The 144,179-nt window shown below is 35.6% G+C and overlaps 4 protein-coding genes, 1 long non-coding RNA gene and 3 pseudogenes across 6 annotated transcripts; 3 read left to right on the top strand and 5 right to left on the bottom strand.

Moving 5' to 3' along the window:
• Window positions 1-10,593: 10,593 nt before the first annotated feature.
• Window positions 10,594-15,883, bottom strand: LOC132176981 (ABC transporter G family member 1). The gene is made up of 8 exons (XM_059589157.2): window positions 15,524-15,883; window positions 14,838-14,917; window positions 13,893-14,363; window positions 13,337-13,423; window positions 13,121-13,246; window positions 12,828-13,025; window positions 11,970-12,056; window positions 10,594-11,494 (listed from the first exon to the last, which is right to left on the bottom strand). The coding sequence occupies exons 1-8, from the start codon at window positions 15,837-15,839 to the stop codon at window positions 10,805-10,807; spliced, it is 2,055 nt and encodes a 684-aa protein (XP_059445140.1). The 5' UTR covers window positions 15,840-15,883; the 3' UTR covers window positions 10,594-10,804.
• Window positions 15,884-27,258: 11,375 nt separating this feature from the next.
• LOC132178909 (uncharacterized) lies at window positions 27,259-41,486 on the top strand. Of its 2 annotated transcripts, XM_059591488.2 has the most exons (2): window positions 27,259-27,600; window positions 39,630-41,486. In XM_059591488.2, the coding sequence occupies exon 2, from the start codon at window positions 39,635-39,637 to the stop codon at window positions 41,225-41,227; it is 1,593 nt and encodes a 530-aa protein (XP_059447471.1). In that variant the 5' UTR covers window positions 27,259-27,600; window positions 39,630-39,634; the 3' UTR covers window positions 41,228-41,486. The 2 variants fall into 2 exon arrangements, with proteins under 2 accessions (XP_059447471.1, XP_088372169.1); XM_088516043.1 differs by lacking the exon at window positions 27,259-27,600 and having other exon boundaries at window positions 38,109-41,486.
• Window positions 30,097-108,859, bottom strand: LOC132169510 (uncharacterized; annotated as a pseudogene).
• On the bottom strand, window positions 50,058-54,017 carry LOC148586259 (protein FAR1-RELATED SEQUENCE 5-like; annotated as a pseudogene).
• On the top strand, window positions 69,976-70,451 carry LOC148586258 (uncharacterized). The gene is made up of 3 exons (XR_015911847.1): window positions 69,976-70,048; window positions 70,124-70,228; window positions 70,335-70,451. It is a non-coding gene; the product is annotated as an uncharacterized LOC148586258 (long non-coding RNA).
• On the top strand, window positions 71,450-72,501 carry LOC148586257 (ATP-dependent 6-phosphofructokinase 5, chloroplastic-like). Its single transcript, XM_088515147.1, has 4 exons — window positions 71,450-71,495; window positions 71,745-71,861; window positions 71,937-72,041; window positions 72,258-72,501. Exons 1-4 carry the CDS (start codon window positions 71,457-71,459, stop codon window positions 72,393-72,395), a joined length of 399 nt encoding a protein of 132 aa, XP_088371273.1. The 5' UTR covers window positions 71,450-71,456; the 3' UTR covers window positions 72,396-72,501.
• On the bottom strand, window positions 74,471-79,456 carry LOC132176980 (ABC transporter G family member 1). The gene is made up of 8 exons (XM_059589156.2): window positions 79,047-79,456; window positions 78,510-78,589; window positions 77,531-78,001; window positions 77,023-77,109; window positions 76,807-76,932; window positions 76,514-76,711; window positions 75,653-75,739; window positions 74,471-75,228 (listed from the first exon to the last, which is right to left on the bottom strand). Exons 1-8 carry the CDS (start codon window positions 79,369-79,371, stop codon window positions 74,539-74,541), a joined length of 2,064 nt encoding a protein of 687 aa, XP_059445139.2. The 5' UTR covers window positions 79,372-79,456; the 3' UTR covers window positions 74,471-74,538.
• A 32,669-nt stretch (window positions 108,860-141,528) lies between the features above and the next one.
• Window positions 141,529-144,179, bottom strand: part of LOC132178024 (protein FAR1-RELATED SEQUENCE 5-like) — a 10,277-nt pseudogene continuing 7,626 nt past the window's right edge.

Here is a 144,179-nt window from a genome sequence, read left to right as displayed (position 1 = left end):
TGATGAATTGCACGATTCAAAATATCTGCAGTTCGATCATCAAGCTCAATTTCCTGTTTATCAGTCTACCACTCAAGTGCCACAGCCTACACCACAGTCATCACTGGAAGACATAATGAAAGCATTCATGCAATCAATGGATAAGAACATACAAGATATGAAGAATACTACCATGAGAAATTCCCAAGATATACAAGAGCTAAAAAGTTTTACCAATCAAGCTGTACAGGAGATGAGGAATTCCAACATGGCTAACAACAGAGACATACAAGAACTTAACCAGGCCATGACCAAGATAGAAGGACAGATCGGTCATCTAGTTGCTGACTTAAACAAAATAGAGGAAGAAGAGCTTCAAAGTCAGTTGATGGCTGAAAGGCACTACATGATTGATGAGGATGATTCCAAAAATTCTTATCATGAGCATGCCCAAGTCACCATCACACTTAAGAGTGAGGAAATTGTGGATAACAAAGAGGAGCAAGTTGAGCACCATGAGAATAGTGAGCCCCCAACGGATCCTAATTTGCCCAGTGATATGGAAGTGAGTATTGAAGCTCCTGCCTGCATCACTGTTTCTCTTGAGACACATCAAGAGCCTAAAACTTCATCGCATGAATGTCTCAAAGAGCCATCTTATGTCAAGATACTCAAGGACTTGTGTACACAAGCACACAAATCTAGGAACCACTTTCCTAAGAAGATCCTTCGAAGCAAGTTAGTCTACATAAAATGGCAACACATCCTTCCAGAGTGCTATGAATTTTTGAAGAAAAAGGAGTGGAAGGGATTGGTTGGACATCCGCATGATCGGGGAAAGCGCTATAAAGTTTTCTCCTCCAGTTTATTTTCTGCACTTCACTCCACAAATTCTTTCTTTCCTTTTCATTATATTGCATTTCTTTTTATTTGTTTTTGTTTCTAACATCAATTAATCTTTTAATGTTTGTTTCCAAAAAAAAAAAATTTGATGTTAGTTTTTGTTGACAGGTGTTTTGGTGTTTAAGTTTGGGGGACGCCCTGGCTTTGTTCACACTCAGATTTCCTTACTTCCGATAATGTATTTCTATACTACACATTGAGGGCGATGTGTAATTCAAGTTTGGGGGTATGGAAAAACACTTTATCTGTTTATTTTTGTTCTTATTTGTATATTTTTATTTGTCTTTTTGCGTTAAAAAAAAAAAAAAAATTGTGCTATGTTGTTGTCAAGTTGAGTCAAACTGTGACTGTGATTTGCATTTCATTAGCTTGCTTAAAGGGTTAAACACATCATTATGTCATTAGGAGTCTGAGTTCTTTGACTTATTTTTGGGTAAAAGAGATTTCACTTGTTTTGAGATAAATTTTTATGAGCACATTAGCATGTTTTCTGTGAGGTATGATGTTTGAGCTTAAACTTGTTCTCTTTGAGATTTGTTGGATGACCTATTGATGAATAACCATTGGCTTGCAAGATATAAAATAAATAAATAAATAAAAGAAGGAAAAAGAAAAGAAAGATCATGTTAAATTCTTCGCTGAGTAATCGGACCTCTTGCCTCATTAAGCATTGAGTGTTCGCGTCAAAATGTGTGAAGTTCAGTGTTGATTTATGATATGGCTAATCCGACTTCGTAGCCTTTTTGACTTAAGTTAATAAGCCCTTAAAGATGTTTTACATCTAGTGTCCTAAAGCCACCTGGCTTGGGAGTTATTGGCAAAACACTTGTTACATGAGTCAATTAGAAAGCTTAAGGGAGTTAGACATTGTAGAGCCTGTAAAAAAAAAAAAAATGCATATCTTGCCTTGGTTTTTTCATTTGGTAGGGATTCTTACACATTTTATGGAACTTGTCTTGAGTTTAAGCTGAAAGCTTCATGATTGTATGCTAATTACACTTTACACTTTTCAGAACATATGAGGTCTCAATAGTCCATTTATGAGTGATTTGGTTATGGATTTCCTTTTAATTGTGATGATGGTGTTTGTCATTTTAAGTTTGCTCATGAATAAGAACCATAGTTTATGTAAAATTTCTTTCTTGTTAACAACATAGTGCTACAAGGTTTGTAGGTATCATTCCTGTTAAGCCCTTACGAGACTTCACTCGTCCACTAGGGATGCCTAGGGGTTTAAAAGGCTTGTTGCATATGCTAAATGCAATCGTCTCTCCCACGAAAGAGGATTTATGTTTCAGGCTTTCATTATATTTTTCGTTTTGTTTTGCTAAGGGACTACCAAAATGTAAGTTTGTGGGTATTTGATAAGTGCAAAATATTGAATACTTGGAACCCTTTATTTACATTAGTTAATCATTTAGTTGTGTCGTTATTTAACGTTTTGTGTTTTTAGTATTTTGTAGGTCGTTGAAGAAAAACTACAGTTTTAAAGGGAAAAATGCAAAGTTTGGAAGAAAGCATATTTTGAGAAGACTTAGATGATGTGGTTAAGTTCAACCAAATCCAAGAAAAAGGTTAAATCGGATTAAAGATTAGATTGGATTAAAGATCAGATTGGATAAGATTTCAGATCGGATTCAAATTCAGATTATGTACATGTCTCAGTATTTTGACCATAACTTTCCACTCAAATATTTGATTGAAGTGATTCAAGTGGCATTGGAAAGAAAACTCAAAATACTACAATTCATTGTGAAATAATATTTTCCTAATTCGGAAGGTTACTACGCAAAAATCGCCCCACAATAAAAGGTTACAAATCTGGACGAATCCTATTCCGATTTCCGACTTCTATTTTGATTGAGAGACAGACCTCCGAATTATCTAAGTTTAATAAGACTTCTAGGACTTCCCTAAGCCTATAAATAGACTTCTTTGCATTCAAGGAAATATACACAATCCTAGAGAGCAAAATTTTGCTTTTGGCATCTCTATAAGGCAGAAAACAAGATTCTTCTCCAAAATTTAGGCATTTGTTTTATGCAGTTCAAGTCGGTTCATGCATTGTCTAATTCGGTTCCACAGCCTTTTTCTTTGGCGCAGTTCAATCCGGTTCATTCTACTTGTGGTAGGCACTCTCGGATCAGACCAATCTTTCCTCAGGTCCATGGGTTTTCTGGCCAAAAAAGCCCCTTTCAACCGACCCACTTATGCCTTGTCAAACGCCGCCATCACCTGTCACTGTAGCCTCTCCTAGGCCATTGATCCATTACTAGTGAGAATTTTTTTTGGGTCAGACCTTTCAACGGTCCAAGGGTTTTAGGCATGATTAGCCTCATCAACCGGCCCTTTTTCTCCCTACTTAGCTCAGCAAACCAAGCGAGATGGTCCAAGGCTTTCAGGCATGATTAGCCTCTTCAGCTAGCCCTGCTTATCTCAGCTAAACAGGCGAGACGATCTACTAGTTATAATTTTTGGGTCAAACTTTAGCTCAGCCGACCAGGCGAGACGGTCCAAGGGTTACAGGCCAAACAAGCCCCTTTTAACCAGCCCTGCTTTCTCTCCACTTGACTAGACAAGGCCAGCTATTTCATTACTTGTATATGGGTTTTGTTGTGCAAATTTATTTAACTCGCAAGTGCACGAATCGATTGTAGTTTAATTGATTGGAAGTGCGAGGTCGATCCCACAAAGAATTGTATTCTTGAAAGAGCAATTTAAATCTAAACTAATTAAATCCTAACCTAGTTCCAAAAGGGTTTTGAATTTTGATTTTTGAAATTAAAAGACAAACATAAACTAATTAAAATAAACTAAGATATAAAAGACTAAGGTTTGGGAATTTACACTCATCGAATCATAACAACATACTTCCATGTTTATCAATATTAATCTGAAGTTCTCACAATTAAAATCTTAGATATGTTTTACTATGCTTCAACAGTTAATCAAAACTATCTCATGTATCCATTCATTGCACAAATCACAAGAGGAATCCAATATCAATTAAATCATCAGATGTATCCGTAAATTACAAAAGATATACAATCTTAATTGAAAACACTAAATGTACCCGTAGAACAAGTCACAAGGGATATCCAATTATTTAGGCAAATAAAATCAAGCAATCAATTATGTGAAATTATCTTAAATCATCAAGTGTATCCTTGAATCACAAAAGATATCGAAGAATCACTCCACACACTGAAAATAAGTAAAACAATTGAAATATTAAACCCAATAAAATCAGATAAATAAAGACTTACATGATAGTATTGATGTTCTTCATTTGTAAGGCTTCATCCCCAACCTTAGTTGGGAATTTAACTCCACATAAAAATTAAACCTAAATCTAAAGAAAACCTAAACTAAAAAGAGAAAAACTGCAAAAATAGACGACAAATTTGAAATCATAACGAAAAATTGAGTGGGAAACACCTAGTCAACTTTTAGTCCTGTCAAAGTCAACATTCAACACTATAAAAAGTCAAAGTCAAAAGTCAATGCAAAAAAGTCAACTATGGCAAGGTGCTGATGTGGCCGATGTGCTGACGTGGCGGTGAAGCTAACGTGGAAGATCTGATGACGTGGTGGTGAAGCTAACGTTGCACTAACAAGGCCTTCATCCTGACCCGCTAGAGGTTGAAGTCGTTTCTTCCATTGAACTTCTCAATATCGAATTTTGTTGCCATCTTTTGTTGAATCTGTCAATACTGTCACAAGTTACAACTGTGAAACAGGTAAGTCCAAAATACAACTAGGTAAGTTCCCAGGAAAGGCTGAAGGGGTCACAACGGTCCCACTTAAAATCCAGTCTCCATAGACAACTAAGTTGCCGGTTGACAGAACTTCCCTAGACGTAGTTTTGAACAAAACCTGTACACAGTATCTATAAACAGTACCCGGACATATAAAACCCAAGCTCTGATACCAATTTGTTGAAACAAAGGCACCAAAAAAAAATTGAGAAGTAAGAAACAAGAAACAAAACTACCAAAATAGACACAAGGATTTAAGTGGTTCGGCCCTGACTTGGCCTACGTCTACTAGAGAAGACAGATCAAGATCTTTTATTATGAAAAACAAGGGAGATACAAACAGTGGCTCACACCCAAAGACCCAAGTACACCCAAAACAACACTTGATAGTGTTTCTACAAAGAGAATTCTCTCATTCTCTCAAATGGCTCACTTGAGCTTTGGATCTTCTTTCTCTCACTATTCTCTAGCTCTCTTAGAATGGGATGATCCACAAATGAGCTCTCATTCCTTTATATAGGCAAGCTCCACCAACCCTTCTTAAATGCCTATGAGCCCCTCAACTACCCATGTGTAATTAAGATGCCCAACTATCAACCATGAGCCTCTCAACTACCCATGTGCAATTAAGATAACCAACTCTAAACCATGAGCCTCTCAACTACCCATGTGCAATTAAGATGTTCAATTCTTTAACCGTGAGATGGCAAGAATAATTGATGGGTGACAAGTCATACCCAACAATTCTCCACTTTGACTTGATAAGCATCAAGTCTAATAAAGAACGTATCTCCACCTTGTCGGGAATCTGATCATCTATCTTGTCTTCTCCTCTACGTCTTGCTCAAACATGTAGAATATTGATCAAGTCCAAACAATGATTGAACTTGATTGCTGGAACAATCTTCGTCAACATATCAGCCGGATTATCTTTAGTGTCAACTTTTTGCAAAGAAATCTCACCATTTCCAATAATTTCTCTGATAAAATGAAACTGAATATCAATGTGCTTGGTCCTGGCATGATGAACTTGGTTCTTTGCCAAGTGAATGGCACTCTGACTATCACAATAGACATTAACATATTCTTGTGAGAATCCCAAATCACCAACTAAACCCTGTAGCCTAAATGCCTCCTTAACAGCCTCAGTCATTGCCATATATTCTGCTTCTGTAGTAGATAAAGCAACTGTTGGCTGTAACATAGACCTCCAACTGATTGGACCATGAGCTAATGTGAACACATAGCCTGTCGTAGACTGTCGTCTATCTAAGTCACCAACATAATCAGAATCGACATAACCACTGACATGAGACTCTAAAGTATTGTCCCTTTGAAACTCCAATCCTACATCCAAAGTACCACGCAGATACCTCAGCAACCATTTCATAGCTTGCCAATGTTCTTTCCCTAGATTTGCCATGTATCTGCTAACCATACTGACTGTATGTGAAATATCAGGCCTAGTACACACCATAGCATACATCAAACTGCCAACTGCATTTGCGTATGGTACACGAGACATGTACTCTCATTCCTCCTTAGTACTAGGAGATATCTGAGCTGAGAGTCTGAAGTGAGCTGCCAATGGAGTACTTATTGGTTTTGAGTTCTCCATTTCAAATTTGGAAATAATCTTCTCAAGATACTTCTGCTGCGATAAATATAATCTGCCCTTCTTCCTCTCTCGATGAATTTCCATACCAAGAATTTTCTTCGTTGGACCCAAATCCTTCATCTCAAACTCTTTACTGAGTTGAGTCTTCAATATGTTGATCTCTTTCATGCTCTTAGCCGCAATAAGCATGCCATCAACATATAATAGCAGATAAACAAATGATCCATCCAGAAGCTTTTTGAAATACACACAATGATCATACTCACTTCTGGTGTAGCTCTGTCCCATCATGAAAGTATCAAACCTTTTGTACCACTACCTTGGCGATTGCTTCAACCCGTACAAAGATTTTCTCACTTTGCACACATGATCTTCTTTACTAGAAATCTAAAAAACCTCTGGTTGTTTCATGAAGATCTCCTCCTCCAAATTACCATGTAGAAAGGCTGTCTTGACATCAAGCTGCTCTAGTTCGAGATCAAATTGAGCTACAATGGCCAATATAGCTCGTATTGAGGTGTGTTTGACAACTGGTGAAAATACCTCATTATAGTCCACACCTTCCTTTTGAGAAAATCCCTTGGCCACCAATCGAGCCTTATATTTGATACCATTGGATCCTGGAATTCCTTTTTTCTTTGCATATACCCACTTGCATCCAATTGTTCGCTTTCCCTTGGGCAACCTGACAAGTTCCCAAGTTTGGTTCCTTTAAGAGATTCCATCTCCTCGTCCATGGCTGCCTTCCACTCCTTGCAATTATCATCTTGCATTGCCTTGTTGAAAGAAGATGGCTCATCTTCTTCAATGTTCAGAGCATAGGCCACCACGTCTTCAAACCCTTAGCGAACCGGTGCTTTATGTGTTCTTCTTGCTCTACCGCTTGCCAGAGATTGTTGTTGTTGTTGTACTAATTGCTGTTGTAATGGCTGTTGCTCATTATCTGGGACATTATCTGCTTCACTCCTTGATGCCTTTGGAGTATTCAGCTCCACCTCTACCAAATCTACCTTAACCTCCTCTTGCATGTCCTTCTGCTTGTTGGAAGCTGGCATAATAGATTCATCAAATGTCACTTCTCTACTGATCATGAACTTATGCACTTCAGGATACCATATTCTGTATGCTTTCACACCACTTGCATATCCCAGAAAAATTTCCTTTTTAGCCCTTGGTTGAAGCTTATCTTTTGTAACATGAAAATAAGCTGCACAAGCAAAGACTCTAAGAGAGCTGTAATCAGCAGGTTCTACTGACCAGATCTCTTGAGGAGTCTTGCAATCGATAGCTGTAGAAGGTGATCGATTTACAAGGTAGCATGCGGTGTTTACTATCTCAGCCCAAAACTCTCTACCCAATCCAGCATTGGATGACATGCATCGAGCCCTTTCTAATAGGGTACGGTTCATTCGTTCAGCAACCCCATTTTGTTGTGGCATTTTCCTCACTGTGAAGTATCTTGCTATACCTTCATCTTTGCAGAACTTCATAAACGGCCCATAAGTGTATTCACCGCCGTTGTCGGTTCTTAATCATTTGATCTTTTTACCAGTCTGCTTCTCAATCATCGTCTTCCACTTCTTGAATGTTTCAAAGACTTCGTCTTTACTCTTCAAAGTATACAACCATACTTTCCAAGAGAAGTCATCAATAAAGGTAACAAAGAACCGAGCTCCACCTTTTGATGACACCCATGAGAATCCCCATACATCATAATGAATATAGTCAAGAGTACCTTTGGTGCGACATATGGTTGTCGTGATCTTCACCCTGCATTGCTTGCCGAATACACAATGCTCACAGAAATCCAACTTGCCTGTTCTCATTCCCCCTAGCAAGCCCCGCTTGCTCAACTCTTCCAAACCTCTTTCACTCATATGGCCCAAACGCATATGCCATAAGTGTGCTGAGGTTACTGTATTGCTACTCCACCCGTTACTGTATCACCAGCAAGATGATACAAATTTCCCACCTTGCTGCCTTTCATGAAGACTAGGGCACCACAAATAACCTTTAGAACTCCATTTTGCTGCACAATTTTGCAACCGTTGGAGTCTAGAGCACCCGTAGAGATAAGATTTTTCTTCAATTCAGGAACATGTCTCACCTCAGTCAAGGTTCTCACAATTCCGTCGTGCATCTTGATTTTGATTGTTCCGATCCCCACTATTTTACAGGCCATGTCATTGTGCATGAAAACAATGCCTTCAGTACTCTTGTAAGAAGCAAACCAGTCACGGTTGGGACATAAATGAAAGGAACATGCGGAATCAAGAACCTAGCCTTTGGAAGTACTAGAAGATGACACGGTCAAAACATTTCCATTGTCATCGAAATTGCCTTCTGCAACAGCTGCATTCTCAGCATTAGAGACTTTCTCTTTCCCTTTATTTTTTAGCTCAGGACAATTTTTCCGAAAATGCCCTTCCTTGTGACACTCGAAACATTTTAGTTTCTTCTTTTTGGACTGTGATTTGGATCGTCCTCTTGTACTGAAACCAGACTTCTGATTCGATCGTCCTCTTACAGCCAATCCTTCACCCGAGCTTTCTACAACGCCTTCAGATGCTCTTTTCTTCAATTCTTTGGAGTTTAGGGTCACTTTCACATCTTCTACGGATAGAGTATCTCTACCATCCATCATGGTATCAACAAAGTGCTCATATGAAGGTGGTAGAGAACACAGAAGAGCAATAGCTTGATCCTCGTCCTAAATTTTAACATCAATGTTTCTCAAATAATTAATCACTCGATTGAATTGATCAAGATGATCTTTTATCGACATACATTCATGCATATGAAGTGTGGCCAACCGCTTCTTCAAATACAAGCGATTTGTAAATGATTTGGTCATGTACAAGCTCTCCAGCTTCAACCACAACTTGGCAGCTGTGTCTTCTTCTACTACTTCGCGTAGTACTTCATTGTTCAAGCACAACTGAATTGCACTGTATGCCTTTTCCAAGATCTCTTCCTTCTCATCTTCACTCAATGATTCTGGTAGTACATCCTTTCCCTTGAGCGCCTTGGAGAGCCCTTGTTGCACTAACAAGGCCTTCGTCCTGACCCGCTAGAGGTTGAAGTCGTTTCTTCCATCGAACTTCTCAATATCGAATTTTGTTGCCATCTTTTGTTGAATCTGTCAATACTGTCACAAGTTACAACTGTGAAACAGGTAAGTCCAAAATACAACTTGGTAAGTTCCTAGGAAAGGCTGGAGGGGTCACAACGGTCCCACTTAAAATCCAGTCTCCTTAGACAACTAAGTTGCCGGTTAACAGAACTTCCCTAGACGTAGTTTTGAACAAAACCCGTACACAGTACCTATAAACAGTACCCGAATAGATAAAACCGAGCTTGATATAACCCAAGCTCTGATACCAATTTGTTGAAACAAAGGCACCAAAAAAAAAATTGAGAAGTAAAAAACAAGAAACAAAACTACCAAAATAGTCACAAGGATTTAAGTGGTTCGGCCCTGACTTGGCCTACGTCCACTAGAGAAGACAGATCAAGATCTTTTATTATGAAAATCAAGGGAGATACAAACAGTGGCTCACACCCAAAGACCCAAGTACACCCAAAACAACACTTGATAGTGTTTCTACAATGAGAATTCTCTCACTCTCTCAAATGGCTCACTTGAGCTTTGGATCTTCTTTCTCTCACTATTCTCTAGCTCTCTTAGAATGCGATGATCCAGTTTTCAAGGGATAGCTCAATCGGCTGTGGACCACGCCTCACAAAGCGAAGGTCACTAGTTTGAATTCCCGCTCCCCATTCTCATGTGTGGACATGTAAAAAAAAATAGAATGGGATGATCCACAAATGAGCTCTCATTCCTTTATATAGGCAAGCTCCACCAACCCTTCTTAAATGCCCATGAGCCCCTCAACTACCTATGTGTAATTAAGATGCCCAACTCTCAACCATGAGCCTCTCAACTACCCATGTGCAATTAAGATACCCAACTCTAAACCATGAGCCTCTCAACTACCCATGTGCAATTAAGATGTTCAATTCTTTAACCATGAGATAGCAAGAATAATTGATGGGTGACAAGTCATATCCAATAGGTGTGTCGGAGGGCCGATGGCAATTCCAGATCTATAGGCTGGTTTTGAGACTATGGGCAGCACAAAATTTGGCGGCGCTTGATGTAAGGCGACAAGACTAAAATTCAACAAAAGGAAAAGACTAGAAAAGATGTTTATTGAAAGCCACAGAAAAGTGGCTCTGATACCATGTTAAAATGCTCTGATGCCATGTTAAATATGCTTTTATACTATAATAAAATAATGGAGAGATATAGAAGCGGAAGAATAATAGGGAGTACGGAAGCACACAATGAAATACATTGTATTGCTATTCTAATTATGATAATGAATCGAGAGGCCTCTATTTATAGAGAGATAAGTAAACCTAGTAGACTAAGGAAATATAAACCTAATAGACTAATAATACCAAAGAAGTAAATAACCATAACATAATATTCTTAACACTACTCATCATTATTTTCTAATATTTCACTTCCACCATTGTTCTTCTACAGATTCTCCCCATGTAAAGGTGTAGCAGAGGGATTGATCATGACCATTGCAGTTTGCTTGGGAGTCCTCACCGACACCAAAGCTCTTAAAACAGGCCTAATCTTTTCACTCGTCTTAATGAAAACCAAAAACAAAATTCGATACAAAACTACCATCCCTAATAACACGCCAAGATCCACCCACTTTGAGTAATCCGTTTCCATTTGCCACGTATCGCTCAAAATCTGTTCACCGGTGATTGTGCGTGGCCCTCCGGCGGGATTGCCCGGAAAAGTTAACCCTTCAAACTCGTTCTTGAACAGCCCTTGGTAGGCATACTTGTGGAAAGCAATGTAGTAGAACGGATATCTCCAAAATGGCTTGGGAATATCATTTCGGAATCGGAAGAATCCGCCGGCTAAAATCATGAGCCCTTGAATTCCGGCGCCGGTTATTATACCCATTAGGAAATTAGGCACGATGCTTGCAACAATCATCATCAGGCTCTCCACCAGCATCATGCAAGCAAACAGCACGCAAGCAAAGTATATGAAGTGTTCAGCTCCTTTCTGAAGTCCGGGAAGGTAATAAGCAATTGCTCCGGGAATCAATGAAATCAGTAACAAGTATGGAACAGAAGAAAATGTGTTGCCGATTACATATGCACTTGTCCCATAATGCCCATTTAATCTTTCCCGTCCAAATACCTGCACAAAATAAAATGATATGACGTTTTTACTTTCCACTAACGTGGTAAGTAAAATTTAGGGAAAACTTTACTTGTTGGATAAAGTGTTAAGCGTTTTGTAATTATAATTTCAAATTATCAAAATTTGTAATGTTTGTATCCAATAGTTTTTAGCCGCTTTTAATTTTATCCTTATTTTTTTAGAGTTTAGGATTAACAAATAGCGAACTGGTGAAACGTCTGATATACCTGTATAAAATTTTTAAAAGATTAAATTTCTCTGATGGCAAGGCCATGTGACACCAGAGTAGAATTTTACAGAAAATTCTAACGAAATAATGAAATAAAAAACGACTGAAACTTGGAATACCAATATTACAAATTTTGATAATTCGAAATTAGGATGGTAAAACTCTTGACACTTCAGATTATAAGTGAAGCTTTCCCTGCTTTAAAATTGATTAATAGTTCAACAATGCTAAAACACAACAAACCTTCATGTCCTCTACAAAAGAAGGGAATCCACCGATGGCCATGAAAGTTAGGAACGAAGCTACAAACATGAGCAGTGAACCTCTTGCCTGAAAAATTCAAAAAAGTATAATAATTAATTTAGCTTTTCTTTTTGGTTTTTTTGGCAGGTAATTAATTTAGCTTTTCAAGTGATCCTAATTTGTAAATAATGAAACTTCAACCAAAGTATTGATTAAATAAATAAGTTTATTCTTTCCTATAAATTTCAATTACATATTCTATGCGTTGGGTCGACGTCACTTAGGGCCTGTTTGGAATTACAATTTTAAAAAGTACAATTTGAAAACGTGATTTTTAAAAACACAGTTAAGCGTTTGGCAAAATTGCAATTTGGCTTTAAAATCGCAGTTTATCCTTTAAAATTGTGCGTTTAAAAAAAAAAAAAAAACCATCATTAACTGCAATTTGATCGCAATTTGTAAAAATGCAATTTCAGTTTAAAATCACTTTGTTTTTTTTGGTCTATGAATACACAATGCCCTCAAAAGTGAGGGACTGTTAAACCTTCTTTGGGATTACGTTAGCTACGATAAAAAATACTTTTAATACTTATAAAGTTGTGCCAAACAAAAAGCTGAAATGTTTGATAAAAATTTTAAAAACTAAACAAGCCCAAATGCACTACTTCTAAAAATAGTTACAACACACTTTTGAGAAAGCTTAAAATTAAATTTGTTTTCTAAAATATATCTATTTATTTTTTCATTTTTAACTTTAAAAGCTCTATTACTCAACGCAATTTCAATCATGCTCTTAAAATATCGATTAAATTTACTCTTTTCTATTAACTTAAACTTTTGTACCAATTACTAAATCACCTGAATTGATCCATAAGAAGAACCAAGATCGTAAAACATGGTGGCGAGGCCTAAAGACAATGTGACATAGATAGCCATGCGCAGCCAGTAGTAGCCCAGATCACGATACATGTTCACAAAAGACCTTCTCGTAAGAACCACACACTGAGTAATAAACCCTGCGTGCCTTCTCTTCTTCTTCTCCTCTGCTCCACATTCCTGAAACAGAGGTGTAAATTTCAGTCTTCATTTTCTCTTTCTTTTTCTTTGGAAAAAGGAAATTAAACCATGAGATTAATTGCCTGCTTCATTACTTGTTTACATATTTCTGCTACTTGTCTTCGAATGTCCTGGTACGCCTCAGATGATTTGTATGACTTTGTAAGAGTGTCAATTGCTTCCTCTGTTGGTGTTCTTCCACCTAAACCTTGCTCAAGATCCTGCATGTAATTGAAAGAACAAAACAATGATTTCTTAGATTTATGACAAGAACATCAGTAAGACCGAAAATTTTCTGAAATTTCACTTACCTTTTCAAAATCCTTGTTTATGGTTTTGAGAAAGTGATCAGATGGATTTTGGAGAGTCGGGCAGGGGAAGCCGTTTGAAGCGAAGAACTACGTTAAATTGAAACAGGGGAAAGTTTAGTTGCATATTCCAACCCCAAAGGTATATATTGTCCGGAATATTAGAAGTTATAATTTAGAGAAAGAAATGAAAACAAGAAAGAGAGAATCATAAAAGTTCACATGGTTCGGCTATTGCCTATGTCCACACATCAAAGCCTTTTTATATATATATATATATTTTGTTGATATTTTTGGTTGTGTCTTATTTATAGAGAAAGACTATAAACGTTACAAATTTTTTCTATTTTTACTTTAATAACAATAAAATTAATTTATGATTTGTAATTTTTGTCTCTTGATTTCTTGTAACTTTTTAACTCTTGAGTTGGGCAGACACGTATGAATTGGTCCAGCATTTGATACCAGAAAACTGTTCTAAACGATATATATATATATATATATATATATATATATATATATATATATATATATATATATAAAAAGCAGAGATACTTGCCTCATTCGCTGCAGAAGCAGGGCCAAAATACACTGTTTTCCCAGACGACAGAAGGCAAAGATTGTGGAAAAGCTGGAAGACCTCACTGCTGGGCTGATGGATGGAAGCAATTACGGTTCTTCCAACTCCATCCTTTTGATCCAGGCTTGCAATTCTGCTCATCACATAATATGATGCTGCACTGTCGAGTCCACTCGTTGGCTCGTCGAGGAAAAGAAGCTTGGGGCGTGTGAGGATCTCAATGCAAATGCTGACTCTTCTCTTCTGCCCACCGCTGATGCCTTTGGCTCCCCACCCACCAATTCTTGTGTTCATGGCATCCTGCAACCCCATTTCTGTGATTGTGGTATCAGCCCTCTCCCTTTTCTCTGACTTTGACATGGAGTCTGGAAGTTGTAGCTGAGCTGAGTAATGCACGGCTTCTCTCACCGTTAATGTTGACAGCAGAATATCATCTTGTGTTACGTATGCCTAAGGCCACCATGGTGAAATTAAAGTAATTAGTAGGGTTTTATTGTTAAGAAGAATTCAGTGATATTAATTAAATGATTAAATTGTAAGTTTAAATTTTTGAGATAATTAGTTATTTAATATGGTATCACATCAAAGGTCATCCGTTCAAACCTGAATTTATAATTAACCTCAATTTCAATTAAATATTTTATTTGTTGTGAGTCTCACTTATTAAAGGGAAATTTGAATCCTTATTTGTGGGAGAGTATTAATTAAGTAATTAAATCAATTATTTTCTATAAGAATGATGATACTTGTATTTTACATCAACTAACAATACGTGCTTTAAGTGACTTTTCTTTTGTCTTTTTTGAGTGGCTGAAATGAAAAGTCACTTAAAATACAAAGTCAATCTATATATAAAATGCATGTGAAGAATATTTCCCAGGAGTAAAAAATAGAGATTCCTTTCTCTTTTTTCTTTTCCCTTACCGAGGTCCCAAAAGCCAGCGCCTGTTTATGGCCATTGATGAGAATTTCCCCTGACTGCCTTATGTTCGAGCCTAATCTCCCTGCAACATAAAATACAAGAGTTATACATATGTCCATAGATTTTTGTTGAATAATCTTTTTTTTTTTTTTTTTTTTTTTTTTCCTCTGAACAATTAACATTCTAAAATAAAACAAGAAAAAAAGGTAAACTAGGGAGGATCATATCCGGCCATGTTCTCATCATTTTCAATCATCAGTTGCTCACCCAAAAAACCACATACTATTGATCATTGATAGATAGATAGAGCCAACAAAGATTTTATATCTTCTAGTGTTTTTACTCGTGAGAGCCCACACGATAAGTATCAATATTCAAAAAAACACAACGGTTACCACACAACAGTGATGTAGAGGATATAGAGCACACAAGATATATATAGTCTTCAGCTATGTTTTCGTCACCAAAGAAAAAAGACAAAAAGAAAAAGGAAGTAGCACTTTGACTATACTATATATCATTACAATATATTATCAAATAGTGAAACTTGATTGGTTTGTGGAACTTTATCCGATTCATATAAAAGGTACGTTTTGTACGGTGTTTCGAAAATTTAGTTGAGCGAAGTCCTATATATATATATATATATATATCCTTTTATTTTTATTTTTTAAATTGAAAATTTTACCTGCGAGAGCATCAAGGAGGGTAGACTTGCCACAACCAGAAGGACCCATTATGGCCAAGAGCTCGCCTGGTCGTGCAAAACCAGACACACCCGCAAGTATTGATCTGCTACCACTCTTTCCGTTTGTAACCGTCACCCACAAATCTTCCCATGTCAGGGAAACACCATTCTCCTCCGACATACTTCTAACGACGTCGTTTACTCCTCCTCTGTTACCTGCCGCAGGCATCGGATGAATATCAATGGTTTCCACCTCTAAAGATGAAGAACGTGGAGCTCTTGGGTTCTGGTTTACTTCATAATGAAGAGAAGCCATTTCCAGTTAATTGTTTGCAAGTATGGTTATGTGTGGAAAGAGCTGAGACGAGCTCACTACTTAAAGGCGACGCTCAATAAATTAATGCTACATAGAGAGGTTTTTTTTTTTTTTTTTTTTTTTTTTTTAATGAGGTACAGATACAGAGAGTATTTAATTATTTATGAGCTTGTGGTTCACAATTCAAATTTGACACGGCAAACGTTTTCGACGTACGTGTGTGGTCTAGATTCGTTTTTTCACATTTTGAATCATTAATGTTCCTTCTGTCCTACCAACGTTTTTCTCGTGGAACAATAAAACCTACGACAAATCTTCAATTTTTTCTATCTAAAGACTAAAATAATGTGAAATAGATGATAGGAATTCATGACAATCGCTTGTTAATAATTTAGACAAATAGTATATATGAGATATGAAGCTGCTCAAAATTTATTCAGACCATAAATTTTATATGAAGAATTGATGTACGTGGATCTAGTAAGAAATATCAAGGAAACTTCATGAATTTCTCAGAAGATGACAGCTTATGTCCCCACTGTAATTAGGTTGACGAATCACACGAGCTTTTGTTTGTGTTGTAGGACAAATGTTGCTTTTCTGTTGGTGCAATACGATCCACAATAAATTAACTTATATCTAGAATAAAATATTTACAAAATATCTCCAATATTGAGACTTGAGAGTACATAATTAGCTTTACATATGTACACTACACTAAACTCTTTAATATCTAAGCTAAACTTCTTTTTAAGAAAATAACGTGGAATATTATCCAACTAATTCAACCTAATTAGTTAACGAACTTCATCTATAAGTCAAAGGTTATTGACTGCTTTTTTCCCTCTTGAAATTCGGTTGAAGAATCCCATGCACTAGTATTTGTTTTAGAACATAAATACAGCATAATACTACGTAGCCAAAACTGATTTTAGACATACTTTCAGCCATGTTTATTCTATCTTGCTTTTGATTTGAAGTAGAAACTCAGCTAAATAGAAATTCGAAGTAGATTTTCGCGAACTCAATAGACAAGTAAATTACGTCGAGGCTTATTTACTATGCACTAGATGAGTAAATTCGTATGTGTACCTTAAAACATGATTTTCGAACATGAGTATCTCGATGTGAAATATGCATTTTTATAATATCATGAATGCTTTCTGATTCAATGTCATCAGCCCTAATTTTCTAAGTATGATGACATGATTCTTACAATGAATAATTTGGTGATACTTTTACTGTGATTTACATGTGTGGCGGAGTCAAGATTTTGGTTGAAGGGGGTCAAATTATTTTATTTTATTTTTTTTTTGTTATGAAAAAAATAAATAAATAAATTTGAACAAAAATTAATTAAAAATAGAAAAATGTTTGGTATTCATGTTTTATCCATCATTGAATATGTGAGACTCACGTATAAGTTTTACAAATTTAATGGTAGATTTTTTATTTTTTATTTTTTTTTTAAAAAAAAGAAAAATAGACAAGAAATATATAACTAAAAAGAAAAGAAAGAAAATAAACCAAAAGCGGCGTAAAATAGTGTTTATAAATGTCCGTGGAATGAGAACTTTAAGTGAGGGGGGACGAAATTTTATTTTATTTTATTTTATTAAAAAAAAAAAAAAAAAGTATTTTTGGGGAGACCTACCTCATAAAAAATGTATTTTTTGATGGGTATTTTAAATATTTGGGGGACTTAGGCCCCCAAATCTTGTGCTAGTTCCACTCCTGAGAAAAACTTGTTTCATACAAATAATAATAATAATAATAATAATAATAATAATTTACTATAAAACTTGTGAAGTGTGAAAGATAATTTTTTTTTTCTCTTTTAATTAGCCGTTTTGTATTTATAAGTTATTTTAATACTATGGGTAAAAAAAAAAAAAAAAATGTCTTTGTTACTACATTTCTTTTCATAAGCACGTACAAGAGACTTATGCGTCTGAAAGAAATGTAATTTTATTGTTATATATTTGACTTTTCAATATTGTTACTTTTTTTATGTAGTGTGAAAAGGTCACGTTGATCCTAAGCTAAGAAAAAATTTGATGTAAGAGTAGACTTTAGCTTGTCATTTGAAGAGCGAAAATGAGCAAAAAAGTAATTTTGGGGGACGAAAAGTAAAATATTAAGGTACACCCCTGAATGAATGGTAAATTCAATTAAAAATAATAATAATAAAAAAGAGTTAGGAGTAATGAACATAATTTTTATTCTTCCGAAAATTAGATAAGAATAATTCCTTGAGGATTATGTTCATTTCAGAAAACTTTGCAACGGTTTTGACCATTTAAAGAATGTTGTGCATCCTGTTCTTACATTTTTTTTTTTCTCATATATATCAAAGTATCCATCTAATAAATCATCCAGCTTCACCCAAGACATAGAAACGCACACATCAGGCTGCATGTTTCACCCCACAAATTATGTACTAATGTGCTTGTGTAAGATCAGATCCAACATGTGAATTCTCAACTGCCTAAAGCAAGTAACCAAACTGAAAAATTTTATCATCAGATCATGTGTTCAAAATTTTAAGCTCACCAATGAAATCAAATCACAATTCTTAAGATCAACCAAAATTTTAAGACAAACATGAACATGCATATATATTTTTTTTCTTTTCACAAACAACAAAAATAAAAATAAAATAAAACTGAGACAAAGTGTGTGTAAAGTGTCTCCCATGCCCCTAAACTTAAATTACACATTGTCCTCAATGTGTCTATAACATGGAAAGAATTTACTCAGGATATGGACAAAATTGTCTGGAATAGCATGGCTTATAGCACATCTCCAAACTGGAACTGAGGCACACTTGTCCCTGCAAAATAGAACACTAAAACAAATATAAAGGAAGCAAAAATAAAACTAAATATAAAAATAAATTGAAAAACAAATAGAAAAATAACTGGATAAATTATAGGGTGCCTTCCATGAGCGCTAAGTTTAACGTCTTCAGCCAGACTATACAGTAGCTTCAGTACTACTGGATGGAGGTGTGCTCGATTGCATTGCTGCATAGTAGCTCAAAGTTGCAGACAGAAAACAAAGAAAAATTAAAGCTACAAAAAAATAATAAAAACTAACAGACTTTTAAAACATAAACATAAAACAAAAGGCAAAATAAAAGAAAACAAAAAACAAAAAAAGTAAAAATAAAAATAACAAAAAATATAAAAAAAAATAAAAAAAAATAAAAAATAAAAAATAAAAGCAAAATTGAAATCAGCAACTTCAATACTGCTGTCTGGCTGTGCGCACGACCATAGTGCACTTGCGCTCGATCGCACAGCTGTACTTGATCTCCCTAGAATAGGCGCTCGAGCTTACTATCGCAGAACGTAAGCATATAGGGCTCACATGTAGTAGTGCGCTCGATCGCACTACAACAAATTAAATCAGATTTGCATCTAGAAACAGAAACGAAAAACAAAACATAAAAATTAACAAAAATAAATAGAAATATAAAACAAACAAAATAAATAATAATAATAAAAACAAAAAACAAAACAGAGAAAAGAAAGCAAAATAAAAAAATAAAAAATAAATAAAAGAAACTAAATTAAACTAAAGGAAAAAAATTTGTAGACATAATTTAACACAATCCCCGGCAACTACGCCAAAAACTTGTTATGCAAATATCTACCTAAATTAATAGGCAAATAATTATACGTTTTACTCACAAGTGCACAAGATCAAGCGATAGTATAGCAGGCAAATACGAGATCATTTCCACGAGGATTGGTAAATTATGTTTAAAAGTAATTTTCTATTTAATTAAACAGTTAGAATTCTATTGTTAGGATTGAATTTAAAATAAAGAAATAAAATAAAAGATAAACTAAACTTAAAAAGGATTAGGGTTTTGATATCCACCACTAATCAGACTAATTAAGATAACAATATGCCAATGCGCCAATTATACCAGTATATTTAATGTTTGTCAATCTAAGGGTATGGGTGTTTACTCCTTAAGCTATTGATCTCCTTAAGCAATGAATTAGTCATGGATGTCTACTCTAATTCTTTTCTTTCTTAAAGGATTTAGCATGGGTGTATACTAAGTTGTTCTTTAAGAAAGCATATATCTGTGAAAATCAACAAACACATGAGGCCTAGGGCATGGGTGTCTACTTCCGTTTCCCCATGTTGATTAAACTAAGAACCGGTGTAGATTTCTTTTGTTACTCTTATTAAATTTAGGACTCGATCATCCAAATTGATTTAATTAACTAGTCCATACCACATGCATATGTTGATCAGACAAACACATATGAGGAATTCAAGATAACATAAATTAATCAAGTTAAATACACCAAAATATAATTGTAGTAAAGGTGCCAATATTAAAATCCTAAAAAGACATGATTAGGGCTTCAATCTAGCCCTAATTAAAATACTACATAATAAAATAAAAGGTGGAAGAGAAGAAAAACCCAAACTCCTCTTGATCTAGCCTTCAGTTCATTTCTAGAGCTTGTGCCTCTTTCTCCATATTTTTTCCTAGAAACTAAGAGGTCTATTTATACGTTTTTAGAAGTCCTTGTTACACTAGTAAACCTAGAAAATTCATAGAGTTTAGTCCTATTACAAGTGGGACTTGGAATACCATAATATAGAAGGATAGAGCATTCTAGCCGCAGCTCATTGTTCTCCTGCGCACGGGTGCGATCGATCGCACGTCTGTGATTGATCGCACGTCTGCGATCGAATCTCCTTGTGTGTGCACGAGTGCAAGGCTGCACTCATCTGGTCCTTTTGCTTGTAATGCGCTTGATCGCAGGTTCCTTACAATCGATCGCACTACCAGAGCCTCCAACTTTTCCTGAATTTGCTCTTTAAGGTCAATACTTCTAGGTTTTCTTCCTTTTCTTCCAAAGACTTACAAAGACACAGAAAATACAGAAAAGGAATAAAATGGCATAAATTAACAACACTAAAAAATTAACACATATAAGTTTAAGGACTAAAATATGAATATTTTAGCACTTAACATAACATAGAACTAAAATATGAATATTTTAGCACTTAACATAACATAGAACTAAAATATGAATATTTTAGCACTTAACATAACACTAGTTCTGAAATGAACATAATCCTCAAAGTTACATAAAGAATTTTTATCATCTGCATCTGCATCTGCATTCACCAGTCACCTGCCACCGTTGCTGGCCACCCCGCCAGCCTCTATCTCTTCTGGCAGTCACAACCATCTATGGCTCGTTTCCGGCCTCCACCACCGCTGTCATCATTGTTTATGATTTCAAACTTAAGGTTCTAGAATATTCCACCTTGAGTTTGAGGGGGGGAGGGGGGGGTGTTAGAATATATGTAAAATATATAATATTTTCTGTATATTCCATAATTATGCTGATATCAAATATTATCTATTTATGAGTTGATTGTAATCAAATATTGAGATTATAATCAAATCAAGGAGATTTGATAACATTAATTGTATTTAGACACTACCATATAAATAGGAACCTTTGTATTGTAGACAAATTAAGTTAATGAGCACAATGTAACCTTAAAGGGTATTCTAAGTGGTGGACGTAGGTATCTAACACCGAATTACCTGTAAAGCTTTTTATGTTCATTTTCTATACTGCTTCCGCTCATATTTCCACATTTTCACTATTTTAACATAGCATATGAGCTATATACTTCTACAGTTGAAATTCATAATACTCTCCGACAAATGTAAGGTTGTTGTGACCAAAAAGTCTTCGTTTCACATTTGTGAAAGGAACGATCAAAGGTTGTTGAAATTAATAACACTCTCCGACAAACGTAAGGTTGTTGTGACCAAAAAGTCTTCGTTTCACATTTTGTGAAAGGAACGATCAAAGTATTTTTTTTTTTTTTTTTTTAAAAAAAAAGTATAATAAATTGAGGTTGTTGAAATTAGGGGAAATTTCATAAAGCCCCTCTGAACTTTCTGCCGTTTTGACATACCCCCCCTGAATTTTCAAAACTCTCACTTAGGCCCCCTGAACTTTGGTTTTCTCTCACTTTGGACCCTTTTAACGTTAAAGTCAAACAATTTGACTATTTATACCCATTTTACCCTCAACCAAAACTACGTCGTTTTGGACTCCAAAACTACACCGTTTTGGGCTTCAAAACTACATCACCACTCAACTCAAAACGACGTCATTTTGAACATGATATTAAAAAAAAAAAAAAAAAAAAAAAAAAGGAAATCAGGAGCCACCCCCAATGGGGTGGCTAGGGGTTGGCTAGGGGGGAGGATCGGGTGCATTTGGGGGTAGGCGGACCACCCCCAAGGGGCTGGGGGTGGTTTCGGCCACCCTATACGGCCGGTATGGGGTGGCCGAAACCACCCCACCCCCTTGGAGGTGGTCCAGCCAAAAAGCACCCAATCCCCCTTTTTTTTTTTTTTTTTTTTCCTTGGCCAAGGAGGTGGCCGGACCACCCCCTTGGCCATGGGGGTGGTTCGACCACCCCCAGATCGGCCAGGGGGTGGCTCCAAGCCACCCCCTTGGCCAAAAATGGGGTCGTCTGGCCACCCCATTTTGGGAGCCACCCCTAATTTCGTTTTATTATTATTATTATTATTATTTTATTTTGCTTTTCATTTAAAAAAAATTAATGCCTAAAACGACATCGTTTTGGGCTGGGTAAGTGTTGTAGTTTTAGGACACAAAATGACGTAGTTTTTGAGAGGGTAAAATGGTATAAAAAGTCAAATTGTTTGACTTTAACGTTAAAAGGGTCCGAAGTGAAAGCAAACCAAAATTCATGAGACCTAAATAAGAATTTTGAAAATTTAAGAAGGGTATATTAAAATGACTAGAAGTTCAAGGAGATTTTCTGAAGTTTTCTCTTAAAATTAATAACACTCTCTGACAAACGTAAGGTGGTTGTGACCAAAAAGTCTTCGTTTCACATGAATGATTAAAGGTTATCTTGTTCCTCCGTACAGCGTGCCGGTCCCATGCATACCCTGATGCAAGACATGCATACATGCATCGCTCAAATGTGACAGTAACAGTTCGAGATGAGGGAGATACACGATTTGCAGAGGAAGAACATAATAGTTTCAATATATATATATATATAGTAGCGGAAAGTGTTTCTATATTTTTGTTAACCGGCCGCATAAAATAATCATCTCGAATTTAAGTCAAATAGCTGCCAAAACATCAAAATATTTCATAATTAACAAGATTAAAAATTAGTACTGTGTTGAGTTGATCATATATATATATATATATATAGTAGTGGAAAGTGTTTATATATTTTTGTTAATTGTTGAAATATATATAAAATACTAAAATAAGAAAGAGAAAGGAAAGAGAGAGGAAGCTGAGAAAGACATATGGGCTACATCTTGGGTAGGCAACATCTTGTATATTCAAGATATATATCAAATAATATTACATAACTTTTTATTTATAGAAAAACAATGAGTACTGATCAAGAAGCCCTAAAGTAGACCTAAACTAATTAAGGAAGAAAATAAACCTTACAAAGAAATATAATAATGGAGAATAAAATATTCTAATATAAAGAGAAATAACTTACTAAGGAAAATATTAATAAACCTAATTTAGAAAATATAAAATATTCCAACATCCCTTCACACTCAAGTGTAAGCTTGAGTTTGGAAAAGATAATAAATTAAAGGCATCCGAAGTTGATCGTTGGATCAGGGCAATGCTGACGAGAAAGACTAAAAGTGACGGCTGGAGAAATACCAAAAAACAGAGACAAACCGCTAAAAGAATCTAGTGAAGGGCCAAGCCTCCAGTGGCGGAGCCACATCTTTAGGGGTGCCACAGCACTCCCAAAGATTTTTAATTTTTTTTTTTTTACCCCCAAAATTATATATATATATATATATATATATATATATATATATATATATATATTTCTTTTTACCTACCCCTAAAGTCAAAGACTAGGGGTGCAAAGGCGGGCGGTTTTTAACCGCCCGCTAACCGCTAACCGCTATAACCGCCAACCGCCTAACCGCCTAACCGTCTAACCGCATTAACCGCTAACCGCCTAACCGCCATAACCGCCTAGCGGTTAACGGTTAGCGGTTATTGAGTCTACTAACCGTAACCGCTAACCGCTAACCGCCTTTTTATATAATATATTTTTATAATTATAATTATAAAAATATTTATACATATAACATAATCACTTGATCATTAAATCATAATTTTTTTAAAAAATAATTAAATCACAATTTGAGTATTAATATATTATCATTATAATTTATATGATTATATCATATATTCACTTGATCATTAAATCACAATTTTTTTTTAAAAATAATTAAATCACAATTTGAGTATTAATATATTATCACTATAATTTATATGATTATATCACATGAGATTGATTATTAAATCATTTGATTATATAATAACAAATTATACATATATAATATGACATAACTCATAAGTATACCAATTCATACTAATACAACAATTAAATATCTAGAGACTTATTTTCAATGTATATTATAAACCTATAAGTCTATATAAGTCTACATATGTATATAAATAATATAAATGTATAATATCAATAGTTAATCATATGATTCAATGACAATTCAAATACTTTATTCAAGACTTCAAGTGAATCATATTATTAATGTACAATGATGATATGATTCGTATAATATCAAATTAAGTAATTGACATTGGATTAAACAATGACCAATGTGTTACTTATAAACATAATTTAAGTATTAATGTATTATCATTATAATTTTAGTAATTTATATATTATCACTATAATTGATATGATTATATCACATGATGGCTTGATCATTAAATCATATGATTATATAATAATAAATAATACATATATAATATGACATAACTCATAAGTCATAAGTCTACAAGTTAATCATATGATTCATGTACAATGATAATCACAATTGATTCAATTGAATTAAACAATATGTTACTTATAACTACAAGTCTACAATTTAATTAAAGCATTATTAGATACTTTAGGAATTTAGGATTTAGGAGTTTGAACATTACCATTTACCATTAGATATTAAGTTCAATTCAAAGAAAAAAGATTATAAGTAAATATGATAAGAATTTAAATAATTAATCATATGAATCATATGATATAATTTAATGAGACTATATGATTATATAATATCAAATTAAGTAATTGACATTAGATTCAACAATGTGTTACTTATAATCACAATTGAAGTATTAATGTTTTTTTTTTGAACATTTTTTAGAAAAAGAAATTTAACCATTTTTTGAAAGAAAAAAAAAAAAGAAGAAAATTAACAATTTTGAACAATTTTGAATTTTATATATATATATATAATTGCTTATAGTTATATTATATGCATATTGAATAATATAAATGTATAAGATAAATACTTAACTATATGATCCAATTACAATTCCAATACTTAATCAATTATTCATGTACAATGACAATGACAATGTGATTCATATAATATCAAATTAAGTAATTGACATTGGATTAAACAATGTGTTACTTATAACTACAATTGAAGTATTTTTGTTTGTTTGTAAGTTTATAAGATCAACATTTAATCATATGATCCAATGACAATTCAAATATTTAATCATAATATTTATATACAATGACAATGTGATTCATAAAATGTCAAATTAAGCAATTAGCATTAGATTCAACAATTACTTATAACAACAATTTAAGTATTAATATATTTTTCATTTTTTTGAACACTATTTTGACAATTTTTAAACCATTTTATGAAAAAAGAAATTGAACCATTTTTTGAACAAATTTTTTGAACAATTTTTTGACCAATTTTTTGAACCATTTGTTGAACAATTTTTTAAAATTGAACAAGCCAAAACTACGTCGTTTTAATACCCATATATATTCATCTCTTCTTAACCTTAAACTAAACCTAATCAATCTCATTCCTAGAGGTTTGTTAGTAACGAAGATTATTATTTTTTGAATTGTCATAGTATTTTAATTACAATACAATTATATTAAGCACTTTTTGATATGTGTACATGCTTGTGCCTTAATATTATTATGTTTAATATTATAACTTTTCTTCTTTTGATGTCTACATGATTTGCTAGATGACCAAATGAGAAGATTGATGAAGTTTTAATGTTTTATTTGACTATTTGTATCATTTAATGTTTTATTTGAACTTATTTTATATGCTTTGTGTTGAACTTTTTTTATATATTTTTTTTTATATGTTGTGATAGTTATCTGAATTCTGAACTTTTTTTTGTATGTTGTGTTGAATTTTTTTTTTTTTTCCTAAAAAAAAAAAGTTAACGAGTTATGATTTAATATTTAAGGAAATTTTTTTTTAAGTACAAGTAAATGTAAATTTTGGGTCAAATATTTTTGATTTTTCAATATGGGCTCTTTTTATAGCAATTGGGCACAAGAAGATATTAAAAATACAAGAAAAAAAAAATAAGGGTAAAAAAAAGCCCAAAAAGCCAAAAAAAAAAGCTCAATTTTAAAAAAGCGGTTAGCGGGCGGTTATCTATTTCACTAACCGCTAACCGGCCACTAACCGCTAACCGCTAACCGCCTAGCGGTTAGCGGTTGCGGTTAGTGAAATTTACTAACCGCTAGGGCGGTTACGGTTAGCGGTTATTGCCACTAACCGCTAACCGTAACCGCCTTTGCACCCCTATCAAAGACTCTCACTCTCTTTGTTCTTTCTATCTCAAAGACTCTGACAAGCTCCATAGTCCCCCCTCCAATCTCCATAACCTCCACTCTCTAGGCTCCATCTCTCATTCTCTCCCTCTCTGAGTAGTGAGCACTCACCGTAACATGATAATCGGCGTTTGGACCTTGGTAACTTTGCTTGTTTTGGCCCTTATAGGTCTAGCAGGTTCTTAAAAAATCGAAATCAAGGTAAAGTACAATTTAGATTCAATACTTGATGATTTTTTAGTTCTTAAAGATCGTGAAATGCAGTTCTAGACACTTTTTTTTTTTTTTTTGTATTTCTGTCTTTTTGATATAGTGCCGACATGTTACATTTTTAATATGTTTATTTGAGCACATATTTATGAACTTTTATAGATATCTTTTTTTAAAAATCTTTTATTTTTATTTTTTATGATACATATATTTTGTGAATTACTCAATTTGTACTTTTATAAGTTTTGTGGGTGCTGTGCACAAGACCGGGGTTTAATCTATAGGGGTGGGTTCGAAGGGTCCTGCATTAGAAAGGTTCTCCGACATCAAAGAAAATAATAATAATAATAATAATAATATATATATATATAATCACAATTTTTCGCCATTGTGAAAGTGAGGTATTAGCGCCATCAACTTCAGACTAAAAGACCTTCCACGGCACCGAATTAGTGAAGAATTTAGAGGCTTAGCAGTAAAATGTAAAAGCTCTATCCTTACGCTATAAAAGGAGAGCTTAGGCTTTGTATTCGACACAACGAAAACACACACCATTTCCGCAAGCACTTTGAATTCCTAGCTATGAAAAGCTAAGAACCTTAAGTTCTATAGCACCCAGGACATACATGGTCATATCCTATATATCTTCGAAGTTTCAATAAAGAGTGTCTTATTTATCCACATCTGCTACCATTGATTCCCAATCTTAGTCCTTAGACGCTATTTTCCTGGAGCGCTTTTGTTAAGGCGGGAGGCCGTTTCGTGTAGCGTTGGTATCGATCAGCCGAGAAAAGGAGTGGACGGAACGGGAAGAATGTGGTGGACCCATAAGGTAAGAGTTATTAAGGCTTCAAGATATCTGTGATATACCTGTTGGTAGTAGGTTGCTGTAGTTAATAATTTAGTTGACCAATGTCTATTCTTAGAAACCCAGAATAGAGAAATATTAAAAAGCATCAAAGATTGCTTTGAACAAATAAATAGGCTTAGGATTAAGCTTGAACAAATAGAAGTAAGCATCCATAATCTAGAATGACTAGATCAGGATCAGTAATAGACTTCGTTCCAGATGGAGATCTTCATGATAGCAAGAGTTATTTATACTGGATGTTTCATTCAGGGACTCCTTATCCCTATAAAGAACAATGGAAAAATCTTCTAAAAAAGATGCTTTCCATAGAAAGAGAAAAGAACTATATGTTCGATCAGGAAGTAATAGGAATACTAAGAAATGGTATAGGAAATCAATTATTATCATCACCATGTTTACCTCCTAATAACATGCTAGTTGGACCATATGGTATGGGAAATCAATTTTTATCATTACCATGTTTACCTCCTAATAACGTGCCAGGAGTTGTACCAAACAATACAGCAGGATGTACCTGTGGAGAAATACAGAACAAACTCGATACGCTAATTATTGAGTTAACCAAAATGAGAACAGGATGCAAATAGTGTCAGAAATGATACTAAAGAAATCTTGCAAACTGAGTTGGATAAACAATTGCAAAATCAAAATAGAATCATCAATAGACTTGATGAGATTAATAATGCACTACAAAAATTGATTTTATTTTTGACTAGGGGTTTTTGACGTGTCAATGGTATTGACACGTCAAAAACCTCTTTTGACGCGTCGTTTTTGACGTTTGTCGACCGTTAAAAGGGTAGGTGTCAAAAAACTGGGGTTTTTGACGTGGCTACAGTGACACGTCAAAAATTTTTTGACGTGTCGAAAATGGCACGTCAAAAAAATTATTTATGACGTGTCATTGTGACACGTCAAAAAATTTTTTCACACGTCAGAAATATTTTTGACGTGCCATTTTAGACACGTCAAAAAGCTTTTTGACGTGTCAATATGACACGTCAAAAATATTTTTGACGTGCCATTTTCGACACGTCAAAAAGCTTTTTGACGTGTCAATATGACACGTCAAAAATATTTTTGACGTGTCATTGTGACACGTCAAAAAGCTTTTTAACGTGTCATTTCGACACGTCAAAAATTTGCACGTGTGATTTTTAGTTTGACACGTCAAAAATGTTTTTTTTTTTTTTTTAATAATTCATAATACAAAAATGCCTGATATTCAAATATTCCTGATTTTCATGATATTTCAAATATTCCTGATATTCCCCAATCTATAATCTATAATCCAATATCCAAATATATCCAACATCTAATATCCAAATATATCCAAATATATCCAACATCTAACAACCAATATATATCCAATATCCAAATATATCCAACATCTAACAACCAATATATATCCAATATCCAACATCCTACATCCAACATCCAATATATATCCAACAACCAATATATATCCAATATCCAACATCCAATATATATCCAACATATATCCAAAATCCAACATATATATCATTAAACTAAATCCAATATCCAATATATCCAACATCCAATATATATCCAATATCCAATATCCAACATCCAATATATATCCAAAATCCAACATATATATCATTAAACTAAATCCAATATCCAATATATATATCCAACACAACTTCATTAAACAAAATTCAATATCCAATCCATAATTCACAACCCAATCCAATCCACATACATAATCCACATACATAATCCACATCCACCTACATAATCCATAATCCACAATCCATCTACATATAAACCAAACTATCAATAATCCAATCCATAATCAATTTCCAAGTAAATATATATCCAACACAACTTCATTAAACAAGATAATATATCCAAGATTATATATCCAATATATATATCCGACACAACACAACTTCATTGGACAAAATTCAATTTCCAATATATATATCCAACACAACTTCATTAAACCAAATTCTATTTCCAATATATATATATACAACACAACTTAATTAAACAAAGTTCTATTTCCAATATATATATCCAACACAACACAACTTCATTAAACAAAATTCAATATCCAATATATATATCCAAGACAACACAATTTCATTAAACAAAATTTTATATCCAATATATATATCAAACACAACACAACTTCGTTAATAATATGTATCCAATATCCAACAAACAAAATTTCAACACACATACTACATTTCAACACAACACATAACAAAACATATATATAAATCAAAAAAACGTTCTAACACAAGGCAAAACAAATATACAATAAAACATTTCTGGAGTATCTACTAGAAATTTGTTTCAATTAGTCTCAACAAGCATATAGTGAGATCTAACTATATACAAAACATGGCAACAATAATATGTATATAGAACTTAACAAAAAGTGATGACCAGCCCTATGGCGCTCTACTCAACACAATCATCCTCCAACTCCTAATTTGCATTACCTGCGAATGAATTGTGAACCAATAATAATTAATACAAAAATTAAAAATTATTCTATAATATGATGCAAATATACGTAAGTTTTAAAATTGACCACTGTAACTAGGGGTTTGTAACAGTTATTCTAACAGTGAACAATTGTTAGAAAACAAATTAAAACATAGAATTACCTCTCGGGGGCGCAGACCCAGACGTCGACCCGAACATTGCCTCAAGCTGGCGGAAACGAGCCTCAAACATTTCATCTTTCTCTGTTATCTGGGCTTTTTGTGCTTCAATCTGCCTCGCCATCTCATCCATTGCACTTTTTAGTGCTGCCCGCTCATCTTCAAGTTCTCTGATTCTATCTGTCATCTGTGAGAACGAGGAGCTCCAAGAATTTTGAGACCGTGTCTGGGACGGTGTATAGTATGAATGTATGCTGCCCCGCACCGGCAGCACATTCGGACCCAGCTGGCGGACCCTACCAGCATACTCCGGCTTATTTCCATGCGCTTGAGCATACGCGTCATTAGGTGTCCACCGTACCGTCCCTTCTGTCACGGTATCAGTATTTGCCGGGTCAGTAGGCGCCAATTCCATCATCATCTCCTGTACATTAAAAAATATGTTAGTATCTCGTATAAGGAACGTTAATCATAAATAATTTATCAAAATATCTATGCTTGAGTACTTACACATCTTTCTCTGACCACGTCATTCGGATAGCCACCTTCCTTGTATGTGTGAGTCTTGATGTAACTTTCCGCTCGAGTTGGAGGAGTGCCCCCCGCGTCTATGGTCTGCATACAAAAAAAAATTAAGACGTGTTTTTTACTTAAAACAACCGATTATATATATATATATAAGTACCTCTTGATGTGTCACTCTAGCATAGCTCATCGACCTAGTGCAGTGAGGCTCCTTGTTTTTTGCTCGCAATTCTTTCATCTTGGCAGCATACTCCTACATGTATATAAGTCTTAAAATGTCAGGCCTAACCCAATTAGAATTAATGAAACTACAATTAATTCCACTAGCCAATTGCTCATTTTGTCTTCTTAATTTTTCTTTAAAAATTAACTTCTACATATGTCATTCATAAAATGTTTTGAAGCTCGTAATTGCTGAAAACACTCCTGACGTACCTGATTTTTCGGGTCGCACCATCTCGCCAACAAGACATTCAAGTCCACTGGGTCGTATCTCCTAACGGCATCTTCACTCATTCTCGCCTTCACTGAGTTTGGAGTATCACCCGCTTGAATTTTTAATAATTTTTTTACAGCGTGTCTCCAACTCTTCAGCTTTGTGCCCATATCTTTGAAGGCGTCCCTTTTAATCGCCTCAATATTGTACTCAGGCGGCATGTAGAACTGAGTCTGCATATATAAATCAAACAAATTAGGCGTATAATTGCACACTTTAATGTTTAAAATATTGAAATACATCTGCTAAAATATGAGGAAAAATGTAACCATACCATAAGGGTGTCCCATATATCTTCCTTCGCACGAGGATGTACATGCTCCCATTCATCCCGGAGCTTAACATAAGTCCCTGCCCTTATGACGTTCCCGGCCTCCCTTCTGAATTTCATCCCGCTAAATCCTACGGGCTGCCATGCTTTATTGTACTCGCAGACAATTTTTTGGCCAAGGGGGACCTCCCACTTCTTGTTCGATGGTGGGATGTCCACCACCTGAAATTGGGTGCTCCCGTCTCCCCTGGTACCTAACACATTAATAATTGCAAAATTTATTTATTTCAAATTTAATGAATTACTACATAAATTTTATACATATTCAAACTGAGTTTTTTAAACATATATACTTACTTATTGTCCGGAGTTGTCGAACGCTCAACACTTCTGGAGGATCTTCGGCCTCCAAGTCACCTGAGCCATCATCCGCATGCTCCCCATAGTATTGTGTCTCGCTATCATCTGGCTGCGATGGCTCACTGTATGGTATACCCGTGTTCAACTCATGGGGAAACATCATCTCTACCTCACCATGTCCACATACATCTAACTCGCTCATGGTAGGATATGGAGTGCCAAGATCATAGGGAACCGGCTGAGACCCTTCCCCATGCTCAGGGAGCAAGGGTCTATACCCCTGGTCGTCTATCTGTGGGGACCGTCGTCGTCTACTCTTCCCCCGCGTACTCATGTCAACCTGCAAAACACATAATATACTCAATTAATTATGTATATAATAGATAAAAAAGTCACCAATATAATCAATCAATGTAGAATGAAATAACATTAAATACGTCAAAATAAATGTGAACGATATATATTATTAAAGTTTTAAATTTTTTTAAATCACATACGGATCTAAGTCTTCTCGGATGTAGTCAATGTCATCCTGGGGATCCACTTCATTACTGCTAGTAAATTAGTTACTTAGATGTTCTTTTATTTTTTGTGGTTCTTTAACTACATCGTTTCAATTTTTTTATTTTCACTCTTAATAAACAAACACATAAATTGACTTTTAATTATAACATCTACATAATCTTAATATGCAAAACCTAAGTAAATTACATATGAGCACCCTAAATAAACTACATATAGCTAGTTAGGTTAAATGTTGGTTTTCTTTTTTTTCGTTTACTAAACCATTCACATACGAATCGATAGAAATAGATATGTCGTTGTTAATCAAAACCTACACAAAATATGGGTCTACATCCAAATGCAAAAAAATTTTCATCTTATAATTTCAAACTACCAAGGTACGTAATTGTACATGCATGCATGGAAATACATTAAACAATATTCTCACCATATACAAACCAAACATGTCAAACTATTCAAATATATTACAAAACATATATCTTAAGCAAATAAATTAATTACTTAACCTATAAAATAAATTTACATTGTAAATTACATTTTTTATATACTTTATTTAATTATCTATTAAATAAATTAATTTATATATATATAATTAATTTATACATATACAATCTGTATATATATATTTGCAGATTATATATATATATATATAAAATCTGCAAATATATATAAACCCAACCCGGCCATATAATCTGCAGATTATATATATATATATATATATATATAAACCCAACCCATATATTTATCTGTGTATATATATATATATATATATATATATATATATATATATATATATATAAACCCATATATATACCTGATTTTCGAGTAGGAGAACGAGTGAGAGCGTGAGAGAGCCTTCGGAGCTTGAGGTTGTGGTCGCCGGAGGGAGTAACGGCGGTGACGTGCGCCGGCGAGAGAGAGAGCCACCGAGAGAGAGACCACCACGGGAAAAAAACGAGAAATGGCCGGGGTGAGACAAATGCTGTAGAGGCGCGCGACGTCGGGCTGGGTTGAAGGAGCAAAAACAAATGGCGGAAGAAATGGGCGGAGGAGTACTTGTGCGCGGGGAGAGAAAGAAATGGGAGGGAAGAAGACGAAGGTACAGGGGAGTTGGCGGAAAAGAAAAAAAAAGAAAGAAAAAAAAGAAGAAAAACTCGCGCAGATCAGATGCGACGTGCAAGCTGGGAAGGTGCAGCAGGAAAAAGGCGCACCTTCCCGAGGTTGTTTTTGACGTGCCATACTGGCACGTCAAGAACCTTATTGACGTGCCACATGTGGCACGTCAAAAAGGTTCTTAACGTGCCACATGGCACGTCAAGAGTATATCCACATGCCACATATTATTTTATTTAAATTTAATTAAAATTATACAATTAAATCTTATTTCTATTAAAATTATATTTCTTTTACCATATCATTTTTTTCCTCTTATATAACACATTATTCATTCTGTCCAATTAAAATTAATTAGAAAATAAATAAATAAATTAATATTCTAGATGTATAGATATATAATTAGATGTATCAACTAACCGGCCGCATATGTTGTGTTTGTCGAATTCATATGAGGTTTGCAGGTCTTATAAAATAAATGTGTCAATTATGTTTTAGTTATTTTTACAAAAATGATATGGGTAGCTATCATATTAATATTACTAGACTGATCAATTTAAGCATGCATCATATATATATATATATACCAACTTCATTTATACTAATATGATAAACTATATATAATTTTCCTATCCAATCAAAATAAATTTTCTATGCCAATTAACATTAAGTGTTGTTTATTACATATTTTTTTATATCATAATTAAAGTTATTTTTGACATATATATATACATATATATATATATATATATATATATATATATAATTAAAATTAATATACTTTTTTGACGTGTCATGCTTGACACGTCAATAGTTTTTGACGTGCCATGCATGACACGTCAAAAGTTTTTGACGTGCCAAACATGGCACGTCAAAAACTTATTATTTAAATGTTATATATATTACCTTATTTAATCTATTTTCATAAAATTTTATTTATTTAAATGTTATTAAAATAGTATTTACTCTATTAAAATAATTCAATAATAATTATGTTCTTTTCCATAGTATATAGGCATAAATCAAGCATGAGAAATAATGACATACTTCTATTATATATTCTCGGAACAAGCTTCTAATATTTGCCTGATAAATCAACATATTGCAAATATCTTATATAAAGATCTCGATATATATACCAATTAATTGTCAATAGTAAGTAATTATCATGTCTCTAAAATGTAGCTCAATCGGCTGGGGATTACGTATTATAAAGCGAAGGTTTCTAATTCGAATTCCCCTTCCCTTCTTGTGTGGACATATAAAAAATAAATAAAAATAAAAAAATTCGGGGATTTAGAATCACTAAAGAGATAAAATGAAAATACATATATGCATGTCACGAGCATTAATGGTACGTATATGATCTAATCCGTTGAGCTTCTCTTCCGCGCGCCACATGCATATATGCAATGAGCAAAGGGAAAAGAGGAGTGCTAGACTTACAAACAAATTTTATAGAAAAACTTTTACAAACTGATGTGACACAATATAATTAGGTTTTTCAAAATTTGAACTTATCTTATATCTAATTATATTGTGCCACATCAGTTTATAAAAATTTGTTTGTAAGCCTAACATTCCTCAATGGAAAATATGTACTACACAAGGTTGTACGTGCAGGTGCAGGAAAAATAAATATTAATTTTTGAGATATCAGAAAAAAAAATGATAATTATTATTTTCTATGCCAATTAACATTAAGTGTTGTTTATTACATATTTTTTTATATCATAATTAAAGTTATTTTTGACATATATATATACATATATATATATATATATATATAAAATTAAAATTAATATACTTTTTTGACGTGTCATGCTTGACACGTCAATAGTTTTTGACGTGCCATGCATGACACGTCAAAAGTTTTTGACGTGCCAAACATGGCACGTCAAAAACTTATTATTTAAATGTTATATATATTACCTTATTTAATCTATTTTCATAAAATTTTATTTATTTAAATGTTATTAAAATAGTATTTACTCTATCATATATATATTTATTCGTTCCAATTAAAATTAATTAGAGAATAAATAAATAAACAAATTAATATTCTAGATGTATAGATATATAATTAGATGTATCAACTAACCGGCCGCATATGTTGTGTTTGTCGAATTCATATGAGGTTTGCAGGTCTTATAAAATAAATGTGTCAATTATGTTTTAGTTATTTTTACAAAAATGATATGGGTAGCTATCATATTAATATTACTAGACTGATCAATTTAAGCATGCATCATATATATATATATACCAACTTCATTTATACTAATATGATAAACTATATATAATTTTCCTATCCAATCAAAATAAATTTTCTATGCCAATTAACATTAAGTGTTGTTTATTACATATTTTTTTATATAATAATTAAAGTTATTTTTGACACACATATATATATATATATATATTATTTAAATTAGTAATTAGTAATTATATATATTATATTATTTAAATCATTATAAATTATATTAACTCTATCATATATTTACTCTATCCAATTACAAATAACTAGAGAAAAAATAAATTAGTATTCTAGACGTATAGATAATTAGACGTATCAACTGACCGACAACATATGTTGCGTTGGCCGATCGAGTTCATGTGAGGTTTGCGGGTCTTATAAAATAAATGCATCGAGTATGTTTTATATATTTTTTTTTTATAAATAATATGAGTAGCCATTATATTAATATTACTAGACTGATCGATTTATGCATGCATGATACATATATATATATATATATATATATATATATAAGCATACATATATACTAAGTAATTTATACCAATATGATAAACTATAATTTGCCTATCGAATCAAAATTTAATTTTTTAGGCCAATTAACATTAATTTATTTTTTAATACATATTTTTTTATATCAAAATAAAAAATAGAGTTTTGCTATATATATTTTATATATATATAAAATATAAAATTTAAATTGAAATTTATGGGGTTTTGACGTGTCATGCATGACACGTCAAAACTTTTTGACGTGCCATGCATGGCACGTCAAAAGTTTTTTGACGTGCCACACATGGCACGTCAAAACCCTATAATTACTATTTATATATATTATATTATTTAAATCATTATAAATGATATTCACAATTTAATAATATTAAAATTATATTAACTCTATCATATATTTACTCTATCCAATTACAAATAATTAGAGAAAAAATAAATTAGTATTCTAGACGTATAGATAATTAGACGTATCAACTGACCGACAACATATGTTGCGTTGGCCGATCGAGTTCATGTGAGGTTTGCGGGTATTATAAAATAAATGCATCGAGTATGTTTTATATATTTTTAGAAAAATAATATGTGTAGCTATCATATTAATATTAATAGACTGATCAATTTAAGCATACAATATATATATATATATATATATATATATATATATATATATATATACCAACTTCATTTAAAATTATATATGATAATTAAAATTATCATTAAGTGTTGTTTATTACATATTTTTTTATATCATAATTAAAATTATTTTTGATATATATATATATATATATATATATATATATACGTATATATATATACAATTAATATAATTTTTTGACGTGTCATGCTTGACACGTCAATAGTTTTTGACGTGCCATGCATGACAGGTCAAAAGTTTTTGACGTGCCAAACATGGCACGTCAAAAACTTATATAAGATATATATATATATATATATATATATATATATATATATATATATATATTATCTTATTTAAACTATTTTCATAAAATTTTATTTATTTAAATATTATTAAAATAGTATTTACTTTATTTATATATATATATATATTTATTCTCTCCAATTAAAATTAATTCGAGAAAAAAAAAAAAACCCCATATATTCTAGATGTATAGATATATAATTAAATGTATCAACTAACCGGCCGCATATATTGTGTTTGTCGAGTTCATATGAGTTTTGCAGGTCTTATAAAATAAATGCATCGAGTATGTTTTATATATTTTTAGAAAAATAATATGTGTAGCTATCATATTAATATTAATAGACTGATCAATTTACGCATGCATACATATATACTAATGATAATAAACTATAATTTATACTAATGACAATAAATATTAATTTTTTATGCCAATTAACATTAAAAAGTTTTTGATGCCAATTAACAATAATTTTTTATGCCAATTTTCTATGCATATTTGTTTATATCAAAATTATTGTTAATTTTTTTTTTATTAAAAAAAGTTTTTTGACGTGTCCACTTGACACGTCAAAAGTTTTTGACGTGTGAAATTAACACGTCAAAACTTTTTGACGTGTCAAGTTGACACGTCAAAAGTTTTTGACGTGTCGATTACACACGTCAAAAACTTTTGACGTGTGAATTTCACACGTCAAAAAACTTTTGACGTGTAAAAAAACACACGTCAACAAAAATTTTTTTGACGTGCTTACTTAAACACGTCAAAAGTTTTTGACGTGGCAAACATAAGTTACTGTTTGCCACGTCAAAAAACTCATATTTTTTTGTAGTGATGAAAGGATTAGAGAAATCCAAGAAAAGATTAAGCAAATTCTTTTGCAACAACAAAAGAATAATAATAATCAACAACTTGAGGCTAATCTCAACAAGTTGATACAAGAAGTCAAGGAAAATGACAATAAGAACAATGAAGAATTGAAAAGTTCACTAGAATCCAAAAGTAAAGACACTTATAATCCTCATCAGGACATAAGTGAAACAAGAAATAAAATAGAAAATCTTAAGATTGACCTCACCCCGGTCAATAATAAGCAAGACGAATTATCAAACAAAATTGATAATACCGTGATTAGTATAGTCACAGATATTAGAGATAGCCTTATAGGAAGAAAGGCTGAAATACTAAAGAATAGGGAATTAATTCTAGCCAAACTAGAAGCCCTATCCAAAGAATCAGGAAATTCTGAGAACATGGAAAACTAATTGATAGTTTAAGAAAGGATATTAGATCCGAAATGAAAAGGTGCGAATGCACAAAGAAACTAGAAGAGGATCTTAAGAAGATCATAAAAGATCAGAAACCTAGGTATGAGGCTCAACCTCAACCTTCAGGACCACCTCAGGACTCGTTTTTTGGAAATCATTATCCAAAAGACCTTAAACCCCCACCGGAAGATTTATGGAAGGATCGTCCGCAGGTTTAACAAAACAGTTAGAAAGAAGGTTTGAAAACCCTTCAGAAAAAGAAATAGTAAATATCATTAAACTTCTTAGTTTAGATGATAAAAGCTTAGAACAAAAGATTCTAAAAATGGAATCTATCTTCAAAGAAGAAGAGTATGTAGACTCTTCAGGAAAAGAAGAATCAGAAAGCAGTGATTCAGAAATAGAACCATCATATAGAAGAGTTCATATGGATGTCACGCCAGTAGATATCAAACCAGGTTTTGAACAAGGAGAATCTTCTGATAATAGGAGAAGACCCAGACCTGATTCAGATACAATTCCATTGAGGGATTATGATAACAATCAATTAAGGAGACGACCAGCGTCACCTGTAGACAATTTTGGACATGCTCCAAGAGATAGGTTTAACCGTAGGTTACCAGAAGAATTTACTCTTAAGGGAGATAATCTTTATGGAGGATCTCAAGATACAAATCTAAACTTAGACTGCGTCAGAGATAGAGCAACAGCCATTGAAAGATGGAGTTCAGAATTAAGTTTGATTATTCAAGCAAATCCAAATTTGGCAAACAGACAAGAAGCTACCTTTACCCTTACAACCCATAGGTTAGAAGGAAACGATAGGACTTGGTGGAGAAGTCTCTCTGCAGCCAAATTAGAAGCATTAAAAACCCCGGGATCTGGAGGTTATGACACCTTAAATAATGTTGTAGATACTATCTACTCAGAATTTGTAGGTGAAGATAAAAGAAGACACAAAAGAAAGTGTCAGCAATGGTTTAACTATTATCAATACCATGTCGAACACATTGAAGGAAAGAAGAATTGTCTAGCACATGCTATGACTAGAGAACTAGCAGGAATTAACATGATGTGTGTCCCTGCAGGAAAAATGGATGGACAAGTCGATAGAGATCTTGAAATCCAAATCAAGGAAGCAGAGGTAAAACTCTTGCAACAACAGCTGGAGCTCATGAAGCTTAAGCAAAAACAAGTCAAAAAGGAATCCTCTGGTTCAGAAGTGATTCTTGACAATAGGCCCACCATAGCCACTGAGGAGAAAGGAACTCCTAATGTAAGCCATATCAAGGCTGAACCACAATCTTCGCAAGAAGAGACTGTAGAAATACCTACAGGAAAATATTATGTGGTCTATAATGGACCCTCCCCTGGTGTTTACACCAGCTGGTCAGAAGCTAGTAAGTTCGTCACTGGACTGAAGGGCATAATCCATAAGTCTTTCCCTGACAGGAAGAAAGCTTATGAAAGTTTGGGCAGCTTTAGGATTCAAAACCCTGAACTCCTAACACCAGCAGATATTCTGAAAGATTTATATCAATCAGATAAACCAATATCAAAAGTTAGCTCCAAGTTAACTTTGGCCAGTCCCAATAAGATCATTGTTAATCAACGGTCTTCTGCGAAGGACAAGGCACCTGTCATTGAGAACGATGAGAAGAGTTTTTCTTCCGTCACTCAGAAAAATAGGGATTGCAACCCTAACCAAAACGCCTTCGATGCGTTAAGGACAAATGAAAATAGATTAACCTCTCTTGGGAAAATTCCCGTGATTTCAACTAACAAAGTGCAGGTTTCAGAACCAGAAGAATCAACAATCGAAGAATCATCATTGATCTTTGACAATCTAGATCCAAAGCTCACACAAGCTTCGACCATCCATGAATTATCCATTATCAAACCAGAAACATGGTTTAGATGGTCCAATCTAGCTAGATCCCACAAGGGTGAATCAGTAATGGAGGATTGTTTTTATACAACCGACAAGTCTACATCAACCGGTTCCAAGTTCAACTTCATTGCCGGGGCAGATCCAAAAATGGTCTATCAGACTTATTTATGTGGATTAATCGACAATATTTATCCTCATAATAATTTGGTAGAATTAACCTATTTTCCTGATAACTTCAAGAAAGCTATCAAGAACTTCAGGAAAAAGATCAAGGCACAAGACAGGCCAGTATTTCTTAAATTCTACAGTTCTACTTTGGACTGGGATGAAGAAGGAAATGAACTAAATCCTTATCATTTAGTGAAGATAGGAATTGCCTCTGAGAAGAGAATTGTTGAAGAACCTACTGTTCTACGGCCCAGACCAGTAAATCCATATATGCTTCATCAGGAGCGAGCCATGATGTTGAGTCAGATTAACTTCGAACTCAAAAGAATTAATGCCAATAGCCAGGTAAAAGTCAATTATGCCAGCCCGAAGGTATTAATGATCAGCCAATTTCCCGAGACAATCTCGGAGGCAGATGCAGAAAAAGTCATAAACTTTGAACAGAAGTTTAATGACGGGCGGTTGGATGTCTCCAACAAGACAAGCAAGCTGTTTTGCCGACACGCGAAAAAGCAGGATGCAATTAATCACAATTGTCGCCATTGTGAAAGTAAGGAATTAGCGCCATCAACTTCAGACGAAAAGTCCTTGGATGGCACCGAATTAATGAAGACTTTAGAGGCTTAGCAATAAATGTAAAAGCTCTAGCCTTATGCTTGTGCCAAAAAAAAAAAAAAAAAAAAAAGCCCTATCCTTATGCTATAAAAAGAGAGCTTAGGCTTTGTATTCGACACAACGAAAACGTACACACACCACTTCCGCAAGCACTTTGAATTCCTAGCTATGAAAAGCTAAGAACCTTAGGTTCTATAGCACCCAGGACATACATGGTCATATCCTATATATCTTTGAAGTTTCAATAAATTAAGAGTATCTTATTTATCCACATCTTCTACCATTGATTCCCAATCTTAGTCCTTAGACGCTGTTTTCCTGGAGCGCTTTTGTTAAGGCAGGAGGCCGTTTTGTGTAGCGTTGGAATCGATCAGCCGAGAAAGAAGTGGACGGAACTGGAAGAATGTGGTGGACCCATAAGTAAGAGTTATTAAAGCTTCAAGATATCTGTGATATACCTGTTGGTAGTAGGTTGCTGTAGAACTACATCCATAAGGAATGAAAACAAAATCAGTAAGCCATAATAGGAGAAAGAATAATCCTGATGGGTTATATAGATCCAAGGTATTTAAATACCAAATATAATAAATCTCTTGAAGATGCATTTTATTTAGAGTCAGCCATCGGACATAGTTATTAATAGATATAAATCATCTGTCAACAGAGGAAAGGTTGTAGAAAACCTTCAAGGATTGATGGATATGCTTAATAAACAGCATAAAAAGAAGGAATCTTTAGGAGAATCTCCTAGCATCATTAATTTAGAACAAGCTCTAGACTTGAGTCTAAACGATATGGAACCCTTAATCTATGCAGATTTTGGAGAAAAACAAACAACTGAAGCTTTAATTCAGACCCCAGCCTAAATAAGTTCCCACCTTTACTTCAATTTGTCGCAGTTTTAACTCACTATGAGATAGACGCTGGACAGCCTGCGATGTTTCCATTAATTTTGCAGGATCTGAATGACTGATTCATTTACAAGAGAAAATCTCTCAGTCATATACAAAATCTTATTGAACATTTATGAATACAGCGAAAGTGCAAGCTCTTTACAGAGTAATAGAAATCCAGACAACCATTCCCTTGCAAACTTGTTCCCAGGTTATACAAAGCAGAGAGTGATTACTTACCACAAAAAGAAATAAAAGAACGTAAAAATGAATTATTGAAGGCATTTCAAATCCATAAATCGGTTGTGACGTGAAATATACTCAACACAAGAAAAATAAAGGTTAGTCCATTATCAAATTGAAAATTACAATATAAATATTCACATGGCAGTCATTGTCAAATTGAAAATTACAATACAAATATTCACATGGCAGTCAATAGGGTTTAGGGTTTAGGCTTCCGTTCTTTTTTACCTCATTCCAGTTGTTTTGTTTAGGGTTTTGGCTCACGAAAATGCGAAAGTTCATTCATGTTTATGGTAGCATGCATTATTTTCAAAGGGGGAAAACAAGAAAAAATCCGAATGCCTGAATTTCGGCCGAAACAACCTTAATGAGATAAATATCGAACTTTTTGAGCTAGATTAAAACAGAAATTAGAATTTTCGGTCATTCTAGGCTACGAAAATGCGAAAGTTCATTCATGCTTACGGTATCATACTTTCTTTTCGGGGGGGAGAAAACAAAAAAAATAAATTCGAATGTTTGATTTTTGTCCGAAACAACCTTAATGAAATAAATATCGGACTTTTTGAGCTAGATAAAAAAATAAAATAAAATAAAAAAATAAAAAAAAGAAACTCGAATACGAAAATGTGAAAGTTCATTCATGCTTACAAGCTTTATTTTCGGAGTGAGGAAAATAAGAAAAAATTTGAATGTCTAATTTTCGGCCGAAAAAACCTTAATGAGATAAATATCGAACTTTTCGAGCTAAATAAAAAAAGAAATTCTAATTTTTTGTCGTTCTAGGTTACGAAAATGCTAAAATTCATTCATGATTACAATACCTTCTATTCTTTTTGGAGGGAGGAAAACAAGAAAAAATCTGAATGTCTAATTTTCGGACAAAACAACCTGAATGAGATAAAAATCAGACTTTTTGAGCTAGACAAACAAAGAAATTCAAATTTTTAGCCGTTCCGGGTAACGAAAATGCTAAAGTTTATTCATGCATACGGTAGCATTTTTTCTTTTCGGAGGGGGAAAGCAAAAAAAAATCCGAATGTCTGATAATCGGGCGAAACAACCTTAATGGGATAGATACCAGACTTTTTGAGCTAGACAAAAAAAGGAACTTGAATTTTTTGCCATTTTGGATTACAAAAATGTGAAAGTTCATTCATGCTTACGGTAGCGTGCTTTGTTTTCGAAGGGAGGAGGACAAGAAAAAAATTCGAATTTTTGATTTTCAGCTGAAACAACCTAAGTGAGATAAATATTGAACTTTTTGAGCTAGATAAAAAAAGAAATTCTAATTTTTGGTCGTTCTGAGTTACGAAAATGCGAAAGTTCATTCATGATTACAATAGCTTCCATTCTTTTTGGAGGGAGGAAAACAAGAAAAAATCTGAATGTCTAATTTTCGGACAAAACAACCTGAATGAGATAAAAATCAGACTTTCTGAGCTAGACAAACAAAGAAATTCAAATTTTCAGTCGTTTCAGGTAACAAAAATGCTAAAGTTCATTCATGCATACGGTAGCATTCATTCTTTTCGAAGGGGGGAAAGCAAAAAGAAATCCAAATGTCTAATAATTGGGCGAAACAACCTTAATGAGATAGATACCGGACTTTTTGAGCTAGACAAAAAAAGAAACTTGAATTTTTTGCCATTTTGGATTACAAAAATACGAAAGTTCATTCATGCTTACGATAGCATGCTTTGTTTCGGAGGGAGAAAAGCAAGAAAAAAATTGAATTTTTGATTTTCAGCTGCATCAACCTTAGTGAGATAAATATCAAACTTTTTGAGCTATATAAAAAAAGAAATTTAAATTTTTTGTCGTTCTGGGTTACGAAAATGCAAAATTTCTTTCATCATTACAGTAGCATGCATTCTTTTCAGAGGAAAACAAGAAAAAATTTGAATGTCTGACTTTTGGCCAAAACAACCGTAATGAGATAAGTATCGAACTTTTTGAGCTAGATAAAATAAGAAATTCGAATTTTGGGTCGTTCTGGGTTACGAAAATGCGAAAGTTTATTCATGCTTACGGCATGATGCTTTCTTAAGCGAGGAGGGAAAAAAAAAAAAAAGACAAATCCGAATGTCTGATTTTTGTCTGAAACTACCTAAATGAGATAAATATTGGACTTTTTGAGCCAGATGAAAAAGGAAACTCAAATTTTAAGTCTTTCTAGGTCATGAAAATGCGAAAGTTCATTCAAGCTTACAAGCATTATTTTCGGAGGGAGGAAAACAATAAAAAATTAGAATGTCTAATTTTCGGTAGAAAACAACCTTAATGACATAAATATCAAACTTGTTGAGCTAGATAAAAAAAGAAATTCGAATTTTCAGTCTTTCTAGGTTACGAAAATGCGAAAGTTTCATGATTATGGTAGTTTCCGTTCCTTTTGGAGGTAGGAAAACAAGAAAAAATTCAAATGTCTGATTTTCGGCCAAAACAACCTTAATGAGGTAAATATCGAACTTTTTGAGCTAGATAACAAAAGAAATTCAAATTTTCTGTCGTTTTGGTTTACGAAAATGCGAAAATTCATTCATGATTATAGTAGCATGCATTCTTTTCAATGGGAGGAAAACACGAAAAAAATCGAATGTCTGAATTTCGGCCTAAACTACCTTAATGAGACAAAATATCAAACTTTTTGAGCTAGATCAAAAAAGAAATTCGAATTTTCGGTCCTTTTGGGTCACGAAAATGCAAAAGTTCATTCATGCTTATAGTAGCATGGCTTTTTTTTTCGGAGGGAGGGAAAAAAAAAATCCGAGTGTCTTATTTTCTGCCGAAACAACCTTAGCGAGATAAATGTCAGACTTTTTGAGCTAGAGAAAAAATGAAATTTGAATTTTCACTCCTTTTGGGTTACGGAAATGCGAAAGTTTATTTATCTTCACAGTGGCACGCTTTCTTTTCAAATGGATGAAAACAAGGAAAAATCCAAACTTTTGATTTTCGGCCGAAACAACCTTAATGGGATAAATAAACAAAAAAAGAAATTCGAATTTTTGGTCATTCTGGGTTACGAAAAAGCAAAAGTTCATTCTTGATTATGGTAGCATGCGTCCTTTTTGGAGGGAGGAAAATTAAAAAAAAAAAAAAAAAGAATTAAAAAATTAAAAAATCTGAATGTATGCCTTAGTTACTTAAATATCGGACATTTTGAGTTAGACAAAAATAAGAAACTCGAATTTTCAGCTGTTCAGGGTAATGAAAATGTAAAAGTTCATTCATTCTTATGGTAGCATACTTTCTTTTAAGTGGGAGGAAAACAAGAAAAAATCTAAATGTCTGATTTTCGGCCAAAACAAGCTTAATGAGATAAATATCGGATCAACTTTTTGAGCTAGACAAAAAACAAGAAACTCGAATTTCAACCGTTCTGGGTCACGAAAATGAGAAAGTCCATTCATGCTTACAGTAGCATGCATTCTTTTCAGAGGGAGGAAAACAAGAAAAAATTTTGAATGTCTGATTTTCGTCTAAAACTACCTTAATGAGATAAATATCGGACTTTTTGAGCAAGACAAAAAAGGCAACTTAAATTTTCAATCTATCTAGGTCACGAAAATGCGAAAGTTCATTCATGCTTACAAGCATTATTTTCGGAGGGAGGAAAACAAGAAAAAATTTGAATGTCTGATTTTCTGCTGAAACAACCTTAATGAGGTAAATATCAAACTTTTTGAGCTAAATAACAAAAGAAATTTGAATTTTCGGTTGTTCTGGGTTACGAAAATGCAAAAATTCATTCACGATTATGGTAGCATGCATTCTTTTCAAGGGAAGGAAAGCATGAAAAAATTCGAATGTTTGATTTTTGGCCGAAACAACCTTAATGAGATAAATATCGAACTTTTTGAGCTAGATAAAAAAAGGAATTTGAATTTTCGGTCGTTCTGGGTTACAAAAATGCGAAAGTTCATTCATGCTTACAGTAGCATGCATTCTTTTCAGAGGGAGGATAACAAGAAAAAATTTGAATGTCTAATTTTTGGCCGAAACATCCTTAATGAGATAAATATCAAACTTTTTGAGCTTGACTAAAAAAAAAAAAAAAAAAATTTCAAATTTTTGGTGGTTATGAAAATAAGAAAGTTCATTCATGCTTTCTTTCCGGAGGATGAAAAAAAAAAAAAAAAAATTGAATGTCTGATTTTTGTCCAAAACAACCTTAATGAGATAAATGTCAGACTTTTTGAGCTAGATAAAAAAAGAAAATCAAATTTTCAATCCTTTTGGGTCATGAAATATATATAGAGATAAATGCTGCATTTACAACCCCATTGCTTGGCTCTTGATTGAGGCTTACCACACACAACATATATAGCATGGACTGTGACAAAAAGGGAGAGTTTTATTAACTCATATTTTATGTGTAATGTTTTGTCCCAGAATGGCCAAAGGGGGAGTTTGTTAGTTTTAGATCATCTCGGTCGGTGTTTCCATTGTAATCAGTTGAAAATGAGTTTGTAGCATGAAGAATTCAGCCGTGTTCGAACAGCCAGAAACCGTGTCCGGACACGAATTCTAGAGAATTCATTTTGCAAGCCATGTCCGGACAGCCAGAAGCCGTGTTCAGACATGAATTCCAGAAAGTTCATTGCGTAACTCTAGCCGTATTCGAACATGCACTTAACCGTGTCTAGACACAGCCACTTTATTTTAACCTAATTCTATTTTGAATAAGTATGTGTTGTAGCCAATGTATAGGGACGGTTACATACATTTGTTTTCACGTATTCCAAGAGTGAATACGACTGTACTAAGAAAGCTTTTAAGATTCAGAGCTTTAAGTCTCTCTCTTTAAGTTAGAGGTTGTGTCTTCATCCATAGATCCAAAACAACCGAAGCCTATCGGAGTTCCAGTAAAGGAGATCACATAGAAGAAACATTCCAGAGCTTCTGAGAGATTATCGCAGTAGCGGGCAAGTGGGTCACTTGTCTAGTATATGAGATTGTCAGTTGCAAGGTTTGTAAGTGTTGACATTGTGTAATTTCTTGTTATTATATTGTGAGTGATTTCTTAGATTTGGCTATCCTGAAGAAGTTTTGCTTTTAGAGAGTTCTCAAAAAAATTTCATCTTCGTAACCAAATATCTGTGTTTTTTTGATTTACAGCTTTTATATATATTTGGTGATTTGTTGCATGCTTAATATTTTTTAACTTCCACATATTGTTGGTGAACACCTATTCAACCACTTTCTCGGTGTAGGTTTGAGCATATTAGATTTTTCACATAGTATTTCTCATGCGATTCATGCACTCACATAACATGCAAAAGAAAAACGATGTCAACTTAGGACCTAAGGTGGATTCGGCACCAATATCCCCGTGCTTAGAAAGCAACTGGCCTAAGATTTGGGTACAACTCACGCAGGGACGAAACCAGAGCTTGGGATGGGTGGGGTCCAAGGGCCAAAAATTTTAGTGGGTAGGGGCAAATAGACACCCAAAAAAAAAAAAAAAAAAATTTACCTTATAAATTTTTTTTTCCTTGGGGGGGGGGGGAGGCTACTTACGAGTAGTCATGTAATTCCCAACATTGATAACTTCTTCTTTTGTACAAGAAAAAAGATTCAAATGATAAGGAAACTTGTTATAAGAAACCTTAGAATGATTAATAAACTTCATGAAATGTACGTGCATAAGTCTTGTCAGAAAACATTACAATTTCCTTATTGTCATAAGGTGGATCTGGATCCCCTGGAATTCCAGATTCTGGAATTAGAAGATCTTAGCCTTTCATTTTATTTCAAGGTCCAAAATATGCCACGTGGCTAAAATCACTTTCCTCCCAAAACCCACTTGTTTTTAGATACCAAAAGATTGTCCCTCCTAAACCCCACTTCCTCATCACCTCTGAAAAAAGAAAATCCCAGCTTTACACTTCTTCTTCCTCTGCCTCTGCCTCTTCTTCCTCTACATCTAGACATCCCTCCCAAAACCCACTTCTTCTTCACGTCTGAAAGAAAATCGCAGTTTTACCCTTCTTCTTCCTCTTCTTCGGAAAACCTAAAGAAAAAATGCATTCGCCGCTGCGTCTAGGCTAAAAAAAAAATTTGAGGTGGAGGCGTTGCTTGAATCGCGCGGGCTTTCGGTCGCTTTTGGTGGACTGTCGCTTGTCGGTTTTTCGTCACCGATTCGTCTTTGTCTACATCTGGGCCAAAAAAAAAAAAAAAATTGAGGCGGAGTCAAATCCACACTCAAAATCCAACGCCAAACACCAATACCAAATGTCCTTTCAGGGCGGGTTCTCTGATTTGGGTTATTGTGTGCTTTTTTGGATTATAAGTTTTGTTAGTCTTTTTGTATTGAGGCAATTTTTTATTTTTTATTTTTTTATTTTTTTATTTTTTTATTTTTTTTTTCGGTACTATGAATTTTTTTTTTTGACATTCAGATTCGATACTTGGTATTTTAGTTGTGTGAATTGAGTGGTGTTTTTATAGTTGTTTTTTTTTTTTTTTCCTGAGAGAATTGAGAAAAAGAAAATTAATCGTGAGAAAATTTGTTTGTTCTGAATTTCTTGTTTGCTGGTGTTTTGACATATATGGCACAAAAAGGTTTTTTTTTTTTTTTTTTTTTAATTGTTTCCAGAAATGTCTTAGCATTAATTCATGAAATGAGTTGTTTACTGTGGATTTGGATTATACTTTGTACGTCTTTTTGGATTCATTTCAGTCTCTTGCAGGAAGTTATTTGTGGGTTAATGGTATTGTTAACCAAGGAGGATGAACATGTGTGGGAATTTTGGATTCACTACATTTGTGGATTATACTATTTGCCACGTTTTGGATTATACTGTTTGCCACATTTGTGGGAATTTTGGATTCACTACATGTGTGGGAATTTTGAATTTTGGATTCCCAGCATTTTTGGATTATACTGTTTGCCACGTTTTCTAAGACCAAGGAGGATGAACATGTGTGGGACACTTGTAATTGTTAACCAAGACCATCACTCACTATAGAAACCTACCTTCAAGGAATCTCTCAGCTCACAACCACAGATGGATAGTGCTGCTCATATCAACCACATCTCATAGTGCTAATCTCAATGGCATCTCATAGATTAGATAGGATTACTTGTATACATTATATTGTTATTTTGTATTTGGATTAGTTTGCCCCCCTTGTAATTTGCGGCCTTTGTCAAAATTTTCAACTTAATGAGTTCAAAATGTATGCAAGAGGTGCCTTCTTAAAATCCTGTTTTCCCTACGTATCACATTGATTCTAGTAAGTTTCCTTTTGTCATTAAGCACGTCAGTTTTAGTGGAAACTTTTTCTCAAGTAACTTGGAATACCATCTTAAAGCTCAATATTATGTCACTTTCACATTATAACACAATAATTAAGTTTAAATGTTGCATCTAACATTCTCATACATTAATTATCCTTCACAAGAACAAGACCAAATGGTAATGAGGAATGCAACATTTCTCAAAAATCAAAACACATAGTCCCAAAACAAATCTTTTTTTTTTTTTCCTCAAACCAAATCTGGTTGCCTTCGGAACAACAAAAAACCACCATCCAAGCTCGCACCACCACAGCGACCTAATTAAGATTTCCAAGTGGCAATAGAGAATTCAATGTCCTGAACATGTTTCAAAACTAAAGTTAATTTTTCAAATCAATAAGAAAATATTGACAAATTTATATCCAATAGTAAGTTTGTTATGTACCATGAAAATTTATGAAGCCCATATTTGCATTTGTGCTACAGCAAGAGATGCCATAAAATTGAACCCATTAGTTCCCTAACAAAACATTGTCATTAAACTAGTTAGCCTAATATGATATGCATTATTGTTTTCAAGCATAAATGAAATGTTTTTTTACCTGATTAGTATATGCATTATTAAATGGTCTGTTATCAAATGGTCCCTATATAATCACAACAAATTGTTATCAAATGGTCCCCATATAATCACAACAATCACAAAAACACATTTTTTTCTTCTTGAAAGAGTAAAATGGTGAAATGTTACCGGTGGAAATTCAATGAGATTGATTCCACATCTATGCTGAAATGATTCTTCAAATGTTGTCCTTGGTACCAAATAAGGCACTTGATCAATGTGCTATATTATAAAACAAAATAAAATTTTATTAAGAAAAGCCACAAACAAATAATGCATTTAGACATATCATACATTTGTAAAATGATTTTACTATGAACTCAAATAATGCTTACCTGATGGGAATGACTTTCTACATGTGAGTTAGAGTTGACATCCTGAATGTTGAGTGAGCAATTAATTTCCTGTCAATAAGAAGAAATTTTAATTAATCGAATCATATTATATATAATAAGTTGAGATGAACGCAAATTTATAGAGCTAGAATTTTACATGAGATGACTTTTTTCCAATATTATCCTTTTCTGTAATTTTTGTTTTCTTCCTTGATTGCTTCTCAATTCAACCTCTGAATCGTTTTCCTCCCTTCTGACCTTCTTTCTTCTTGATCCCTTTGACCGTTTCAAGTAATTTCTCAATAGATTGGGTATGATTTGCAATTTCATTGTCATCTGACAATGATAATTGAGCTTCATTATCAAGACTAACACGTGAAACATTTTTAATTTTTTGAACTTGCTTTTACATTTCTTTTACCATCTTCTCTACAAAAGCATATGCATCTTCATTATCAGCTGCTTCGGTGGCTAATCCCACTAGCATTGGACACAATCTTCTATATCTTTGTGTAACATTTAAATTCACACCATTTTCCACATTCATCGTCGTAGTATTTAAGATGTATTCACTCTTTGCTTCTCTTGTCCACCTCTTCAAAATGTATGTACTAGGAATCATCTTTATATCAAGCAAGTCAAAAATCTTCAAAGCATGGCAACACAAAATCCCAAATGTTTCGAACTTTCTGCAACTACATGAAATTATCTTATTAACATGGTCGCATAATACTTTATACTCTCTAGTTTCATCAAAAATACCAACAACATATTCATGCACTAATTGGCTATCATTGCGATGTTTAATTACTGTTGCTGATGCATAGTCATACTCATTATGAAATTTTTTAAATATCACAGGAATATATGTATGTGATGCCTGCTTCAACATTGGGGAATTCTTCAATCCTAATGTAGGCAATTTTTCTTTAGCATGAAATTCAGCCTCCAATTCCTTATGTCGCTTTTGCTCTACCACCCGCTCAAAATGTTGAAAAAATTCCATCATACTCAAATATAATTTTAAGTAAGCTTTCAAATCACTATTTATGCTTTCACTGAGTTGAGTACTTCGCACACCTAAAGTAAAGGCATTCTTCATGTGAGACCTAGCCCATTTTGTCTTTAATTTGTATATACAGTCCAACCAACTAATTGACCCAACATTATACTTCTCAATCATTTTGTCCTAATCTTCTTCAAATTCAGACTCATCGTCATGCTCAAACATACAAGATTTAAAGTCTCATAGAAAATGAGAATCATCTTTCATCAAATTCCCCAAATGCGTAATGCCATTTTGCATGATGTGCCAAGTACATAATCCATGATAGGTTTCTGGCATCACCTCACTTAATGCCTTTGCCATTGCAACATCTTGATCAGTAAAGATTGATCGAGGCTTTTTACCCGCAATGGCATCTAAGAAATTTTCAAAAAGCCATTTAAATGACCCTATTGTTTCATCATAAAGAAGTGCAGCCCCGAAAATCACAACCCCTCTATGGTGATTAAAACCGTAAAAACAGCTAGAGGCCTCAATTCTTTATTAGTGCCAAATGTAGTATCAAAGGTCATCATGTCACCAAAATAGACATAGTCAGCGATCATTCTTGCATTAGCCCAAAAAATGTTAGTGATTTTTTCTTCAGCATCTAATTGAACTGCATAACAAAATGATGGATTTTTATTAATTTGTTCCTGAAAATACCTCAATAAGCAATTTGCTTCACCATATATCAAGTTCCTTTGCCGTCTTGTCCGAAGATAGTTTTTTTGATCAAGCTCAGTATATCCAAGATTTGCCCTCCCACCAGCCTCTATACTCATCAGTGCATGTGTTGCCTTAGGAGAAATTCCAGAAGCACATGCAAGGTCAATTTCAAATGCTTGAACTTCTAACATTTTACGATGCGACCTCATCATATAAGCAGTTTCTTCAAGATGCAAAATATGATTATATTCAACTACAAAATCATAAACCTTATACTTTCCAGTCTCTCGTACTAATGAAACATGCAATCGTACAGGACAATTAATCCTTACTTCATCTCGATGACGAGTGTAAAGATGATTTCGCTTGTCTATTCCTCGAACACCTGCCTTACAACAAGTAAATCCCCTTGTTGTTACTTTTCCATCTAGCTTACTTTTATTTAGAAAACCTTTCCTTACACGATAACTCATTTGCTTTCCATAATTTCCCCAATGATTCCATGCATCCTCTAGAGTATTAAATTCCATACTAACTTGAGGTGTCCAATCTATCTGGGTATTCACATTTTGAGAGGAATCATCCACGATGCCATCAATCTTTTTTTATTGTTTGTTTGTTTTTTGGTATAAAGGTATATTGCTGTCATTCACAAAAATTAAATAAAACTCAAAATATGCCAACATAACATTGAGTGTGATCTTGGAAGAACAACATAAAAACTTTACATAGAAAGATGGTGACATATACCACCATAAATAAAACTAACAATGTATAAGAAAAAATACCCTTGCACCATTAACAACATTAAAACATACTGTGAACATAAAACTAAAATGCAGCTAAAAGATGAAATAAGAAAGTTATCCTGATGTAAAGACCCTAATACAAAAGAAACATTAAAATCATGTATTCACTAAAACTCATCTCAACGAAACCTAAAAGCTCATGCACCAATCTGACTTTTGCCAACTAACTTGCATTTAATCTAATTTCTCAATATCTATTAGAGGCCCTCAGGCCACATATCACAACTGCATAGTAATAGTAAATGGTACATTTCCTAACAAATACACTCACCAACTTGCATTTAATCTAATTTCTCAATATCTATGATTCCAAAAAAAAAAAAAAAAAAAAAAATTCTCAATATCTATCCCAGGCCAGTATCACAACTGCAGAGTAATAGTAAATGGTACATTCCTGAACAAATACACTCACGGAAATACCATAGACCAAGTACCTTTTTTTTTAGAAACCTTAACGCCCTCAAAGAAGCTAGATTTTTCTCAGAAGTTATTTTGCAGATGCTTTGGCGTTCTCCAGAAAAGGAAGAAATTGATTTTCTCTACATGTTCTACTTTTTCCAGAACAGGTACATAATCAATGTTAATCCTCTCCGAAAGAAAAGAAGCCTTAGATGCAGAGGAAGAAATGTCTAGATGTGAGGAAGAAGAAGCCTTAGATGCAGAGGAAGCAGCTTGAAGAAGAGGAAGAAGGGTAAAGCTGGGATTTTTTTATTTTTTTTTTCAGACGAGATGAAGAAGTGAGTTTTGGGAGGGAAAGTCTTTTGGTATCTAAAAACAAGCGGGTTTTGGGAGGGAAAGTCTTTTGGTATCTAAAAACAGTGGATTTGGGAGGAAAGTAGTTTTAGCCACGTGGCACATTTTGAACCTTTAAATAAAATGAAAGGCTAAGATCTTCTAATTCCAGGGGATCCAGATCCTCATAAGGTTCTATCATTTAAGCGGTAGTTGTTTACTTTATTCTATCGGCTATGAGATCCCCTTCCCTATGCTCTTCTTCACTCAAAGTACGTAAAACTTCATCCGAGGTTAATGTCGGCTTGAGTTGTTTATTTTTGTTTTGCACATCTCTTTTGCCACGTCCTTGGTAAATCACCTGACCAAACTGTCCTAGGGGATTCCTCAACTCTACATCTCCATATTTTCTGATGATATTACCAACAAACCAACTATAGACCGAGTTAAGAGCCTAAACCAATTGTAAAATGTTCGCTAATTAATGAAAGCCTTTGATATATAAATTTATGGATAAAGTTTTCTCAAAATTAAGTCAGAGAAAATTCCTTCAATCAAGTATATTACATTGACATATATATATATATGTTCCTAGAATATATATGATTCTCACATACATTTTAAAAAAATTCATATAAAAATTGCATGATCTTATTAAAAATATAGGTAAAAAACACATTTTTTATGTTAGTTTATATAGATTTCAAATCCAATTTGGAGGGATGATTTTACCTAAATTTTTTAAACCAAACGTGAGCACCAACCAGCCCACATGAAGTGAAATGACACAAACCTGTATTTGTGAAAAGGGAAAATGCTACTCATGTATATGAAATATGAATCATATAATTCTTTCATTTACCTACCAAACGAAAGACGAGTTTAGTTAAGGAAATACAAAATTTATTCAATAATTAATTTGGTTGCTCAATATTTTCGATAAATCGTAAGATGCTTATTAAAAAAAAAATAATAAAAAGAATAGCAAGCCATTGTCGGTGACGTTTTGACATGACTTATTTGATAATTTGAATAATATCTTTAAAGCAATATTTTTCTTATTAATCCTTTTTAGGTTATACTTATTCAACAAACCATCCGTAACTTTGAAAAATCTTCTGAATCAAGTAATTTCTGGAGTTTTATCTCGGTGGCATATTCAGGTGGTTAAAAATATGTTAGTGCATAAATCTGAAACAGAAAATTAAATATTCTTAAGGTGTGTTACAATCACTACAAGAAAGTTGTTCATTAGGGGCGACTTATTAGGGGCGACTAAAAAGTCGCCCCTAATACTGAACTATTAGGGGCGACTTTGAAAGTCGTCCCTAATAGTTCAGTATTAGCGTCCACCTAATAGCCGACGCTAATAATGGGTCGAAAATTGCACTATTAGCGTCCACTTTATAGTGGACGCTAATAAGTCGACCCTAATACACGCGCGGGAATTATCCGAGGGGCGGGAAAAATTTAAGCGGCAAAAAAAAAACTTTTAGGGTCCATAATAGTCGACCCTAATAATTAACAAATAGCGTCCACTTAAGTGGACGCTATAAGCTGGGAAAAAAAAAAAAAACAAAAAAAAAATCACAAAAAAGTTCAATAGGGTCGACTCTAAAAGTCGACCCTAATGCTTATGTATTAGGGTCGACAAAAGTCGACCCTAAAGAGTCCGTAGTAAAATAAAAAAAAGTTAAAAAAATTAAAATAGATGACTAATAGCGTCCACTCTAAGTGGACGCTGAAGATACATCATTAGGGTCGACTCTAAAAGTCGACCCTAATGTGTATGTATTAGGGTCGACAAAAGTCGACCCTAAAGAGTCCGTAGTAAAATAAAAAAAAGTTAAAAAAATTAAAATAGATGACTAATAGCGTCCACTCTAAGTGGACGCTGAAGATACATCATTAGGGTCGACTCTAAAAGTCGACCCTAATGTGTATGTATTAGGGTCGACAAAAGTCGACCCTAAAGAGTCCGTAGTAAAATAAAAAAAATTAAAAAAATTAAAATAGATGACTAATAGCGTCCACTCTAAGTGGACGCTGAAGATACATCATTAGGGTCGACTCTAAAAGTCGACCCTAATGCTTATGTATTAGGGTCGACAAAAGTCGACCCTAAAGAGTCCGTAGTAAAATAAAAAAAAGTTAAAAAAATTAAAATAGATGACTAATAGCGTCCACTCTAAGTGGACGCTGAAGATACATCATTAGGGTCGACTCTAAAAGTCGACCCTAATGTGTATGTATTAGGGTCGACAAAAGTCGACCCTAAAGAGTCCGTAGTAAAATAAAAAAAAGTTAAAAAAAATTAAAATAGATGACTAATAGCGTCCACTCTAAGTGGACGCTGAAGATACATCATTAGGGTCGACTCTAAAAGTCGACCCTAATGTGTATGTATTAGGGTCGACAAAAGTCGACCCTAAAGAGTCCGTAGTAAAATAAAAAAAAGTTAAAAAAATTAAAATAGATGACTAATAACGTCCACTCTAAGTGGACGCTGAAGATACATCATTAGGGTCGACTCTAAAAGTCGACCCTAATGCGTATTTATTAGGGTCGACAAAAGTCGACCCTAAAGAGTCCGTAGTAAAATAAAAAAAATTAAAAAAATTAAAATAGATGACTAATAGCGTCCACTCTAAGTGGACGCTGAAGATACATCATTAGGGTCGACTCTAAAAGTCGACCCTAATGTGTATGTATTAGGGTCGACAAAAGTCGACCCTAAAGAGTCCGTAGTAAAATAAAAAAAAGTTAAAAAAATTAAAATAGATGACTAATAGCGTCCACTCTAAGTGGACGCTGAAGATACATCATTAGGGTCGACTCTAAAAGTCGACCCTAATGCGTATTTATTAGGGTCGACAAAAGTCGACCCTAAAGAGTCCGTAGTAAAATAAAAAAAAGTTAAAAAAATTAAAATAGATGACTAATAGCGTCCACTCTAAGTGGACGCTGAAGATACATCATTAGGGTCGACTCTAAAAGTCGACCCTAATGCTTATGTATTAGGGTCGACTTTTGTCGACCCTAAAGAGTCCGTAGTAAAATAAAAAAAAATAATCCATCTGTTATTGCGATCGATCGCACACAATGTGCGATCGATCGCAGTAACAGAATGTTGAAATCCAATATTCGATTACTGCGATCGATCGTAACCATGGTGCGACCGATCGCAACAACAGAAAGTTGGAATCAAACTTTCTGTTACTGCGATCGATCGCACATTGTGTGCGATCGATCGCAGTAACAGAAAGTTGGAATCAAACTTTCTGTTATTGCGATCGGTCGCACACAAGGTGCGATCGATCGCAGTAACAGAAAGTTTGATTCCAACTTTCTGTTATTGCAATCGACCGCACCCATGCAGAAAAGCTCAAATATATATATATATTTTATTGCTGCCCAATAACATCTACTAAAATTGTGTATATATATATCACTGCATTATTTAAAATTTTGAAATAAAGTGACACAATATGCACCGTCGATTCCATCCTCCTAAAGAAAGATTTTAAATTGTATATATTTGCCATTTGGTTAGTTGTTACATATGGACTAATTTGAAGAGTTAATTCTCATTTCATAATTCATATTAAATTTTACAGATCTAATAGTGTATATATATTATATGATGAATATATTGATATCTTATGGAAAGATTTTACACTGTTAAATATAACAAAATAAAATCTAAACCGTAAAATAATTCATCTCAGTTTTAAGTGAAAATATATTGATACCTTGCAATTCAAAAACCATCTATGATGTGCAAATACGGGGTCATTCCCATAAGAAAACACAAAAGCAAGTCAAAAGAAACAAAACTAAAGACAAATAAAAAGATTAACTTAAAACATACTAAACAAAATAAAAAGGGTAAACTATGGGGTGCCTCCCATGAGCGCTAAGTTTAATGTCTTCAGCCAGACGATAGTCCCTGCTTACTGTTGTCTAGAAGATGATGCTCCTGCAGATGGTGGTGGCAACCGGTTGACAATGGACTGCATCAATTCTTCTAAGGCGCCTAGGCGTTTGTCCATTGATTCGTAATTTTTCCGAGCCTCCTTTCTTTGGCCAGCCAACTCTCTCCGAAGGCCCGCTATTTCTTCACTAACTGAGCGGTTTCGTGCTTCACGAAAAATTCTCGGGGCCTCCTCCTCAGCTGCCTCTGAATCAACTATTGGTTCATCTTCGGCCATTGGCTCGGCCTCATACTCTTCCGCAGCAGCTGCTGGTGCTGGAGCTACCTGGGGCATGTGGGAGAGGCTCTTGTTCCATTGGCGAATGCCAAATATGGGAGTAGTAGTGACTGGTTCATCAGCTGCGGTACCCTTGACGCCTTTCTTCCGGAGGATGTAGGAGATTAAGTATGGGAAAGGCAACCCCCATGAATGTGTGGACCCCGCTCCTCCAACGTGCACCCCATTCCAAAATTTGTAAATTTGCCTCCAAATTATGTCGGGAATGGAGTACCAAGCACCTTTATGGAAGGCGTAGAGTGCTTGAAGAAATTGATCCCGCCTCTGACTTTTGTGCCCCAAGGGAAACGCATTACGGTGTAATACGGAGTCCACAAACCAAAGCCGTTGAGGTAGCTTTGATCGGCTGGCGGCATTATGGTGGGCATCGGCATACATCCCTTCGCACATGTCGTCAATAATTTCCGCCACGTAGAAGCTGTCCGGTTGGTCAGCAAGTTGTGCGGCTTCTGGAGGTTGCTCATCATTGCATTGAAGGGCAGCAGCAATGTCGGCCCGTGTTATGTCAATAGCTTTGCCTTGCACTTTCGAAGAGAGGGCAGCTATGTTCCTGCAGTCATGATATAGGTGGACATAAAACTCGATCACCAATTTTCTGTAAGCAGTGGGGGTGACCGGCTTGAGAAGCTTCTTTAGCCCCCGTCGCTTGAACTCGGCGACCGCCCATTGAGTCCCCTCAAGATTTTCAAAGTCTTCGCGAATGGCGAAAGTGGTCTCAAATAGCAGCTCCCGTTCCTCAAAAGTGGGCGGGGGAGAAGTGGCTCGGGTATCAGACCCTCGGGAGGACGAAGCTCGAGTTCTTGGCATGATGAGCGTGATTGGGGACTTTTGTCGAACACCTGGCGTGCACTAGAGATAGGCAAAATTGCAAAACAACACAACTTCGCTCAAAACCCCCTGCAAAAACATCCAAACCCAACCACAACAAAGCAATGTGGGTGGATGAACACCCACAATTGCAGAAATATGAGAAAAAAAAAAAATCTCGTGAAGGTGCTCGTGGTTGGGGTGTTGATGGGAATGGGGAATGGGGTGTAAAGTACTAGAGGTGGTGAAAACGTACCTGGTATGGTTGCCGGAGAAGACAACCGTGTGGTGGTTGTGTGGTAGAAGTGATTGGCAATGGTGGACGAATTAGTTGTGCCGGAGGTGCGTGGACCAAGCGTTGGAGAGGTGTACGGCGCAGTGGGGAGAAGGAAATTTTTGTGGGGGTGGGGGGAAAGTGACCTAAAATAGGTCACGTGGTGTGCTGTCCGAGTGCGATCGATCGCACACCTAGTGCGATCGATCGCACTTGGCCAAGGATCCGCGTGTTTGATTCTGTGATTGCGATCGATCGCACCCAATGTGCGATCGATCGCAATCACAGAATCACCATACATACATACATATATATATATATATTTATATTTTATGCAATTATTATTTTTTTTAATTTTTATTGCATAATGTACAACAACTTCGATTATGATATGATCAAATGTGAGATCAAACTTGAAACAATTGAAATTGAATGTTTGATTAGACATCCAATTGGTCCAACCTAGTGCATTCGTAAGATCGATCGTGATAACATCAAATAATCGAACAAAATTCAAACAAATTAAATGTTCGATCGAACATTTAATTGAACTCTAAGCATTTTCTATTATATTAGTGCATTACTTAAATTGATCGGGATACAATCAATAAAACTTGACATGATTAAATGATCGATCAAACATCCGGTCGATCCTAATGAATTAGTTCGATTGATCGCGATATGATTAAATGATCGATCAAACATCCGGTCGATCCTAATGAATTAGTTCGATTGATCGCGATATGATTAAATGATCGATCAAACATCCGGTCGATCCTAATGAATTAGTTCGATTGATCGCGATATGATTAAATGATCGATCAAACATCCGGTCGATCCAAATGAATTAGTTCGATTGATCGCACGGATATCCTATTAGTGTTATAATTTATTTACTTCATTTTTGATCTATCAAACATCCGATCCGATCGATCCTAATAAACATACAAATTAGTGTCATATTTATTTACTTCATTTTTTATTCTTTTTCACTTCTCTCATTCTATAATTCTAGTGCAATTTTTTCTTTTCTTTTTGAATTTCCCTTTATTGACAAATCAGGGCATCTGTCTCCAACACTAATCTAATATTCAACTGTCCACGTATCAGGCCATTTTTTTATTTTTTTTTTAACAAAAATTTAAAAACAATAACAAAATATCTCAATATATAAAATACTAAAACCTTAATTTTATATTATATTACAACCAAAGCAAAAAAATAAAACACACACACACACATTTTAAAAAATATTAAAATTTAGAGCATCTCCAGTAGTATTTTTAAACTAGCTTTTTAGTTAAATTTAGCTATTTTGTTAACTTTTCTTGCTCCAATAGACACTGTAAAATAGAAGATTTTCCTATTACTGCTACAATGAACTTTCAAGAGCATCTTCAGCAGTAAGATGTATTCTACCTAGTCAAAGCACAATTCTATATTTTAGCTACTAATTTTTTAATACCAACTCCATATTCTTTATTTTATTAAATATTATTTTTTAATCTTTTTTTTTTTTTTTTTATTCGGGATTGCTTTTGCATCATCTTGTAAATTGCAATAGAATTGATTCACGTAGGATATCCGTGTGTTATTTTTATTAAATGTTTTTTGGAAGAAATAATAAATAATTAATCATTGTAGTTTACCTAAATTACAAATTTCTTCATATCGTATTAAAGTAACCGTACATTTGATTTTACTTTGTTAAAAGAATAGGGGTATTATAAAAATATAACAAAATAAGTAGACTTTTTGATACAATTTGATAGTTTGACAGGCTACTGTAGTTATTTATATTTTTTTCTTTTTTTTTTTTGTAAATAAAATACCCCAAATATTTAGTTGCACAAAAAAGTTTACCAATAGCTTTTTTGTGAACTAAATTTTGCTGAACTAAAAGTGGTATCTGTCTAAAATTTTGCTGAACTAAAAGAATTTCAGAATTGTTTGAAAGTGGCGGGGGTTCTAAAATTTTGGGCACTGTTTATTGTCTGAAGACCTCCCGCGCGCCACTTTTAGTTCCCCACTCTCACGCTAGCTGTCTCTCACTCTCACTCTCACTCTCACGCTGTCTCTCAATCTCACTCTCTCACTCTCTCGAGCTCACTCTCACTCTCTCCCTCCCTCTCTCTCGAGCTCTCTCTCTCTCTCACTCACTCCACGCAAGTTTCTCTCTCTCCGGCAGCTGTTTCCGGCGCACCTCTCTCACTGCCAGCTCTCACTCCAGTGTTCATCAACTCTCTTGTAGCTCTCTCAGGTATGAGTTTCTCCTAAACCCTTGCAAACCTTAAATGCCTCTCAATCACTCAATAATATCCATGAATTGTGATTTGAAGAAATGGGTAAAGAAAAGGAGCAAGAATGGGTAAAGAAAGTTATCACAATTCTTATAAATTCACACTCTAATAGCTCAAGAATGGGTTAATAATGAATTAGTTTCACAATATTTCTTTACCCATTCTCAAATGAATTAGTTTCACAATATTGCTTCATTTATCATGAAATTGCTTGTAAATGCAAACTCTAATAGCTCAAGAATGGGTAAATAATGAATTAGTTTCACAATATTGCTTCATTTCTCATGAAATTGCTTGTAAATTCAAACTCTAATAGAGGTTCTAGATGGTACGTTTGATTGTCTACTTGTTGCTTTTTACACCATCTTATATTGCTTCATTTCTCATGAACCTCTATATACATTTAATTGGAAGATAGATAGTGGACTATTGGACTTATAGTGGTTGGTTGGTTGATTGTGATAATTTGCACAAATGTTGTGAGATCTTGGATGTTATTTCGTGCTTAAAATTTGAAATTATTGATATTCATTGATGTAAAAAATTATTGATAATTTACTTAAGAAATACAATTTTCATTTCATTTAGGCTAACTTGGTAGTGTTCATCAACCAATAAATCCTTGGTAACAAAGAAACGAAAATTAAGGATCGATGGAAATGTCATATCAACTTGGTGGGATGAGAGTGTAGTTTTAGTATTTCTTAAGTAAATAATATTAATAAACTTTTACAACTCACAAAGATGAAGCAGAAACTTTAAAGCGGCCAACTTATATCAATGTTAGATGACCTTTCATTTAAAAATTGGATGTTAGATGACCTTTCATTTATTGGGCATATATGTTAGATGACCTTTCATTTAGAAAATTAAAAAAAAAAATCACTTAAATGAAGCTTTTTTTTTTTGTATAAGCTCCTCTGCTACCTCCATTGCCTTTTAGAAATTAGGTGGGTTCGTTTATCTCAACTTATAGAATGTTGTGACAAATTGATGTTTCATATCACAAGTAGAAAATAAAGAATAAAATAAGTTCATAAAACATACTAAGATTTACATTATTCGTCTTAACAAACTTATATTCATGGACGAAAATAATAAGAAACTTAAAAGAGTTGTATATCCCTACGAGAATTTTGAAGGCAGTCAAAAGAATCACAAAAGGAAAAAAGCAAAGTTACTACTTGGGTATTAGAGGACCCTTTAATCTTTATGTACCATGAGAGAGTCCAATTCCCCCCTTTTCTCATTACACAAACAGTCTTTATGTGGCTTTGATCCTTATACACTAGACATGCCCCAACATCATCTTTTTCTTATCTTTCCCCAATAGAAAGATTATATCTCTCTCTCTCTCTCTCTAGGGTTTGAATCACAAGCCAAACAGGGAGCCACCATGGTGTGCATGTGAAGTTATCACTAGGGATCTTGGTCACCCCTCCTGTTACCTGAGCAAATTACAAAAAGGGTTTGCTTTTCCTATTTTGAAAGATTTGAGTTTAAGATATTACTTTCCACCCTTTTATATATTGGGGAAATTAAGAAGAATCATGACAAGCGTTCGATTGAGTTTTGGGATGTAGCTAGTGGCTACAATCTCCTATCCAGATTGCAGTCCATAGCTATTGTGAGAGGCCCCTAATACCCAATAAATGAAAGGCAATGGAGGTAGCAGAGGAGCTTAGGGCCAAGGCCAAGCAGGAATTGGATGGCTTTGAGAAGTATGGTGAGAGTGTGGTACCTCTTTACAGCTTTGTGGATTATGCTGCTGGTAGAGGTTTTAGTGTTGGTGGTGCAAGTTAATGGATAGAATTATGGCCAATGATTCTGGTTTAGATGAGGAGTCCAAGAGCTTTGTGGTAGCTCTTGGAGAAACGATACTATCGGAATTGCATAGGAGAGAGAGGCTCAAAAGCGGGATCTACGAAAGCATTCTATTTTAGGCAATTGTTTGCTTGAAGAGGACTCAACAATTCTTAAGAGCACACCATACTCTATGTCCTTAGCTGATGTTGGATTAAGTCCCATGATTTCTTTTTCGTATGAGTATGTTTTTTTTTTTTTTTTCTAAAGTGTTAACTAAACCGGAGGAAATGGAATTGGATGAAATTAATCTTTGCAATTTTTCTCTTCTCAAACACATCTGTTAGATGACCTTTGATTATATATTTATTTTTCTCTTCTCAAACACATCAAATAATTGAACTGGATTTTGATTAATTTTATGAAATTAATCTTTTGTATAAATAAAGGTTATTGCATATATGTTAGATGACCTTTCATTTAGAAATCATGGCCCTAATATGCATTACAACTTCTTCTTCTTCTTGTTTTCTTCCCTAATCAATACGATTAAAATTCAAAAATAAGGTCCTCTATTTGTGTATAAGGTCCTCTATGTCTGGTGTATAAGGTCCTCTATTTGTGTCCACAGAAGCAGGAAGATGTTCTGCAAACGCCTATCTGCGATCGATCGCATCAGGCCTGCGATCGATCGCAGGGTACTCTGTTTCTCAGTTTCAGCTTCTGATCCTGCGATCGATCGCAGCATCAGTAGGTTCCTCACATTGGGTGTCCGATCCTGCGATCGATCCTGCGATCGATCCTGCGATCGATCGCAGCATCAGTAGGTTCCTCACATTGGGTGTCTGGTACTGCGATCGATCCTGCGATCGATCGCAGCATCAGTAGGTTCCTCACATTGGGTGTCTGGTACTGCGATCGATCGCAGGATCGATCGCAGCATCAGTAGGTTCCTCACATTGGGTGTCTGGTACTGCGATCGATCATGCGATCGATCGCAGTTTGCTCTGATTCCGATTAGTTAAGTTTAATGGATTAAAGTAAAGTTTAATGGATTAATGGATTAAAGTAAAGTAAAGTTTATTGGAACTTTGCTCATGTAATTGCTAATATTAGGCTTTAAAATTAGGGTTAAATACGAAAGTGGCCCATGTGTTTTTGAGTTTTTAAAAATGGTAAAATTAGTCCTTGTATTTTTTGACACTTTAAAATCAATCTTTCTATGTATTTTCGTTAGTGGGCCATTTGTCACGTGTCAAAAAAATCAATTGGTCAAATCACGTTGTGTTATGTGTACTATCTCCGCATAATCATTTCCCGACAATAATCAAATACTTCCAAATCAATTTTTCATCTTGTCCCTAGCTCCACATGGATGGGTTTCTTTCACACCTAACCCATCCTCGTTGCCCTAGCATTGCCATTCTTCCCATATTTAGTCAATTTAATCTTACAAATCAAATATTATATTTGTGGACTTATGTTGACTCCACATAAATCAATGGTGGACTACATAAGTCTAATAGTTGATCTCTTGAGTGTGTAAGAGAATATAAGCCAAATATCAAAAACTTATTGACCGCTAACATTTCTCTAAAAAATGTAAAACTGTCATTGAGCTAAACTAGTAAATAAATTACAAATAGAAATTTGTTCTAAACTAGTAACCCACTTCTAGAATATTTTGTTAGGTAACATCGCATTGAGCTAGCATCATTTCGTATATATTTGTTCTAAACTAGTAACCCACTTCTAGAATTCTCTCATTACTCATGCTCCTTTTAAACTTTCCCTCTCTTAATATTTGAGAACAGACCTCCCATTTAATTCTATTAATTCAATTCTTAAGAATCAGTTAAATCAATTGATTCACGTGATATGACAAAGTGTCCATGCCGTGATTGTGCAAATCGATATTATTCTCATATTAGCGAGGTGAAGGGTCACTTGTATATGAATGGATTTACTCCGACATACACTAGATGGATATTTCACGGGGAAGATCATTTTAGGGAAAACACTTCTACAAACATGCACACACATACAAGTGAAATGATGGAGGAGGTTGATGCAGTTGAAGAATTGTTAGACGATGTATGTATGGGGACATTTGTTGATGCTAACATCGGAGAATCCTCTACTTCACAGGGCCCCACAACTGATAATCACGAACAAACAAGCTCCTTCTACCAATTTTGGGAAGATGGTTTACGAGAACTTTATCCAGGCTGCAAGAAATTTACACGAATTGCTTTTATACTGAAGATGCTTCATATAAAGGCGTTCTGCAACATGAGTAACAAGGCGTTTGATATGATGATTGACTTGATAAAGACGGCCCTCCCAGATGGAGAGACATTGCCACGCTCGTATAGAGAAGCAATACAGTTTAGGCGACACTTGGGATTCGGTTACGATAAGATACACGCATGCAAGAATGGTTGTGTGCTTTTTTGGAAAGAACATGCAGACAAAGTGGTATGCCCAAAGTGCAACAATTCAAGATGGATTGATGGCAAAGGCAGAAAAAGTAATATTCCTCAAAAGGTCTTACGGTATTTCCCAATAAAATCGAGGTTACAACGGTTGTTTATGACAAAAGAAATGGCCAAGGAAATGCGGTGGCACAAAGAAGGTCGAGAAGATGATGGCAATACTCTCAGACACCCCGCCGATTCTATTGTATGGAAAGAGTTTGATAAAAGACATGAGTGGTTTGCAAGTGATTCCCGCAACGTGCGGCTTGGCTTAGCAAGTGATGGTTTCAACCCATATGGTAATATGAGTACAACATATAGCATATGGGCAGTAATGTTAACGGTGTACAATCTCCCTCCGTGGATGTGTATGAAGAGTCCAAATTTGATGTTGCCCCTTATTATCCCAGGGCCTTCAGATCCTGGAAAGAATATTGATGTATATTTGCGGCCATTGGTTGATGACTTGAAAGATTTATGGAATGAAGGCATACGCGTGTACGATGCATCAAAGAAAGAGACATTTCAATTGCATGCGACATTACTATGGACTATAAATGATTTTCCTGCATATGGAAAATTATCTGGGTGGTCTACAATTGGAAAGCTTGCATGTCCAGTATGTAATAAGGATACATCGTTCAGGTATTTGAAGTATGGGCATAAGGTGTGCTTCATGTGTCATCGTCGGTGGCTTCCTCAAGAGCATCCATGGCGCAAAAGAGGAGATTTGTTCGATGGTACAGAGGAGCATAGATTGCAACCTGAAGAATTGTCTGAAAGTCAATTGTTGAAACAGCTAAGAGATGCTGAGGGTTTGCAATTTCGAAAAACAAGCGGGAGAAAGAGAAAGAACACAGATGTTGTGTTGAATTGGAAGAAGAGAAGTATTTTATTTGAGTTGCCTTACTGGTCAAGCTTGAAACTACGTCATAATTTAGATGTAATGCATATTGAGAAGAACATATGTGAAAGTATCTTAGGTACGTTGATGAATATCGATGGGAAGACCAAGGACACAGTCAAGGCACGAAGAGATTTACAGTTGATGGGTATACGTAAAGAATTGCATGTGCAGCCAAATGGTGAAACTTATAGGATGCCACTTGCGAAGTACACCTTGACAAGAGATGAGAAGAAGAGTTTATGTGAGTGGTTGAAAGGTGTTAAATTTCCTGACGGGTATGCATCTAACATTGGTCGATGTGTGAACAAGCTTCCTAGTAAAATTTCGGGTATGAAAAGCCACGATTGTCATGTCTTCTTACAGCGCTTGCTTCCTGTTGCAATTCGAAATTTCTCTACGTCGGAAATACGAACAACATTGACCGAGTTCAGTACATTTTTTACGCAGTTATGTGCACGGACGTTGAAAGTTGATATCCTAAAACAAATGAAAGTCGACATTGTAACAATTTTATGCAAAATGGAAAAAATATTTCCGCCAGCTTTTTTTGATGTTATGATCCATCTAGCACTTCATTTACCTCGGGAGGCCGAGCTTGCTGGTCCCGTACAAAACCGTTGGATGTATCCGTTCGAAAGAGAACTTGGAAGATATAAGAAGTGGACGCGTAACAAAGCGCGTCCAGAGGGGTCTATTGTCGAGTGTTACTTAGCTGAGGAGAGCTTGACCTTCTGTTCCAGGTACCTTCGGGGGATTGAGACAAGATGGAACCGTGAACGGAGAAATGTTGACGTTGATGTTGTAGAATTGAGCCAGCGCTTGGATGTGTTCTCCCAACGAGTTCGGCCGTTAGGAGCAGCTAAATTAGTAACACTGGATGCTAATGATTTTGCTAGGGCACGATGGTATGTGCTTACCAATTGTAACGAAACGGCCTCATATTTGGAGTAAGTTTAGTAATGGCCTTTGTGTTTTACTTGTTACGACATGTTATAATTGTAGGGTTGATGATCATTTACCAATACGTTTATTTTTCATGCAGTGAACATTATAATATGATCAAAAGAGAAGGCGGCCGTGACATTGATAAAAAGCATGAAGCTAACTTTGAACGTTGGTTCCATAAACGTTTATACAATAGTGGGCGTACTGCAGCCAATGACTCAAAACACTTATATGATCTTGCATGTGGGCCTGATCGTCATGTTCATTCGTATAGAGGTTGCATCGTGAATGGGGTTAGGTATCACACAAAAGAATGTGCAGAAACTCGTACTACTCAGAACAGTGGTGTTTCTGTTTCAGGTGAGGACGAAACCTCAATAACGGAGTATTATGGTGAGTTAAAAAATATTCTAGAGTTACGTTACCCTGGCCAAAATCTCGTGTACTTGTTTGAGTGTGATTGGTGGGACACTGGGAGTGCAACAGGAGTACGAATGGACCAAGGCTTCACGATTGTGAATACTTCTCGTAAATGGTGTGAATCCGACCCGTTCATCTTAGCATGTCAAGCTTCGCAAGTGTTTTACTTGGATGATCCCAAATTGGGTGGTAATTGGAAAGTGGTGCAGAAGTGGATCAATAGAGACATCTATGATATTCCAACAGTACAAAAGGGAGATAATACAGAAGATGACCAAAGACTCAGTGATGACGTATACCAGGAAGGTGAATGTGTTGGGGGTAATATGGTCTTTGTTGATGAAGCGAATGTTGAAGCCTCCACTCAATTACGTAGAGATGATGCGACAATAGCAATTGACGAATTATATATTCAACTTGATGCAAGCATGTTTGCCAACGATAACTTGCCAGACGAGGACCATTATACAAACTTTGATGAGGAAGAAGAGTTATGTAGCGACAACGATATAGACTCTGAACACGAAGAGGACTCTGAACACGAAGAGGACTCTGAACACGAACAATCATCTTCAAGTAACAGTGCTACAGATTCTGAATATGAATCTGATGATGAAATGTGTTGAACACATAAGCTCAAATTTGGTGTAAGTACAAAGTGTATTAGCATATTTAATGAAATTGATGCTCTCTCTCTCTCTCTCTCTATATATATATATATATATATATTGTGGTGTTTTTATTTTTATTTTTTACTAGCATGATTATTGTATGTTTGTCAAAAATATTGAACATGCTATATGGTTATAAATTGACTAATATAATTTTGTGGTTTTTGACTTGTTAGCAGATTGATCATAACAATGACAACAACAGGACGCAAACGTGTTCCAGCAGCACGAGGCCGAGGCCGAGGCCAAGGTCAAGGCCGGGGCCTTATTGACGAGCATGAGAGTCCGACTCTCAATTCTGGGTTTGGTGATACAGATATGCATGTGTCGCCCTCGCCCCCCCTCCTCCTCGAGTCAGTGGATGGGCATCCTTCGCATGAGTCTAATAATCCTATTCACTCAATGGCAGGATTGGATTCACAGGGAGCCGCCCCTACTGCATCTTGTAAGTTCATGAATTTTATATTTATGAACTGTTATTTTTGTATTATTTTGGTTTGTTATAGACATTTGACAATATACTTTTCCAAATATAACTTACTACGTTACCATGTTTTGCATAACAGCTACCACGTCTGTCAGAAGTGTAAGGGGTAAGGCCAAGTGTAAGAAGTTGAGTGACCATGTACTTAAGCATGGTCCCGTAGTGCTAAACATCCCAAATAGACACCGGGCACCTGTAGGCGAGAATGCATCATGGTTTGCAAGCAAGATTGGGGAGATTATTCGTAACATGTGCGAACTCCATCACGGTGAATGGAAAAAGGTCCCAGCTGAAGAAAAGAGCAAGTTGTTGTTTCATGTTCAGGTATGAATATCAATGTAATGTTTAATAATATGTTTCGTATGGAAAATTAATGTGACACATTTTTTACCATTGTTTTCTTATCTATTATGTATCAGTCAAACTTCGCACTGAATATGGAACGATACGAGCACATCAAAGCTGTTGAAAATAAATTGGGTCGTGCATATGCTAGGCTTCGTTCGAACTTGTATAGGGATCATTACAAGAAATATTTTGACGGCATTGATAAAGACGATGATGAGGGGATTGCCAGGGCTAAGGCTATTGGGAGGGAAAACGTGCCAGCAGGGTATGGTCCTCAACAGTGGAACCTAATATGTGACTCATTTGATGACGGTAAATGGAAGGTAAATATATATTATTATACTGATTAGAATATTCAAATTGATATAATTTGCATGCACTTGAGGACATTTTATGAATAATTGTGTTTTTTTTTTCTTTCCAAATTTCATAGAAAAAGTCTGAACGAAATACCCTAAACAGAAGCAAATTGGAAACAAATCACACAGCTGGGACTTGTTCATTTGTCAATGTCATTTACAAAAAGGTAAGTATCTCGTACCATAATTTAATGAAAGTAACGTTATTTAGTGTAAACTTTGATTATATGTATTATGTGTAGGAACAAGAAACAAAAGTGAAGCCTAATCCTGTTGAACTGTATGAGGTTACCCATACAAGAAAAAAGGATAAACAGTTTGTGAACGACAAATGCAAAAGTCTATATGTAAGTAATTGTTTACGCTCCGATCATTAAGTTGATTAGTGAAGAACATGAATAGTAAACTTGCATGAAGTATATGTTAAACTAAGGCCAACTATGACTTGTGCAGCTTCAAATGCAAGAATTAACAACCAGTGAGGGCTTAGAGGAAGGCAATGTGGAGGGAACAAGTGTGGATGACCGAATGCAAGAAATAGTCACACAAGTACTAGGGGGCCGACGAACTGGGCACGTTAGAGGAATGGGATGCGGTCTTATTCCTACCCCTTTAAGAACTTCATCTTAAGCGTTCACCCAGTTCGACAACCACGATGAGTGTAGGAAAAGACAAGAAGATACTCAAAGCGAGCTTCAACAGACTAGAATTGAACTTCATCAGTACAGAGAGAATTTGCAAGCCAACGTTGAGGAAACGAACAAATTAAAAGCCACTGTGAGTTCTTAATGTCACGTATTGGAGGGTTAGTGAAACTTTACCTATGCATTAATTTTACAAAAACACACATACTAAGTAATCGTTAAAAAGCTTATTGATCATTATATGAAATTTTATTCTATTAGGTCTGGAGGGAGCTTGCTTGGAGGTGCATCAAGTGAAGCCAACAATTGAGGGAGCTTTGGAATAACTTTATTTAGGATGTACTCTTTGATAGCATGTATTTGTGATATATTTTTTGATACTATGTATTTGGATAGTTGTTGGTACTTTCTATTTGCTAATGTGTATTTGACTATTTGTTGATCGTGATCTGTCTGGTAATGTATATCTGTTGGTACTTTTTATTTGGTTTATATTATATTAAGATATTCGCAAAATTTTTGGTTCAACAACTTTTGAGTTAGTAAATCTCCCTTGACATGGTTATCAAGGTTAAAGAACTTTGAGTAAACAATGCAAGGGAGTAATAATATCTTTCTAAATTTTATTTTTAAGTGTATGCAGGATGACAAGAGTACAAGAAAGTTAAACCGCCCAAGCAGGTTCTCGCTTTAATATATTTCATGAAGAAACACATTTTTAGTATCTCTTTCTCTATCATTTTGGGTTTCATTTTCATTGTCTTTGATATTATATATTGGTTCATTGTGGTAGATTACTCAAATTGCTTATGAGGATGAATTGGCAAGGAAGAGAATGCAGATAAGTACTTTATTTTGGGTTTTGGAATTTTGCTGCCCATGAATTGTAAAACATATATTTAATAGTTTTCTCCCTTGACAGGTTTGGTTAATGGGGCAGTTCTCACATATTTTTTATGATTTTGATGAGGTTAGTCATTTTGAGTTATGTTTCTTGTGGGCATTTAGATTAGTTTGATTATTTCATATATTAATTGATTCATCAAAGAATGTTGTTGTGTACTTAAACATAAATGCAATGTTTCTTATAGAGGTACTCTACGTGCATTTTATTTGCCCATGCATGGAGTTATGTTTCTCCGGATAAGTTTTCCTGCTGAATTCTTTTAGTGTTGGTTTCTTCATAGTGAACTTTTTTTTTTGGCCTCAATCTTGTTAGGCGCACAATGCTTATCATGGTGTTGGCATTGTCAAATTGATGGGCCGTAGCAGTAGATATATAGCTATGCATGCATCCCTAGCTAGTGGACAAATTGACATATGTTTGATTCATGAGGTACTTATTACTAGCAATTAATTGGATAGTTATCTTTGTGAGCTGTTACTGATTCTACTGATATGCACATCTAAGGTATCTTTTAATTTGCACGGGCCTCATGGTGTTTTGAGTCATCTGAAATACCTGATTGAGACAAAGGGTTCGGCTGTTATTTGTGTCGCAGAGGGAGCACGGCAGGTGAGTTACGTAAGGAATTCATATTTTCGCTTTTGGGTTGAATACTATTAATTGATCAGGAGATTTTAATTGTGCAGTTCTTTTTTGGCTTCATGAAATACTGTGAAAAACTGCCTGTGTTCATTTCATTGCATTGCATAGATCTTATAACTTCTTCATTATATTTTTCCCCAAGATGAAGAGTAAAATTCAGTATGTTATTGTTTTTTGATGCAGAATTTTATTCAGAAAACTAATGCTAAAGATGCGTCTGGGAACATTGTATTTGGAGATTTCGGTGTCCACATTCAACAAGAGGTTGGTGGTTGTATTTTGACTAATTTCATGTGGTCTTCATCTCTCCATGACTCTTGAGACAAGTTAAGTGGGTTGATAAATAATGAGCTGACTAAAAGTCTAATTTTTAACATCATTGATATGTGTTGCATGGATAAGAATGGACTGCACTTTGGCGTTTTAGTTGTCATTTGTCAGAGTTACAAATATGATATATTTTAAGCCATCAAGATCTTACTCTATTAGTGACTCTTTTTGCTAAGACTAGTCAGTTGCTTTTTTGATGTTCTTTGTGTGAATTGAGAATCACTTGAACTGGAAATCATTAGAAAACGTACTGATGCTGCGATCGATCGCACTTGGGAGTGCGATCGATCCCAAAATTTCGAAAACCTACTGATGCTGCGATCGATCGCACTTGAGTGCGATCGATCGCAGCATCAGTAGGTTTTCGGAAAATTGCGATCGATCTCACTCCAAGTGCGATCGATCTCCAAATTCCGAAAACCTACTGATGCTGCGATCGATCTCACTTGGAGTGCGATCGATCGCAGCATCAGTAGGTTTTCGGAAAATTGCGATCGATCTCAGTCCAAGTGCGATCGATCTCCAAATTTTGAAAACCTACTGATGATGCGATCGATCGCACACAAGTGTGCGATCGATCGCAGTTTTTTTTTTTTTTTTTTTTTTAAGGACCATTAGGGTCGACAATTGTCGACCCTAATGGTCAACTAATCAGCGTCTACTTCAAAGTGGACGCTGATAGTCAATTTTTTTTTAATATTTTTGGACCATTAGCGTCCACAACTGTGGACGCTAATGGTCAACTATTAGCGTCGACTAATTCTTTTGTGTACATCATCTTTAGAGTCAAACACATGTATCTTTTAGGGTCGATAAAGTGGACGCTAAAAGTCATCATTAGGGTCGACTCTAAGTGGACGCTGATAGTTAGTTTTTTTTTTTTATTTTTTAGGACCATTAATTTTTTTTTAATGGTTTAACTATCAGCGTCCACTTTTATTTGGACGCTAATAGTTATTATTATTATTTTTTTAAAAGGGATATTAGGGTCCATAAAGTCGACGCTAATGGTTAATTAAAAGTGGACGCTATTGCTTGACTATTAGGGTCGACTTTCGCTCCCGTTTACATCATCTTTAGGGTCCAAACATTGCGACTTTTAGGGGCGATAAAGTGGACGCTAAAAGTGATCATTAGGGTCGACTTTTAAGTGGACCCTGATGATCAGACGTTTGATCATTAGGGTCGGACTATTAGGGTCGACACTTTTAGGGTCGAAAAGTGGACGCTGTTGCCAACAGCGTCCACTTTAGGGTCTTTAGGGGCGACTTAAAGTCGCCCCTAAAGAGCTAATTTCTTGTAGTGAATATTACATAGTCGTTTCACTTAAGAATTTATTTGTCCCCACTAATTCTTATAAAATTGGTATACATTGGGTAATATCAAACACTTCTCCAAGAACAATGGAGCACATAAAAACCTTTGGATTTTGGTTGCGTTTTGTACCGAACGAAACCAAACCAGCACAGATATTTTGAGAAAGACAGAAGAAGATAGAATTTGTGTCTTAAACTAGCTAGTCTGTAGTAGATTATATTTAGTGTTAATTTAGCAACTTCAATGTATGTTCACAAAGTAATTATCTGGATTTGATATATGAGCAATTACCTCCGAGATGACGCAAGAAATTTCAGCCACAAAACCATAGTCCTTGCAATAATAAATGGTAAGAATGGATCTTCAATTTCTTCCTCACAAGCACCACAATAGAATTCAATATCCCCTGCCTCATCTTCATATACAGCAAGAGAATCCGAGGATAAGGGGATCTATGTGGCATTTGTATCAAGGTACCGTTTGTTAAATCCGTCCTCCTCCTCTCAACATTATTTGACTTTTTTTGAAAAAAATAAAAAAATTAACATTAAAACATTCTTACTTTTTATTATTATTTTAATTTAAAAAATCATTACAAAAACATTTTTGTTTTTTACTTTTCCTTACCACTTTTTTACTATTTTATATTAAATATTCTTACATTTTTTTACATCAATCCACACCCGCTACGTTGTCCAGGAGAAAAAGAGTTTAACAAACACATTCCAAATATAGCCAATTTACTTAAGAAATAAAAGTAAACTCATTTCATAATTTACTCATTATTTTCTGATATTACACTTGCAACATTGTTCTTCTACAGATTCTCCCCATGTAAAGGTGTAGCAGAGGGATTGATCATGACCGTTGCAGTTTGCTTGGGAGTCCTCGCCGACACCAAAGCTCTTAAAACAGGCTTAATCTTTTCACTCATCTTAATGAAAACCAAAAACAAAATTCGATACAAAACTACCATCCCTAACAACACACCAAGATCCACCCACTTTGAGTAATCCCTTTCCATTTGCCACGTGTCGCTCAAAATCTGTTCACCGGTGACCGTGCGTGGCCCTCCGGCGGGATTGCCCGGAAAAGTTAGCCCTTCAAACTCGTTCTTGAACAGCCCTTGGTAGGCGTACTTGTGGAAAGCAATGTAGTAGAACGGATATCTCCAAAATGGCTTGGGAATATCATTTCGGAATCGGAAGAATCCGCCGGCTAAAATCATGAGCCCTTGAATTCCGGCGCCGGTTATTATACCCATGAGGAAATTAGGCACGATGCTTGCAACAATCATCATCAGGCTCTCCACCAGCATCATGCAAGCAAACAGCACGCAAGCAAAGTATATGAAGTGTTCAGCTCCTTTCTGAAGTCCGGGAAGGTAATAAGCAATTGCTCCGGGAATCAATGAAATCAGTAACAAGTATGGAACAGAAGAAAATGTGTTGCCGATTACAAATGCACTTGTCCCATAATGCCCATTTAATCTTTCTCGTCCAAATACCTGCACAAAATAAAATGATATGCAAGTAAAATTTAGGGGAAACTTTACTTGTTGGGTAAAGTGTTAAGTGTTTTGCAATTATAATTTCGAATTATCAAAATTTTCAATGTTTGTATCCCATAGTTTTTAGCCGCTTTTAATTTTATCCTTACCTTTTAGAGTTTAGGGTTAACAAATACCTGTGTAAAACTTTTAAAAGATTAAAATTTTCTGATGGCAAGGCCGTGGGACACTAAAGTAGGATTTTACAGAAAATTCTAACGAAATGATGAAATAAAAGACGACTGAAACTTGAAATACCAATATTACAAATTTTGATAATTCGAAATTAGGATGGTAAAACTCTTGACACTTCATATTATAAGTGAAGCTTTCCCTGCTTTAAAATTGATTAATAGTTCAACAATGCTAAAACACAACAAACCTTCATTTCCTCTACAAAAGAAGGGAATCCACCGATGGTCATGAAAGTTAGGAACGAAGCTATAAACATGAGCAGTGAACCTCTTGCCTGAAAAATTCAAAAAAGTATAATAATTAATTTAGCTTTTCTTTTTGTTTTTTTTTTTGGCAGGTAATTAATTTAGCTTTTCAAGTGATCCTAATTTGTAAATAATGAAACTTCAACCAAAGTATTGCTTAAATAAATAAGTTTATTCTTTCCTATCAATTTCAATTACATATTCTATGTGTTGGGTGGCGTCACTTAGGGTCTGTTTAGGATTGTAATTTTAAAAAGTACAATTTGAAAACGTGATTTTTAAAAACACAGTTAAGTATTTGACAAAATTGCAATTTGGCTTTAAAATCTCAGTTTAGCTTTTAAAATTGTGCGTTTTCAAAAACAAAAAAAAAAATCATCAACTGCGATTTGATCGCAATTTGTAAAAAATGCAATTTCAAATAATCAATTTTTTCTGATTTAGTTTAAAATTGCATTTTTTTTTGTCTATGAATACACAATGCCCTCAAATGTGAGGGACTGTTAGACCCTCTTTAGGGCTACGCTAGCTACGGTAAAAAATATTTTTAATACTTATAAAGTTGTGCCAAACAAAAAGCTAAAATGTTTGATAAAAATTTTAATAACTAAATAAGTCCAAACACACTGCTTCTAAAAATAGTCAAAACGCACTATTGAGAAAAGCTTAAAATTATTATTTTTTTTTTTTTTCAGAACTTTAAAAGCCCTATTACTCAATGCAATTCCAATCATGCTATTAAAATATCGATTATATTTACTCTTTCCTATTATCTTAAACTTTTGTACCGAGTAGTAAATCACCTGAATTGATCCATATGAAGAACCAAGATCGTAAAAAATGATGGCTAGGCCAAAAGACAATGTGACATAGATAGCCATGCGCAGCCAGTAGTAGCCCAGATCACGATACATGTTCACAAAAGACCTTCTCGTAAGAACCACACACTGAGTAATAAACCCTGCGTGCCTTCTCTTCTTCTTCTCCTCTGCTCCACAATCCTGAAACAGAGATGTCAATTTCAGTCTTCATTTTCTCTTTTTTTTTCTTTGGAAAAAGGAAATTAAACCATGAGATTAATTGCCTGCTTCATTACTTGTTTACATATTTCTGCTACTTGTCTTCGAACTTCCTGGTACGCCTCAGATGATTTGTATGACTTTGTAAGAGTGTCAATTGCTTCCTCTGTGGGTGTTCTTCCACCTAAACCTTGCTCAAGATCCTGCATATAATTGAAAGAACAAAACAATAATTTCTTAGATTTATGACAAGAACTTCAGTAAGACTGAAAATTTTCTGAAATTTCACTTACCTTTTCAAAATCCTTGTTTATGGTTTTGAGAAAGTGATCAGATGGATTTTGGAGAGTCGGGCAGGGAAAGCCATTTGAGGCGAAAAACTACATTAAATTGAAACAGGGGAAAGTTTAGTTGCATATTTCAACACCAAATATATTGTCGGGAATATTAGAACTTATAATTTAGAGAATAGAAATAAAAACAAGAAAAAGACTCATAGAATTAACTTGGTTCGGCTATTGCCTACGTCTATACATTAAAACCTTTTCATAGTTACAATTTTTCCTTATATTTTTTATTGTGTACAATAGTCTTATTTATAGATAAAGACTATGAACCTTACTAATCTTTTATACTTTTACATTAACAACAATAAAATTAATTTATCATTTATTATAATAACTCTTGTCTCAATAAGAATTGTGCAAATATGAATTGGTCCAACATTTGATACCAGAAAACTGTTCTAAACAATATATATATATATATATATATATATACACAAAAAGCAGAGATACTTGCCTCATTCGCTGCAGAAGCAGGGCCAAAATACACTGTTTTCCCAGACGACAGAAGGCAAAGATTGTGGAAAAGCTGGAAGACCTCACTGCTGGGCTGATGGATGGAAGCAATTACGGTTCTTCCAACTCCATCCCTTTGATCCAGGCTTGCAATTCTGCTCATCACATAATATGATGCTGCACTGTCGAGTCCACTCGTTGGCTCGTCGAGGAAAAGAAGCTTGGGGCGTGTGAGGATCTCAATGCAAATGCTGACTCTTCTCTTCTGCCCACCGCTGATGCCTTTGGCTCCCCACCCACCAATTCTTGTGTTCATGGCATCCTGCAACCCCATTTCTGTGATTGTGGTATCAGCTCTCTCCCTTTTCTCTGACTTTGACATGGAGTCTGGAAGTTGTAGCTGAGCTGAGTAATGCACGGCTTCTCTCACCGTTAATGTTGACAACAGAATATCATCTTGTGTTACGTATGCCTAAGGCCACCATGGTGAAATTAAAGTAATTAGTAGTGTTTTATTGTTAAGAAGAATTAAGTTTTATTGTTAAGTAGAATTCAGTGATATTAATTAAATGATTAAATTGTAAGTTTAAATTTTTGAGATAATTAGTTATTTAATATGGTATCACATCAAAGGTCATCTGTTCAAATCCTGAATTTATAGTTAACCTTTATTTCAATTAAATATTTTATTTGTTGTGAGTTTTGCTTATTAAAGGAGAATTTGAGTCTCATTTGTGAGAGTATTAATTAAGTGATTAAATCAATTATTTTCTATAAGACTGATAATACTCGTTAAATTTATTTATCACACTAATTTTAGGTCGACTAACATTACGTGCTTTAAGTGACTTTTCTTTTGATTTTTTTAGCGACTGACATTAAAAATTACTTAAAATCAAGTCAATCTATTTATTGCATGTGAAGAATAGGTCTAAGGAGTTAAAAATGGAGATTCCTGTCTCTTTTTTCTTTTCCCTTACCGAGGTCCCAAAAGCCAGCGCCTGTTTATGGCCATTGATGAGAATTTCCCCTGACTGCCTTATGTTTGGGCCTAATCTCCCTGCAACATAAAATACAAGAGTTATACATTTGTCCATAGATTTTTGTTGAATAATCTTTTTTTTTTTTTCTCTAAACAATTAACAATTAATCATCAATTGCTCACCCAAAAAACCACATACTATTGATCATTGATAGATAGATCGAGCCAACAAAGATTTTATATCTTCTAGTGATTTTACTCCATTTGGCTCGTGAGAGCCCACACGATAATATATATATATATAGTCTACAGCTATGTTTTCGTCACAAAAGAAAAAAAACAGACAAAAAGAAAAAGGAAGTAGCACTTTGACTATACTATCATTACAGTATTATCAAAAAGTGAAGAACTTGATTGGTTTGTGGAACTTTATCCGATTCATATAAAAGGTACGTTTTGTACGGTGTTTCGAAAATTTAGTTGAGCGAAGTTCTATATATCCTTTTATTTTTATTTTTTAAATTGAAAATTTTACCTGCGAGAGCATCAAGGAGGGTAGACTTGCCACAACCAGAAGGACCCATTATGGCCAAGAGCTCGCCTGGTCGAGCAAAACCAGACACACCCGCGAGTATTGATCTGCTACCACTCTTTCCGTTTGTAACCGTCACCCACAAATCTTCCCATGTCAGGGAAACACCATTCTCCACCGACATAGCACTTCTAACGACGTCGTTTACTCCTCCTCTGTTACCTGCCAGTGCCGCTGGCATCGGATGAATGTCAATGGTTTCCACCTCTAAAGATGAAGAACGTGGAGCTCTTGGGTTCTGGTTTACTTCATAATGAAGAGAAGCCATTGCCGGCCAGTTAATTGTTTGCAAGTATGGTTATGTGTGGAAAGAGCTGATCAGACGAGCTCACTACTTAAAGGTGACGCTAAATAAATGCTACCTACAGAGTTTTTATTTTATTTTATTTATTTTATTTTTTATGAGGTACAGATACAGAGAGTATTTATGACTTAATTATGAGGTTATGTTTCACAATTCAAATTTGACACGGCAAACGTTTTCGACGTACGTGTGTGGTCTAGATTCGTTTTTCACATTTTAAATCATTAATGTTCCTTCTGTCCTACCAACGTTTTTCTCGTGGAACAATAAAACCTACCACAAATCCTCAATTTGTTCTATCTAAAGACTAAAATAAGGTGAAATAGATGATCGGATATCATGACAATCGCTTGTTAATAATTTAGACAAATAGTATATATATATATATATGAGATATGAAGCTGCTCAAAATTTATTTAGACCATAAATTTTATATGAAGAATTGATGTACGTGGATCTAGTAAGAAATATCAAGGAAACTTCATCGATTTGTCAGAAGATGACAGCTTATGTCCCCACTGTAATTAGGTTGACGAATCACACGAGCTTTTGTTTGTGTTGCCGGACAAATGTTGCTTTTCTGTTGGTGCAATACGATCCACAATAAATTAACTTATATCTAGAATAAAATATTTACAAAATATCTCCAATGGTGAGACCTTTTTTTTTTTTTTTTTTTTTGACATGTCCGTACAAAAGAGGGGAGGAGGATTCGAACTAGTGACCTTTGCTTCATTAGGCGTAGTTCCAGTCGATTAAGCTACCTCTTGGGGACTCTAATGGTGAGACCTGAGAGTACATAATTAGCTTTATGTATGTACACTACACTAAACTCTTTAATATCTAAGCTAAACTTCTTTTTCAGAAAATAACGGGGAATATTATCCAACTAATTAAACCTAATTAGTTAACGAATTTCATATATTAGTCAAAGGTTATTGACTGCTTTTTTCCCTCTTGAAATTCAGTTGAAGAATCCCATGCACTAGTATTTGTTTTAGAACATAAATACAGCATAATACTACGTAGCCAAAACTGATTTTAGACTTACTTTCAGCCATGTTTATTCTAACTTGCTTTTGATTTGAAGCAGAAACTCTGCTAAATAGAAATTCGGAAGTAGATTTTTGCGAACTCAATAGATAAGTAAATTACGTCGAGGCTTACTTACTACGCACTAGATGAGTAAATTCGTACGTGTACCCTAAATCATGATTTTCAAGCATGAGTATCTCGATATGAAATGTGCCTTTTTATAATATCATGAATGCTTTCTCATTCAATGTTATGAGCCCTAATTTTCTAAGTATGATGACATGATTTTTACAGTGAATAATTTGGTGATACTTTCACTGTGATTTACATTTGTGGCGGAGCTAGGATTTTGGTTGAAGGGGGTCAAATTATTTTTATTTTATTTTTTGTTATGAATGAATAAAAAAAAAAAAAATCTAAATTTGAACAAAAATTAATTAAAAATAGAAAAATGTTTGGTTTTTATGTTTTATCCATCATTGAATCTGTGGGATTCATGTATAGGTTTTACAAATTTAATGGTAGATTTTTTTTTTTTTTTAAAAAAAAAAATAGACAAGAAATATATAACTAAAAAGAAAAGAAAGAGAAAAAAAAAAAAAAAAACAAAAGAGGCGTAAAATATTAGTGTTTATAAATGTCCGCTAAATGAGAACTTTGAGTGAGGGGGGACGAAATAAAAAAATAAAATTGAGGGGGATAAAATTAATTTTTGGAGACCGGCCTACCTCATAAAAAATATTTTTTTTGATGGGTATTTTAAATATTTGGGGGATTTAGGCCCCCAAATCTTGTGCTAGTTTCTCCTGAGAAAAACTTGTTTCATACAAAAAAAAAAAAAAAAAAAAAAAAAAAAGAATTTACTATAAAACTTGTGTGAAAGATAAGTTTTTTTTTTTTTTTTAATTAGCCATTTTATATTTATAAGTTATTTATCTTTTTTTTTTTTTTTTTAGCCGTTTTATATTTATAAGTTATTTTAATACTACGGGTAAAAAAAAAAAATCTTTGTTACTACATTTCTTTTCATAAGCACAAGAGGCTTATGCGTCTGAAAAGAAATGTAATTTTATTGTTATATATTTGACTTTTCAATATTTTCACTTTTTTATGTAGTGTGAAAAGTCATGTGATCATAGATTAAGAAAGAATTTGATTTAAGAGTAGACTTCAACTTGTCATTTGAGGAGCGAAAAGGTAATTTGAAGGACGAAAAGTAAAATATAAAGGTACACCCCTGAATGAATGGTACCCTTTCCCCAATTCAATTAAAAAATAATAATAATAAAAAAGAGTTAGGAGCAATGGGTCGGGAAGCTTCCATGGCTTTTGTTTCGAAAAAGCTTTTTTCTTAGAGAGCTGAGAGAAGATGACTTGAGGGTTAGGAATTCACCACTAACTTTAACACGTGTCGAACTTCTGATCAGCTCTCATAGTGATTTATTTATTTATTTATTTATTTATTTTTGACAAACTCTATCATAGTATTAGAAAATGAGTAAATCTATAAGTCACTTTTGTTTTTCTTTTATATCACTTTAGGAATGAAGTGACTTTTAAAATTATTATTTGATCAAAATTTAATAATAATTAATTACAAGCTCAACGTTAATTTTAGAAGTAATATCATTTTCAGAGTGACACAAAAGTGACTTCTACCATTTTTCATTAGAAAACCGAGTGCTAAAAAGAGAAAAAAAAAAAAAAAAAAAAAAAAAAAAAAAAAAAAAAAAAACTGAAAACACATGCATTTATACTTGAAGTCTGGCCCGTTTATAACCAAAAAGTAAATCATTGAATGAACCGCAATATTAAACGAAGCATTTGGTATTAAAAAATAGAAACAGAAAAACGCAACACATCTTTTTAAGTTACACGCACCATTTTGGTCGAAAAAACTAAAAGCATTGAAGTCTTCTTCTTCCTTCATTCTATAATTGTATGACATGGCCAACATTGCTAACTCTTATGAATCTTTTGTGAAAGAAATATGTGGCAAACGGTTATTGACACGGCCAGCAGTGGTGTGTCTGAGTTTCTACCCTAGATCCGAGGATTATTGTGATTAGGGGTGAAAATGTGATTTCAGTTGGCAGTTATCGTTGCTAACCGAAACTGCCTTAGTTGGTTACTTTATTTTTATAACTCCAACCGCTCTTTCTTGGGGGGGGGGGTGGGGGGGTAGCGCTTCTTTAAAGTTATAATCGCACTGCATAATCACTTTTAAATTTGGGCTTTTTGGGCATATTTTTGGGTGTTGAGCTTTAATTGAACCTTTTTTGGGGCTTATTTTAGATGTATTTTTCCTCCCCCCCTCCCCTTTTTCAGGGCCTATTTCGACTAAAAATCATAATAGCTCCATTTACTAAAGTTCATGATATACTCAAAGTATCTTGTATTCGAGGAAAAAACAAACACACAAAACAGTACGCTGATATTTCACTTATAATGATGAAATATTACATAAAATTGTATCGGTAAATGCTAATCATTGTTTAAATTCATAGACTTTAGTCCTAAACGAAAAAGCTCGTGGGTAAATCCAAACTACAAAATAACACCAGCACCTCATGTACTCAATGTCGACACATGAGCTCCTTCCTCTCAAGGCCTCACAAAATTCAATTACCTAGATTCCTTACAGGAATTTGAATTTTGTGTAATAATGTACATAGCCTACACAGGAAGAACACCTCATGTACCAATCTTTATCATATATCAAATATAAAATAGAGGTTGACTAGTTTTTTTAAGGTGATATCTAGCGTTTTTTCATAGTTTGTTATAAATGGTATCAAAGCCACATAGTAATGCCAGGTTATCTCATACTGTAGCACTGCATGATCTAGTCCTAATGAGGACGTCAGGAGCTTAAGAGATGGAGTTTGTAACACTTCAGTCTTATATTGGAAAGATGAGGAGTAGCCTACATAGAGTGTATAGTTTATAAAGATAGTCATGAGCGCTAAGTCCCACATTACCTAATTAGTAGGTGAAACTGAGTTTTATAAGAAATTTTATGGAAGCTCCAAGTTGACTAGTCATTTTGAGGTGATAGCGCAGATGAGGCTAGCGTTTTTTTTGGTTCATTACAAACTCTATTTCTTAAACTCCTGACGTCCTCGTTTGGGCCACCTCATGCAATGCTCTAGTTCCACATTATAGACTTAGGGTGACTTTCACCCACCAAGTAGTGTGTGGGGCATTGCTTCCTTGTCTTATTTGTTTTAGGTCTCCAATCGTTTTTGTATTGGATTTCTTTTCACCTTCCTCTTGTTTGTCTTGTATTTGGAAAAGTAGCCGACCTAGGACTTCTATAAAAAAAGTCTTTTGTTTGTTATGATAGTGCAATAAGACAAGCATAAAACCGCACACGAGTAAGTGTGGGCTGCCGTGTAGGAGAAGAAAAAATGCCACAAGAGCATTAGTGAAGCACGCCATCCTCGAAAATAGGATAAATTTCCTAATACACATGGCCTGGTATTACTAGGTGGCTCTGATACTATTTGTAACACTTCATTTTGGTTCCAAATGGGGAAAATGAGGAGTAGCCCACATATAGAGTTAGTGGTTTATAAAGATAGTTATGAGTACTAAATCTCATATTGCGTAATTATTAGGTAAAATTAGGATTTATAAGGAATTTTAAGGAAGCTCCAAATTGACTAGTCATTTTGGGTTGATGGTGCAAATGTGGCTAGCTTTTTCTTAGTTCATTACAAATTGTATCAAAGCCACCTAATAACACCAAGTCATGTGGTATTGGAACACTACATGACGTAGCCCGGACGAGGATGTTAGGAATTTAAGAGAGTGAATTTGTAACACTACGCTCTCATATTAGGAAGATGAGGTGTAGTCCAAATAGAGTAGGTAGTTTATAAAGATATTTATAAGTATTAAGTCTCACATTGCTTAGTTACTAGATAACACTATGATTTATAAGGAATTCTAAGAAAACTCCAAATTGATTAGTTATTTTAGAGTGAAGCGTAGGTGTGGCTAATGTTGTTTTCTAGTGATGTGGTCTTTTTGTGTGCAAATATCAATAATAAAAATAATCACTCGCAATCAAATGAATCCTTGTGGGATAGGGTTATATTGAAGGTGTCGAACCTCAAGGACTACACATGCGTTGTTATTAAGCTTGTCAAAATTGAAAGCAACTCAATTTAAAGAAAGTTGATTTTTTTTTTTTTCTAAAAATAAATACATAAAAGTAAAGATAGATAGTAATTATAAGAGAAAAAAAAAATAAGGGGTTGATTTCACCGCTAACCCCATAACAATGGTCAATCATAAATTAACAAGGAAAATTTATATTATGCATGATATATGGCTCGTCTCACTTAAGTAGTCAATAAAATATCATAATTAAGAAATAAGTATAATCTATCTTCGGTTGGCATAGACCGTCTGCTTAACCTCTAGATGCGGTACGATCCGTATTCCCTAGGTATGGACTATCAAATCGCTTAATCAGTTACACACAATCAATGGATAAGCATAACTCATCTGCTTGTCATATGAATTGTCTACTTAAATTACACTAAGTTAGGGTGTATAGTAATCCACCTTCCCTAGGCATGGCCTATCAAACCCTCTTGATCATGTGTAAGTTAAAACTGTTGTATAACAATCATTCATATAATCACAAAAAATATGAAGGATTGAGTTCAATCAAGATAAAAAGTTTTATAAGACAAAAGAAGAATTTTATAATGATTGAATATAAACATTAAAACCAAATCTCTAAGTTATACAACCATCATGCATATAGAAAATCCCCAAATTAAAAATAAATTAAATCATTGTTACTTAGAAAGGGCTACATCAACACCTTATAATGAATTTAGCTGCTCATGGTGGTGCTAAAATGGCCTCGTGTCATGTTCATATTCTCTTCAACTCTTCAAACCTTCAAGAAGATATTTTCTGTCTAAAACTAAGGACACCTTCTCTTCAAGGCTTAGAGGTGTATAGGGAGTAAAAAAAATCTTGAAAGCCTTAAAAATTTCAGAAAAATTGTGCTTCAATCTCCTAGTCCAATTAGGAAGAAATACTAGTAGAAATCATAATAGGATTCGTCCAAATTTTCGTCCTTATATTGCGGGAATTTTGTTACATCAAACATCTGAACTAGGAAAATATTATTTCACAATGATTTGTATTATTTTGAGTTAGCTTTCCAAGTCCGTTAGTTTCACGTCAATCCAATACTTGAGCTGAAATTTATAATTAAAATACTGAAACATATGCAGAATCCGAAATTTAATCTAATCCGATTTCAACTCCAATTAAAGAAATTCCGATTTAATCATTTTCTTGATTTGATTAAATTTAACCACATCATATAGGTCATTTACTATGTTTGGTTAGGCTTAACCACATCTTCTAGGTCTACTCAAAGTGTGCTTTAAGCTCAAAATCATTGGAATTTCTTGCATCTTTATTAAAAACCTGAAAACACTAAAACATGAAGTAAATCAAATAGATAATAGTGCTAAAGAATTAACATATGTGAGTTAAGGTGTTTGAATGTGTAACATTTGGTGCTTATCACCTAGTTCGTTACAATTACATTTTAGAATGATTTGAACTCCACTTTTATTAAAATGATTAATGAGTAATGAAGAAATGAAATATAGAAGCTTTGGAAATGCATGCATGTGAAAGATAATTAATAATTAAATTGTATGACATGGTATCCCTGTAACGGGATAACGGCCATGAACAACTATTGTACAAGTTAACTCTATATTTAAAGAAATTTACTTTTATGTTTGACTTTGGATCTAATGGTATTATTGTGATCGGCACAACCATGTTTTATTAATGATTACTAGGACGAACGTCATTAGTGGTGTGGGCCACCTGAGGACGGATTCAGTTGGGCTACTAGTGATGGAGGGTATGCGGCGACATTTAAGGCATTTGTGTTGTACTATAGGGCTCTTAGAATAGTGTCAACCTTGTCAAGAAAAGGTTAATATCACGGGTAAACCATATAGATGGTTAACATATGATATGCTTACTTAATATATCATGTGCTATATTTATAACGTATTAACATGGCATTCTTTTTATTCAACGGAGGACTTTAAGTTGCTGCTTGTGATTTACAAAATTTTACTAAATAACTCAGTTCCCTATATAATAACATGTACACTGTGTATTATTGCTCAATAAGTCGTGGACTTAAGCTTTTCTCTTTCTACCTATAACACATGTATTGTTTTATAATTAATTTGACTACCTTTAGATGCTAGATTTGAGTAAGTAGGATTTCTAGGCAGATGTGGCTACTTGATCTAATGATTGTGATCATGTTAATGTTTGAGGATTCATCGTAAGATTTCAGAGGCTGTTCATGATAATTAGTAATTTTGGGTGATGTAGTAAACTTAGATTAAAGACGTGTATGTATTAAAGTTTAGTTAGGATCTTTTATAATTACGATATATATAATATAATTCCAATTAATGTGATGATTTTTAGCAAATGCTCTAATTGTAATGATTAATGTTGATAGAAATATCATATCTTTTCGCTGATTAATATTCTCTTTTGAGGAGTAAAAGATTCCCTAGTTTTATTCTTTGGGGAAATTAGATGAGGATTCGTACTAAACAAAATAGCATAGTAGTGACTCTAATACCACATGTAAAAAATAAGTAAGTTAGAATAAGCAACATAAGTAATCTAGACATCCATCCAACCATATTTCTTCGAGCTAACTTTTGATCTTAAGAAGAAATCTCAACAACAGAAATTTTGAAGAAAAATTTAGAGAAAGATGTTTCTTCTAAATTATTCTCAATAATATCTTAATGCTCATGTTGATGTAGTACACATACTCTTTATTTTATTTTGGGGAAAATTCACTTTACCTCTTGAAGTTTCAGGAGTTTTTTAATTCGAACCTCAATGTTTAAAAATTGGCAACGTACCCCCCCTAATGTTTCAAAAAAATTTCAATTCAGACCTTCCATTACTAAATTTCGTCTAATTGGACGAAAATATCCCACGTGCATCTCAAGTGGGAATTTGATGCCCTCTATTCCAATTTTTCCCTCATTAAAACCTATGAAATTACATAATTACCCTCAATTTCATAGGGTTTAATGAGGGCAAAATTAGAATAGAGGCCATCAAAATCCCACGTGAGACGCACGTGGGATGATTTTCGTCCAATTAGACGAAAATTAGTAATGGAGGGTCTGAATTGAAAATTTTTGAAACATTAGGGGGGTACATTGCCAATTTTTAAACATTCGGGTTCGAATTGAAAAACCCCTAAAATTTCAGGAAGGTAAAGTGAATTTAACCCTTTTATTTTTTTAGACTTTGTTTATAGGGAAATATTAGGTGTTCTCTTGGATATTAATTTTTTTTAAAAAAAAAAAAAAACAAAAAAGAAAGTGACATTTATTTCTCTCATTTGGTTTTTATAAAATGATAACCACCTAGGAGTAGGAAACACCTAACATTTCCCTCAAAATATTAAATGTACCATAATTTGTGGCCTTAATACCTTTACTCAAAAGTCCTAAATAAAAGAAGTGATTTATTCATATTTCCTTTGTGTACACAATGCATTGCATGCTAAATGACAGAAGAATGAAATGCATTAATGCACTTCAATTTTTTTTTTACCTCTCCACATAAAGGAAGAGAAATGAGAAAGGGGGATTCGAACTAATTACCTCCACTTCATGAGATGTGGTCTCAAGTCGATTAAGCTACCCCGCTCCCTTTTAGTAAAATTGTTTTTATGCATTTAAGATGGAATAAAAAAATTACCTAGGAGTATGATTTTTGATATAAGGCCACAAAACACTTGCTAGTTGCTATCATCATACCGTGTAGGTCCACATGATTTTTCCCCTGCCTAATTTGATTTTCCTCGCTCGCATGGCGAGACAACAAAATAATATCAAAAGTGGTTTGAGTCCCAACCTATTTGTCAAGATCTATAATTTGTCATTTGATTGAGAAAACTTTGTTTTTATTGAGAGAAGAATGGCAGATTTAGGAAGATCGGGTTTGTATGTATTTGTGCTTGCGTTTGAGAGAGGGAATTGTAGTTGAGAGTGAGAGAGGGAATTGTATGTATACTTACTCAATGACACATGAGCTCTCTCCTCTCTAGGCGTCGCAAAATTCAATTACCAGGATTCCTTACAGGAATTTTGTGTAATAATGTACATAGCCTACACGAGGAAGAACACTTCATGTACCAATCGTTTATCATGTACCAAATATAAAATAGAGGTTGACTAGTCCTTTTAAGGTGATAGATAGCGTTTTTTCTTAGTTTGATACAAATGGTATCAAAGCTACCTAGTAACGCCAGGTCATCTAATATTGTAGCACTGCATGACGTGGCTTTGATGAGGATGTCATGAGCTTAAGAGAGAGAATTTGTAACACTTCAGTCCTATGCTAGGAAGATGAGAAGTAGCCAACATAGAGTGAATGATTTATAAATATAGTTATAAGTGCTAAGTCTCACTTTGCCTAGTTACCAGGTGAAACTGAGCTTTATAAGACATCATAGGGAAGCTCCAAATTGACTAGTTATTTTGGGGTGATAGTGTATATGTGACTAGCGTTTTTCTTGGTTCGTTACAAACTCCACTTCTTAAACTCCTAATGTCCTTGTTAGGGCCACCTCATGCAATGCTCCAGTACCATATTATAGACGTAGGGTGACTTTCACCCACCAAGTAGTGTGTGGGCCATGCTTCCTTGTCCTATTTGTTTTAGGAGATGTTCTCCAAATCGTTTTTGTATTGGATTTCTTCACCTTCCTTGATTGTCTTGTATTTGGAAAAGTAGCCGACCTAGGACTCCTATAAAAGAGAGTCTTTTGTTTGTTATGATAGTGCAATAAGACAAGCATAAAACCGCACACTAAGGGTGAGCGCCGGTCGGTTACGGTCGGTCTCGGAAGAAAATTTTTTGTTTCGCCCCAGAGTCGGTAAAGTCAGTAAATTCACCAACTTCTTCCGCCAAGCTTTTGTTCCGTCTCCGACCGTAACCGATAAGTCGGTTAAGATGTCGGTCGGTAAGTCAAAATGGATTTCGGTAGAAATATTGTTGTCCGCCCATTTTGTCGAGATATTTGAGGAAGAAGTTTTAACGTTTGAGACTTTTTTACAGAGAAGGAGAAGATACTGGAGAAAAAGATGAATAATATTTTGTTTTTTATTAGGGTAAACAAATGGACGGTGGAGATGACATCTTGGAGTCTTGGGAATAGAATTAGTTGTGAATGGGAGTATGGAGTCTATGGACAAGTGTCGGACAACATCATGGAATAAGACAAATGAAAGAGGAAAAGTAGACATTATTTGGGGAAGTGGGAAATAAAATAATACAAATAATAACAACTTTTGTAATAAATAAATGAACATTATTTGGGGAAGTGGAAATAAAATAAGACAACAATAATTTTGCAATAAATAAATGAATAATGTCAATCAAAGGTCGCATATGCGTTTCATCTTCTTCTTCTACCAGCACCAGTTTCTTCCTCCAGTACTTCTCAAATGCAGAGTCACAATTTTTTTTTCTAAGCCGTAGAGTCACAGTTGATTCATCAAGGTAGGATATGTGTTGTATATGTATTAACAGGTATTGTCGGTTCGGTGTTGGTTGAAAACCGACTTATATAAAAGCTCTTCCGCCTACCGAACCAACAATGTCGGAAATCTTAAAAGTCTACCATCTACCGGCCGGCCGGTAGTTGGTGTCGGTCGGAGTCAGGGCGGTTACGGTCGGAACACGGTCGGTTGTCGACTAATCGGTGAATTTGCTCAGCCCTACTACACACGAGTAAGTGTGGGCTGTCGTGTAGGAGAAGAAAAAAATGCTACAAGGGCATTAGTGAAGCATGCCATCCTGAGAAATAGGATAAATTTCCTGATACACATGGCCTGATATTACTAGGTGGCTCTGATACCATTTGTAACACCTCATCCTGCTTTCATATGGGAAAGATGTGGAGTAGCCCACATAGAGTGGGTGGTTTATAAAGATGGTCATGAGTGCTAAGTCTTATATTACGTAGTTACGAAGTGAAACTATGAGTTATAAAGAATTTTAAGGAAGCTCCAAATTAACTAGTCATTTAGGGGTGATAGTGCAAACGTAGTTAGCTTTTTTCTTAGTTCATTACAAATGGTATCAGAACGACCTAATAACGCTAGGCCATGTGGTAAAGAACACTGCATGAAGAGGCTCGGATGAGGACGTTAGGAATTTAAGAGGGGAAATTTGTGACACTCTGGTCCCATATTGAGAAGATGAGGAGTTACCAAAATAGAGTGTGTAGTTTATAAATATATTTATAAGTAATAAGTCTCACTATCCCTAGTTACTAGGAGAAACTATGATTTATAAGGAATTCTAAGAAAAGTTTCAAATTGACCAATCTTTTTATAGTGAAGCGTAGATGTGGCTAACGTTTTTTCTTAGTTCGTTACAAATACAATTTAGAATGATGTAAACTCCACTTTTATTAAAATGATTAACGAGTGATGAAGTAATGAAATATAGAAGTTTTGGAAATGCATGCATGTGAAAGATAATTAATAATTAAATTGTATGACATGGTACCCTGTGTAACGGAATAACGGCCATGAACTAATTTTGTACAAGTTAACCCTATGTTCAAAGAAATTTACTTTTATGTTTGACTTTGGATCTAATAATTGTATTGTGACCGGCACAACCATTTTTAATTAGTGATTACTAGGACGAATGTCATTAGTGGTGTGGGCCTCCTGAGGTCGGATTCGGTTGGGCTACTAGTGAAGAACAGTATGCAGAAACATTCAAGGCATTGGTGTTGTACTATAGGTCTTTCAAAATAGTGTCAACCCTGTCGAGAAAGGATTAATATCACGGGTAGACCATATAGATATTTAACATATGATATGCTTGCTTAATATATCATGCACTATATTTATAATTGATTAACATGGCATTATTTTTATTCAACGGAGGACTTCATGTTACTGCTTATGATTTACAAAATATTACTAAATAACTTAGTTCACTACATGATAACATGTAGACTACGTGTATTATTGCTCAATAAGTCGTGGACTTAAGCTTTTCTCTTTCTACGTATAACACATGCATTGTTTTATAATTTGACTACCTTTAGATGCTAAATTTGAGTAAGGAGGATTTCGAGGCAGATGCAACTACTTGATCTAATGATAGTGATCATGTTGATGCTTGAGGATTCATTGCAAGACTTCAGAGGCTGTTCATGGTAATTACTAACTTTGGGTGATGTAGTAAACTTAGATTTAAGACATTTGTAGGTATTAAGGTTTAGTTAGGATCTTTTATAATTACAATATATATATAATATGATTCTAATTAATGTGATGATTCTTAGCAAATGCTCTGGTTATAATGATTAATGTTAATAGAAATATCATATCATGTGTTTTCTGTAATTAATATTCTTTTTTGAGGAGTAGAAGATCCCTTAGTTTTATTCTTTGGGAAAATTAGATGAGGATTCGTACCGAACAAAATAGCATAGAGGTGACTCTAATATCACATGTAAAACATAAGTACATTAGAATAAGCAACATAAAGTAATCTAGACAGACACCCAACCATATTTATTCGAGCTTAGTTTTGATTTGAAGTAGAAATATCAACATCAGAAATTTTGAAGAAAAATTTAGAGAAAAAGAGGTTTCTTCTAAATTATTCTCAATAATATCTTACTGCTCATCTTGAAGTAGTAAACACATACTCTTTATTTATTATTTTTTTTATATATTTTTTTTTTCAAAATGACTCTTTATTTATAGGGAAATACTAGGTGTTTTCTTGGATATTATTTTTTTAAAACAAAAAAAGAAAAAAGAAAGTGATATTTATTTTTCTCATCTTGTTTTTAAAAAATAATATCCACCTATAAGCAAAAGAACACCTGAAGCACACCTAAAATTTTCCTTAAAATATTAAATGTACCGTAATTTATGGCCTTAAGACCTTTAATCAAAAATCCTAAATAAAAGAAGTGATATATACATATTTCCTTTGGTGTAGACAATGCATTGCATGCTAAATAAGAGAAGAATGCAATGCATTAATTGACTTCAACCTTTTTTTTTTTTTTTTTTACCTCTCCGCATAAGGGGAGAGAAATGAGGAAGGGGGATTCGAACTAATTATCTCCGCTAAATGAGGTGTGGTCTCAAGCCGATTAAGCTACCCTGCTCCCTTTAAGTAAAATTGTTTTTATGCTTTTAAGATGGAATAAAAAAATTACCTAGGAGTATGATTTTTGATATAAGGCCAGAAAACACTTGCTAGTTGCTATCATCATACTGTGTAGGTCCACATGATTTTTCCCCCGCCTAATTTGATTTTCCTCGCTCGCATGGCGAGACAACAAAATAATATCAAAAGTGGTTTGATTCCCAACTTATTTATCATGATCCATAATTTGTCATTTGATTGAGAAAACTTTGTTTTTATTGAGAGAAGAATGGCAAATTTAGGAAGATCGGGTTTGTATGTATTTGTGCTTACGTTCGAGAGAGGAAATTGTAGTTGAGAGTGAGAGGATATTTTCTATTTGAGAAATTTTAAAATAATTTCTTAAATTTCTAAAATCAATTTTAAACTCTTTAGATTTTTTATTTATTTATTTTTTGTGTTTTTTAATTTATTGCTTCGTTCGGAAACTAATTATGTGGCGCTTAAGGGATAAATGCGATGTACGTAATTTGCCATGTCACATGCTCATGTGTGTGTGATGTGTTAAAATTAAAGTTTTATTATATTAATGGGAAACTTTACAAAACTCCTTTGAACTTTCTCGCGTTTTGAAAGTACTCTCCAAGTTTAAAAACTCTTAATTAAGGGTATTGAACTTTCAATTTCTTTCAATTACCCCGTTCCCTTAAAAGTTTCCGTTAAATTTTGTCAGAATTTTCAAACTACCCATTTTTTATTATAAAAAAACATTAAAAAAAAAAAATGTAAAGATTGAGGCTTTTAAATGAGTATTTTGACTAAATTTAATGAAAAATTCTAACAAAATGGGACAATTAAATGAAATTAAAAGTTTGATATGCTAAACTGAGAGTTTTTAAACTTTCAGTAAATAGCGTCAAAATGAGTGGAAGTTCATGACAATTTTTTGAAGTTTTCCCTTATATTAAAAATTTTATAAGAAGTTAATAAAAAAGTGGTTCAAAATCCTTGTAAGGGGTTGTCGGACCACTCCCTAAGAGGTGGTAAGAAATTTTGGGGTGATTTGATCATCCTCTTATTTATGAGTAGTCCCAACACTCTTAGAGGGATTTGGGAAATCCCTTTTTTTTTTAAAAAAAATAAAATAAAAAATAAAAAATCTATATATATATATATAGGAAACTACCCATGCCATAATGTAATGTAAGTAATTTTTATTGAAAAATACAACCAAAAAAAAAAAATCAAAAGAATAATTTAAAAGTCGATTTTAGATATCAAATGAATAATTTAAATGTGATTCACGGGTGAAAATGACTTGCAAAAGCAAAAACTTTGACTTATGAAAGAATAGTTCACGGATGAGAATGCATGAGACATTGCAGGAGTCATAAATGGGCGGCTCTATATGAATCGAGAAAACTAATGTGTGGACGTTGCAAAAAATCCACATTTTGTGCCATCATTCAGAACTTGAAACCTCAGCTTATAACAAAAAAATCAAAATAGAACAAAATATTAGATTATTTCCCTACAGTCATTTGATCCACTGCTTCCGCCCGCCGCCACCCACCAACTGCCTCCGTGTCTCTCTCAGTCAGCTCGTGGGGGTGGCTCGTGGCCACCCCAGCCACCCCCGGCCCATGGGGTGGCGCGCAGAGCCACCCATAACCGCGGGCCACCCCCAATGGTGGCCGCACAAGTCACTCTCGGCACAGAGAGAGAGAGAGGGAGAGAGAGAGATCCAGCAGCGGGTGGGCAGCAGCAGACGAAGGTCAACGGTGACTCAATGACTGTGAAAGGATTAATCCTTGTTTTGCAATCATGCATTTTTTTTTTTTTTTTTTTTTTATATTTTTCTTGAATTAATGAGATATCTCATTTTGAGTGGTGCACAGAAAAGCCGCCTTTTGTGCCACAATCACAGAGAAGAAGACGTTCTCTTGTAAATCACATGCCGATGTTGCAATTCATGGCCACGGATGTGTGGCTTATTACATCGTCTACAGTGTCTCCAACATTGATAATCAATTTTCATAAATGTTGTGAAATAATGGTGATGGGAATTCAATGAGAATCGGATGCATGCACTTCTGCATGCTGTCATCAATCCCCCCAAATATTAATGGAGGTTGGAACTCATCAATCAACCAAAAATTGTATACTCTCCAATTGATTTTTTTTTTTTTTTGTTTTTTTTCAATCCGTGAAGAGTGGTCCCTTTTAAGTGAAGGACAAAATTGTCATTATAATAATAATAATAATATTCTATCCTTCACTTAAAATGGATTGGCTCCTCTCTGAAGGAGATTCAAATACGGTATTATTTTAAAATCAGTAATAAGTTAAAATTTAAAAATGATGATCTTAAATTTAATGCTAATTTTAAAAATCACATCATATTTGAACTGGCTCTAAAAAAATTATAAGATAAATGTAAAATTGGTTTATGTGCTTGGCCTAAATTATAAATCACTACATATGGTATAACAAATAATATATAGGTCGCTGTAATTGGCCTAAATTACAAATCACTCTCTGTGGTATAAAAAATAATTTATAGATCTTCAAGTATACCAAAATAACAGTTTACTCCCAAAAATCAATTTCCGTTAAATAACTTAACAAAATCTGTTACTTTGTCACGTCATTTACTTCATCTTTCTCGCCATGATTTGGGAGTATTTTGTGAGAATTTGATAGTCGCATTTTGTGAAGCAGCCGAAGAAGATGAAGATGAGAGAGAGTTACGTATGGGGTAAAATTTTGGGAATATATAAGATTATGTTAATTTACTGTACCAATATGACGTGGAATGATGACTGATGTGTAATCCTAGCAGGCTTCGTAAAATGGTGTCAAAAATCCTAATTGTCATTTTTGAAAGTCAGAAGTAATTAATAATGACACGTGTCGCATTTTTATTGGGTATGATGTGGCAAAGTGACATATTTTGTTAAGTTGCTTAACGAAAATTGATTTTAGGGAGTAAACTATTATTTTGGCATACCTTAAAGACTTATAAATTCTTTTTTATACCACATAGAATAATTTGTAATTTAGGTAAACTATAAAGACCTACAAATTATTTTTTATATCACATGTAATAATTTATAATTTAGACCAATCATAATAACCAATTTTACTTTTATTCCAATAATTATATCGCTCTCGTTATAGTATTACTATTTTATTCCACCTCCCGTAAGATAGCAGCCAACAAAAGATTTATCTTTTATCAAATCTAAAGGAAGAAGTTGCCCTGCTTACCACAAATAACGTCATCGCTTTCATCATATTGTGACAAAGGACATGTTCTGATATAAAGGTCATACTGAGAAATTAAAATGAGTAGTTGAGTTGTACAGAATTAATGGCATCAGAATATTTTTCCAGAAAGGATTAGAACAAAAATGACAACACTCAGACATTCCTTTGGAGTGAGTATGATCTTTCTCTTTTCAATCGTTATCTTTTTTTTATTTTTTTTAGTCTTTATTTCAGTCTTTAATTCTTAATTTTTATTATTATTATTATTATACACTGCCAGAATAATTTTAATTTTGTTCAATAATGTAAGTGAATTAGGTTTATTATTATAAGTTATCAAAACAATCTTAATTCTGTCCAGTATTAATATTGATGTGGAGAATTAGGCATAAGATTTGAAGATTATTTTGTGAATAAGATTATGACAAGAATGAAAATCTATTGAGTTCGACCAAAATTTCACCATATTTTGTTTTGGGTGAATGCATTATGTTTCATTAAATTTAGGGACAATGTGATTCACGGGTGAGAATGAGTTTCAAAAACAAAGACAAAAACTTTGACTAATGAAACAATGGTTTCACGGATGAGAATGCACGAGACATTGCAGGAGTCACAAATGGGCCGCCTCTATGTGAATCACGAATGGCCATGGATGAGTGGCTTATTACATCGTCTACAGTTTCTCCGACATTGAGAATCAATTTTCATAAATGTTGTGATGGGAATGCAATGAGAATCGGATACATGTACTTTTCCATGTTGACATCAATCACATGGATCTTGATGCAGTTAGGAACGCATCAATCAACCGGTTGATTGATAGTATCCTCTCCAATTGATTTTTCTTTTCAATCTCCGTTATCTTTAAGTGAAGGATAAAATTGTCATTTTATATATATTTTTTCTACAATTCTACTCTTCACTTGAAAAGGATTGGCTCCTCTTTAGAGAGGATTCAAATACAGTATTATTTGCGTTGTGTAATGCTATAAGGAAGGTTAAATTTTTTTTAATTTGATATAACTTTTAAAATTAGTAATAGACCAAAATTTAATAATGATGATCTTAAATTTAATGATAATTTTAAAAATCATATCACATTTAGAATGACTCTAAAAAAATTATAGGATAAATGCAAAATTAGCCACTGTAATTGTCATAAATTACAAATCACTTTATGTGGTATAACAAATAATTTATATACCCCTACAATTGGCCTAAATTACAAATCACTCTCTGTGGTGTAAAATATAATTTATAGATCCTTGTGGTAGGCTAAAATAACAGTTTACTCATAAAATCAATTTCAGTTAAGATAACAGTTTCTCAAAAATATTTAATTGGTTTTGCTTTTTTTTTTTTTCCAAATTTTTATGGGTAATTTTATTATTTTAGGGTAAAAGTGAGAAATTACAACTCAAATAGTAAATCAATAAAGTACATTAACCAAAATAAAAGATTGAAAGAACATTGCAACACAGGTGATAAATTGAGAAGACAAATTTAGTTTTTCTGAAAAAAAAAAAAGAAAAGAAAAAGGAAAGTAGTTCTTTTGGCGGATTACTTCAACAAAAACAAAGTTCCAACTTTATTTTTTCTTTTTTTCAGGTGATAAAATTCTCAATATGTTCAAGTCAACAAATTCCGATATGAGTCTTTTTCATGTCTATGTCTAGTATATTAAAGGCATTTCCAAGAACTTTTGCACCACTCTCCAACAAGAAATTTTAGACTTTAGACTTTTCTTTATTATTTTTATTATTTTTTTTATTTTTTTATTCGATGTGGGAAAAGGGAAAAGGTATGACTTTTGACATTACTGACAAAGACTTCTTTTTTTTTTTTTTTTTGGATGAATGAGTTACTTCATTAACCAAAAAAAAAAAAAAAAACAATTACACCCTAGCAAGGCATACCAAACTAATCTCAAGCACAAACTTTATGTTTGTTTCTCCTAATATATTCTCAATTATTTTGAAGTTACTCAAATGGCTTAATGTACATCTCCAATACTAACACCAGAATCATATATGACACATATGCCATATTTTTCCTTCAAAATCCCATCAGGATGTTCTTTCCTGCTTTTCGTATCCTGATGTATTTACCGCCCCTTTTTTACCGCAACCTTCTCTTGGTGGTTGCCTTTACCCTGCAGGTGTTTGGGTAGGGTTGAACGCCTGCCCGTTTATTCCGTCTTGGTGCTTAAACCATTTTTTGTTGTCCTTATTGAGAGGACCGTGTCATTTTATGATCTATTTCCTACTATTTCTTTGTATTACTTGTACTGTAATTTTTATTCTAAGTTTGTTGTTGGAGAACTCTCCAAATTTTCAGTGTTTTAATCATATAACCCTTTTATTATTTGCTTAGAAAACTCAAATGAGAGTTGCCTTCATTTCATCTGTAGTAATCATCTTCAGCATAGCATCAATGCATGCAACATCCAATTTCTTTGTTAACAGCCTTTGAAGATGGGCAGCCATATTTGTATCAAAACCATACTGGAAGACCCAAGAAGTCTCTGATCATAGGCCACAACATGTTTGATTTGCTCAGCATGTTCAACTCTCTGCCCTGACTCATCCCAAAGATGAGTAATCAATTTTTTTGAATTCCGCACTTTGGCAATCCTATGAAAATATGAGTCGTTTTGGGCACCCAAATTAAGCCACCTACTCTTGGATTTTGCCTAAGAAAGGCCTTTTCTGCTTAGCAAATAGAAGAATACTCCTCCAGTCACTCTGTAACGCCCTAAAAAATTAATTCTTGAGAACATCTACAGTTAATTTCATCAAAGAATAAGACCTAAGATGTAACACCCCGGCCATGTGGGACGCCACATCCTCACCATTATAAAATTCTCTTTAAAATGAAATGAAAATTTACAAATTTAAGAATGTATGGTGAAAATGTTGTGACATGATTTAAGATCTTTAAATAATATGATAGCACATATATTGGTTTTTTTTTTTTAAGTGAACTTTCAGTCTTTCATTCATAAAAATTAAGTTGTACAATTATTAGCGATTACAATATTATGGTACTCTTCCATTCAAATTTCCTTTGCAGAAGTCTGGAACGCTGTTTTTGTCAACAGGTGTGCCACCATATTTGTTTCCCTCTTAACATGCACCACATTTCATGACTGGAGACTATTGTATTTATTCATTTTGAGTGGACTAGCATAATTATTTGTTTTGTTTTGGGCCCATAATGGGATTAGAGGTGCCAAGGCGGTTACGGTTAGCAATAACCGCTAACCGTAACCGCCTTGGCACCTCTAATCCCATTATGGGCTCAAAACAAAACAAATAATTATGCTAGTCCACTCAAAATGAATAAATAGAGGTGTCAAGGCGGTTACGGTTAGCAATAACCGCTAACCGTAACCGCCTTAGCAGTTAGTAGATTTCACTAGCCGCAACCGCTAACCGCTAACTGCTAGGCGATTAGCGGTTAGCGCACTACAAAAAAAAAAACTAATTATTTTTTGACTCACGATTTTTGACGTGTCAGGTGGCCTGACACGTCAGAAAACCTTCCTGACGCGTCAGTTTTGACGTGTTTCAGGCGTTGCAAATGTGGCTGTCAGAAATTCCTTATGTGTTAATCCAACACGTCAGAAATATTTTGACATGTCATTATTGACATGTCAGAAATTTTCTGACGTGTCAAAAATTGACACGTCAGGAATTTTGGTTATTTTTGACAATTTTTTTTTTCCTCCCCCTATATATTTTTTGAATTTTTTCAGGACTATACCCGAATTTTGAATTACAATTAAGCTGATATATAATTTATCCATCGATCCATGCAATATACAATTTTTTCCATCAATCACAAGTCATATCCTACAATTTTTCCATCAAATAACATAAGTCATATTCATTAACATTAATCACAAACTATCCACAAAAACTAACTTCAAGACACACAAAATGGCATATATATATACCAAGTGCGAAAGGCCAACCACAAATAACATAATATACACCAATTTAATTATCTCTGTTATCATCATCAATAAAACTATCACAAATACAATTACATCAACGAAGTAACTTATATATAAGTTTGTGAATAGGCAACCAGGCGTTCAATGTTGATCACTGACATCGAATGCATCCTCTCCACGATGTCTATTACCTGCAAATGATAAAATAAACAATCACCAAACAATATTCACCGATAAAACAATCACCAAACAAATAAAATTCACTAGCTGCAAATGATAATACAAACAATCATTGAGCAACGTCACGATGTAAAGTGAAAGAAAAATGCCCGAATATTCACTCAACTCAGTTGTTGATTCTTCCACAGTAAATGATATAACAAAAAAGTAAACGTTGAAGTTAGCAGAAAATTAATATAAAAAAGAAAAAAAAATTAAGATTGACCAATACATATATATATTATATGCATGTAGCATTTTAATAATCTTCCTGTAATATTTTAATTCGTTGAGGAGATTAACGTATAGGAGTTTATATATATATATATATATATATATATATATATATATATATATATATATATATAAATCATGTTATATTAACTACTTAAAATTATGATATTCATCTAGTGTAGACTTGATCGTTTCATACTCTGACACAATCACATACACCAGATTCTTAATATTCTACAAGGACCATAGTGGTCCATCTAATAATACTAATAAACACTTCAAATGCAAAGCTCTAACCCACATCCACCACCAAACCAACCATGATATATAAACCAAATTCAACAGGATTTACAACATCATTAATTAATGACAATGACTACAACATATCCAAACTCTAAATTTAGAAGTTCACACACACACACACAGATATATATATATATATATATAACTCTAATTATTATCTCAACCAATTATTATCTCAACCAACACTATATCATACCAGACCAAATTAAAGCCAACAATTTGAAATATAAATATAATGCGTGTAGCATTTTGATAATCTTCCTATAATATTTTAATTCGTTGAGGAGATTAACACATAGGAGTTTATATATTCAAATTATGTTATATTAACTACTTAAAATTATGATATTCATCTAGTGTAGATTTGATCGTTTCATACTCTAATACAATTACATACACCAGATTCTTAATATTCTACAAGGACCATAGTGGTCCATCTAATAATACCAATAAACACTTCAAATGCAAAACTCTAACCCACATCCACCACCAAACCAACCATGATATATAAACCAAATTCAACAGCATTTACAACATCATTAATTAATGAGAATGACTACAACATATCCAAACTCTAAATTTAGAAGTTCACACACACACACACACACACATATATTTATATGGACAATTCTGTTTCCTAAATTGACCATTAAAAAATGTCATTACCTGATCCAATGTCGACCGACGATCGCACCATTGCAAAGGGTGGGGAAGCTCTGTCTGGTGCGGTGTTAAACCGCATCATTTCCTCGAGCTGGCGTAAACGGGCGTCAAACACTGCCTGACGTTTAGCCTCCTGTTGAGCTATCTGTGCATTGTTCTCAGCCATCTGGTCTGCCACTTGCTGAGCTACCCTCGCATTGTTCTCGGCCAACAAGGCATCTATTTATTCCTTATGCTTTGCCTCTCAGCCTCAAGTAGCTCAAGTGTTTATTGTGATATCCTGGAGTGCCTGACGTTTTCTGACCGTGCCTGTGATGGTGTATAATATGAGTGTATGTTCCCCTGTACAGGCAGAATATTTGGTCCAACCATCCGAACCCTACCGGCATACCTAGGCTTATTTCTAAGCGCCTGTGCGAATGCGTCGTTTGGTGCCCACTTGACCGTTCCCTCTGTGATGCTAGACAATGCTGCAGGGTCGGTGGGTATAAGCTCCTTCATCCTTTCCTGTGTGTCACATTAATTATTGAGTCAGTGGGTCATACAACTATTAATCACAAATAATTTATCAAATATATAAGCAAAACAACATATAAAAGGTGAGTAGCATACACATCTCTCCTTCACTATATCGTTCGGATATCTATCGTCCTTCCTCGTGTGTGTGGTGATATAATTTTGTGCACGAGTAGGATGACTGCCCAAATGTATGGCCTGCCGATAAAATAGGACATACAGATATTTTTAAATATATCAAATGATAACATGTTTACATCTATAAGTATAGGGTAAATTACACCCTTACCTCCTCATGTGTCACCCTGGCATAGCTCTTCGATCCGGTGCAATGTGGCGTATCATTTAATGCTCGCATTCTCTTCATTTTCGCCGCATAATCCTACACAGTTAACACTTTAATATGTTAATACTAACACAATTACAATTAATGACATTACACAAAACAAAGAGTTTAACTCATGACTTACCCTATTCTTCTGGGTACACCATCTCTCCAATAAGATCTCAAAGTCGATGGCATTGTACACGGTGAGTGTCTCTCCATCCACTCTTGCCCGTACAGTGGCTGGAGTATCTTCCTTCGTAATGGCACAAATTTTTTTAAGCTCGTGCTTCCAAGTCCGCAACTTTTTGCCCATATCTTGAAATGCGTCATTCTTGACAGCATTCAAGTTGCACTCGGGTGGGACGAAAAAATATGCCTGCACAAGTTCAAAATTGATAAATTAAAAAAACCTTAAATATGTGTATATGTGTATATGTATATATATAAACACACATATATATGTGCAACTTAGAGCGTATATATACATATATACATTAGGAGTGTTTGACATAATATGCAATACATACCATCAAGGCGTCCCAAATATCCTCCTTGGTATGCTGCGGTACCTTCGTCCAATCGTCCGGTATTCGGACATAATTCCCACTCCTTACTGTGTCTCCGGTCATCCGTCTAAACCTCAAGGCGCTGAAGCCAACGGGCTGGGATGATGCATTGTACTCCATTATGATTCGTTTCCCAGCGGGGACTCCCGGCCGCCTGTGCGAGTCAAGAATGGTAAACACCTCAATAATGGTGTTTCCATTCGAATCAATGCCTAACAAATTAAACATTATCAATGTAAGTTATTTTGAATTAAATAGTAATTAACAAGTAAATTAAGACATATATACCAGACATTCGAGCATATACACTTACTTATGGTTCGGACTTGGCGAGGGCCTAAATAGTCGTCGGGAGCAGGGTCGGTGGGCTACGGGTCATCCGTGGCTCGTGTCCCACCAGGCATGTCTTCCTAGGCCTGTATCTCACTGAACTCTGGACCTGCTTTGTATTTTTTAAGAATACTTAGAATTGTATGAAGTTGTAATTGTAGTTAAATATAATTGATATCGTACCAAATTCGTTAGAAACTTTCAACACTTTCAATCTTTAAAAAAACTTTCGGCCATACCTGCTCTATGCTGGCTGTATAGATGCTCGACATCGCCCTGAGGACCCTGTCCTAACTCGCTGTATGGATACGAGTCAGGACGATACCCTATCTGGGCCATTTCTGCCTGACCATATGTAGCATGGACAGGGATCTCCTTTTCCATAATATCTGGAAGTACTGGTCGATATCCAGCCTGCATCCCCAGAAGCTGAGCAACATCTTGTTGCTCACTGTCATCAAGGTGGCCTGGCGGAGACGCATGCGACATAGATTGCCGCACTAAGGACAAGCCCCCTGTGTGCTCTTGTCTTCCCCTTATTACTCATGGTACCCTGTGAAAAACACCACAAACCCAATTAATTTCGTATACAATGTATCAAATATTCACTACCTTACGTATGCATGACTCACTTATTAAAAATAAGATATATATCAGAATTTACTCAATGCACAGCTTAATTAAGTGTATTGATGTAATGTGCATGTAGTGAACAACTACCAATCAAAACATAAATATAAAACATTATATATATATATATATATATATATATATATATATATATATATATATATTCAACTTTTATTCAATCACATATGCTTCGGTTGGATCTAAGTCATGTTTGACGTATTCGATATGATCCTACAGATCGTGATCCACATTTCTGGTCAATAGGAGCGGCTCACACTCGTGGTAATTGACACATGAATCTTGATGCCCTTCACCCTGACCAACGTCATATATGTTTCTAGGTTTGGTCCTTACTGCGTAAGCCCAATCTGGGCACCTATCATCTTGTACGTAAAATACCTGGTCAACTTGTGAAGTTAGCACATACGACTCATCAGTAACCAGCTCTCCCGCGTGGACAAGGTTGCTGAAGTTGACAAGTATTATGCCATACTTATCCACCTTGTACCCCTTGTCCCTCATGTTGTCTGCCCAATCACACCTAAATATAATGTACTTAGTGCTGTCGTAGTACTCAATCTCAAGTACTTCCGTTAACTTCCCGTAGTACGTTTCGCCATCAAGAGTCGGCACACACACCCCGCTGTTCTGAGTCCTCTTTTCAGCATCAGATGCAATAGTGCGAAACATTTTGCTGTTAACCACATGTCTATTGTATCTCACTGTTGCCTCCCTCGGCCCTCTACAATGCATTACCAATTTCTCACAAAGTTCCTTCCTGGATAGATCATCCAATTGATCGAACTATAAATATATTACGTACAATGGAAACGCACGGTTAGTTGATTTAGTTGATTTCAAAAACAACATGCAAATATACTCCAACAATTGCTTTTGTTAAACATCATATCATTCTTATGTAGTCACGGTACCACTCACAGAACAACTCATAATGTTGGGTTTCCAATTGATTCTCTGTTGTTTGTCCCCTATTGCGTGATCGCCTAAGCATATCCATGTGCATCCTACAATTCAAAATTATTTTAATTATAATTCAATACGAGCATTATTACAAGTTCATTAATCATAGAATATGCCAGCGAAGAATCTCGACTTACCTCTGCAATTGAAGGAACTCGTCCAAGTTGAACATAATATACCGGTGAATCTGTGTCATTGTGATTCGGTCGAGTTGAACTCGTGTTCCTTGTCCCTTTGAACCATCCTGATTTCTTTGTATCCTATTGTGAAAGGTTGGTTTGTTCTTTAAATATCTAGAACAAAACGTCACAAACTCAGTTGCTATTTAGCCCTCCGCAATGCAGTCCTCAGGAGCCGCTTTGTTATGCACATTAGATTTGAATACTCTAAGGCTCCTAAATATGCACCAATACAATCAATCAGTTTAGTTAGTACTTGTGATGTATTGGAGTGAAACTAAAAGATGCAAGAATATCCGTAAACAAATTTTACCTCTTTGCCAGATAGATCAATCTATACTATACTGGTCCACCGAGTCGGCATACGCGGATAAGATGCACGACCACATGAACCATGCTAGTAAAAAAGCTGAGGGAAAAACTTGTTCCATCTTGCACAACGTGATACAGACGTCACCTTGTAGTGGTCAATATCCTCTTGTGTCAATGTTGTTGAACATAGGCCCCAGAAGAATGTGGGCATCTTAACAAGAGGTCTAACCACGTTTCTTGGAAGTGATCCACGCTAGAAGCTGTTGCATCAGTACGTGACTGTTGATAAGCGTCGAATGTTGCACATTCAAGCCCCTTAATTTGCATATATTAATTCCTTAGCATTGTTATTTGTTTGATTTTGTTTTGTTTTTGTGTTTTCAGGTTATAAATCAAGATGCAATTAATTCCATTGATTTTGGGCTTAAAAGCACACTCTGAGAAGACCTAGAAGATATGGTTAAACTTAACCAATCATGGTTAAGTTTAAATCAAATAAAGAAAAAGATTAATTCGGAATTTCTCAAATTGGAGTCAAAATCGGATTGGATTCAAATTTGGATTCTGCATATGTCTCGGTATTTTAGCCATAACTTTCAGTTCAAATATCCGATTGAGGTCATTCAAGTGGCACTGGAAAGCTAACTCAAATTGCTACAAATAATTGTGAAATAGTATTTTCCTAATTCGGAGCTCCGCAATGCCAAAATCGCCCCGCAAGATAGGAATGCAATTCTGGGCGAATCCTATTCCGATTTGGACTTAGGTTTTCTTTATCCTAATTGGACTTGGACTTAAATCTCCGAAATTTCTAGGTTTCCTAGGGCTTCTAGGACTGGCTTGCTCCCTATAAATAGACCCTTAACCTTCAAGAGAAGGTGTGCTTAGTTTTAGATACAAAAATCTTCTTGGAGGCTTGACAAGTTGAAGAGGAGATAATCCATGGCAGGAGGCCATCCTAGCACCCCAATGAGCGGCTAATTCTGTAATAGGGTGTTGATGTAGCCCTATCCAAGCACAATGGTTTGATTGTATTTACTTTCTAGATTTTCAATTTATGCATGTTGATTGTATAACTATGAGGATTGCTACAATTGATTTATGTTCTTAATTATTAAATGCAATTGTTCTTAAATTTCAATATCAATATTTGTGAAATTCTTCTCTTGTCTTAGAAAGTATTTTACTTTTATTGAAATCAAATCATTCTTGTTTTCTGTGATTATGAGGATGATGGTTATACAATGGGTTTAATTGACATATGATCAATAGGATTTGATAGGCCATGCCTAGGGAAGACAGATTGTACTACACCCTAGTTTAGTGTAATTTAGGTAGACAATCCGTGCCAACCGAAGATGGGTTACACTTATTCATTGATTGTATGTATCCTTTTAAAGAATTTAATAATTTATACCTAGGGAAGACGGGTCGTACCGCATCTTAGTGGTTAGGTGGACGATCCGTGCCAACCGAAGATAGATTATGCTTATTCTTTAATAAGGTAGTTTCTTGTTTATTTATAACATGCATAGAATGAATTTCTTGGAATAATTATAATTAGCCATTGTTGTGCGGATAGAGGTGAAGTCAATACCCTACACTCTCTCTCTTATTTTAAATCTCTTTTTATTTTCATGCACTTTAGTTTTAAAGAAAATCAAAATAAATCTCTTTTCAATTAAGTTAATTTTAATCTTTTAAATTTTGATAATAAAACCCCTGCAGTCCTTGAGGTTCGACACCCTCTCTATAGCCGTATCCTACAAAGATTCGTCCTATTGCGAGTGGTTATTTTTATAATTGATATTTTTGGTCACAAAAATACCACATCAATTGTCATGACTCTTTAACCCCGATATAGTACGGTCCTTAAGTCGTATACAACGAGAAATGTTCGAGGCATATCCGTCAGGCACCCTCACATTTAGTAATACTTTCAAAAAATGTGTTTTATCATCCTTGGACATCGTGTGGATAGCTTGTTGCATATAGGTCTTACCATCCTGTGGGTTAGAAAATAGATGAAGTGTACGTCTCAAACCCATTTCTTGCAAATGTAAGCAGGCAGCGAGGTTGTCCTTCATTTTTCCTGAAATGTCCAGTATTGTACCAAGTATGTTGTCCATCACGTTTTTCTTTATATGCATAACATCAAGATTGTGCCGCAATAAATTATCTTTCCAATACGGCAACCTAAAGAAAATACTTTTCTTCTTCTACACTACATTAGAAGTATTCATCTTCTGCTTCTTTCCTTTTTCTTTCTCAGCCTGCCTTGCCTGACCAGCGTTCTCAACCCCAAACACCATCCCTTCTAATTGGCTCATGATTTCATCTCCACTTGGCACATCAGGGGCACATTCTAGTTCGATGTTGCCGTCAAATGTTCTTTTGTTCCGCCTCCATGGATGATCCATGGGCAAGTATCGCCTGTACCCCATATAACACCATTTTTGGCCATGTTTTAACCATTTCGACCTTGTCGAATCCATATAGTAAGGACATGCCTTCTCACCCTTGGTAGACCATCCTGACAAATCTGTGTATGTTGGGAAGTCATTAATTGTCCACATCAACTGCGCTCGCATAACAAAATTATTTTTCTTTGAGACGTCATATGTGCATACGCCTACATTCCATAGTTCTTGTAACTCCTCAATTAAGGGTTGAAGGTAGACATCTATATCCATTCCAGGTGAACTTGGACCTGGGATAATCAATGATAGTATGAAAGATGTCTGTTTTATGCACATCCAAGGAGGCAAGTTGTAGGGCACAAGCATAACAGGCCAAGTGCTGTGAGTTGTGCTCATGTTTCCAAATGGATTAAATCCATCTGAGATTAGTCCGAGCCTTACATTCCTACTGTCCACTGAAAACTCGAGATGCAAATTGTCGAATGACTTCCATACTTCGCCGTCGGCTGAATGCCTCAGTACGCTGTCCTTAGTGCGGCCTTCTGCATGCCATCTTGTAAAGCATGCAATATGTTCTGATATAAACAACCTCTATAGTCGTGGTATGAATGAAAACCACCGCAACACCTTCACCGGGCGTTTCTTGCCCGACGATATGGGTTGACCATCCCCATCTAAGTTGATTGCATCCATCCATTTAGATTTTTCACATACGGTACATGAATCCAACTCTTGATTGCCCTTATAGAATAGCATACAGTCATTACGGCAGGCCGGAATCTTCTCATATCCGAGTCCCATGTCTCGTAAAAACTTTTTCGCCTCATATGTATTAACTGACAGAGTTTCATTATTCTCGGGCAACAACTGATTGATGAACTCTAGGAAAGCTGAGAAAATCGAGATACTAAGTCCACCAATGCACTTCAAGTTGTATAGGTGAATAGTCGCACTTAGTTTGCTATGTTTTGTCCCAGTATGAAGTGGTTTCTCTGCTTTTTAAGAAGGTCGTAATACTTTAGTGCGTCACCTTCAGCGGCTTCTTCGTTAACAATTTCTTCACCCCCTTGCACCATGACCTGAGGCTCACAATTGTCTTCCCTGACTACTTCGTGCATGCCGAATAAATCACGCAACATTCTGTGCATGTCTCCACCCTGATTTGCGCTTGCACCCACATTTAAGGCCGGGCAATTGGAATTAGACCCGGTATCAAGACCATGTGCATGCTTCTCACCGTGATAGTACCAAAGTATGTATTCCGGCATCATTCATTTTCCCCCTGTCAAGTGGTCGAATACGAAACCTGGCGGGTGGCCCCGATTATTTCGACAAACCCTACAAGGGCAATAGATGAATCCATCAGGGGTTCTACAGTTACTAACTGCAAACTCCACAAACAATCTACATTCGTCTCTGTATTCCCTCGTACCCCTAGACTTTGTCATCCAACTCTTGTCCATTTTTCTCTACGTATATAAATTAGGAATAAATATATAAGACTTAAAAAATGTATACCTAATTTCAAGCACATGCATATATATAAACATAAACCTAAATATTTGAATTAGGAACAACATAAAAAGTATAAACCTATATATTATCATATAGGTTTAAATTGTTTATGTCCAAATATATATACATATTCATGCATATCTACATTCATCTGTACCAAAGGGTGTATTTATAACACTTATCTATTATAATTAATCTACAAAAACCAATAAAAAAAAAAAAAGACTCGATCCAAATTTAAGCATTTTGTTTGGCGGAGACCCTAAACAAATTAATTATCGCTAGGTTATTTTATAAGGTTGTTCTATTACATCTACCGAGCTAGGTTCATTATGAGGACCCTAAATAAAATAAATCTAGCTTAAATGTCGTTAAACTTTGGCATTAGTAGGTGATGACATGCATGGGTCATACAACTCTTTTGTTTGATTTATTTATTTATTTTTTATATGATATATATAAAGGTTAGCTGGAATTTTGAGTGTCTTGCAAATATGGTAAATGGTTTCGTAATATTTTTGGTTGGGATGTTTCATGGGTTATTGACACATTAGATTAATTTCCTTCATATTAATCACAATTTTAACAAAATTCCAACTCGTTTTTAGGTAATATTAATTTTAATACATTATATTTCAACTTGAAAAATCTAAGTTCCTCAAATTAACCAAAAGCTTAATCCGTTTTGTATGGTTTTTTTTTTGTTTGAAAAAAAATAATTTATGTGGGATAGAATTAAGTAAAAATCGAATTGAATATATTTAATAAAAATGTGTTTTATGTTATGTGTTTAATTATGATTGGATTTGTTTCAAAACAATAGTGTGAAATAAAAAAATAGTCTAAACAACAAAGTCATGACTTTTGACTTATTCATTTGAAGTCTCTCTAAGTTTGACAAGGTTTGACTTTTGCCAACTCTTTTTCCCGTTAAATCCATGTAATTCGGATTGAATCCTCGCGTTGTGTGAATTTATAACTTACAAATTAATAAGGGCTCAATGTACGTTTATGATGTTTGAATATGAAAAAACTCATTAACTTTTAATATTAATTAAACAAAGTCTTAAATTAAATCTCTATAAATATTATATATATATATATATATATATATATATATATATATATCACCACGTACTACACTTCACTAGTAGGTCAAACGATTGAAATAAATGATTGAAATTGACATAATGTTCTATAAATTCCTTACTAATAAGCCAACATTTTCAGTTAAACAAACCAAAAAAAAAAAAAAAAGAGCCACATTTAAAAAGCAATTATATTTTGAAACAAAAACCTACCTAGCATGAGAAACATCATTTTGTATGCATGTGCATATCCAACGTACGATAAGTTAATAGATATTCCAAAAAAAAAAAACACACTTCAATTAAATGCTTACAAATACTCAATCCAGTGCATTAACGAAACATCATGCGGATTCATGACAAAATAAAACATAAAATTGATAAAAGCACACAATATATATTCTGCAATAAAACAATATATATAAAATAAAACATTATTTAGAGTTATAAAAGAAAACAGTATATATATATATATATATATATATACCTGCAGGAGAGATGGAGGAGATTGGCGGAGCAGTTTCGGCTGGAGAATCGCCGGAGACGGCAACGGCGAAGTGGAGGTGGCCGACGGAGATGGGGAGTGAGCTAGAGAGCTAGAGAGAGTACTCCTAGCTGAGAGATAGAGCTGACAGAGAGAGAGCAGGAGATGAGGAAGAGTGAGGGAGAGTGATCTCTGCCGATCGCAGATGAGAGAGGAGAAGATTGAAAAGAAGAAAAAATGGCTTCCTTAGTGCTGAGGGATTTGGTTGCCTGGCGGGAGAGAAGAAAGCTAGAGCAATTAAGGGAGAGTGGGAAAAACAAAAAAAAAAAAATAAGAAGGAGGAGTGGGCGCGATGGGACGGCCAGCAGGCGCTGGCCTTCCCAAGGCACCCTCCTGACGTGCCACATAGGCACATCAGGGATTCCTGACGTCAGAATTTATTTGATGTATATATATATATATATCATGTTTATTTTCTTAATACAAACTAATATAATGATAGAAATTTGTACTAAATGATCAATGAACAAATAACTTTGAACTGAGCTGCAGGCTTATAGTTTTTGCATCTTTTTGTTGAAGTACTCATATATATGTAAACTACAAATATATACATGCATATATAGACATATGTAAACTTAAGATGAGAACATGACAAGGGAAAAAAATATTTGAACTTACAACATAAAAATAAACAAATGTAACTTGAATAAACAAATAGTATTAACGGTTGATAAGGTTGGTGTGAAGAGTGCAATCTTACCAACAACTGTTACATTTTAACATGTCAAAACTTTAACATTTTAACAACAAGAGTTATATATATATATATATATCTCTGTGTGTGTGTCAAAACTTTAATATGACTAATGTTACTTTAATTATTTTAATGAGATTCTAAATGAACGAGAAAAATGTTATATATATATATATATATATATATATATATATCCTTTAGGTTAATTTGAACCATGCACGTTAAATTAATGTTATATATCCTTTTGCATGGTTTTGCTATATATATATATGCTATCCAAATTAAAGCATACGCGTTTTTTTGTTATGCATGGCTAACAGTTAGAAATTAATTCTCTTATATTTTTGAATGTTGAAATGGGGTACGGTGTTATAAAGGGGAAGTAAAGTGTTTGTTTTGTACAAATTAATTTTATTGAATGTTAATTGGGAAGGATCATATATATTATATATTATTTATAAATATAATATAGTATAAATAAATAATATATATAGTTCCTCACGTGTAACTTTGACACGTCAATCATTACTGACGTGTCAGAGTTTGACATGTCAGGAACTATTGACGTGTTAAATTGCCACGTCTATAAATTCCTGACATGTCAATATAACACGTCAATGTTTACTAACGTGTCAAACTCTGACACGTCAGTAAATATAAAATTAATTAGTTATTTAAATAAAATGTTTTAAATTTATATTGAATTCAAATTTACTGACGTGTGAATATTTGACATGTCAATATTTGACATGTCAGTAAATACTGACATGTTGTTTTCAACACGTCAATAAATGTTGACGGGCCACTTTTGGCACGTCAAATTTTTTTTTTTTGACGTGCCAGATTTGGCACGTCAGCATTTATTGATGTGGCAAAATATTGCTACTATTTGCCACGTCATAATTGGCTTTTTTTGTTTTTTTTCGTGGTGGCGGTTAATGAAATAGATAACCGTTCGCTAACCGCTTTTGCAAAATTGGGCTTTTTGGGCCTTTTTGAGCTTTTTTTAGGGCTTTTTGGGCTTTTTTTTTTTTTTTTTTTTTCTTTTTATAATTTTTTTTTAGTGTCTTTTTGGGCTCAATTACTATAAAAAGAGCCCATATTGAAAAATCAAAAATATTCGATCCAAAATTTACATTTACTTGTACTTTAAAAAAAATTCCTTAAATATTAAATCATAACCGGTTAAATTTTTTTTTTCTTTTTTTTTAATATATATATATATATATATAAAATTCAACCCAATATATAAAAAAAAGTTCAGAATTCAGATAACTGTCACAACATATAAAAAAAATATATATATATAAAAAAGTTCAACACAAACAAAAAATATAAAATAAGTTCAAATAAAATATTAAATGATACAAATAAAACATTAAAACTTCATCAATCATCTCATTTGGTCCTCTAGCAAATCCTGTGGACATCAAAAGAAGAAAAGTTATAAACTTAAACATAATAATATTAAGGCACAAGCATGTACACATATCAAATCTTGCCTAATATAATTGTATTGTAATTAAAATACTATGACAATTCAAAAAATTATAACCTTCATTACTAACAAACCTCTAGGCAAAAGATGAAGCGGCACTTGAACTTGAAGGTTGAGTCGCATATATGAATAAATAATTAGAATAAATTAATAAATAATGAAAACTAAATGAAGTTGCAAATAACTAATTTATAAACATTTACCTAGCTCATCAAATTCTGTCAAAAACTCTTCCAATTCGGCATCGCTTAGGCGGTTCTTTATCCAGTTGTGTGTGCAAATCAAGGCTTCAGTGGTAAGTGGAGACAATGAACTCCTAAATCAATCCAATACACGCCCACCGGTGCTAAATGCGGATTTAGAAGCAATAGTGAAAATAAGAATGACAAATACATCACGAGCTATCTCTGCGAGGATAGGGTATTTGGAGGCATTAACCTTCCACCAACCTAAAATATCAAAATTTTTTATTGTTTTTTCACACTCATCCAATGAATACCGATCAAACTCCGACTTACATGCCAAATCATCCTCTTCCTCAACGTGTTGGGAAAACATCTTCCTAAATTGGTAGTCGCTAAATTCCAAGACAGCACAACCAACATTCAAATTACCACTTGAACTTTCTACATTTGCTTGAATGGCAGACGACTCACTAGCATTAAACTTATTGTATTGGTCCATCAAACGTTTTATGAAGGATTTCACTATTTTCACTATGGCTTCCGCCCGCTTAGGCCCATGGCATCTTTTTTCTTTGAATTAAACTTAATATCTAGTGGCAAATGGTAAATGGTAATGTTCAAACTCTTAAATCCTAAATTCTTAAAGTATCTAATAATGCTTTAATTAAATTGTAGTTATAAGTAATATATTGTTTAATTCAATTGAATCAATTGTGACTATCATTGTACATGAATCATATGATTAACTTGTAGACTTATAACTTATGAGTTATGTCATATTATATATGTATTATTTATTATTATATAATCATATGATTTAATGATCAAGTCATCATGTGATATAATCATATCAATTATAGTGATAATATATAAATTACTAAAATTATAATGATAATACATTAATACTTAAATTGTGTTTATAAGTAACATTATTGGTCATTGTTTAATCCAATGTCAATTACTTAATTTGATATTATACGAATCATATCATCATTGTACATTAATAATATGATTCACTTGAAGTCTTGAATAAAATATTTGAATTGTCATTGAATCATATGATTAAGTATTGATATTATACATTTATATTATTCATATGCATATGTAGACTTATATAGACTTATAACATATATAGACTTATAAGTTTATAATATACATTGGAAATAAGTCTCTAAATATTTAATTGTTGTATTAGTATGAATTGGTATACTTATGAGTTATGTTATATTATATCTGTATAATTTGTTATTATATAATCAAATGATTTAATGATCAATTGATCATGTAATATAATCATATAAATTATAGTGATAATATATTAATACTCAAATTGTGATTTAATGATCAAGTGATTATATGATATAATCATATAAATTGTAATGATAATATATTAATACTCAAATTCTGATTTAATGATCAAGTGATTATATTATATATATAAATTTTTTTTTTATAATTATAATTATAAAAATATATTATATAAAAATGCGGTTAGTGGTTACGGTTAGTAAACCCAATAACTGTTAGGCGGTTAGCGGTTAATACAATTAAGCGGTTAGCGGACGGTTTTTAACCGCCCGCATTGACACCCCTAAATGGGATGTGCAAATTTTGTGGACATATGAGAAAGCCATTTACTCTCTCCCCATATATAAGTGAAGTTTGCCAATTAAGCTTCACTAGGTTATTATGTGAAAAATAGGGTTGAGAGTAATAGTCTCTCTACACACACATAACACAATTTTCTTTTATGTGTTTGTGCATCTACAAGAGATTTTAGAGGCAGATATTGAAAGTTTGTCTGGTAATTAATGGAAGTATGTGATTTTCATCCTTAGTCTATACATATTATGGAAAAAGAACATATCTATTATTAAAATATACTAACAAAGACTATATAGAACAATCTTCGAATCCTCAATCAAATTACCAATTTACCATATATTTGCCATGAGAGTATAGCCAAAACAAGAGAGAAAACTCTACAGAGTGAGATTTAACGAAAAATTATGAGGTAATTGAATGAAATTAAAAGTTTGTCATCCCATAATGTAATGTAAGTAATTTTTATTGAAAAATACAACAAAAAATAAATAAAAGAATAATTTAAAAGTTGATTTTAGATATCAAATGAATAATTTAAAACCTTGTGAAAATCTATTGAGTTTGACCAAAATTTCACCATATTTTGTTTTGGCCTAATGCATTATGTTCCATTAAATTTAGGGACAATGGGATTCACGGGTGAGAATGACTTACAAAAACAAAAAACAAAAACTTTATGTTATGAAAGAATGGTTCGCAAATGGGAGAAGGACCCTCTCCATTTCACTGAAATGGAGGGATCCATTTAGTGTATTTAGAGGGGTCTAATTGTCTTAAAAATTTATTCAAAGAACAACTATACCTTTCTATATCCACTAAATGATCGCTCTTCATTTCCAGGGAAATGGAGAGATCCATTTCCTCACGGGTGAGAATGCATGAGACATTGGAGGAGTCATAAATGGGCTGCTCTTTGTGAATCACCTGCCGATATTGCAATTCATGGCCATGGATGAGTGGCTTATTACATTGTCTACAGAGGTATCTACTAAGGATCCAAGAAAACCAAGATGGAGAAGAGCTTGTGACAATCTATAAAACTATGCTCGTGGGGCTTGCTTTAGACCATAGAGGGCCTTTTTGAGCTTACAAACATGATCTAGAAAAGCTGCATCAACAAAACCAGTAGGTTGCACCATGAGGACTTCTTCATTCAAATAACCATGAAGGAAAGCATTAGAGACATCCAATTGCTTGAGGGGCCAATTGTAGTGGATTGCCAAGGATAGCAGGATCCGTATAGTGGCTGGTTTGATAACTGGACTAAAGGTTTCAGTGTAGTCAATACCATCTCTTTGTTGGAAACCCTTAGCCACTAGTCTTGCCTTGTATCTTTGAATAGTGCCATATGATTTTTCCTTTAGCTGAAAAACCCACTTATTCTTGATGATGTTTCGATGTTGAGGCCTAGGGCAGAGAGCCCAAGTACCATTGTCAACTAAAACTTCAAGTTCACTATCCAGTCAGCAAACCATTTAGGGTTAGAAACAGCCTGAGCAAATGTGGTAGGGATAGAAGGCAAGGGTATAGCATGAAAGGATTTTAGTGGATGCTTGGTTGATTTTAAGGATAGGAATAGCTGATAGTTGGGAAAAGACTTAGGTTTGGAGTTTCCAGTCATAGATCTTGTGACAATATGAGGAGAGGCTGGTTCAGTAGGTGCAGGCAAAAGCTGAAGTAAGGATTGATCTAGGTGGGGGACAGGATGAGGGGTAGGTGGTAGTAATTCGGCAGTAGGGGTAGTCATGGGAGTGTTTAGATCTAGAGTAGGTACTTGTGCTGGGGAAGGTAAGGTGACTGGGGTTGAGGTGTGAACAGTAATAGAGTCAGAATTATTCATAGAGTAAAAATGAGAAGGATCAAGAATAATACCTGATAAGCGCCGAATGTTGCACATTCAAGCCCCTTAATTTACATATGTTAATTCCTTAGCATTGTTATTTGTTTGATTTTGTTTTGTTCTTGTGTTTCAGGTCTTATTTGACAAACCATTGGAAATTGGGCTTAAAAGATCAAAAAGTTGAGCATTCTGGAACTAGGATCGAGCACAACACTCCTTAGACCGAGCGCACTGCACTCGAGCGTCTGCGATCAAGGATCAAGCGCATGCCTGCGCTCGCGCGCAAACCAGCTAGGCTCGAGCGCACTGCGCTCGAGTGCACCAAGTCTTGGATCGAGCGCACTCGAGTGTACAATGCACGGCAAGAATTCCTCTCCAACATGGACTTGGATTTCAGTCTCCCAATTGGACTGGGAGACTGCTCTCTGGTTTTCTCAGGGTTTCTAGGGTTTTTAGGGTTCTCCTAATCCCTATAAATAGGGCTCTAAACATTGTAAACAAACACACCGCTTCTAAAGCAAAAATTCAGTAAAATAGTCTGTGGAGCTTAGGAGATCATGAGCAGCTAAACCCAATTGTGGGATATTGATGTAGCCCTTTCCAAGCACAATGGTTTGATTGTATTTAATTTTTAGTCTATCAATTTATGCATTTGATTGTATAACTCTGAGGATTGCTACAATTGATTTCTGTTCTTCATATTAATTGCAATTGTTCTTTACATTCCAATTCAATATTAGTAAAATTCTTATCTTGTCTTATAAATTATTTTACTATTATTGAACTCAAATCATTCTTATTTTCTGTGATTATAAGAATGATGGTTATACAATGGTTCTTAATTGGCATGCAATCAATAGGGTTAGATAGGCCATGCCTAGGGAAGACGGATCGTACTACACCCTAGTTTAGAATAATTTAGGTAGACGGTCCGTGCCAACTGAAGATGGGTTATGCTATTCCGTTGATTGTATGAAATTATTTTTATATGTTTTATTGTTGAATTATAACATGCATAAAATGAAGTGTTAGAATTAAATATGGTTAACTATTGATGTGCGGATTGTGGTGAAGTCAATACCCTACTCTCTCTCTCATACATTTACTTATTTTATTTCCGTTTATTTTATGCACTTCAAATTCACACAAACAAATCATTCTCTTTTAATTAAGTTGATTTTAATCTTTTAAATTTTGATAATTAACCTCCTGCAGTCCTTGAGGTTTGACACTCTCAATATAGCCCTATCCTACGGGATTCGTTCTATTGTGAGTGGTAATTTTTATAATTGATATTTTTGGTCACAAAAATACCACATCAATTTTTGGTGCCGTTGCCGGGGACTGCTTAACGGTTTTATTGTCAAATTTTAGAGATTAATTTTAGCTTAATAATTTATTTCCCTGTTTTAAGTTGCTAATTTTTAATTCTGTTTTGTGTTGATTTTATTTTTTTAGAAACTGCAAACAGGTCCGTAAGCTGACTTCTCTGTGATTGCGATCGAGCGCAGCCCGTGTGCAATCGAGTCACGGCCAAACTTCAGTAGGATCCTAGCCAGCAGCGCTCGAGCCTTCTACTCTTGCACTCGCACCCATCTGCGGCAGTACGCTCGAGCGCACCCTGCAGTTCGATCGAGCGCACTTGCGGCATCGTGCATCCAGACCCTAAGTGCACACTAAGGCCGTTTGTGAGCTTGTTTGTTTTCTATTTTAGCTTAATTTTTTTTTTTCTGTTTTCTTTTAAATTTCTGTTTAGTTTATGCTAGGTCATCGTTCTTTATCTTTTCCATTAATTTCTTGCGACCTTGAAATTGAACGCACTCTTAGACAAATTAGATCCCAAAAGAACTCTAATTTGCTAGAAAAACGTTCCACTGAGACCATGGGGGATGGTAACCACGTAGCATTGCAAGATCACTATCTTCCTACCACGTACACTACTCCCACATGTCTCCGGTTGCCGGAAATTACGGCAACCCATTATGAAATTAAGCCTAGCATTATACGAAGTTTACCTTCTTTCTTAGGGCATAGCATTGAAAATCCTTATGAATTCCTCAGTGATTTTGAATCAATCTGTGAGACCACTAAAATGAATGGATTCACTGAGGATGCCCTAAGGATGCGTCTTTTTCCTTTCTCCCTCAAGGAAAAAGCCAAACATTGGTTCCAGTCCTTAACACCCAATTTTATCACTTCTTAGGCTTAATTGCAACAAGAATTTCTTAAGAAGTACTTTCCCATAGGCATGACCAATGATACTAGGAGAGCCATTACTACATTCTCCCAGTACGAGGGAGAGGATTACCATGAGACTTGGGATAGGTTGCAGACCTTGTTTAGATCATGTCCACACCACGCTGTCCCAAAATGGCAGCTAGTACAGTGTTTTTATGATGGCCTGACCGAGTCCAATGGAAAAATGGTAGATGCATCATGTGGGGGGACATTCATGTTGAAAAGTGAAAATGAAGCATGGTCTATGTTTGAAAACTTAAGTAACAATTCTCTTCAGCAGGTTTCCGCCAGACGAAGGGCACTAGCACCCAAGACCGAGAGTGTGTATGAAGCCGGCCATTCCCCAAACATGGCCAACCAAGTAATTGAGGCTATCACCAAGAAGTTAGATCAAGTTCTGTTGACTGTTGGTTTTGCTCCTAATGCCACTCACACACACACTGAAGCATGCTCATTCTGTTCCAGTCCTATGCATCATGTAAATAACTGCCTTGTTACTGGAAATTATACTGACATTTCTAATGAGCAGGTTAATGCAACTTTCTCCAGACTGGGTAATGATCCGTACTCCAATACCTACAACCCCGGGTGGCGAAATCATCCAAATTTCTTATGGAAGAATTCAAGCAACTCATCCCCAGGGCCATATAATCACTTTAAATCAAACAGGCAGCCCTACCAACCTCAGTCCATTTACCGGCCTCCACAACAGCACTACCAGGCTCTCTCAGAGTCTAATTTTGAGGATCGGATTGTAAAAGTAGTGACTGAGCTGACTAGCAAGATCAAGCGGTCAATTAAATCTCAAGCGGAAATAGTCAACTCACATTCCTAATCCATTGCCAAGCTAGATGCTCAAGTCGGACAACTTGCCAACACCATCAACAGAAGAGAGGAAGGAAAGCTTCCAAGTCAGCCAGTGGTAAACCCTAAGGGGCACTACATGGTCGATGAGGGCACTTCATACCATCAGCAAGTTCAAGCCATCACCACCTTAAGAAGCGACAAAATTGTTGACAATCATGTGGAGGAGAAGAAGGATGAACACAAGGAGGTTGCACAGAATTTGCAGAATGATAAAAGCAAGCAAGTAAGCAATGAGGCTTCGTCATCAGCAGCATCCACTCCAGAAATCCCATATGAGCCACCGGCCTTCTTTCCAGAATGTCTCAAGGCACCTTCTCACTTTGGGAAACAAGGAGAGAAAATACAAGGAATGATGGAGATGTTTAAACAGGTAAAAATCAATCTTCCCCTTCTTGATGCCATTGCACAAGTGCCTACCTATGCTAAGTTCCTTAAAGACTTGTGTACTCAAAAGAGGAAGACCAGAAATCACATCCTCAAGAAAGTCCTTTTGATTGAGCAAGTGAGTTCCCTAATAAAGCACAACACTCCTCTGAAATTCAAGGACCCCGAGGCGCCTACAATTTCTTGCATCATCGGAAAAAGAGAGATTGATAAGGCACTATTAGATCTGGGAGCTGGAGTGAATTTACTTCCCTATTCAGTATATCAGCAGCTGGGCCTAGGGGAGCTGAAGCCCACCACAATGATTCTGTAACTAGCTGATTGGTCGATTAAGAAGCCTAGAGGGATTGTAGAAGATGTGATCATCCAGGTGGCTAAATTTTTCTTCCCAGTAGACTTTATCGTGCTGGATATCGAGCCTGTGCCCAATCTTGAGAAGCTGGTTCCTGTCATCCTTGGGCGTCCATTCTTAGCCACAGCAAATGCATGCATCAACTGTCGAACTGGAGTCATGGAAATCTCATTTGGCAATATGAAGGTTCGGTTGAATATCTTTACTGCATTTCAGCATGCTCCTGATCAGAATGAGTGTTTCTTTTTGGACAACATTGAAGAATATATAGAAGACTCACTACCTAGTCTCCTGACAAAGGATCCAGTGGAAGCTTGCCTAAATTATTTCAACTTTGAAGAATTCAACACTGACCAGTACATTCAAGAGGTCCATGAATTGTTTGAAACAGCCGCTAGTGCAGATTTCCATCCATGGAGAGTAGTAAAGGAACCCCTACCTGTGACATCAAGCACTCCTCCTGTTCCATCCCTACTGTCTCCACTGAAGCTTGAGTTGAAGCCCCTGCCAGAAAAGCTCAAATATGCATTTCTGGGGTCTAACAACACCCTGCCGGTCATCATTGCTTCCGACTTACAAAAAGACCAAGAAGACAGTTTGCTCGCAGTGTTAAAGGAGTATAAAGAGGCTATTGGTTCGTGGCAGATTTAAAAGGCATTGGCCCCTCTATCTGTATGCACCGGATCCATTTGGAAGAAGATGCTCGACCTTTCCACGAGGCACAGCGCCGGTTGAATCCCAACATGAAGGAGGTAGTAATGAAAGAGGTCGTCAAGTTACTTAATGTAGGCATCATCTACCCCATCTCAGATAGCAAATGGGTGAGCCCCACTCAAGTGGTTCCAAAGAAATTAGGCATCACCGTTGTTGAGAATTCTGTTGGCGAATTGGTTCCACAGTTCACAACCACGGGGTGGCGTGTCTGCATCGACTACCGGAAGCTCAATTCTCATACCCGGAAGGATCACTTCCCGCTCCCATTCATTGATCAAATTTTGGAGCGTCTTGCTGGCCAGAGCTACTATTGCTTCTTAGATGGCTATTCCGGGTATAATCAGGTTGCAATTGACCCCCAAGAGCAAGAAAAGACGACGTTCACATGTACATTCGGCACCTTTGCTTACCGATGCATGCCCTTCGGCTTATGCAATGCACCTGCCACATTCCAGAGATGTATGATGTCTATCTTCTCCAACATGGTGAAATTTTTTTTGGAGGTATTTAGGGATGACTTTTCTGTTTTTGGATCTTCTTTTGATAAATGCCTCCATAATCTATCACTTGTGCTTCAACATTGCAAAGAAACTAACCTAATTTTGAACTGGGAGAAGAGCCACTTCATGGTCCAGGAAGGTATAGTTTTGGGCCATATAGTGTCCAAACGAGGTATTGAGGTAGATCGGGCCAAAGTTGAGCTAATTGAAAATTTACCACCACCCACTTCAGTGAAGCAGATCCGTTCTTTCCTAGGGCACACGGCTTCTATCGTTGTCTCATCAAAGATTTCAGCAAAATCTCAAGGCCCTTATGTAACTTGCTTGCTAAGGACGCCCCTTTTCACTTTGATGAAGCATGTCACCAGGCATTCCAGTAGCTCCGGTCCCTATTATCATCTGCTCCCATCATGCAGCCACCTGACTGGTCATTGCCCTTTGAGATCATGTGTGATGCATCTCACTATGCTGTGGGTGCAGTTTTGGGACAACGGGTAGGCAAGCTTCCTCATGTCATTTATTATGCTAGCAAGACGTTGATAGATGCTCAAGTCAATTACACAACCACTGAGAAAGAATTGCTAGCTGTGGTATTTGCTATGGATAAATTCCGCTCATATCTTCTGGGATCAAAGGTTATAATTTTTTTTGATCATGCTGCTCTACGACACCTGCTGGCCAAGAAGGAAACAAAGCCTTGGTTGATCCGCTGGATCCTATTTCTGCAAGAGTTTGACATTGAGATTCGAGACAAGAAGGGCACTGAAAATGTTGTTGTTGACCATTTGTCACGGATTTTATTTGAGACACCCCAGCCGGTTCCTGTTCATGACTCGTTCCCAGATGAGCAACTCTTAGAAATTACTCCGAGAAAGCTGCTGTGGTATGCCAATATTGTCAATTATCTAGCAACAGGTCGGATTCCTTCTCATTGGTCTAAGCGAGATAAGGACCGCTTCTTCAAGCAAATTTGATTCTATTATTGGGAAGATCCAGAGTTGTTCAAGTATTGTGCTGATCAGATCATCCGACGATGTATCCCTGAGAGTGAATTTTCCAGCATTCTTACCTTTTGTCATTCTCTAGCTTGTGGGGGACACTTCAGTGCCAAGAAGACAGTAGCCAAGGTTCTATAATGCGGATTCACATGGCCCACCTTGTTCAAAGATGCTTATGACTTCTGCCAAGCTTGTGAGAGATGTCAGCGCCTAGGAGCTATGTCTCAGAGGGACATGATGCCATTGAACCCCATCCTTATTGTCGAGATTTTTGATGTCTGGGGTATGGACTTCATGGGACCCTTCTCACCATCTTGTAGACATGAGTATATTTTGGTAGGAGTGGATTATGTCTCTAGGTGGGTTGAAGCTATTGCCATAAAGACCAATGATCACAACGTTGTAGTGAAGTTCCTCCAAGCCAACATTTTTAGCAGATTTGGTACTCCTCGGGCTATCATCAGTGATGGAGGTAGACACTTTTGCAACCGTTTTTTCAAGGCCTTGCTTCTCAAGTATTTTGTCACACATAAGGTAGCCACTCCTTACCATCCTCAAACAAGTGGCCAAGTGGAAGTGTCTAACCGGGAGATTAAGCATATTCTCGAGAAGACGGTTAGGCCAGACCGCAAGGATTGGTCCTTGCGCTTCAATGATGCATTATGGGCCTACCGCACAGCTTACAAAACCCCCATTGGAATGTCTCCCTATTGGCTGGTTTATGGCAAGGCGTGTCACCTCCCTGTGGAATTAGAACATAAGGCTCTATGGGCAATAAAGCAGTTCAATTTCGACATGCAGGCAGCCGGTTCTCACCGGAAACTTCAATTGACAGAGTTGGAGGAGCTACGGCGAGATGCCTATGATAGTGCTTGCCTTTATAAAGAGCTGACTAAGGTTTTTCATGACAAACATATCTTGCCCAAAACATTTGTGCCGGACCAGAAAGTATGGCTCTACAATTCCAGACTCCGGCTTTCCCCTGGGAAGCTCCGTTCAAGATGGGACGGCCCCTTCATAGCCACCTCAGTGTCACCCCATGGCGCCGTTGAATTGTGGGACCCATAGGATGGCACTCTATTCAAGGTCAACGGTCAAAGGTTGAAGCCCTGCATCCAGAACCTCAAGCCAGGTACAAACGTGGAATCCGTCAATTTGACGGATCCCGTCTATCTTTTTGATTGAGACACTGACACCCTGGGCTAGAGCGCAAACACTGTACGCTCGATCCCAGAGCACGAGCCTGCGCTCGAGCCCACCATGAGTGGGATTGAGCGTAGAAGCTCTACACTCACATGCACGAGTATGCTCGAGCGCACCTTACGGAGCGCTCGAGTGTACCCACGCCTTACCGTGACACCTCTGCGCAAGTGCGATTGAGCGCACGCTAGTGTTGCTCGAGCGCACTCGCTCAGAGGGCTCACATTACCCTTTTTAGGTCACGGCCAACTTCCTTTTCTTCCCCATTCCCCCTTCTTCCCCAGGGCCGCAGCCCCTCCCCTGCACTCACACACCAACCCACCACCACCGCAGCCTCCCCCCCGCCCCCAACCACCAACCCACCACCACCGCACCCCCTACGGTTGCCGTACCACCACACGCCACCGCCCCACCGTCCTATCCCCGCAGTTTTTCTCCCTCTCCGACCACTTTCATCTCTCCCATTTCCCATTCTCCCCAATACCCCACCGTCCCCAATTTTCCCAAAATTTTTGTGGAAATCAGCAGTCCGTGGGTCCACTGACTACTCTGTGTTGGTTTTCTCTGTTTTGTAGGGGGTTGGGCAACCAAGTAAGGTGGTTCTCCATCCCCTCCATTTTGGAGTGCCCACCAAGTGTTCGACGAATTGCCTCAACCAAGCGGCATCAGGCTTCTAGCCATTGCTTCCACCTCCAGGTCTTCCCCTGCTCGGGATACCACCCCCGAGGCCCCAACCCTGCCATTACCTCGCAGTGGGAAGCCCCATAAGCTCATCTTGGAGACCTCCTTTGCCGTCAACAGAGTTTTTTCATAGCCTCCCAACCACCAAGTGGGCGGTCAAAGAATGCCGACGACGTGGCCTCGTTGCACGAAGGGCTGGTTCGGGACTTTTATGCCTTCGATTGTACTCGGCCGGGCATCCTCTCTTCTTCCATGGCAGGCTTTGACATTGAGTTGACCACCAACGAAATTGCTGCTGCTTTGCAATGTTCCCATGAGTGCCCGTCGAATATCTTGGCTCGGGATGGTTCCCCTCGGTACTCCGACCTGCCGGCCGATCTCACCCTGCAGTTTATTGTGGATGACATGTGCCGTGGCCACTACACCGATGACCTCCGCAACTCCACAAGTAAGGTCCTGCTACCTTCCCGCCAGTGGTTTGTGGACTTCGTCCTGCAGCGGAATGTGTGCTCGTTCGGACAAAAGAGTCAGTGGCGCGGCCCCTTTCTTGCGGCACTCTACGCCTTTAAGAGAGGCTATTGGATTTCCATCCCACAGCTCATTTGGGACCAGATGCACAAGTTTTGGGATGGGGCAATTGTGCGGTGCACGCAAGGTTCGGCGTCATTGGGACTTCCATTCCCGTTTCTCCTCACCCATATCTTTCAGACCCAAGGCATAGAGGGTACCCCTACTGATGGACCTATTGCCACACATCCTCAGTTTGGTCTGATCCAGTGGAATCAGAGTTATTCTCACATGCCGCGACGACGTTAGGCGCCTGCGGCAGCAGAGGTCGATAGGGACGCTGATGGGCCTGTGCACGATGGGCCACCTCCAGCAGCGCCGGTCGAAAACACGGGAACATCGGCGACTGTTACTATGACCATATCTCAATATGAGTCTCTCCATAAAGAATTGCAAGACCTCCGCTCTGAGCTTGTGAACCAGAGAGCGGAGGACAGGCGCCAGGTAGATGAACGATTTGAAGCCCAGCAAGAACTGCTGTGCACCATTGTAGCCCGATTGCCACCTGCTCCAGGGGCACCTTCTTCTGCGCCACAGTGACAGGTTTGGTGTGTCTTTTTCCCCTTGCACTGCTTTCCTGTTATTTTTCACACACTGAGGACATTGTGCACTTTAAGTTGGGGGGTGTGGGCATATACATGATAGTTCTAAGCATATAATTGATTTTCCTGTTGTGGTTTGAAATTCATTGATGGGCTTAATAAGACGAACACATGATCACTTGATTAATAAATTAAAACTGGGTTACTCTCATTGGCAGCATGAAATATTACTTGTTTCAATTTGATTTTCACAAGCACACTTGCATATAGTCCGTGGGGTATAGAATCTGGAATCAAGAATGTTTGGTTTTAATATTCGGAATGTAGTTGGGCAACTTATTGGGAAAACGACTTAGGCATAAATTTCAATTTTTTTTTTTGAAAAGATCATTTTAAACTTTCCACCAAGTAACTGGACCGTTTGCCTCATTAAGCAGTGAGTGTTCGCCTTAAAAAGTGAGAAGTTTGGATTGGTTAACAAAAAAAAAAAAAAAAAGAAAAAAGAAAAAAGAAAAGAAAAGAAAAGAAAAGTAGCTTAGCTTTGTAACCTTTTTGACCCGAGTTTGTAAGTCCTTAGGGGTGTCTTTACACCTAATGCCCTAAAACCATCTGGTTTGGGAGACATTGGCCTAACACTCGTTAAATGGGTCAATCAGAAAGCTTAAGGGAGCTAAGTGAGTAAAAAAAAAAAAAAATTTTGTTGCCTTGGTTGTTATGTCCGATGGGGAGTCCAATGAATTTTGAGTATTGATCCATGCATGATTGAGATTAGTTTTGAAACCCCTTGACTATTTGTTGAGTTCACATACACTAGTTGAATCTTGTGATATCTCATAACTACCATGATTGGAGCTAAGTTATGATTGCCTGAAATTGTGAAGATAGTGTTTATTTTATTAAGCCCGTTAATGACTGAAAACTATGATGGTCATGAGATTGCATTCTTAAGAATTACATGGTTAGAAAAAGTTTGTGGGTATCATTTCTGAAAAACCCTCACGAGACTTCACTCGTCCTCTAGGGAACTCCTAGGGGTTTAAAAGGCTTGTTGCATATGCTAAATGCAACCGTACGTCCCACAAAAGCTGAATTTATCTTTTTGTTTTTCAGTTCATTTTCTGTTTTATATTACTAAGGGACTAGCAATATGAAAGTTGGGGGGTTGTGATAAGCGCCGAATGTTGCACATTCAAGCCCCTGAATTTACATATGTTAATTCCTTAGCATTGTTATTTGTTTGATTTTGTTTTGTTTTTGTGTTTCAGGTCTTATTTGACAAACCATTGGAAATTAGGCTTCAAAGATCAAAAAGTTGAGCATTCTGGAACTAGGATCGAGCACAGCACCCCTGGGATCGAGCGCACTGCGCTCGAGCGTTTGCGATCAAGGATTGAGCGCATGCCTGCGCTCGTGCGCACACCAGCTAGGCTCGAGCCCACTGCGCTCGAGCACACCAAGTCTTGGATCGAGCGCACTTGAGCGTACAGTGCACGGCAAGAATTCCTCTCCAGCATGGACTTGGATTTCAGTCTCCCAATTGGACTAGGAGACTGCTCTCTGGTTTTCTCAGGGTTTCTAGGGTTTTTAGGATTCTCCTAATCCCTATAAATAGGGCTCTAAACATTGTAAACAAACACACTGCTTCTAGTGCAAAAATTAAGTAAAATAGTCTGTGGAGCTTAGGAGATCATGAGCAGCTAAACCCAATTGTGGGGTATTGATGTAGCCCTTTCCAAGCATAATGATTTGATTGTATTTAATTTTTAGTCTTTCAATTTATGCATGTGATTGTATAACTCTGAGGATTGCTACAATTGATTTTTATTCCTCATATTAATTGCAATTGTTCTTTACATTCCAATTCAATATTAGTAAAATTCTTATCTTGTCTTAGAAATTATTTTACTATTATTGAACTCAAATCATTCTTATTTTCTGTGATTATAAGAATGATGGTTATACAATGGTTCTTAACTAGCATGCAATCAATAGGGTTAGATAGGCCATGCCTAGGGAAGACGGATCGTACTACACCCTAGTTTAGTGTAATTTAGATAGACGGTCCGTGCCAACCGAAGATGGGTTATGCTATTCCGTTGATTGTATGAAATTATTTTTATATGTTTTATTGTTGAATTATAACATGCATAAAATGAAGTGCTAGAATTAAATATGGTTAACCATTGATGTGCAGATTGTGGTGAAGTCAATACCTACTCTCTCTCTCATACATTTACTTCTTTTATTTCCGTTTATTTTATGCAATTCAAATTCACACAAACAAATCATTCTCTTTTAATTAAGTTGATTTTAATCTTTTAAATTCTGATAATCAAACCCCTGCAGTCCTTGAGGTTCGACACCTTCAATATAGCCCTATCCTACGGGATTCGTTCTATTGCGAGTGGTAATTTTTATAATTGATATTTTTGGTCACAAAAATACCACATCAATACCTGTAGCGGAAGGATCTGATCCATTAGGGGATGAAGATGCTGCTCTATTCTGTGCAGGGAACACGAATTCATCAAAAATAGCATGTCTAGAGGCATATACACGATTGGAGATGGGATCAAGGCACTTGTAACCCTTTTGGTGGGTACAATATCCAAGAAAGATGCATTCTTTGCTTCTGAATTCCAATTTGTGTTTGGCATAGGGTCTTAAGAGAGGATAACAAGCACAACCAAAAGTTTTTAGAAATGTGTAGTCTGGCTCCTTATTGTAGAGTTTGGTGAAAGGACTTGAATTTTGGAGAGTAGGGGTAGGCAATCTATTGATGAGATACATGGCAGTACTGACAGCTTCAACCCGGTATTAGAAGAAAGGTGGAATTGAGCTAGGAGACTAAGACCAGATTCAATGATATGCCTATGTTTTCTTTTTGAAACTCCATTTTGTTGAGATGTATGTGAACATGTGACTCGATGAAGAACACCATGTGTTGACAGAAATTTAGTAAAGTTATGAGAGGTGTATTCACCACCCCCATCTGTTTGAAGTTGTTTAATTTTAAGGGAAAATAAATTTTCTATCAAGTACTTGAATTTGACAAAGGTTTTAAAAACATCTGATTTGAGTTTTAGGAGAAATAGTCAGGTGTGTCTAGAGAAATCATCAATAAAGATAACATAACATTTGCTTCCATTGATTGAAGATAAAGGAGAAATCTATACATCACTATGAATAAGCTCCAATGGAGCAGTGGTAATACGACTTGACTCAACAAAGGGTAACTTTTTGCTCTTTCCTAATTGACATGAAACACAAATAGATTGTGTCATGAGTGCAGTATCAGGGACACGACAAGGAGATACGGCTATGATCTGGTGCGGCAAGGAGAAGAACAACAATGAGGCTGTAATTTGGTGCAGCAAGAAGAAAGAAAGTAGGTGTGGCAATCTGGTGCAGTGTAGTTATGCAGGCTGGCAATTTTGTGCAGCACAGCAGGTGAGGCAAGAGAAGAGGTGATCTGAGGGCAGCAAGAAGAGCTGCGGATTTGCCTGGAGAAGAAGCTGATTCCGTTGAAGAAGGCCAAAAAATTTGAGAGGGTCAATGATCTTATTAAGAGGGGTATGAACAAAGAAAGCAAAGAAACTTGCTTTTGGAGGAATGAAGTCTCAGCTTCGTTCTCATTGTATATATAGGCAAAGAGTTACAATTGTAATCAAGTTTGACAAACCCAAACTTGATACAAACTATGAGACCTAATTCAATACAAACAAGTAGAACAAATATAACTAGAACACTAAAGAGAAGAGATAAGAACAACTATATGGATAATGCTAAAAGATAAGAACAACTATAAAACAGACTCTATTGGTTCCTTAACATTTCATGCCTAAATTTTTTTTAAAAAAGACATAAATTTAAAACAAAAAATAAAAAAGTAGGGAAAACAGTTTATTTTTTAAATTTTAATTGGTTTTTCTTTTTTTTTTTCAAATTTTTATGGGTAATTTTATTATTTTAGGGTAAAAGTGAGAGATTACAACTCCAATAGTAAATCAATGACGCACATTAACCAAAATAAAAGATTGAAAGAACATTGAGAAGACAACTGTAGTTTTTTCTGAGAAAAAAAAAAAAGAGAGGAAAAATTAGTGCTTTTGGCGGATTACTTCGACAAAAACAAAGTTCCAACATTTTTTTTTTTTTTTTTTTTTTTTTTTTTTTTTTTTCAGGTAAAACAATTCTCAATATGTTCAAGTCAACAAATACCGATACGAGTCTTTTTCATGTGTAGCATATTAAAGGCATTTCGAAGAACATTGAACCACTCTCCAACAAGAATTTTAGCCTTGACATTATTGACCGAGACTTTTTTGTTTTATTTGATGAATGAGTCACTTCATTAACCAAAAGAAAGAATACAATTAAACTCAGATGTTTGGGGGTCGCACAGCGGCGACAGCGGTGGTCTGGCAAAGGCCTACGATGGTTTGGCGAGGCCCAATAGTGGTGATCCTGCAATGGTCCGACAGTTTGAGCAGAAAAAGACATAAACTTGAAAAATAATTTACGAAATTTAAAAATAGAAACTATTTTTTGAAACTAAAAAAACTTATTTGATCAACTTGAAAATATTTTTGGTTTAAATATTATTTTATATCGCACTAGACACTGAAATATACATAACATTTTACGCCAAAACAAACATAACCATGGATAAAAAATAGGAAATGAAGACATTTTAAGGGTACATCAAATAGCTTTGCTAGCTATATATATTATTGCTAGATTTTTCACCTATGCGAGATCATTATTCTTTGAACTATGAGTAATGTTGTTAATTTGTAAACCTTTCGTGTATCTTTTATTGCACATGCAACTTATATTAATTTATATTTTGCAATCAAAGTTAAACAAATGTAACAATTAGATGTGATATTATAATTACAAGAATTTTGGATTTTAAGAGTCATCAAAATCGGTGCTAAAAACCCAAAAAACTATAGAGCAGTTCAGTAGAAGTGGTTGAGACTGTAATTGAATGGGCTATAAATTTTCTGTGCAATATTTGCTATAAATTTGCTGTACAATATTAATTGAATGGGCTATAAATTTGCTGTACAATATTTGCTATAAATTTGCTGGTACAAATTACTTGCCATATCCAAACGAAAGCAGTAAATTTGCGTGGTTGCCCTCACCATTATACAATTCTTTCAGAAATGAAATGAAATTTTACAAATTTAATAATCTATGGTGAAAATGTTGTAACATTATTTAAGGTTGATGTAGACCACAATGCTTGGGAATATATGAGGAAGACCCAGACAGATGGTAGTGTGAAGACACCCCGAAAGATGGTGACACGATCCTAGCCTCGTGCTACAGCAAAGGAAGTCTCTAGAACTGAGATCGATCGAACGTTGACTGTGATCGAGCGCGCATGCCCTAGAAGTGTGAGAGAAGTCCCTGGAGCTGTGACCGATCATCTCCTGTGAGTGCGATTGATCGCGTGATCAAGTGCACTTGGCCCCTGGAAGTGCGATCAAGCGCCTGCATGCTGCGATCGAGCACACACGGGAACGCTATGTTAATTTTTGCTGCGTTTTTATGTTTAAACCGACTTTCTTTCCTTGTTTTGTTAGAATTAGGGTTTTTGGAGGTATTATTTCGTGTTTTAGTAATAGGAGTCCTGAGGCTATAAATACATGCTTATAGCCTCTAGAAAAACAATTTATGTTGATTTATCAGTTTTTTCTTAAATAAGAATTACTCATAGGTGAGTTTTCTTCATATTTTTCCTTGGGCTATAGATAGACTCTATAGTTTTGAGAAAAGTTCTTAGATCATTGATAGATTAAAGATCTAAGAATTATTTATCCATTCTTCTTGTTATTGTTTCTTTGCATCCAACTAAGTCATGCTGCATCAGTTGGTATCAGAGCTCCAGTTACTTTCCGTGGCACCAGTCACAAGAGTAAGGGCAACCACTATGCAACTTTGCACGACGTGTTTGAATGCGATGAATCAGTTTAGGGAGAACAAGAGGCGACACGGAGGAAGCGTGATGAGGAGCAGTTTGAGGCTATGAGAGATCAGATTCAAGACCTCACTACTCAACTGGCCGAAGCACGCCTCCACGACAGGCGTCGACTTCGACCCCTAACACACACGTTGGAAGAGGAAGACAAAGGCAACGACGGGTATGCATCTGCAAACCCTTTTGCGGAGCGCCAATTGCAGGGACATGGACCCCCTGTGCAAGCTCGTGTTAATCGGTGGGAGAGAGAATTCAAACTTGAGATTCCAGAATTTTAAGGGGGTCTTCAACCAGAAGAATTTCTGGATTGGGTGGCAGCAGTTGAAGAAATCCTCGACTTCAAGGAGGTGCCTGAAGATCGGCGAGTTTGTTTGATCACAACCAAGTTCTGGGGAAGGGCTGCGGCATGGTGGTAGCAGTTGAAGCAAGCTCGAGCACGGCAAGGCAAGGGGAAGATCAACAATTGGGAGAAATTGTTGGAGAAGATGCGGCCCACTTTTTTGCCCCACAATTACCTTCGAACCATGTATCAACGGTTGTAGAATTGGAGTCAAGGTTCGAAGTCCGTGGATGAGTACACAGAGGAATTCTACAAACTATTGACACAAGTAGATCTATCTAAATCAAACGATCAACTAGTGTCTCGATAAATCGGGGGGCTCCGGTAAAAAATGCAAGATACATTAAACCTCTTTGATCCTGCCAATGTTTCGGAGGTCTACCGAAGGGCGTTGCTAATTGAGAAGACGTTGGTATGAGGTCCCTTGGGTATGTTTGGACATGGAGGCAATGGGGGCTATAATTGATCAAGTGGTACTAATTCAGCAAGGAGTACTACTGAACCGGTCTGCCAAGGTAGGGTTCCAATAGCTGGGGGGCCACCAAACCGAACTGGAGCCACTACCGGTCCCAAGTGCTTTTAAGGTGGTGAGATTGGTCATCGGATGGCCGATTGCCACAAGGGAGAGAAATACGGCAAGGGCCTACTTATTGACTCGGGAGAAAGCATGGGTGTGCAAGAAGAAGAGGAAGAATAAGAAGCAAACTTCGACGACTTCGGTGGAGCCAACGAAGAATTTATCACCAGGGACGACACTCCTCTATTGATGGGTAGGAGGGTGTGTTATACACCTCGAAAAGTGGAGGGGGACGATGGGCAGGGCCACAATCTTTTCCACACGACTTGCACAATTGGAGTTAAGGGTTGCAAGCTTGTCATTGATGGGGGTAGCTGTGAGAACGCCGTGGAAGAAGAAGCGGTCTGGAAGTTGGGCCTTGAGGTGTAGAAGCACCCTGCACCATATTGCTTAGAGTGGCTCAAGAAAGGAAACGAGGTAATTGTATCTAAACATTGCCTTGTGAATTTCTCCATTGGAAACAAGTATAAGGATAAAGCATGGTGTCACGTGGTGGCTATGGATGCATGCCACATATTACTCAGGACACCATGGCAATATGATAGGAATGCTCATCATGACGGGAGGAAGAATATCTACAGTTTTTTGGTGGACAATGTGAAGTTCACTCTCCTACCTAATTCGGGAGACTGACCCAAACCTTCAAAGGGGACGAGTCAAACTCTATTAGCCAGACACGAGTTCCTTAAGGAGATGTTAAAGTCCGATTGTGGGTATCTATTGGTGGGTAAAGAAGGCAGGAAGATAGGAGAGAATCTAAAAGAAGCCAAGGGGTTAGTAGAAGGGTTTGCAGACGTCTTTCCGGCAGAGTTACTCGTTCATGACATCACATCCAACATCAAATTGACTTAGTGCCGAGATTAAGTCTACCTAACCAGCCACACTACCGTATGAGTCCCAAGGAGCATGAGGAGTTGAGGCAACAAGTGGAGGGGTTATTGGCCAAGGGGCATATTCGAGAGAGTTTGAGCCGCCCGTGTGCGGTACTGGCTTTACTTACTCCCAAGAAAGATGGTTCGTGGCAGATGTGCGTGCATAGTCGAGCCATCAACAAGATCATTGTGAGGTACCGATTTCCAATTCCCTGGTTCGATGATTTGTTGGGCCAGTTGAGCGGGGCAACAATCTTCACCAAGCTTGATTTAAGGAGTGGGTATCATCAAATTCGGGTGCGGCCAAGTGACAAGTAGAAGATAGCGTTTAAAATGCGGGAGGGCCTCTATGAATGGTTGGTGATGCCATTTGGGTTATCTAATGCACCTAGAACCTTCATGAGGGTGATGAATCAAGCCTTTCGGCCTTTTATTAGGAAGTTCATAGTGGTCTACTTCGATGACATCCTTATTTACAGCCCTAATAAAGAGACACACATTCAACATTTGAGGGAAGTACTTCAAGTGCTCCGGAAAGAGAAGTTCTATGCATCGACGGCCAAGTGCTCATTCATGATAGATTCAGTACTTTTTCTTGGTTTTGTGGTGTCTAAGGATGGGTTGGTAGTGGATGAGTCCAAGGTGGCAGCCGTGCGGGATTGGCCAATACGCACTACTTTACATGAGTTGAGAAGCTTCCATGGGTTGGTTTTGTTTTATAGGCGTTTCATCCATGATTTTAGCACCATCATGGCGCCTATCACGGAGTGTATGAAAGCTGGAAAGTTCTCTTGGAGTGAGGCGGCTACTGAAGCTTTTGAGTTGATTAAGTTCAAGTTGACCTCGGCACCATTGCTTGTTCTTCAAGATTTTGAGTTGCCGTTCGTGTTGCATTGTGACGCTTCCAAAGTTGGCATTGGAGCGGTCCTAAGTCAAGGGGGTAGACCGGTAGCATTCTTTAGTGAAAAATTGAGTGGTTCAAGGCTCAATTACATAACCTATGACGTGAAGTTTTATGTATTTGTGCAGTCATTGAGGCATTAGAGCTCCTATCTAGCCTACAATGATTTTATCTTGTACTTAGATTATGAGGCTTTGAAGCACCTCCATAGTCAAGACAAACTATCCTCACGGCATGCGAAGTGGGCTGCAAATGTGCAACAATTCTCCTTCACCATGAAACTTAAGTCGAGAGCTTTGAACAAGGTGGTCGATGCCCTTAGCCAGAAGTTGACGCTCTTGACCACAATGAAGAATGAGGTAATTGGCTTTGACCTTCTAAAAGATTCCTTATCAACTGATCCTCTTTTTGGCCTTATTGTTGGTGAGGTATCTTTAGGGGTCCGGAGTGATTTTGGGCTACATAATGGGTTCCTCTTCAAGGGCACTCAGCTATGCATCCTCGACTGCAGTCTACGGTTAAGGATTATTCAAGAGAGCCATAATGAAGGGCACATGGGGCATGACAAAACTTTCCAACTCATAGCGGAGAAGTTTTATTGATCGAGCATGAGGAAGGAGGTAGAGAAGTTTGTGCGCTGTTGTAGGGTGTGCCAAGTATCAAAAGGAGAGGCTACTAATGCCGGATTATATATGCTGCTGCCTATTCTGGAGGGCCCATGGATTAATGTGAGCATGGAATTTGTGTTGGGTTTACCTCGGACCCAAAAAGGTAATGATTCCATCTTTGTGGTAGTTGATTGATTTTCTAAAATGGTTCATTTCATTGCGTGCAAAAAGACTGCCGATGTCGTAAATGCGGCACAATTGTATTTCCGAGAGGTCTACTGACTCCATGGATTACCATTGTCCATCCGATTGCAACACGCGATTCCTTAGCCACTTTTGGCGATGTTTGTGGCAACTATCTCACACAAGACTCGATTTCAGCAGCGCTTATCATCCACAAATGGACGGGCTAACGGAGGTTGTTAATTGGTCTTTAGGAGCATTGCTTCAAAGTTTAGTGGGTGAGAATCTCAAGTCATGGGACCGGCAGTTGTACCAAGCTGAGTTCGCTTACAATCAGTCAATCAACCGCAGCACCGGCCTTAGGCCGTTCACCATCATCTATGGGAGTAATCCACGTGCACCACTAGATATAAGCCCTCCTCCCTAATTTGAAGAGGATACACACTAACGCGGAAGGATCTTATTGCACAAATACAAGAGGGCCGTAGGTTAACTATCAAGAACCTATAAGAATCAACGGCAAAGTACAAGACAGATACAGACAAGAAGCGGCATGCTTTGGAATTTGAAGAAGGTGATTTTGTGTGGGCGGTTCTAACTAAAGATAGATTTCCTGTTGCTGAGTACAATAAGCTAGCGGCTCGTAAGATTGGTCTGCTAGAGATTGTGAAGAAGATCAACCCCAATGCTTATCAATTGAAGTTGCCCAGGCACATCAAGACTTCAGATGTCTTCAATATCAAGCATCTTGTGCCTTTTATAAGAGATTCATCAGATGAGGATGTGAATTCGAGGGCGAATTCTGTCCAATCTGGGGAGGATGATGTAGACCACAATGATTGGGAATATATGAGGAAGACCCAGACAGATGGTAGTGTGAAGACACCCCAAAAGATGGTGACACGATCCCAGACTCGAGTTGCAGCAAATGAAGTCTCTGGAACTGCGATCGATCGCACGCTAACTGCAATCGAGCGCGCATGCCCTGGAAGTGTGAGAGAAGTCCCTAGAACTACGATCAATCCTCTCCTGTGAATGTGATCGATTGCATGATCAAGTGCACCTAGCCCTTGGAAGTGCGATTGAGCACCAGCGTGCTGCGATTGAGTGCATGCGGGAACACTATGTCAATTTTTGCTGCATTTTTATGTTTAAACCGACTTTCTTTCATTGTTTTGCTAGGATTAGGGTTTTTGGAGGTATTATTCCGTGTTTTACTAGTAATAGGAGTCTTGGGGCTATAAATACATAGCCTATAGAAAAATAGTTTATGTTTATTTATCAGTTTTCTCTTAAATAAGAATTACTCATAGGTGAGTTTTCTTCATATTTTTCCTTGTGCTATAGATAGACTCTATAGTTTTGAGAAGAGTTCTTAGATCATTGATAAACTCGGGATCTAAGAATTATTTATCCGTTCTTCTTGTTACTGTTTCTTTGCATCCCACCAAGTCAGGCTGCATCATTTAAATAATATGATACTATATATATTCTTTTTTTTTTTTTTTTTTTTGAAATGTACTTTCGGTTTTTCATTCATGAAAATTAAGCTGTATAATTATTAGCGATTACAATATCATGGTATTCTTCCATTCAAATTTCCTTTGCGGAAGTCTGGAACACTTGCTTTGTCAACAGATGTGCCACCATGTTTGATTCCCTCCTAACGTGCACCACATCCCATGATTGGAGACTATGCAGAACAATCTTCGAATTCTCAATCAATTTACTAGATATTTGCAATGAGGGTATTTCATTCTAAAAAGGTTGTATTATTGCCAAAGCGTCGCCTTCTAGGATAACATTGTGACGACCTAGGTCTCTGCCAAAAAACACTGCCTTCCATATATAGTTAAAACATGAACTGTGAAAAAAAAAAAAAAAAAAAAAAAAAAAAAAAACTCCCATCACTAAAATTGAAAGACAATCTGCATATTACAATGAGAAATGCTAAAAAGCCAAAGAGTAGGAGCCAAAAATCTTTCCAAACTGACGTGGCAAGAATTTTAAATTGAAAAAAAAATTCTAAACAGCCAGTCTGGGGTGTTCAAAATTCTGGCCACGTCAGTTTGAAAAGAATTTTGGCTCATACTCTTTGGCTCTCTAGCACTTCTCTATTACAAGGGCAAGATAGCAACAATTCATTATTAAAAAAAAAATCATTTAATAAAATAACCATTCAATAACTATAGAAATATTTTGTCACTGGAAGACAAAGATACCTATATATACATCTAATACCAATGACAAATTTCGTATACAACCACCACAAACATCTACACTTACATATCAACAACAATATTGACAAAATATTTCCTCATCATATATAAAACGTAACATGCCACATCCATACACGTACATCCTAAAAGAAATAACAGTGCGGAAATAATAAAGCACAATTGATAATTAGATGGTGACACATAGATTTACATGATTTGGTCTATGACCTATTGGTCTATACCCTACATTTACAAGATCATGCCCTAAGGCTGCATTAAGCTCTTATTTATTTGAGTAATATTTATAATATAACATACTCCTATTTATTGGAGAATCATGTTGTATAGACTTTTACTCTAGCTAGGTTAGCTAGGTGATAGTCTTTAACTATTTACTGTAACTCAGTAATAGTCTTCAAATGTAACTCAGTGATATTCTTGAATTGTAAGTCACTAATAGCCTTAAAGCGTAACTTAGTGATATTTTTCATTAAACCATATTAAACTCTAAATTATGAAAATGTCCGGACCAAGTCTTAGAGGTGTCCGAACCGAGTTCCGCAAGGACCCCATTGTGACTCACCCGAGACCTCGCCTAGACCCTATCAGGACCCTGTCAGGATTAGCCCGAGACCCTGGCAGGACCCACCCAAGACTCGACAAGGACAATTTCGTAATTTAGTATTTGATATGATTTTGCGTACACACCAAATATCGGAAAATGTTTTCCAGGAAAATGTTTTCTACTAAAAACATTTTTCGATGTCAGGGACCCGACCAGGACCTGCCTGATTTTCTGTACATGTTAAATATCGGAAAATGTATTCTAAGAAATCATTTTGAAGAAAAATGTTTTTCGCAAAAAATATTTTCCATGAGTCCTGGGCAAGTCATGGGCGAGTCTCAGTCAAGTCTCGGGTAGGTCCCGGGAAGGTCCTGGACGGGTCAAGTACCGGGCAAGTCCCATGCAGGTATTGCGCGGGTCCCCGTCATGTCCATGGCGGGTACCGAGTGAGTCCCGGTCAAATCCAGGGCAGGTCTCAGGCGAGTCCCGGGTAGGTTCCAATCAAGTCTCGATAGGATCCCAAGTGGGTCCCCATCGGTTTGAGAATGAGATTCAAAGTCGGAAAATGGTAAACCATTTTTTGAAAATTAAAAAAGAGTTTTCAGTCAAAGGGAAAATATTTTCCATTGACTATTATTTTATGTCACACCAAACACCTAAAAATATGGAAAACATTTTCCGTAAATCATTTTACGGTGAAACAAACGGAGCGTTAAACTATGACTATTATTCTCGAACTTCATGATATACGCTAACACATTCAACAAAACAACAAAGACAAACAATATTTTAACATCATTAATTGGGAAACACATCATATATATTGTGCATTCATCAGCTGGTTTCCTACCAATCATTGCCCAAGGATATGTAGTCTATACTTGATAGATCCAGGATGAGCATGGTACAGGCCAAACCGAAGACCCAGCCCAAAACAAAAGATCCAGAATGACATTGAATTTAACCAATTAGATTTTGTCTTTTTGTCTGCAATTTCCATTGTACTAGTTGCGAGCTCGTGTTTGGGAATGGGTATGGGGTCTAACGAGAGGTAAGGCAGTAGGGATCAGTTTTCCTAATCCTGCCTATGGTGAACGTGAATGAATGTGATAGTAGGGTATTCGAGGTACCCTTGCCTCCCAAGTAACTACAAGAGTTGTGTGATAAATTTCTGAATGAATACTATTGATCAAGACCCCTCTTTATATGGAGGTTGCCTAAAGAACTACACGTAGACATAAACCCTAATTCTAGTGTGAATACAAAATCCCTTATTGACCCTACTAGGGATTCTGCTTTATGAGCAGAATCCTACTTTATTCTCCTACTAGAATCCTTCCGTAAGGGGAATCCTATTTCCTACTAAGGACCGTGCTTTATGAGCAACGAATCCCACTTGCAACTTTCCATGTAAATTAGCCGCCACTTTGATATTCCTCTTGGACTCCAACTAGGTCTTCTTAGTCTTCTAATGCAATGCCACGTCTACCATGAGCGGTAGGATGGGTACATAACACTCCTTCCCCCTTCAAATTGCCCTTGCCATCAAGGGAAAAAGTAGGAAAATGCAATTGGAAGTCTGAAAGAGATTCCCATTAAGCATCGGGGGGAGAAAGACCCTTCCAATGCACCAGCACTCCAGGAATTCTTTGCTGAGTACGTCGTTCCAGAACTGCTTGTGGGGTCAGTCTGTTGTCATCCACAACTGATGGCAGATGGTCTTCCTACCCATTTCTTGAGGCCGAAAATATGGAAAACGTCATGAATTTTTGCTTTAGGTGGAAGACCCAACTGATATGCAATTGGTCCTATCTTCTCAGAAATGCGGTAAGGACCATAAAATTTAGGGGAGAGCTTCTGATTACTCCTTTTTTGGATAGAGTGCTGTCTATACCCATGGAGCCGTAAGTACACCCATTCGCCCGCTGAAAACTCTCGTTTGGAATGGCCCTCGTCATACACTTGCTTCATCTGATTTTATGCTCCCATAATTGCTTTCGAACCTCCCAAACAATCTGATCACAGGCGGGCAATCATGGCATCTTCAACAGCAGCTAAGCGTGTGGTGAACGACCCTAGACTATCTCAAAGGGAGTGTGTTTAGTTGCTAAATGGAAACTAGTGATGTAGCAATATTCCACCCAGGGCAGCCATTTTACCCATTGTTTGGGCATAGCACTTGTGAAACATCTCAAGTACATCCCAATAGTCCGGTTAACAACCCCTGTTTGACCGTCAGTTTGCGGGTGATAGGCCAAACTGAATTTGAATTTCATTCCATTGAGGCGAAAGAGTTCTCGCCAAAAGAGTCCCGTAAATACGAGGTCCCTATCACAAACTATGGAGGTGGGAATCCTATGCAAGCGAAAAATGCCTCAAAGAAAATTTGAGTTGTTTGAGGAGCAGTATAGGGGTGCTTTGATTGGGTGATGTGGCCATATTTTGAAAGCCTATCAACATAGTTTTTCCATATGAGTTAGGGAGGCCGTAAATGAAATCCATCAATATATCCGACCAAACATACTCTGGGATGGGTAACGGCTGTAACAGGCTGGCCGGTTTGGTAGATTCAGCTTTGTGTCGTTGACACGTGTCACAGTTCTTGATGAATTTCCAGAGCTTCTGTTTCATTTTGGGCCAATAGAAAACTAACCTGATCCTCTGGAGTCCTTTGTGATACCCTTCCTGTGTGTTGTTGCGGAACTCAACTATGATAGCTTTAGTGAGAGGAGACTCAGCCTTGAGGTAGACACGGTTCTTAAAATAAATTAGGCCCGCATGAATGTGCCATGGTCCCATAGCTTCATCCCTCGTTATTTTTTTCTTGAGAGCTTGGAGGATGGGTTCTTGCTGAACTTCACGTTGGATAGGTTCTATCCAGTAAGGTACTGGTTGTGAAAGGGCCATGAGAGTGCCTTCCATGTGTTGGGATAATGCATCGGCTGCTCGATGTCACTTTTTTTACTCGATCGTGAAGTCATACCCCATGAGTTTGATGAGCCATTTCTATTGGGCCTCAGTTACTATTGTTTAATCCCATAAGTATTTGAGGCTGCGATGGTCGGTTCGCACCACAAATTGTTGACCCAAGAGGTAGGGCCGCCACCTCTGAATGGCGGTGACGAGTGCTAGCATCTCTTCCTCATAGGTGGAGAGAGCTAAATTACGGCCGTTAATAGCTTTACTAACAAACGCAATTGGCCTGCGATCTTGCATTAAAACCACCCTGATGCCCACTCTAGAAGAATCGCACTCAATGATAAATTGCTTCGAAAAATCTTGCAATGCTAGCACCAGTGCTTGTGTCATGGCTTCTTTGAGGCGATGGAAGGCATTGTCAGCCTCATCCATCCAAATAAAGGGATCCTTCTTCAAAAGCTGTGTTAGGGGCCGAGCAATAGAGCCATAATTTTGCATAAACTTACAGTAGTAACCGGTAAGACCAAGGAACCCTCGATGTGCGTTAAGTGTTAGAGGTTTTGGCCACATTGCTTGAATTTTTTCAGGGTCCACCGCTACCCCATTTCTTTCAATAATGTGGCCCAAATATTTCACTCGTTGCCGAAAGCTGCACTTGTCCTTTCTAACATACAAGCCGTTAGTGCTTAAAATGTTGAAAATGGTGGTCAAATGGTTCAAATGGTCCTCCCATGACATACTATAGATTAATATATCATCGAAGAAGACAACATCTTACGCAAGAGACCGCAAAAAATGTCATTCATCATGGATTGGAAGGTTGACAGGGCATTAGTGAGCCCAAATGGCATCACCAAAAGTTCATAGTGCCCATGGTGTGTGCGTAATGCCCTTTTCTCTACATCTTGGCCTTGCATCCAAATTTGGTGGTACTCGGAGCGAAGATCGAGCTCCAAGAAATATTGAGCTCCATACAATTCATCCAATAGTTCATCAATCACCAGAATGGGAAACTTATCCTTGATGGTGATTCGATTAAGGGCTTGATAATCCACAGATAATCTCCAAGACCCGTCATGTTTCTTTACAAGTAAAACTGGCGAGGAGTATGGACTAGTACTAGCTCGTATAACCCCATTGTTAAGCAAGCATATAACTATTTTTTCTATTTCATTCTTTTGATAGTGAGGATATCTGTATAGGTGGATGTTCACGGAATTTTGTGATCCTTCGGCCGTACTAGCAATAGCCTTGTGGTTCTGCAAATAGATGCGCGCGGGGTGTGCGCTAGCGTGAAACTGCGGAAACGTCGAGCACAGGCATGCGGGATGCTTGCTGTGTTAGGCTTGAATGCGCTCGAGCACAGGTGATGTGCGATCGAGCGCTTTGGCAGGGACTAGTTCCTTCAGCAGAACTGCAACAGAAACAACAAAAACAAACAACTTTTTCTCTTTTTTTTTTTTGTTAGTAATTGTAAACAGAAACAAAGAAAATAACTAGTAGAAAAATAAAATCAATTTCACAAACAAACAACTCCCCGACAACGGCTCCAAAATTTGATGTACAAATTTAATTGTAGTCGTAAGTGCACGAGTCATTTGCAATAAAGTGCGTGCAAGTGCAAGGTCAAACCACAAGGAGTTGTGTTCCAAAAACTAATTTCTAATCTAAATTAACCCTATTTCAACCTAGTTTCAAATTTTCAAATTGTGTCATGCAAAATAAAATAAACATCGTGATTTAAAAATAATTAATGGAAAAGCACTAAGGTTTTTCGAATCCGCCTCATCAAATCAAACAACATAATCCTGCATTTTATGCATACACCCGATAAATAATTGGTTTTATACATTGTTCAAATTTCGTAAACATGCATATTAAATCATTCGATGATTCCAACCGTTAAACGAATCATAGCGAATATAAAATTGAGATCAAATCATTCACAGTATTCGTAGATCACAATGGATATAAGTCTCAATCAACTCATTCGATGTATCCAAGTAAGAAACACAACGAATATAAAACTTTGCATGAATAAAAGACAAATCATCAACTGTATCCATAGATCACAATGGATATATGTCTCAATCAAATAAAATTAATTAAGCAATTGAATTAAATTTGAACAACATTATTAAACATCAAATTGTATACATAAAATGACAAGAACATGAATGTTTATCAATGAAAAGGCTTCATCTTCAATCTTAGTTAAAGGTTTTAGCCTCTCATGATAGCAAAAATCATAACAAAATGAATTGACATCATGAAAAAAAAAAAACGTAAAACTTACAATAGAATTGGAGTCAAAGTTCAAATTACCCAGAAAAGTCAAAAATTGACAAAGTACGGCAGCCCTAGCGCGTTTCCATACGTTTCCAATAGAAAAGAATGGTATTTATAAGCTAATTTTAGGGTTTCAGCATTGTCATGTCGGCCGAGTGCGCTCGATCACACTCTAGGTGCGCTCGATCGCAGTCGAGCATGCACTTTCCACTTTCTATGGGCACAAGTGCGATCGATCGCACTATATGTGTGCTCGAGCGCACTACCTGCGCAATTAGCCAACTTTTACAAAACATGACTTTGTATATCTTTGAGTTAGCTTTCCAATGACACCAATATTGTTTCAATCCGAGCTCTACAACTTTAGATATTGCCTTTTTAGTGGGACTCGTCGGGTGCGAATCATCGCTCGATCCAAATTTACTGCCAATGTTCTCTGAAGTGTCTTAAGCCCCAGAATTAATGGATTTTCCCTTTAAAGGCACAATTTTCCTTTAACAATTTACAAAACACTAAAACACCAAAATATCATAAAATAATAAAACTAAAGGTTTAGCAAATGCAAATTAAGGAATCCAAATATGCAATATTTAGTACTCATCAAAACTCTTAAGTTTGATTCATTTGGGAAGTTACTTGGCACAAAGAATTGGAATTGGTGCAAAATAAATTTATCATAAATCAAAAAGAGGTGGCAGAATGTATACCTTACTACTTACCATGACAAATCCTAAAAAAGACAATTTGCTTGTGTTTTCGGCAAGTGAATGCCTAGTCGAGACTTGGGCTCAATTTATTTCTGCAAATTGAATGTTATGTCCAATTATGCTTACATGCGTAGCTTAGAAGTTAAAAGTTGGAATTTACTACTTAATCCGTATACAAGTTATTTCTTTCTTTGTCTTTTTCTTCTTCAAATTGAAAGAAATAACTTTAAGCAAGATAGAGGAATACAATGGGCTAAAAAAATCGTTACTTTTTTTCTTTTATTTTTATTTTTTCATTTGGGAAGTTACTTGGCCCAAAGGATTTGAATTTGGGCAATACAAATCTATCACAAATTTGAAACACTTGGTAGAATGTATACCTTGCCGCATACCACAACAAA

This window comes from Corylus avellana, chromosome 4, assembly GCF_965113065.1.
Source record: "Corylus avellana chromosome 4, dhCorAvel1.hap1.2, whole genome shotgun sequence".
Classification (NCBI taxonomy): domain Eukaryota; kingdom Viridiplantae; phylum Streptophyta; class Magnoliopsida; order Fagales; family Betulaceae; genus Corylus; species Corylus avellana.
The sequence above is the reverse complement of the archived record's forward strand: the minus strand, read 5'-3'. Positions and strand labels throughout refer to the sequence as shown.

Excerpts from the sequence above, each read along its gene's own strand:
- LOC132176980 (XM_059589156.2), bottom strand. The coding sequence starts at position 79,371 with ATGGCTTCTCTTCATTATGAAGTAAACCAGAACCCAAGAGCTCCACGT. Across the intron at positions 76,712-76,806 it reads TAGCAGAAATATGTAAACAA|GATTGTGGAGCAGAGGAGAA; the intron begins GTAATGAAGCAG and ends TCTCTGTTTCAG. Across the intron at positions 75,229-75,652 it reads CTTTTGTAGAGGAAATGAAG|GTATTTGGACGAGAAAGATT; the intron begins GTTTGTTGTGTT and ends TATTTTGTGCAG.
- LOC148586257 (XM_088515147.1), top strand. The coding sequence starts at position 71,457 with ATGGGGCAGTTCTCACATATTTTTTATGATTTTGATGAG. Across the intron at positions 71,496-71,744 it reads TTTTTTATGATTTTGATGAG|GCGCACAATGCTTATCATGG; the intron begins GTTAGTCATTTT and ends CAATCTTGTTAG. Across the intron at positions 72,042-72,257 it reads TCGCAGAGGGAGCACGGCAG|AATTTTATTCAGAAAACTAA; the intron begins GTGAGTTACGTA and ends TTTTTGATGCAG.
- LOC132178909 (XM_088516043.1), top strand. The coding sequence starts at position 38,735 with ATGGAAGGATCGTCCGCAGGTTTAACAAAACAGTTAGAAAGAAGGTTT.
- LOC132176981 (XM_059589157.2), bottom strand. The coding sequence starts at position 15,839 with ATGGCTTCTCTTCATTATGAAGTAAACCAGAACCCAAGAGCTCCACGT. Across the intron at positions 14,364-14,837 it reads CGCTGGCTTTTGGGACCTCG|GCATACGTAACACAAGATGA; the intron begins GTAAGGGAAAAG and ends TGGTGGCCTTAG. Across the intron at positions 13,026-13,120 it reads TAGCAGAAATATGTAAACAA|GAATGTGGAGCAGAGGAGAA; the intron begins GTAATGAAGCAG and ends CCTCTGTTTCAG.